The following is a 141,498-nucleotide window of genomic DNA, read 5'->3' as shown; positions in this document are numbered from 1 at the left end:
GGTGGGACACAAGCCACTTCAAGAGGATAGGAGGAGTCCAGAGAGGCAGCTACACCATCCACCCTGAGCTTACCTCAGAGGCTTACCCTGCCCCATGCTGCTGGTGAAAAGCAAATACGGGCTTTCATTAAAACTGACTTGGGCAACTGTTCCCCGCAGACCCTTTCCTACAGACTGAGGAAGTTCCTGGAGGAGGGAGGAGAAACTTCAGCGACTGCTGGCTTGGTGGGCACTTTAACAGCCCTCAGGGGCTGCCACCACCCACAAGTTGGAGGAGACCAAGAAAGCTCACAAGGAAAAGCTCTCAGAGCAGAGTAACAGGGCCAGAAATAGAAGCAGTCGCTGATGCCCATGTTTGTCAGTTGCGTGCTGGGCTGCTTAGGACCTGCTTGCTTTTGTCAAGTTATCTGGGAAGACGTGCCATCCATCCGGGACAGCGAGAACAGGCACAGGCTAAATAAGGAGGGGAGTTTTGAAAGCGCCACGCAGCTAATGGAGGCACAAAGTGTCCTCCTCTGATTGTGATCTGGGAGCCCAGTGTCGACGGGGAACACCACCCGGTGCCTTCCGCGCGTGCCGCAGACCGTAAACCCACGGGGCTGCAGCCCCCACGGGAGGGACGCTCCAGCGTGGAGGCGTCTGGGGCTCCGCGTTCCCGTGGGGCAGCGCCGCTGCCACGCCGTGCCCACACCGAATAGCACCCCCAAACCCTGCTTGGGGCGGGGCGAGAACAGAAACGTGAAAAAAAAACCCCATCCCGGCCCCAAACCATCCCAGCACGGTGCCAAATCCCACGTGCTACCAGCACAGCCCCGGGGGGGGGGTGGGGGGGTGGGGGGGGGTGTGGTACCCCAACCCAAGTGCCGGAGCATCCCCAGCGGCTCCAACACCCCGGAGCCGGTGCCGCTGCGGGGAGCGGCGCGGCGGGGCCGGGGGCGGGGCGGGGCCGGGGAGGGGCGGGGCCGGGGGCGGGGCGGGGCCGGGGAGGGGCGGGGCCGGGGGCGGGGCCGGGGAGGGGCGGGGCCGGGGGCGGGGCGCGGTGCGGGGGCGGGGCGGTGCGGGGGCGTGTCGGGGCGGGGGCGGGGGCGTGTCGGGGCGGGGCCGGGGCGGGGCCTGGGCGGGGGCGGGGCGGGGCGGGGAGCGCCCAACCCCGGAACAGCTGCGGGGCCGCCGGCTGGGATCAGCCCCGGTCCCCCCACCCCGTCGTGTCCCCGGTGCCGTGGAGAGCCCAGCCATGTCCCGGCGCCGCCGGTAAGTTTGCCGACTCCCTGGGGCTGCTCTCAGGGGAGAAGGATGCGGCAGCACCCGGGGGCAAGGTTTGGGGTGTGCCTCCCCGGCGTGGAGAGCGGGGCGGGGGGAGGGTGATGACCGGGTGCGGGGCTGGAGGCAGGAGAGGGGGTGCCCCGTCCCGCAGTCCCCAGGCTGCAACCGGCAGCAGGGACAGGCTCGGAAGGGCCCGCGGGGAGTGGGGTGTCGGTGTCAGACCTGCACCCTGACCTTGGGGTGCAAGCCTTTCGCACTCCGCCGTGTCGGGGGTACGCAAGTTTTTCCTGTGGTGAGTAGGAGGCTTGCTGCCCAGAGAAGATTAACGGAGCCCAAAGACACGTCCCCGGCTCTGCTTGCAAGGTGCAGCCTCAACTTTTGCCTCTAGACAGATGTTTGGCAGTGAAAACTTAAGCAGATGGGTTTATGCAGCGCGTTGTGCAATGTACTGAGTTGGGTTCGGAGTGGTTTCTGGGACAGCCCTTCCTTCAGCAAGTGCTGGCAGTGGTGACAAGCAGCCAAAGATGTTTTAGAAATCTCAAATCCTCCTTTCTCTTTTCCCTCTCTCTCTGGGTTTACTCATGATGCCCAAAGGGCAAGTGCCCGGCACAGCAGACACAGCAGGCCCAGTGGGGGATGAAGGTCCAGGGGTTGTGTCTGCATGGCTGGATCTGCACATGGAAGAGCTGCCATGGAGCACTTTGAGGGATTGATGATTGCATTTGGCCCAAGCATCGCTGGCTGGTGGATACAGATGGAAATTCGGGTCCCTGAGTCGCCAGCCCAGCTCCATGAGCCATCTGCCGCTCTCTGGAGCTGCCAGCACCTGGAGTTTCAGGGTGACTCAATGTCTGGAAAATCGCAGGGGCCATGCCAGAGGGATGTGCTTAGGTTTCCATTTCTTCCCCATATCGCATTGTAGTGCTTGGGTGTTGGGGTGGGCTCAGGTTTCAGCAAGCCTCAGCATCCGAAATGCTCAGCGCTCCCAAGGTGCTGAATCAGCTCTTTTAAGAAAGAATCTGGGGATGCAAAACAGGACACCAGGTCCTGCTGTGGAGTGGTCTGTCTTAGAGGATGGAGATGATCAGGAGTGAGATCAATGCCCACAGGAGCATTGAGAAGAGGTGCTGCTGAAGTAAGATGAAGCACCTCTTACACCAGTAGGAACTGGGCTGGGGACCAAAGGACAACGTCAAAGACACCCAAAATCTTTATGGCTGTCTATCTTACATGACACTCACGGTAAATGAAATAAGATGATGCCTCGCGCCAGTGTTTCATACGCCCGCCTGCTGGACCAGCACCACTGCACTACATCCTGGCCTGGTGCTGGCTCCTTTGGTGAGAGTGATGAAATTACTGCAGTTATCGCTCTCATTTCTTTTTTGGGCAGAGATTTATATCATCCCAGTGTGCAGGCATGTGGAACTCCTTGTCCTTGGTGCTTTGCTTTCACAGCTGTCGGGCATGAGTGGATGCCTCTCCAAGAGCTGCTGGCCCTGCGGGTGCCAAGGAGCTGGCTGCTGGGCTTTGGGTTACCCCATGGACCGTGGCTTCAGGGCCAGGCTGCCTCCTGCTCCCCCAGGGGCTGTAGGACACCTCCAAGGTGGACATAGAGATGTTCTCGAAGAGAGAGCACTGGCGCTTTCTTTCCCACGTGTCCAATTCACTTTGATGCAAGTGAACCAGGAGAGCTCACTTTGTTTTAAAGCCTCCACAAATCTTTGCGGCTCAGACAAATTCAGGCGCTGTGATATGCCTCCAGGCAGGGGAAAGCGAGAGCCCTCGGTCATGGTTTAGTCATGAGCCGTCAGCACCGCAAGTGGTGTGCAGGGTTAAAGTGAAAACTCAGCTTATTAAAACTTCATCTTGCTAATTAGCACAGGGTGAAGAACAAAGAAAGATGGTGGCGTAAAGAGGGAATTGTCAGGGGTGTTAAATATTAAGTCATCTGCTGCCAGAATTGACTCCCAGTGACTTTTTTGGATTCATGGTCTGACACTGGATAAGGTGTCTAAATGGGTTTGGAGCATTACTTGACACTGGCAGATTTAAGGGACATAACTGGGGTGTAAACTGATGATTCCTACAATATAGGTGAAAGCATTTAAGGCTGGGCAGAGCTGATGCCTCAGTTTCAAATCTCCTGTCTGTTCTTGCAGATAGAGCTAGGTGCTGGCAGTGTGTCTGCACTTTTCAGATGAGCTCTGTATTCATGTGGCCCCCTCAGATTTGGGGTTTATCCTCTGGGTACCCAGTGGTGTTTAATCCTGGTTTACGAACCAGCCATCAGCAGCGGGGCTGCTTGTTTCTTTTTGCTGAAGGCAGCCTCATTACTCTGCTGAATCATGACTTTGCTTAAAATCACAAGACCAAGACCTGGGGAAGAAAAAAAACAAAACAAAACAAAACAAAAAACCAAAAAGCCAAACAAACAAATTAAAGAAACCAACCCCAAACAACTCCTGGGCTGTTTTTTATTTTGCTTTCTGATTCTGGACAGCCTGTGAACGCAGGAGGGGATGACCCTTCGCCAGCCCTTGCCGCTCACCTGGCAGGGAGGCGAGATGCCAAATCCCGCGACTCCGGGAGCCGAGGCTTAGCCCTTTGTGCTGCCGTGATGCCTGCGGCAGCCGCCTCTTGGCCGGGCACCGCTGGCTCGGCACAGCCCGGCCGGAGGGTTGGCTGCTCACGCATCCGTCACGGTGCCTGAGAAGACACGCCGGTGACGCGCTGGGTCCCCTCCTCCTGCCCGCGGACACACGCCGCTCGGGGCGCAGCCGGCTCGTAGCCCTGAAACACCCCTGCGCGATGGAGAGGACGAAGCTGTTGGGGACGTGGAGGAGTAGCAGCACTTATTTTTCATGCGCTTAAAAGAGCCGTCTGTGGTAGAGCCAGGCAGCAGGCGGGGATCCGCAGGAGGTGATGGACAGGTAAGTACCAGCACCGTGTCCTCAGTGGGATGAGCTACCTCCTGGCCAGGGTTGTCTGTATCCGACAAGCAGGTGCTGCGTGGAATTTTCTACCCTGTCTTGCCACGGAAGCAGCAGCCCCAAAAGCAAGCGCCTGCCACTTTACAGGAGGTGCAGAGACCCACCCCCACTGCAGCCTTTCCCTGAGCCCCTCAGGCCAAGCACGGTGTCGGTCCCTGATGCAGCTGCATCGGGGACGATGAAGACGGGGGTCCCCTGGGAGGGAGGCACCGTGTACCCCCCCCCTCCCCACTGTCCCAGCCCTGCTAAGGCAGAGTCGCTGCCCTGGCTTGTGGGCTGGGGGTCTGTGCCACCCCCATTCACCCCAGGGTCGCTTGTGCACTGTGGGGATAAACCCAGGGCCCCAGGGTGATCTGGTGCAGTGACTGGGGGGATCCTTGCGGATGGCTTTGCAGGGGTGGGGGGAAGGAATCGGTGCCTCTGGTCGTTGGGGCTCAGGATGTGCAGGGAGCAGCGCAGCACCCCATGCTGGCACTGCCACAGGGTCCCCCCGCCTGTCCCACCCACTCCCATCAGCACTAAGCAGCTGGAACGGTGATTTCACCCTTTATGCCCTACAGAGAACTCCAGTGATGCTGCAGACCCCTCCAAGGAAAATTGAACCCCCAGGAAGGATTTGATCCTCCCCCATCTTAGGTTTGCAAAGTCCCTTTGGCAGGGCTGGTCCCCCACAGGGGATTTCAGGCGGAGGCTTTTTTTGCCCCCACATGTGTTTTACAAAGAAGTAATCTCCCCCTTAACTTGCCATCCTAATTCCCTGCTCTTTTATGGGGTTGGAAATGCCTCCCAGTGAAATCTGTGGTGTTTCCTTATCACAACTCCTGCCAAGATGTTTGAGGAGGAGGCAGCAGCACCTTGCACCGGAGGGGAGGGTTTCCTGGCATCCCGGCATGGGAAATGGGTGCGTGTCTCTGGTACGAGCTTGGCCCCCCCGCTGTTGCAGTTCAGACCTGACCCTGCCAGGGCAATAGGAACAAGTTAAATGTTATTGACCTGCTTTAAAGGAATGCCCTAATTTCAAAGTTGCTGGGGTTAGTGGTGCTGTGGGTCTCTCAGCCTGTGGTTAGAGGCAGTGCTGGTAAAAATAGAATCGGTCAAAAAATGGATTTTTATTTTTACTCCATAAAGTGTGTCCTGCTCAGATGTTTTGCTTTCATCTCAAGCTGAGGCAAGACAACTTGCTGCTTCCACAGAACAGGAAGAAAGAGCTTTGTTTTGGGTCAGCTGGGAAGCTCCAACACAGCAAGATGTAAACATGCTGTTTGGCTTTGACGACACCGTCCCTTCACATTTTCTTCTTTTTTTTTTAGGAATTAAAGGTCACCACAATGTCATCTTGGACTTGGAGAAAAATAACAGATTTGAATTCCAAAAAAAATATTGAAACAGGCTTTTCATGAGCAGGCACCTCTGCGGGCTGCAGCTCGTGAGTGTGAGGCAGCAGGCATCTCTGGGGAGCTTGAGAGACATACCTCTCATCTGGGACAGAGCCAAATCACTGACTAGAGAACGTACATTTTGTTACCAGAGTAAAAAAATAGAGGGGATGGACAGGCACAGAGCAAGATCCTGTTTTCAGTGACCTCCCAGGCCCATTGGTGTGCTGGGCAATGCCTGAAAACACCCTTCTCAGCATCTATGTTGGAGTGGTACCTGAGCAGGTGATATCCATCAGCCCAGGGCAGCCACAGGGGCTTGATCCTGGCCCAGCTGGAGTGACCAGAGCAGGATGAAATCCACCAGCTTGGACACCCAGCCAGCACACCCCTCCAAGGCTGATCAGTGTCCAAGGGCCACAAAAGGCTGAAAAACCTTTCTTAAAAAAACACATTATTTCTCTACTGGCAGTAGTGGCTGCTTCATGTATGTCATGAGCTCAAGCCCACGGGGGGAAAAGAAAGAAACAGCCTAAAAATAGAGTAGCTTCGAAGCAGTTCATAAATAATAAAGTGGCCTCCTGTAAGGGAGATGAAAATCCAGAAACTCCCTAAAGCCCTGGGAGCTGCTGCCAATTTTACAAGGAACGAGGAGGTAGCTGTCCCCACAGTGGCAGTATCAGCCATTTCTTGGGCTTAAAATCCTAAATGAGAGCTGGGAAAGAAAACACCATTTATTTACTAATTTTTCAGAAAACATAAAAACTTAAAAAAATTATTTTCTCAAATAATTTGGAAGTCCTGCTTGGTGGAGGCTGCATTTTATTTTTTGCCCCCCTTGAGCTTTGCAGTCCTGAGATAAGGCACATATGAGACACAGACATGCCTTTGGTGGTGGCAGGTATTTGCGTCTCACTCTCTGGCATCTCAAAAATTCCCAGTGCTGAGAGGGAGGGAGCTCAGCATACCCGTCTATATTTCTAGAAGCATCCTGCCACTTGTGGCTTCACTCAGCTCTGCTGGTTTTGACCAAGACCCTTCTGTAAATGTTCCTCAGCTCCACCCCCAGTACAATCCTGCTCTGCTTCTGATTCACTCTAAAGCCAACGAGGGGTTGAAGGTTTATCAGAAATACAGCATCTTCTCGCCACCATCTCCTCTCTGCCTTTATTGCCTAATTTTTGCTGGGCTCAGCTGGCCTTGCATCACACGTGCTGGTGGGTGAGGTCCCCGTTCCCCTCCTGGGGGGCAGGATCCGGCCCTGGGTGATGCAGTCGGGGTTGGTGGAGCTGCCCCCATACTGTGCCAGAGCTCCCCGCTGGCAAGCGAGGACTCTGTGGGACTTGGCCATGGGACAAGCCGTTTAGCTAAACCTATCGCCCATTCAGGCTAATCGCTTCCTAATGCCGCTGTAATCCCATTTAAAGTAACTGGCAGCCTACAAAGTTACCAGCTCCCAGAGGAAGGTTAAAATGACACAGCCAGCAATGAAAAAGTTCCCCCAGCTGCAATGTCTGGCCCAGTACATGCTTCAAGATGAATACAAAATGCTATGTGTTTTGTTGAGCCTGTGCACAGATGCTGCTCTGGGTTTACAACTGGGCGTCCCCATAGTGAAGCAGCAGGGTTTAGGTGATGCTCCAGACACCTTTCTGCTTTACTTGTCCTATTTTGGAGAGAAAAATCTGTTTGAGTTACAGAGGAAAATGTGTTCTGTCTTGTCACACCTGTGGCAGGGAGAGGGTTTGGTATTTCATTCTGAATCTTTTTCTTCCTTTTTTTTAAAAAAAAATAAATACAACTACTTTAGAGGGAGTCACTAACCAGCTTCATGTGTCCCCAGGAGGAGGTGTTTTTGTCTTTGGTTTTCCCAGAGCCAGTGGGCTTACAGCCCCCAGGCTTTAGGGAAGAGGGTGGTGTGCCTGTGCTTGCTGGTGCTAGGCAGGTACCAGCCAGCTGCTGTGTGCCTCTGCAGCTCCTCTCCTTCCCCTAACTCCTCCTGCAGCCGGGTTTGTTTCTTGCTCTCCCGTGTCCTTACTTTACTTTTCCCCTCTGGATCCCCAGCGCTGTTCTTGGCTGAGCCTGGCCAGCCCATAGCCAAGGAAAAGCCATTAGGCTCTTGGCGCAGCCTGCTTCCCCAGGGCCGCACAGGGGGGGAGTGGGATGGAGCCGAAACGCAGCCCGGATCCATGCCAGATAAAGGAAGAGCCCTTCGGAGGTCCTGAACCACTCACTCAGAACAAAATTAGCTTTTCTCCCACCTGGGGCTGTTACAGGGGTCTGCGTGCACAGCAGGAGCGAGCCGCTCTCCTCCCGCTCGGGGCTGCTGGCACGGCATGTCCCGCAGCCATGCTTTGCTGCACAGTGCACCCCCTGCGTGCTCCCCAAAGCCAGCCACGAGCCGCAGGTACCCCAGCCCCGTTTGGCTGTCTGGGAGCTGCAGGGAAGCAGGGATTTACCCACCTTCGCTGCAAAGCATCGCCTGTCTGGAGCAGCTGGGGCATGCTGGGGACAGGGAGGGGATGGTGCAGCAGATGAGCTCAGTTAAATCTGCCAAGGAGGCAGTTTGATTAAAATTATGAGCAGCTGCCTGGAATTAATTATGTGATGTCTTTTATGGTGCTTAATTAGCCCCATCCCTTAAAGATACTGTCAGTGGGCTGATCTAGCTCATGCTCAGCCTCTTCCTACCCTCTCCCAGTCTCCACTTCTGCCTCACTGAAAGTCTTCCCCACAAAAAAAAAATAATTATGATAATGATGTGATCCTTATTGCCCTGCGGTTGATCTCCACGTGGTGCTCAGGCTGTTCTCCCCACGTGTTGTCTGCCCCGGGAAATTGGAGATGGTGTCTGGTACTCGGCAAACACAGCACCTGGCACGTCGCAGCCTGGCAGCGGGGGGCCAGGGGGAGCTGCTGAAATTGAGACGGCAAATGGATGACAAGCAGTCCCTTGATTCAGAGGTTCTTCTGAGACTATTTATATCCTCTTCTTTTTCAGAGACAGATGCTTTGGGACTCAGTGGAGGTGGGAACTCTCCTAACAGTCCGTTTTCTTCTTCTGAGAGCCCCAGGCTTGCTGCAAAAAGATCTTCCTTCCCACTCCTCTGCAAAAACCTCTAAAGAAAGAGGGAGCGCCATGTACACCTTCCTCCCTGAGAACTTCACACCGGTGAAGCAGAAGCCCTCCAAGGAGCTGCGGCCCATGCTCGGGGCCATCTTGCTGGGCCTCATCCTGTTCATTGCTGCGGTGGTGGCCTGGTGCTACTACACGGTGTCCCTGCGGAAGGCGGAGCGGCTCAAGACGGAGCTGATGGACCTGCGGGCAGACGGCTTCGTCATCAGGAACCAGCACGGGGAGGTGGTCTTCCGTCTGGCGTTCCGCTCGGGCCGCCTCGACCTGGAGTCGTGCTCCAAGGAGGGTGAGATCCTGAGCTGCACGCGGTCGGGCCGGGGGCCGCTCAACTTCTTCATCCAGACGGTGAAGCCCAAGGACACGGTGATGTGCTACCGCGTGCGCTGGGAGGAGCTGGCGGCCGGCCCGGCGGTGGAGCACACCATGTTCTGGGAAGATGCCCACTGGTACGGGGGCTCGGAGATGAGCACCCAGCACTGGCCCATCCGCCTGGCTGGCTACCAGGAGCCCGTGCCCTACGTGACCAGCGACGTCTACTCCTTCCGCGACAGCTTCGGTGGCATCCTTGAGCGCTACTGGCTCTCCTCCAAGGCGGCGGCCATCAAGATCAATGACTCCGTGCCCTTCCACCTGGGCTTCAACGCCACCGAGCGCACCCTCTTCTTCCAGGCCCGCTACAAGGACTCGCCCTACAAGCCACCGCCAGGGCAGCAGCCCTTCCCCGAGCTCAGCTACCGGGTCTGCGTGGGCTCCGACATCACCTCCATCCACAAGTACATGGTGCGCCGGTACTTCAACAAGCCCTCCAAGATCCCTGCCGAGAACGCCTTCCGATACCCTATCTGGTCCACCTGGGCCCTTTACAAGAACGACATTGACCAGGATAAACTCTTGCGATTTGCCGAAAAGATTAAGAAGTACCGTTTTAACTGTAGCCATATTGAAATTGATGACATGTACACACAAGCCTATGGAGACTTTGACTTTGACCCCATCAAGTTCCCCAATGTGACGGAGATGTTTGCAAAACTGAGGGAAGATGGGTTTAAGGTCACCCTGTGGACTCACCCTTTCATAAACTACAATTCTTCCAATTTTGGGGTAGGAATCGAGCGTCAGCTTTTCATCAAGGAGCCGTCGGGGCGGCTGCCAGCCATGGTGGAGTGGTGGAACGGCATCGGGGCCATCCTGGACTTCACCAACCCAGCAGCCCGGGACTGGTTCCAGAGCCACCTGCGCCAGCTCCGACACAAGTACGGCATCTCATCCTTCAAGTTTGATGCGGGTGAGACCAGCTACCTGCCCAAGCAGTTCAGCACCTTCCGCCCGCTCTCGGACCCCAGCATCTGGTCACGACGCTACACGGAGATGGCCATCCCCTTCTACGAGCTGGCCGAGGTGCGGGTGGGCTATCAGTCACAGAACATCTCCTGCTTCTTCCGCATCATTGACCGTGACTCTGTCTGGGGCTACGAGCTCGGCCTCAAGTCCCTCATCCCCACAGTGCTCACCATCAGCATGCTGGGCTACCCCTTCATATCCGCTGACATGATCGGTGGGAATTTTTTTCCCAACAAGACAGACGGGGCAGTGGAGATTCCCGACCGGGAGCTGTACGTGCGGTGGCTGGAGCTGTCGGCCTTCATGCCCTCCATGCAGTTCTCCATCCCGCCCTGGCTCTACGACAGGGAGGTGGTGGAGATTGCGCAGAAGTTCACGGAGCTCCATGAGTCACTGGTGGCCCCACTGCTGCTGGAGCTGGCTGGGGAGGTCACCGACACGGGTGACCCCATCATCCGTCCCATCTGGTGGATCTCACCCCGTGACGAGGCCACTCACAGGATCGACTCCCAGTTCCTCATTGGGGACACCCTCATGGTGGCACCCGTCCTGGAGATGGGCAAGCAGGAGCGTGATGTCTACCTGCCAGCGGGCAAGTGGCGCAGCTACAAGGGGGAGTTGTTTGAGAAGACCCCGGTGCTGCTCACGGACTACCCTGTTGACCTGGATGAAGTTGCCTATTTCCTCTGGGTTTCTTAACAGGCTTCTCCATCACCTTTGGGATAACCATGCCTTATCTAGTACTTTGTAAGAAATAATAATTCTAATTGCACATTTTGTTTGGACTTGGGCTGAGGAAGGGAATTAAATAGACTTCACTGTCCTTGGGGTAATTTTTTTTTTATCTGAAATGGGGATTGATTATTTTTTTTTTGTTGTTCTTTTGGGGCAGGTGGGAGACTCTGGTTGGGTTACACTAGGCAGAATTTTCTCTGTCTAAGTCAGGAAGGAGTTGTCAGTTTGTCTGCAGACGTAGTAAATCCAATACCTTTTTGGTTCCCAAGGATTTCAAGATGTGTAGGTTGGTTAGTGCCAGTGGGAGCGTTTATGGTCTCATGGGAGGACCCAGTGCTGGGCATGGGGGAATGCGATGTGGGAGGCTTGCTACAGCACAGCCTCCTGTATGTTTTATAATACGGCAAATATATTTAAGAGAAATTTTTTAAGATCAGAAAACAAACTAGACTTACGTATATACACACATATGTTTTTTTCCCCCTAACAGTTGCCCCATGATCCTGCTTTCCAGGGTAGCAGGCAGGCCGGGTTACCTGAGTGATGTCCAGGTATTTTAACTGTATGGGCTGCATATCGCTTGCTGGGGCAGCTACATCCCACCTCTTCGCCCATTTAACACCCACTGCAAGGCACTTGCCTGTGTCTTTTGCCTTGGGTGTCAACATTGCCTTTCCTAGAGCAGTGCTGCCCATAACAGCATGCCCCATTAGTCTTTTTAAAGCATTTATGGCCCTGCTTCATTACATGATTATCCTGCTGATAATAATCCTCCTGGTTTTTAGGGACAGATGAGCTTTCAGGTTTGTTGCTAGCAGAAGGACTGCCTGGAGCAAAGCTGTTCTCAAAAAGTACGTGTGGCGCTTCCCTGGGAACAGCCGGTTCCCGCGAGTGGCACGTGTCTTGGATTGACGGTGATGTTTGCTGCTAGCCGGCTTGCCGGTGGGTGGAAAACACTGGCTTTTGCACTGATGGGTCTGTGCCAGCCGATGTTCTCACTTCACCCGCAGAAATGTTCTCATCTACCGTGAAATTATGCTAATACCCATCTCCGTCTCAGGTGGCAGCTGGGGGTGATGATTTTGTTGAGGGTTTTTCTGAAGCAGCCCACCCTGGGAGAATTAGGGGCCTTCCTCAGGCAGCATCTGTGGTGCTGGAGGTGGAGTTGCTGTCAGAGGCTTCTGGAGGGGACACAGGCAGCTGGAATGGAGCTGCAGGGATGCTTCTTTCCCAGCTTTCCCATTTGCTTTTGTACGGGAAGATGCATTTACAGAGAGCTGTGGGCAATCTCTGCTCTGAGACACGGCAAACAGGATTGAAGTCTGGCAGCCTTCCTCCCCAGGGGAGGACATTCCCATCTGTGCCCTGGTTGGCAGCGTGTTTCTGCCCCTGAATTTTTAATGAATCTCTGCAGAATTGAACTGCATTGGCTGAGAAGGTTTGGGGCACCCTGCCCAGGCTACAGCCAGCCAAGGAAAGCTCAGCATCTGCGGTGATTCTTACGGGATTTTGTCTGGGCTGAGCATGGGTCCAGCACGAGTCTGCCACCCAGGCAGATGGTGCTCTGTTTTGGGTAGAGTTGGGTACCAATGGTCTTTCCCAAAGTCCATCTCCTGCCACACAGGGTTTGCAGGAGGCAGAAAAGGAGATACACTAAACCTGGGGGTTGAATGGGGCTCAGGAGTAGAAATTTAGATGTTGGGGGCAAAATCTGAAGTGCTTTTATAGTTAGGAAGGAAGTGAGGAGGTCCAGTTTGATGGACTCTTTGGAGCATCCCTTGAGGTCTGAATCTGCCCTGCATAATTTGTGTTTCAGCCTCAAAATGAGATGCAGGGGAGCTGTGTCCCAAAGCCTGTTTCTTGTGGCTTTTAACTATGAAGGACTCAGGTTTGGTTCCTGCCACCAGCACAAATAGTGGTTATGTTACAAGTTACAGGCACCCTCTGGCAAGGAGTTAATCCTGGAGCCTCAGCATCAGTCATCAGGGCACTGGCAGGATTTGGCCCTTGGACTGGAGCGTGGAGGTGAAGGTGAGGAGCTCCTGGAGATGAGTGTGACCACAGCCTGCAAAGAGGACAGGGTGCAGAGGGCTTCTCCAGCCCCAGAAGTGCACAAAGGCTGTGCTTGGAGGGGCTCCAGCTCTTCCCTTTCAACCTTTGCTTGCGAAACACTTGTCCTCCCATGTCTTGGGAGTCATTGGGTGGAGATGTTGCTTCATGGCTCAGCTGCCAGTGAAGAAGTGGGATCCTTGGCACAGGACTTCATGGGAAGGATCCCAGCGTGACCAGATGCGTGTCTTCTCCTCTGTCTCTGCTGTGCCACTCACCACACCCCTCACTAGTAAGGGGTGAGGCTATTTGAAGAGAAACACACAATTCCTGTTAGTGCACCTTTATATTAAAATGTGGGAGCAGCCGAATGAGTGCCTTAAATCTTCTCACAGTGATTTCAGGTGCTGTCAGGAAGGTCATGGAGGAAGTTCTTCATTAGACATGCTGACTTCTTTCTTCTCCCCTCAAAAGAAAGGATTTTATTATCAAAGTTTTAATTATCTTTTTATTTAACTATATGAATAAATGGGTAAGATTGTAAAGTACCCTTATTTTTCTAAATGCGGTAGTTAGAGCGTAAGTGGCTGTGGCTATTCAGGGCTCCAGATAGGAAAAAGGTAAAGCTGCTGGGAGGACATAAGGGATGATGCTGAAGAGCAAGTCCATATGGGTGGCTCTCTGGGGGTCCGTGGCACCAAGCCTTCCCCATATGTTGACGACAGGCTCAGCAGTGCTGTGTGCTGCCTCAAGCTATCTCACAGGCTTCTAGGTGTACTTTCCATCCAACATTTTACCAAAACCACTATTTCTAACACTATGCTGTAGCACTGCAATACTTGAGGACCTCTAGGACCTTGCAGATCACAAGCACTCTGTGCACAGACACCTTGGGAACTGCTACTAGGGAGATTCCTCTGATTTACACCATGGGTCACTGGCCAATGCAGGGTTTAGTTCAACTCAACCTAGGAAAAACCCCAAAACAGGTTTGGGTATTGGATTCAACCTTTTCCATCCCAGCCCACAGCAGACTGCAGCTGAGCAGCAGCAGGTCAATGTGATGCCCATGTGACTGAATTTTGAAGCTTGCACTGTCATGTATCGGGTTTTATGGATGCTTCTGTTTGCACACACTGTCCTACATCGAACTGTAATGCTGGTGGGTTTGTTTTTAACCACTTTTCTAATTCTTAATTGTAATGAAGACAGAACTGTAACATGAATCACCTTGATTGATATAAAATTTTGGAAAACAAAAGGAAGTTTAACTATGTCCATCTGTACCAAGTACGTGGGGCTGATGGTTTGGGCAGATTAGGGGCTTTTTTCACCCTAGACTTCACTAAAATCAGAGCTGAGATTGCTGGTGTATTTAAAGCTCACTGCCTGCAGCTTTGATATATTTTTTAAAGGGAGCAGCTGACAGGCACCCCACTCTTGTGTTTGGAGTGGTGGCAGGAGACAGGGATACGGGGATGACCCCAACAGATCATGGATTGCCCTTCCTTGGGGACCCACAACAAATGGAGTAGCTGTGCCTTAGGGCTGTCCTGGAGAAGACTGTGTCCAGGAAAACCCTGATGTTATATCCACCGCTGGGGGTGGGAACCACACTATCATGCCCCTATTTTTTTCTGACAACCACCCGAAAAGGGCCTATTGATGCTGACTTGGGGGAGTTTGCTGGTCCACACTGCTCTCAGAGCACACGTGCTTTGGGACTGTTTGCAGGCACTGAAGAAGAGGAGGCTGCTCTCGGCTTTCCTCAGGCACTCCAAAAGTTCCATCTGGGCCCTGGCTGTCCCCACTGGCCCCGGGGTCCCCCTTTCCAGGTGGCACTGATGGCCAGGACAGGGACAGAATAGATGTTTGTGGCTATGGCAGTGCAAGAAATGGAGTATGTGAAACTCATTAGGAGCCTGCCTTGTCCCACGCCACTCCTTTTGCCCCACACAGTTTTTCCTGCTCTTTCTGTTGTTACTGTACAAAGCACAGCCTGCCTTGTGCCACCCAGACATCACTAGCACTGGCCAACACGTGCGGCTTGGCTTGAGGAATGAGAGGAACTTTGATTTACTCTTTTTGCAATAAAAGACATTTTCCCGATGCTTTTCCTTTGTCTTCTCCCTTGGGTGTGAGCAGCATCCATACACTTGGCTGAGGCTCACATATGGGGGTGAAGCTGATGCTGGCTGGAGGTTGGCAGCTTGCAGCATTTACAGCCTTGCAGCAAAACCTCAATAACGCAGAAGTCCTCATTGAAATCAGTGGGTTTGGATTTGGTTTGCATCCTCCCAAGACCTGGTGCTGTGTGCAGGGATGGTGTGTGAGGCTCGCCAAGGAGCTGGGGACAGTGAGTGGGGTTTGCTCTGTGCTGTGTCCCAGCTAAGTGGCAGTGCTTGAAAACACATCCATAGCTGTGTATGGCATGGGGAGGGGTGTTAATGGCAAAGTCCAAACCCCAGTGGAGCAACTGCAAAAGCCCAGTTCGTTCCAAACCAGATTTCAAAGAGTTGCCTATGAGTGACAGCAGAGCAGTGGCTGCTGATCCATGAGATTCTGGCCAGGAGTGTGCCCTTCCCTACCTGAAATCCCAGCTTTTATTAAAAGCAAGAAAAAAATGACAGGCAGCCTAAGGCCAGGGAGGACTGTGGTGAAAGGACAAGCTGACAGCAGCAGAGTCCTTCTGGGCACATAGCCAGGCTGGCAGCCTCAGGAAAAAAACAACCTCCTCAATCGCAGCTTGGCTGGAGCCAGGCAGGAGCTGCCAAGCCTGCAGATCCCTCACGCCAGGAGCACCATAAAGATGGTCTGAGCTGATGTGAAACCCCAGAGTTTAAGCAGAGGAAAGTAGAGATCTTTACTGATTTTATTATTCTTTTGTGCCAAAAGGGCTGTCTGGTTTTTATCTCAGTGATCATATAAAACAATAAACTCCTCATCACTAGCGAAAAAACAGGCAGCCTGGGGTGAGCAATGGCCCCGTGTCACCAGCACCTCCAGCAACCAGTTCTTGTTTGGCACTGGGAGTGCAAAAAGCCAACCAGGACTGAAGCTTAGCAAGGCAAACAAAATGTCCCTCTGGCAGAGCACAGCCCTGGCACAGCAGGAGGGTGCGGAGAGGCGGCCGCGGTGCTACCTGCTCGCAGGATGCCTCCAGCATCACTCCCTGTGGCTCCCTACAGCTCAGCTGGGCAGCTGGGAGAGGCACTGGGGGAAAGATTGGAAAAAGATGGGGATTTGTGGGAGAGATTTTCTGCAGTCAGATGGGATCAGGCAGCTCATATCGTCCCAAGTTCGCAGAAAGTCTCGGTGATGCTTTCTTCTCCCCACCCCAGCCTGTGATGCGAGTGGACGGCAGAGCCGTGCATGTGCATATAGAGCACACTGATTATAGAGGCAGAGGTGCTGTATGAGGGGGCTGGAGCCTGGCTCTTCCACCTCTCCCCAGCACTGTGGGCATCAGCTTTTCAGAAAGCTTTTTTCTTGATGCAACAACAGCCAGAGGAATTTTTCTGGGGCTCCCTGGGGCCCTCTGGTTGCTGAAGCCCAGCTGTCAGGGATCCCTCAGGACTTCAAAGCAGCAAGGGAGAGAAAGCTTTCAGAAACACTTTCTCCTCCTTAGGGGTGATATAAAGCCCATGGTAAGGACAGAGAGATAGTCTGTTAACCCTGAACACCACTACCAGACCTAGCACTGCTTTCCCTTTCACATCCCTGAGTTAAAGCAGGGTTTTCCCTCTCCATTAGCACACCAGCAATAGCATTACTGTGACTCTAGCTGCTTTCAGGGGCATTTAGAAGATGTTCTGGCTCATCCCACTTGGCATTGCTCTTGTGCAACCATGACCATGCAGGGTCCTTGTGGTGTAACAGACCCACTAATGGGCAAAGGGAGTCTGAGCCGGTTTTGGGGCTGCTTCACCTGAGCACCAAACCAGCTCTGGAGAGAGTCTGATGCTCTCCAGCTCCTGTTTACTTTTTTATATGGGCCAGCTCTGGGACAAACCTGTAAAGAAAGGAACTTTCTCCTGTCTTAGGGCCACACACAGCTTTTCCTTGCAGGTGCCTACTAGCAGCACACTGGCGTCAGCAAAGAAATCAACTTCTCATTTCGGTGCATTGCTGCCAATGGCATATGGCAGCCCAGAGACCCCAGGAGTCTCCTAAGCTGCTCAGTCATGTCACCTTTAAACTGTTCTTTGTTTAAAAACAAGGCATATTGGACCAAGGGTGGAGAGCATTTCATAGCCAGTCAGCCCACCCCAAGCCTGCAGGTGCTGCTGAGACACCTTCACGCGGAAGAAGTCACCTCCATGGGCAGAAGGATACCAGCTCATGGACAAAGATGTCCCTCAACACAGCTGGTGGCATGGGAGAACATTGTCCATGGGGAAACTGAGGCACTCAGGCACTTGGGCTGGTTTGTTAATTACCTGAACTCTCTCAGAAGGATGATGGCTGAGTCGTCTCCTGAGACCTGACAGATTGCAACCTTTGGCTCGAAATGTGGTCCCAAAACACACATGGATCCTATTAGGTCCTAACCCAAGCATGACTTGCTGCTAGGTTTTAATCTTGACGGCCATGAGATTTCATCACACTCCTCCATCAGCACGCATCTGATGTGCAGGCTGAAAATTGAGTGCCTTTCTCTTCAGCATAATCACAGGCTGCTTTTTGTAAGAAAAGTATTCTGCTGCAACTGCCTTCTTCAATAAGTAAATGAAATTATAATATCTCAAGGGATCAGCTGTAAAACTCGGTAAGAAAGGAGTCAATGTAATTTCCTTTATAAACAAGAAGCGTGCATAACATTACTTGCTGGAAAAATATTACAAGCAGGGATTGTGTTTCTATACATTGCATTTGTCATACTGCAATAACAAAGACAGCCAGCCAATAGATTTTAATAAGCTAATACACAGCATTGCCACACAAAACAGATTTCACAGTGTTTTCTTCAAATTCCATACTGAAGTATTCCTACTTTAAAAACTATCAAAATTTCCAGGTCATTAAAGTCATTGGTTCATTAACCCCTGAGATGATTACACAGATGACAGGGGAGCATCTTAGGAAACCCGGAGGAAATAGGCAACTTCATCCAGGTCAACAGGGTAGTCCGTGAGCAGCACCGGGGTCTTCTCAAACAACTCCCCCTTGTAGCTGCGCCACTTGCCCGCTGGCAGGTAGACATCACGCTCCTGCTTGCCCATCTCCAGGACGGGTGCCACCATGAGGGTGTCCCCAATGAGGAACTGGGAGTCGATCCTGTGAGTGGCCTCGTCACGGGGTGAGATCCACCAGATGGGACGGATGATGGGGTCACCCGTGTCGGTGACCTCCCCAGCCAGCTCCAGCAGCAGTGGGGCCACCAGTGACTCGTGGAGCTCCGTGAACTTCTGCGCAATCTCCACCACCTCCCTGTCGTAGAGCCAGGGCGGGATGGAGAACTGCATGGAGGGCATGAAGGCCGACAGCTCCAGCCACCGCACGTACAGCTCCCGATCAGGAATCTCCACTGCCCCGTCTGTCTTGTTGGGAAGGAAGTTTCCTCCAATCATATCTGGCAGTACAAACGGGTAGCCCAGCATGCTGATGGTGAGCACTGTGGGGATGAGGGACTTGAGGCCGAGCTCGTAGCCCCAGACAGAGTCACGGTCAATGATGCGGAAGAAGCAGGAGATGTTCTGTGACTGATAGCCCACCCGCACCTCGGCCAGCTCGTAGAAGGGGATGGCCATCTCCGTGTAGCGTCGTGACCAGATGCTGGGGTCCGAGAGCGGGCGGAAGGTGCTGAACTGCTTGGGCAGGTAGCTGGTCTCACCCGCATCAAACTTGAAGGATGAGATGCCGTACTTGTGTCGGAGCTGGCGCAGGTGGCTCTGGAACCAGTCCCGGGCTGCTGGGTTGGTGAAGTCCAGGATGGCCCCGATGCCGTTCCACCACTCCACCATGGCTGGCAGCCGCCCCGACGGCTCCTTGATGAAAAGCTGACGCTCGATTCCTACCCCAAAATTGGAAGAATTTCTGTGTATAAAGGGATGAATCCACAGGGTGACCTTAAACCCATCTTCCCTCAGTTTTGCAAACATCTCCGTCACATTGGGGAACTTGATGGGGTCAAAGTCAAAGTCTCCATAGGCTTGTGTGTACATGTCATCAATTTCAATATGGCTACAGTTAAAATGGTACTTCTTAATCTTTTCGGCAAATCGCAAGAGTTTATCCTGGTCGATGTCGTTCTTGTAAAGGGCCCAGGTGGACCAGATAGGGTATCGGAAGGCGTTCTCGGCAGGGATCTTGGAGGGCTTGTTGAAGTACCGGCGCACCATGTACTTGTGGATGGAGGTGATGTCGGAGCCCACGCAGACCCGGTAGCTGAGCTCGGGGAAGGGCTGCTGCCCTGGCGGTGGCTTGTAGGGCGAGTCCTTGTAGCGGGCCTGGAAGAAGAGGGTGCGCTCGGTGGCGTTGAAGCCCAGGTGGAAGGGCACGGAGTCATTGATCTTGATGGCCGCCGCCTTGGAGGAGAGCCAGTAGCGCTCAAGGATGCCACCGAAGCTGTCGCGGAAGGAGTAGACGTCGCTGGTCACGTAGGGCACGGGCTCCTGGTAGCCGGCCAGGCGGATGGGCCAGTGCTGGGTGCTCATCTCCGAGCCCCCGTACCAGTGGGCATCTTCCCAGAACATGGTGTGCTCCACCGCCGGGCCGGCCGCCAGCTCCTCCCAGCGCACGCGGTAGCACATCACCGTGTCCTTGGGCTTCACCGTCTGGATGAAGAAGTTGAGCGGCCCCCGGCCCGACCGCGTGCAGCTCAGGATCTCACCCTCCTTGGAGCACGACTCCAGGTCGAGGCGGCCCGAGCGGAACGCCAGACGGAAGACCACCTCCCCGTGCTGGTTCCTGATGACGAAGCCGTCTGCCCGCAGGTCCATCAGCTCCGTCTTGAGCCGCTCCGCCTTCCGCAGGGACACCGTGTAGTAGCACCAGGCCACCACCGCAGCAATGAACAGGATGAGGCCCAGCAAGATGGCCCCGAGCATGGGCCGCAGCTCCTTGGAGGGCTTCTGCTTCACTTGCATGACGTTTCCAGGCAAATGCGTTTCTTTGGCGTACCCTTGCTGAGTGTTTCCATGTCTTCCTGCACGGTAGGTAATCAGACTGTCCATGATGCCTTCGAAGCATCAGAACCCCGTTAGACACTTTGCCGCTGAATTTTTTTCTCCAGCTGGTGAACAGAAAACCCAGGATGCTCTGCGAAGATGCTCACAGTCTCCAAAGCCTAGCCACTCACACCTGCAGCGTTATTTCATGAAACAGAGAGCTATAAACACCAAAAAAAACAATTAAATCTTGTAGCTCTTCTCTTCCCATCTGCAGCCTAGCAGCTTCCCTGGCCCGGCAGCTCTGACTTGCTCTGCTCTGTGCGGCAGCAGCCTGTTCACTGACAGCTGGGCTGAGCTTTTTCTGATCAGGGCTGTGCCAGTTTTCCCGTGACCCCTCTCTTGGCTGCAGCCTTGCTGCTCCCCGCAGAGCAAGGGCAAAGGGATGAAAGTCAGGCTGGAGCCTGGAGGGGAATGGGGCCAGGGAAAGGGGCTGGTACCTCAGCATACAGTCCGTTCATCACAAGCTGCTCTGTTCTTACATTAATTATACACCCTGCTGGATTTCCCCACCTGTCCACAACTTCTCTGCATTAAAGGCAGGCAGAGAAATGTTGTGCTGAAGTGCCCAGCCTCTGCCCACATTTCCCTACCACCCCCCAGGGATGCAGCCAGCGAGTGATGTTTTATCTCTCTGTACTTTGCTCCTTCTCTGAGCTGGATGGGGACGTGGGGATGAATGTGCTCTGTGGACAGTGCTGAGCTGCTCTGGGGTGGCTGGGCAGAGCCCTTCAACTGGCGGGGGAAACTGAGGCAAGTGACTTGAGGCAACGCACTCTGTGCAGCCAGGCTCCCGGCTTCCTTGGCCCCATCCTGGGGTCTGTGTGATCTGACAGGATGAAAATTTTCAGCAGCAGCCTGTATGCAGAGGGGGAAAAAGAGCCAGCTTGGTCACCCAAGCCATGCCCAGCAACAAATGCTGGGTGTATTTACCCATGCCACCATGACATCAGTATCTAAGTATACAGAGATGATAAGCTGCTCAGGGATCATTAAAAATACCAGAGGTCACCACATTTGGGATTGATTGCAGCAGTCTCCCAACCACCTGAATGAGCAGCTCGATTAGTTTTTGTACTGCATTCTCAGTATGAGCAAAGCTTTGTTGAGAAAAAGATCTGGAGCGGATAAAAATGGTCCCAGGCAAGCCCTGGCTGGGGTCAGGGGTAAGAGAAGGATGGTTATTACTGCCCTAAAGAGACTGTGATCCAGGACAAGAATGGTTTTGGGGAGCAGGTTGGGTTACCTGCATGCTTGGAGCACTCTGCCAGTCCCAAAGTGCTCAGACCTGGCAGCCTCCCCGGTGCTGGCCTGGCTCCTGACATGTCTTTGTGGCTCCAGCTCAGACGGTTTCCAGTGAAACCTTGGTGTTTTTGTAAAAACAACCTTTTTGCTTTGAAGATGTTTTTATGTGCTGTGTCAGTCCTCAGTTGCTGCCCCCGAGCTTTCCTCTTCTTCCTTCCTTCTTTCGCCCTCCCTGCCAGCCTGGAGACAGGACTCTTTTTTAAATGAGCCCCAACATTTCCCAGGGTGAAAAAACAAGGAAGAGAAGGGGAGAGGAAAATTTCTTTTCCAGGACTTTTGCATTGTTGGGGTTTTTTTGGTTTGGTTTAGTTTTTTTGGTTAATATTAAACAATACACAAAGGGAAAAAAAAAAAAAAAAAAAAAAAGAGAAAACCAAACACAGGGACATCAGGACTGCAAAATCCCTACAATAATAAAGGAGGTACGGGAAGTTTCCCAGCTTTCTGTGTGGTGCCTTGTCTCCCAGACAATTCCTTTAAATCACTCAATTTCCCCAGGGCCAGAAGATCAGTGGCAGAAAGATGGTATATAAGGGAGTCAGGGCTTCTGGGCCAAGCTGTCTTGTCCCCAGGACTTTTGGGGTTTTACTCCTTCCTATGATGTGGCAGTATGCTGCGTTGGTACCCCAGCCCTGATCCTCACAGAAGAGAGGTTTGATGTGGGTGGTCAGTGGGAAAAGCAGGCGCTGGCACATTTGGAGACAGAGCAGGATGAAATTGGGATTGCCAGGATAGGCCCCACCAGAGTAAGGGAGTCTCTGAAGCTGCTAACTCCTGCTCTTCAAGGTTTATGTCTCATGAAAACATTAAACATCTGCTGGTTTAGCAGGCAGCCTGAGTGCAGTGAGCACTTAGCTCACTGAGGGCAGTGAGAAGGAGGTTCACATAAGTGACCCAGAACCCAGATCCAGACTTTTCCTTGATGTGTCCATGGGGTTATGGCATCACAGCATCCTTTCCCCATGAATATTTAACTGATCCTTGCAAAGCCTCTCTGCTCCGGTGAGTAATTAATTAATACATGCAAAGTGCAATTGCTTCCAAGTAATGATGGGTGGCCAAATGCTCCCATACCACCCCAAAAGCCATATGTCCCAGGGATGCAGGCACTATTGTGTTATATTTGGGCTTCTTTATCAGACACTAATTTGGTATGGGTCTGGCCCCATCAGTCCCCCAGGTCTTCCTCCAGAAGGAGCCAGAATTCTTCACCCTGAGGATGTAAGTGGCTCTTAGCATGCACAGATTAAACATTGACATAACCAGGACCGTGACAGGCAGAAAATGAGTTGGGACTTTAGACCCTCTTAAACAGGAGCTAAGCAAGGGTGTCCAGTGATGAAATGCATGTCAGCCAGCTCGAAGGGCAGCTATGTGCCTAAACCCCTTTGTGCACCTACCCTCAGAGCTTCCTTCCTCCAGACCAAATCTATCCTCAGCAACCCCCCCCTGAACTCTTGACACATGCGGCATGAGTTTTTCAGGCCTCAGTTCAGGTCCCAGCTGTGTGGTTCCTTAATCCTCGGAGTTTTGTCATTCCAATATGTTTACCTGCCTGCTGGTGCAGGGAGAGCATCACTCATCAAATAACCCATCAGGAAACAATTCTGTCTTTAAATAAAGGGAGAGCTTTCTATATTAAGATTCTTTTTATAACAGGTTATCAAACACTTAGGAGTTGCTATCAGGCGCTCAGAGGGAGAGTATACAACATGTTCTAGCAGAAAGCACCATAGGTAGCTATAAGTCATGGTCATAAGCAAACTATTGCCCTGTCAAACTCTGCAAGAACTGATTAATCATTTACTGAGTCCTTTTAGATTGTTTCAAATAGGACCTTTTAATAGAAAACACACCCAAAGCAGAAAGCAGTTCCCATCAGCTCTCATTTCCCATAGCAGCCTGGCATTGTATGGGGGATTTATTGCTAAAAGGGGCCCAGGGGAGGTTTGCTCGCCATTTTTTCTGTGTGTATAGATGACATGAAAAAAGAGGTAACTTATCACTGCAGCCAAGGAGGGGGAGTGAGGGAGAGCCAAGGTTATCGCATGAGCTGACACAGATTAACTAGAAAGCCAAGAAGGCTTAACGCAAAGGGGAAGTGGCTGGGGGATGGATGCAGAGGGTGAAGTGACACTGCCAAGGATGCTCTGCAGTCCATGTGATGCAGGTTGGGGCACCAATGTACTTGCCAGAAGCACTCAGCACTTCGGGAACACCTGGAGCAACCCCAGGAGGTGGCCCAGGAGAGGCACAGCCAGAGTCCCTCCCACAGTGTGGTGCAGGATCCTGCTCCTCCTGGGGAAAAAGATCCCTTGTGTGCCAAAGCAAAGAGGATATTTATTAGCCAAAGCATTCCATGCACCCTTCACCCCATCTGTGAGCTTTGAGCAATTCCTGATAGCTCTAGAAAGGGCAACAGGGATGGCTGGTCTTACCACTTCGACCCTTGGCCCATGGGGATCTCACCTGGGTCCTTGGGCTGAAACAGCAGTTTGGTTCATATTAACCCCGTATCAGCAGCAAAGTCTGAGCTGCTGGGAGGCTAGTGACTATATCCTGCAGGGATGCACCAGCAGCATGGAGAGACCTGCTCACACCCACCAGACTGCTCTGAACAGGCTTATTTCTGGCAGTCATGCTGATTTAGGGGTCTCTGCACGGATCCCCATGGATCCTGATGCCTGAAGGGCTTTTAGCTCATCTCAGCATGAAGGTGGTTGCACACACTCTGTTGGCTTGTGCCTGTTCAAAGTGTTGCTGCAAAACTGATAACTCCATGCAAGACTGACAGTGCTATAAGCCCCCTGGAGCCATGTAAATCCAGCTCAGGTCTTGAGCAGAAATATTACCTGTGATTTTTCTTTATCTGGGAATAAAACGGAGTTTACTGCACAGGTTTTTCAGTTCTAATTGACATAGGAGCAGGCAGTGGAAAATCCCACTCCTCCTTCCCAAGTTGTCAGAAAAAGACCTTCAAAATCAACTTTTTTCCCCATTTCAGGGTTATCCTGACTCCTGAGCTCGCACACAGTTTCCATGTGCTGCTCCAAGCTGCAAGTAGTGGTCACAGCATCCAGCTGCACACTGAGCGCCACTCTGCCAGCATCCTTGGGAAGGAGCTCCATCTGCTGAGCCAGTGGCCCAGGCTGAAATCCAGGGAGAGTTGCCAGGAGTTTCCAGGCTGTGGGATGACCTGCCATCAGGCGTCCCTCAGGCAGCACCAACCCCATCAGACCCTGTTGTATCAGGATCAGTGCTTGTGAGGAGCTCCAGGGAGTTTTTGAGGTGCCTTCCCCTGATGAAGAAGCAAACCAAGAAGAGAGCAATAAGCAAAGTGCAGACAAGGGGAAAAAAAGTCGTGTGCTGCAGCTGCGATTGTGTGAGCAGGCTGGGGCACAGTGAAAATATAGGAAAAGGGAGCATAAAAAGGGCGTTGTCATCTCAGGCTGCTCTGAATGAAGTCAGTGATTTGGGCTTGTGCCAGGTGAAGGAATAAACCAGAAAGGGACCTGAGTCTGAGCTGGGCTTTCTCCCACTTAGACACAGGCTCAGACTCCTTGGCTTGACTCAGAACTTACCCAGCTTCGACCAGGGCAATGAAAGCCCATCTTCAAAGCAGATGTGGGTGGAGGAATGAGTTGTGATTAGTGCCAGCCAGCAGCCAAAGAGATGCAATAAGGGTCCTACCACCAAAACTCGGCCTGGTCATAATCAAGAGAGATTTCCCAGGGTTTTTCAGAAATTACCCCACATGGCTGAAGCTGATCCTTTCACAAGCACTTTGAACCAGGCATCCAGATGGAAGAACCTGCAAAAGGCCAGACAGATGACAAGAAAGCTACTGAGCATTTGCACCCTGCCCAAAGGAAGTTACCCAGGAAGAGAAGAAGACTTCACCCTTAAAATACTGAACAACTGGAGACTTCCCCAGAGACTCAGCCTTCGTCACCCTGGGGACCTGGTGTGAGTTTTGCCTTTCCTGTCCTGGGGTGACACTGAGGGTACAGGACTGAGCTCAGATTTTAAGCTGCTTGCTGATGTCCCCAGTGTCATACAGACTCTTGCTGGCTCCAAGGCTGGGGTGAAAGCCTGATGGATGGCTGTGCTGTGCTTGGGCATCCCACAGGTTTTAGGCTAGTGAAATATTTGTCTCTGCTTGCTCTCACAGATGCTGTGTGCTAGAAAGAAGTGCCTGTCCCACACCAGACAGGGATGCAATTGGGTGTCTGCTGAGTGGTCCCTGTGTTTGAACATGTGGTGGGTAGTACCATGTCCCCATCGGGAGATGAAGTTCCACTTAATCATTACTTCACTCTCATTAAATTCACCATGGGTTGCAAAATTATGAGAAAAGGCAGTGCACCCATCAAACTGATGATGGATCCAAGAACAAGGCTGCTCCATGGGACTCAGGTTGGCAAGGACTAACCAGTGCGGAAATTATGTGACTGAGATCCATCAATTATGGGACTATCCTGCTCCATGTGTGAGAGGCAACAGCTGGAAAGTAGCTTGCTCTCTCCTCGGGGCAGCCCAGGAAAAGCTGTGGAAGTGATTTGAAGAAAGCATCCCTACGCATGAGGCTGCACCATGCCATAAACAAGCCAATGCATCACATTAGAATGGGCTCTAAGGCTACAGAGCAATTTCATATGTAAATACTTTCTTGCATGTATAAGAAGTAAGGCCAAAGCGGCATCCTGAAACCCTAAAAATATCAGTGGTTGATGTTCAGCTGGTTCACTTTGGTCTGTGCTGACACACCACTTTTAAACTGACCACTATTCTCCAGGGTTTAAAAATGGCATCGGCTTCTGGATCAGGCTGTCCACAACCCAGTGCTAGTGAGGGGTTCAGTGGCAGCCTGAACATCCTGTATTTCATTAAGGGGTTGCCAAAGCTGGAAAAAAATAATTTGCCTTTGGATACAGTGTTATAATTGTATCTCTGAATGGAGCAGATCTCCAGATGGAACAGATCTCCATATAGAGCTGACCTCTGGCCTAGAGCTCCAGGGCATTGTGGTGAACAGCAAAAAGATCAGCTGGATTCTGTGCTATGGCATCCCTCCTCATCCTCAATGCCAGCCAGAGGTGATGGCACCAGACCCAGGAGACAGCTGAGCAGAGATGCTTCAGGACACCAGATGGGAAGAGGAGCACCAGCATGTGCCCTCTAGAAGAAAAGTTGCAGACTTCCCTTCCTTTCCTTAGGGCAAGGAAGTGAACGTGGCTTAACAGCAGGTGGGAGAGGTTATTTGAAGCAAGAAGATATCCTTCAAAAGGCTGGAATCACACCCTGAAGAGGAAAATACTTGGATTTCCTAAAGAATTTGCACAGAGTTTAAAAGGCCCCAGTAGGAACAGAGGAGACTCAGAGTAAGAAGGAAGGTCCTGGAAAGGTTAAATATTTGAAGAAAGAAGGGAAGTGCTGAGAATGATGACATGATTGTTCTCCCCACGGAGGTGACAGGGGAGGGCCCAGGACAAAATCTGAGCTGCCCATCATGAAGAGGCACAGCATCTGCTAAACATATTGGGATTGGGAAATCCTGAGCTGAAAATGTCAGGAAAAGAGTAGGGGATACACTTACTATTTTCTTAGTTTTCACTTGGCATCCTCTGTGGGTCCCTGCTGGATTCAGACTTGGAGTAGACCCGTAGGCTGACCCTGTATTGTCTTTTGCATGCTAACACTGCAGCAAAGACCCCTGATGCTCCCCAACCCGGCAGGAGTAGAACACCTTCCTGGCACATACAGGAAAAGGTTTTCTGGGTGTTAAAAAACAACTGTGCTCCAGTAGATTGGGAGAAATCTGGGATTCGGGAACACAGAGACAGACTTCATGTCTTTGGGCAGATCACAGCCTCTACATGCCTCAGCTCCCCTTGTGTGAAATGGATGGAAGGGCCATGAGGAGAAACACAGGCAACGTAGCAGGTCCCAGAGTTTGAGCAATAGCAGGATCCATGGTAGAAGAGCACAGCAACATTTTCATCAGGATATTCACTGTGATGCTCTCCATCCAGAGGGGAGAGACCCCCACCCTGACATCTTCCCTCTCCTCCTCCTCCTGTGAGAGAGACACAGTCGCTCAGTGGACAAGGTGGGGACTGTGCACTTTCAACCCCAGTCGTGCAGAGGAGAGTTTAACATCTGTGCTTTTTTAAATTAAAAATGTCTGGTATTTAGTGCAACTTGACATGTTCCCCTGAGGAAAAGAAACCAGAAATCCCAAAGAAACTAGTCCTGTGGTATTTTTAGAGTGCGGTGCTACAGCCAGGCAGGAGAAACCTTGCCAGGGCAAGAACTTACCCCAACCTTCCCTTTTGTTTGGCCATATGATATCCCTCACCATATCCATATCTGCCTGGTAAGAAGCCAGTCTGATTTGAAGCCAGATCACCCCTCTGAGAGCAGGAAAACTAGGAACAATCATCCCAGGGCTGGGAAAAGAGGGAACTGCACCTCTGTAAGGCTCTGACCCAAGCCCATGCCCTTTCAAGGATGCCGATGTTGTGCTGTCTTAATTTGACAGCTTGTCCACTAAATGAAGAAGCTCCCAGCTCTCCAGGTGACTCCTGGTGTCATGGGCAGAGCTGGGAGCTGTGACATTGATGCCATCCACAGCTGGACCCCAAAAGTAAAAATGAAGCCATCACTTCTGTGTGTTTTTATGCAAAAGGATTAATGATATATCTAGGTGAGAACAACCCCAGTAAGCATGTCAGACAGACAAGTGCAGAAAGGATGGGACTGAATGGGAACATCTTGCTACCAAAATTATAACTGGCTTCTCCTGTTACTGTTTCACCCCACAGCCTTTGCTGCTGTCCTTGGGGAGGGATGTGTGGCTTTCCCTCTGTGCAGAGCCCAAACTGATGCATGAAAAGCCAAACTCGACCTGAGCAACCCTCAAAGCAAGCAGGAGGGCAGACCCACTGTGGGATCCTGCTCTCCAACCAGGAGCTCAGCTCCCATTTCCATCACACTCTGGCTCCAGGATGCCCGCAGAAGGTCTGTGAGGCTTTATCTCTACCATGACTTATAATGGTGCTTAAACTCAGCGGGAATACTTCTTCCTAAAGAGAAAATGACCCTGTGACAGCACAGCCAGGCACAGGATTTCAGGAGACACATCCCATGCCCCTCCCGGCACTCCTGACGAACTTTGCCTTTTCTTGCCAGGCCAGCCCTGTATCCTCCTCTGCTCCCAGCCCTGGTGAAGGCAGCCCGCCAGCCTGCTTAGCATTCGGCTCTCGCTGCTGCGAGCAACCGCGGCTGCTAAGGAGCGGGGCTCAGTGGCTGTGAGCATCTCAGTCTGGTGTCCCCCCCCACCCCTTCCTGGCTCATCGTATGATTTCTCCTATGGGATAACCGCTGAGCGGGACCGTGTCTCCAAGCTGATCCTTTGCTGATAAGCTGGCTGCCAAGCCTCCAGCACTAAAACAAAAGAGTTTTTTTCTCTTCCCAGCAGGTTTTTCTGCTGTGAATGACAGAGGAAGGGGGAAAAGCGAACTGCCTGTCACTCCTCGTGGACAAGAGGCTTCGGTGGCTCCTTTGCTCCCACTGTGCTGGCAGACCATGGAGATTTTCAGGCTGAGCCTGGGCTGTATTTGCCTCCTTCCTTGGCTTGAGGGTAAGTTTCTCCTCCTTCGGGATAGCTGGAAAGTGGGAAGAGAACTGCCTCCCCGGTTTTAACCTGCTTTGCTGCTGAAGTGTTGCTTGGGCTGAAAAACTCTGAACCCACCAGCTGTAAAACAAGTGCCTAGCAGCACATTTCAAGGCAGCATTTCAAATGGGATTAAACACAGGGGAACATGAGAGTGAGGGACAGGCTGGCAAGGTGCTGTGATGGTTTGGCCAGGGACACTGGGGCATCATGCCAGCTGCTTTTATAAAGTGCTTTTAAACTGCTAAGAGTAGCAGATGAATAAACCTGCTCTGGGGGTGAAGCGGGCACTAAGTGACCTCTTGAGCACTCTGATCCCTGCCTCAGCTGCTACTTCTCAGCAGAGATTAGTGGACTCAGAGCATGCTGGCAGTATGGGAGAGAGTGGTGGGGGAAGGAGTAGGACCTCTCTGCATCAGTCTTGGTCCTGTGGCTGTTGGCTGTGAGTGGGATGTGCTGGGGAGCTGCAGAGTCTGCACTATTTATCTCTGTGGAGTAAAGTTAGTAGTGGCTCATGTTAACATTCAGCTGCTTGCTGAAATCACTCGAATCCTGTATCCTGCCCATACTCAGGAGTATTTTGAATACAAGCAGCCTTGGTTTTCACATGCATCTGTAGATGGGGAAATCAGAAGTCCTTCCAAGCATCATCATGTGGAAATGGAGTGGTGCTACCCAGGAACAGCTACCTGAGAGGGGTGCCACTCACAGCATCACCCATCCCATCATGGGCAGTGGGCAGAGTCTATTTTCTTTAAAAACAGGTGAAGCCCCTGAGCTATTAAGTATTTCCCTTTTTAATTTGCCATTATACCTGAGATGCCAGGTTGAAAGTGACTTATTGAAATAAATCCCTGAAGTGCTTCAAGGCTTATTCAGTCCCTGGAGCTGCAAGGACAGCCCTACAATTTTACAGGTTACCTGCTCAGATATTTTCAAGCTCCCTAGACCAGAGAATTACAACTATTTGGGCTGCACAGGTGGGATGTTTATTCTTTAAAGACAAACCTCAGACTAGCAGCTCTGACCAGCTACTTTCCATTCCCTGCTCCACAGTCTCTAAGTGCGTGTTCCCTGGGCTGCTTTGAGCAGCTAGCTCTCAGTTTGCTCTGCAGTTAGGTCAAAGGAGAGATTTGTGCTCCTACAGATTGGACTTTTGCTCCATCTACAGCTGGTTTTTGCACCCCAAATATTGCCAATTGAAGTAAATACAGTGAATTGAATCTCTCTTATTTTTAAAGCCCTACGCTGAGGGCATGTCACTATACCAGTGAGGGGTAAGGATACAAGCGCATCTTTTAAAAAGCAATCTGGTTAGGTCACTGTGGTGGGATGCCAGGAGAGCAGAACAGCCTTCAGGGTCTTGCTCTTTCTCTCGCTATAATACAGATCATGTCTGGTGTTAGAAGAAAGTGTTTTTTACTGCTGCCACACAACAGGAGCCCCATGGCTATGTTTTATTAGTAAATTAAGGAGGATCACAGGACATTTCATTTCCAGTGAAATGCTTCTGGTGCAATCGCATGATCAGCCACTGCATTTCAGCCAGATCACTAATAAACCCACAACTGTTTTTCAAGAAAGGAATTTATCTTCCCAATATTTGGCAATGCCTAAAGCAAGCTCAAAGAGCAGAGAGCAAACATGTTCTTGCCTGGGGCTGATCTCCACCCCTCCCTGCAGCAGCCTCTTCCCAGTCCATCCTGCCTGGGGCTGCTGAACTTTAAGGCTGTGGGCAGGACAGGGGAGATTGCCCTTGACAGACCTTAGAAGGTTCGGTTTCCTGCTGGAAACTGGAATTCCTGGAATTATCTAAACTGGTTCGGACAGCGGTTTCTTTGGAAAGTCCCTGAAAGGAAACAGAGATCTGAAGGGTTTTCTTAAGAAGTGAAGCCTAATGGTAACCCAGTGAGGTAGAGTGGGTGGTGGGAAGTTGGGCACCAGCAGGATCTGTGCACACAGAAGCAGAAAGAAAACTGCTGAAATAATAATGCATTTAACAACGACTCTCAATTCTCATGCACTGAGATGGTGGCTCTGCTTAGCATCACGGCCCGATCCCATATCCCAGGGGCCACTCTCCTCTCCACCAAGCCCATGTGCAGTGCTGGCTGCTCCCTGCCTCCTCACACCCTGCTCTCCTGAGGCAGCCCTAAGTGTTTTGCAATGAAGAGGAGGCAGAAAGGCAAAGCTTATCTAATACTTCTCCCCCATATACTTTTCCAGCCTCCAACTAGTTTCTGCTTGGGGGATTTCCTGACCCTGGTGTGTTTAACTCTTCAGCAGCTATTGTATCTTCTCCCTCGGCTTGTGCAGGCTCTCCCTGGCAGCAAGGATACATGGCTGCTGGGTGCAGAGCCACCTCCTGCATGCTGTGAGCCTTCCTTCAGCACCCCTTGTCCCATTCAGGATCAGTCCTTGACCAGTCAGCCCCTCCCCATCCTCTCCAGACCTCTCTGGATTTTATAGATCTTCATCATAACCCCCCAGGGACTGGTTTTCCCCACACGCATCAGCTTCATTTTAACTTCACCAACCTCCCCTGCTTCCCATCATTTATCCATGTGTTTTTCTATGCCAGAATCTTCTTTTCCTATGGGTGCTCTGCTCCCCACGGAGGCCTTTGCTGAGATACTTGGTCAAAAGCAGACCCTGCAGTAACATGGAAAGCTATGAAGCCTGCCGGTCAATCAAAAGCGAGATATTCTTAAGAAAGCAGCAATGATTGGGCAAACCACAAACCAATGGTGTTGCCAAAAGCAACAGCTGGGAACTTCTCTTGGAGAGACATGTAACGAGAAAATAACCTGAGTGTAGACCAAGAAGTATTTGCAATCAGGTACTTGCACTGACAAGCCATTTGCCAGTTAATTACTGGCAGTTACCAGTAGGCTTTGTTGACTTCTCTATAAAAATGACACAGCTTGATAATAGCTGATCTGCTGCCCAAAGTAATGGAAACTGTGCTCCCATAAACCCAGAGTTCCCAGTTGCCAGGTAGCTGCTGACCCAGATCCATCTCTGACTGTTCTGCTGGGCCTGATGGGCAGAAGCCTGTTTGCTCACCAGCAGGGACTCACCAGGATCCATCTAGCATCATCTTCTCCATAGGTATATTGGCCTCTCATAGACATTTGTGTCTCTAAACTTTACATCCAGGTAAGCACAGTCATAGGCTGAGGGAGGACAGGAGCAAAATAAAGCTAATGCTGATTCCAGTCAACAACTTGTTTTGCAAAAAAATACCTGATTTGACCTACAGCCATGCTGGTCTTGAGTATAAAATTCAGACAAAATAGACAACAGAGTGCCAATCTTGATGATTCCCTGTGCACATCTGGATTTTCTGCCTTTGACCAAACACATCTGGGCCACTACACCCCTTTTACACCAGCAAGTGCCTTCCAGATGTTTTTAATTTCTTCATCCCATGGCCCTGGGCTGGTCTCCTTTGCGGGCAGCAGGGAGGGGCTTGCTCCCTTGGATGGAGGGAGATCTTTTAATGAGAAGGGGTTACTGTGGGGCTGCATTCAAGTCTGCTTCTGCTCACTTATTCAAGGCCTTGTTTGTCCACACCTGACCACATCTCAAGCTGCTTGCTTCAGTCAAATTCAGTGTAATGTTCCTACAAGTGATCATACAAGGCAATGTCTTGCATCAAGATCCATCTTCATGGGGAAGCCTTTACTGGGAGCTTCCCTCTTCTGCTACTGCATCATCTCATTTCTATCTGGTCCTGACCCTCTGCAGACAGTGGAAACAGCCTGCCAGGCCCATGGCAGCTCAGAAACAGCTTCCCCTCCTGTTCAGAAGAGATATCATGGCAGAAAGTTATAACTTCAGGCCATTGCAGTGAATTATGCCTGCTGTTATGGCTAGTCATGTGAAAGGCCCTTCTGCCTTCATCCAGTGTCATTCTATACTGCCTGGTTTTGCAGATGTGCTACAAAAACCTCACCTTACACTTAGGCTTAAATTTGAATCCTGGTAAGGGTTCTGGATGGAAACTGTGGTAGCTCTGCATTACCAGCATGAGGCCCAGCAGTGAGGACAGGAGGGTAGGGGAGGTTAAATGCTGTGCTTGCCTGAAGGGAGAAGGTCCCATAATTAGCACCAGGGTAGGGATTGGTGGTGTCCCCATCACCACAGTGTCTCAGTAGCTAAAGATGGCTTTCCCCACATTGTCTGGTTAAATTTTTCTTCTTTGGGGCTGAGGCCATTTCCAGCAGGAGCTGGAGTCCCTTATGGCTGCTTTTAGAGCTAGGGCAGAGACTAAAGTTGTTGACAGGACCACTTGAGAGGATGATGTCTTCCAAACCCTCTTCCCATCTGATGCCCTTTGATCTGCTGCAATAGTCCAACAAGACAAGAGGACCCTAAATCTTGGGAGAGCTGGTATTCAGAGGGAGTTATGCAAGGAGGCAAACATACATCATGTATATGAGAACAGCATGTGTCAGTGTCCACTGGTGCATTCTCCATAGAGAAGATATGATCTACTGCAGTGGTGAACAGTGGAGGCAGATTAACCTGAGCAGGAAACTCTCTGGCTTGTTTTACCATAACTCAGACTATGGCACTGTGGGCTCTGTGCCATTTTGGGTGGAAGCAGCAGACAGTTTGGAGATACTTTCCCAAGCCACCATTGTCTGGGTGACTTGGGACGACCCACTGTCATATGGTGGTACCCAAGAAGAGCCATGTCTGGGAGCTGTCCTGAGCCATGGGATGTCCCCACGAACCAGTCCCTACAAGAAGTGCCATGGCTGCCACAGATGGATGACTGCCTTTAATGACAGGTAGAAGCAGGAAAAAGTAAACTCCTGACTGTGACTCAGCGGTCATCTTTTCCCTACAGAAAACACCCACTTGGCAAGAGAAATTGAGCTAATTAAAGGATTTTTCCAAGAGTTAGGGACCTCACCAGGGAGAGCAAAAGAAGCTAAAGCCAATGCTGAGGTTCCCAGATGACCTGGAGCGTTTTGGGAACCTGTGCTTGCTCAGCCTCTGACTTACCCTTTCTCTCCACAGACTTTAAAGGGAGTAACCCATCCCAAACGATTTGCAAATAGCTTTGTTGAAGCCATCACAGGCACTGTTTAGAAACAGCAGAAACTTTCCCAGCCAGATTGGAATTACTGGTAACCAAGGCTTTGCTGGTGGCATTACCTTAATTAGGAACATTTCATGGCTTTCGCTCCTAATCCTACAAGGAACAGCATGTCCCAAGGGTGGCCATGCTGTAGAGAAGGAGGGGGCTATATTTACTTGCTTTTCCTTCTTGTAACCAGACAGAGTGGCAGTATCATAGGACAAATGAGCTGACATCAAGTGCCTATGCTAGAAATTGTTTATTTTGTTCCTAAAAATATGAAGAGGCCAAAATGTTCAAGCATGAGCAGCTCAAAGCAGGCATCTACTCAGGCTCTGTGGGTAAGGCTGGCATTTTCCAGAGACACTGAGTCCCACCCCCAGGGAGTATATTGGATGCTCAACTTGCTCCCGGTTAACATTCCCAAAATGTTAGGGCTGATAGCCTTATTTGCAGGGCTTTTGGACAGTGGGACTTGGAAATGTTGGGGAAAATAATGTAATTTTGCCACATGAGTAAGTATTCTTGGTACCTGATGTGTATCCCAAAGTAAATATACTCCAGTTTTATTTGTGGGTCCCCCCTTGTGACTGTGTGGGGCATGTGCAATGACTGCTGACAGTTACTTGTATCTGATTGTAAATTGATCACTTAGCAACATCTCAACTTCATGAAAGAAATATATTGGATGGTGAACCCGTACAATGGACACAGGCTCACATCTTGGTTGGCAAGGATCACATGAAACAACACAAGGAAAATCCTGCTGTTGATAACCAGCTTTACAGGGAGCTCAATGTCACTGTTGGTAGGGAAGACACTCGGACCACAGTTTAGGAGAAGGATTATGGCCCCAGCTTTGCTTCCACCCTCCCGTATAATGCTGAGATAAACAAAGTTTAGCTAGTTCTCTGTTCCCAATCTGTAAAATGGTAGGTTTTTTGGACTTGAGGATAGCGTGAAGATAAAAATCTATCAATAACCTGGTGTCATATGCTACTGAGGAGCTATATAATTCTCAAAGGGAAGTACTTCAGCTGCAGTGTTGAGGTTCCTCACACCACATGTATTCCCATAGCAGATGGGCTGCCCTGGACCTTCAGTGGGGTGAGTCTCTGCAAACTGAGACCTGCATAAAACCAAGAAAGCTGGTAGAAAGGACCAGCTCAAAAGTGCAAAAGACTGGTAGATAACATGGGGACATGCGATGCTTGCTGCTAACATGCAGGTAACACAGTGATTCTTTAGAGGTGAACGTATACCACCAGGGACTGTACACAGAGAACAAAACACAAATCTGCTGGCTGGGTTAAACAGCAACACTCTTCAAAATTAAAAAAAAAAAAAAAGAAAAGAAAAGAAAAGAAAATTTCAAAGGGAGAGTCATTGCCAAGCAAGGAAAATAAATTAAAAAAAAAAAAAAAAAAAGAGATCCTGACATGTTTAATAATAAAACCCATAATAAAACATATGAGAAAAAGATTTAGGGGAGCAGCCTAGAGACAGTATAAAGAATTATTAATAGAACTTTTCAAATTTATCTGAAGTAGGAACTCAGTGGGGATAAGGAGGTCAACAATTAGCTGATGTAAATATAAGGACAACCAAGGCAGGGCAGGGTTGAAAAGCTGAATGGATTATTTGTGCTGGCGTTCATTCTGGGTATGGTCAGGGAAGTCCTCAGGTGGCAGCCACTCTCTACAGTCTGAAGAACGTTATCAAACAAAAATGTCAACAGAGGAAGTTTTAGGAGAGAAAAAAAAAAAAAAAAAAAAAGCATAAATAATCTGTGGCAAGTGACCAGCCCAGATGGCATTCACACTGAATTACAGGGAAGTAAAGATGACATTTTTTTTTTAAACTTCTAAGAAGTATGTAAACTATTACCTAAAGCAGCCTCAACACCAAAAGACTGCATTATGGCAATTATATATATCTTAAGAGGGCTCCTTGCACTGAGGAAACACAGGTCACTTGGTTTGATTTCAGCATCAAGCAAGTCAGTAGAGACAAAGAACAAAATTTTCAGACATACAGATAAATACAAGAAAAGTGAATACAGCTTTTGTAGTGGGAATGCCTGACACCCATGATGGCATCAATGAGCACATAAACATGGTGAACTGATCTAGACCTTGTGCTGTGTTTGCAATGGGCTTTTGGTAAAACTATTCCACCAAGGCCCTTAAGAAACTCCATTCTGATGGAGCAAGAGAGAGGCTTATCCCACAGTCTGGAACAAAGAGGTGGAATAAGTTGATGGTGATTACAGCAGATTGAAGGTAGCAGCAGCTGTCAACAAAGATCAAAAGGGAAGAATAATGAAGTCATTAAGTTTGCTGATGGCACAAAATTATTAAGCATAATCAAAACTGAAGTTGACTGCGCAGAGCTGCAGAAGGAGCTCATGATACTGTCTGAGCAACAAAATGTTTTTTGAACTTAAGATTTGAAAAATACAATATAGTGTACATGAGCAAAACCATTTTGACCATAAATAGCCAGTGATGTTCTCTTTAGTTGATACATTTTAGGAAGGAGGCACTGGCATCCTTGCTGTCTTGAGTGAGTTCTTCACTTGTCTGATTCTTACTCTCTTCTCTAGTAGCAAATGCTAATGTCCAGTGCTGGAGACAGGATACTGGGTTTAACAGATATTTTATCTGACCCAACACAGTTCTCATGGTCCTGTTACATGTTTATGCAGATCTCAAATCATTACTTTAGAAATGAGTTTCTGCCAGCTAAGACAATGCAAAGAAGCGAGAATCCTAGATTCCAGGTCCTAGAAAAAAAAAAAAAAAACCACCAAACAAACATGTTAGGGGGACTGTATTCATCCCTTTCGATTTTCTAAAGCTTATGAGAGATTACATATGGGACATTTCTCCTGCCTCGAGAAACTGGCAGAAACTCAAGCCCAAGGTGCATTAAACATCTTTCCTCCATCCACCCTCAATAAGGTGTAAAGAGGACAGGACTCACAAGCTGTCCACAGATCCTCCAGGAATTTAATTTCCATTTAGGCATGTGGACTTGGCAGGAATTGCCTGGGTCCGTGGCTGTCACAGGTCCGCAAAACTCAATATCCCAGTGCAGACACATCCATCCTCACCTCAGAGCTGGCACAGGAGTCATACTATGGTTTCTGGCTGCCTCTCCCCATGCATTCAGGCTGAGCAGAAAGCCCTGAGCTGCTTCTGATTTAACAACTTCCAGGCACTATAAATCTAGCAGACCCCTAGAATTTCCTGAGAGAAAATATAAGAGCTTTTTTAAACTATTGTTCATACTCTTAGCATTGTATACTGGCTTCTGTTTACACCATCATTAGTTTTTTCAGGTACTGAGCCAAATAGTTGCTGACAGGGGAAGGTATTGTTCCTTGCTTAGGGAGGGGAAACTCTGCAGAAATAGTTGTTTAGATAAACATCAGTGTTCTTGTCTAACATATTTTTTCAGTCCCCTCTTATTCCTTATGCTTAATACTGTATGATGATGGGGCTTTTATAACTCTGGCTCCTGGGGAAAAGCAGAAAAAATAGTCACCACAAAATCCGGGAGTTACCACATATTAATTGTAATTAAAAGATTTCTCAGAACGTGCAGAAACTTCAAACTTTTATTTCTATCCCTCTGCCTTAGGCATAAAGTACACAGCAGAAGGTACACACGTGTCAGTGACAGATGGTTTAGCATTTAACATTTTGCTCAGGATGTTCACAGGCCACACCTGATGATTTTGTACTGAAAATGGGGGTATTTGTTGAGCTAACAGGATGATATTCATCCTAAGTTATCAGAGATGTTGGGACCCATTGTTATTAAAAGCAAGAAGCAATTACAGAAATTGCTTCACATTGTGTCGGCTGTTGGGCAGCTGTAACATCTTTCTCTTACAAAGGGATCCTTAAAAATGGTACCTTCATGCCTAGGGAGCACAGACCAAAGTCAGGTGTGCTAAATCCAAGTTTATTTCAATACTTACATGAGCTATGTCAGGTAAGTACTTCCAGACTTCTTATGGGGTATGGTTTTATCCCAGCATTGCTGTAATATCACCAGGAGATACTTAATGGAAACAGAATCACAAGGTGGCCTAATGGGCCCCAGATGAATAGCACCTGAGGAATTCAGGGGCTTCAATTGCATTTTTATAGGAAAGCTTTGATCCAGACAGGGGCAAAAAACCCCAAACCATCTAATGATTTTGGAGGGAGTTAAGGATGAGTACCTATTTAAAGCTAACAGTTGAAATATTGAATTAAATATATATAGGCAGATATTTCATAACAGTACACTTTTCAAGGACGGTGAGTTTTTCCCCATTAGCTACACAGGTTACTTATTTATGTTGTTATTTTTCTCTAGTATTGCTCCTGGCTATTTGCACATCCTGTATTTTAAATAAATGTCGTTCTCTGGAATTAGGAAACTGGGGGAACTGTTTATCTAGGCATGTCTTTCCAGGAAAGGACTGGTGGGTTATGTCTCCCCTTCCTCAGGACATTTACAATGTCTGATACTCAGAAGATGCATTTGCCTCACACATGCACATGCTCTGATTGTACTGCAGTAGCAGAGGGACAAGGCTTCCTCATAAGGAACACCCGGCTGGAAAAGTGCATTCGTGTCTCCCACCATGAGACCAACAGCATCGACCTGACTGACTGCAAGGTGCAGTCCCAGCAGCAGCAGTGGAGCTGGGACCCTGCCACCAGGACCATCGTCAGTCTTCAAACGAAGCAGTGCTTGTCAGCCCACAAGACACGGGAGTATGCCCTGGTCAAACTGGAGCCCTGCGGGGACTTGGAACGCCAAGCATGGTCCTGTAGCAAGAAGGGACACTTGACTCTGCAGAGCTTGGGCTTCCACCTCAGCAGCAAAGAAGGAGGCCACAAGCTCTTTGTCTCAAGGGAGAAGGACAAATTCAGCAGGTGGAAGACTTTAGCAGATGAAACCATTTGTGCTGCTGCCCAGACGGCAGCTCCAAGGCCCAGCAAACCAGCTCAACAAGCTGTAGAGACACTTGTGTGGATATATGAAAGTAAGATGAGGTAGATTTAGCATCAGATAACATCTAACCTTACAAGTCATCCAAGCCACTTAACACCAGGCTTGCATCCATCATTCTAACTCATGTTCAATATGGCCCCATCTGGAGAGATACCAAAAGGCTCCAAGTCAGCCCAACTACTGGGTACCACTGGTTTCCAGTAGTTGCTGTTGAGTGTTTTCTAGAAAGTACACAACACCTTACAGGATCAGGTCTCAACTCCAGCTGCATTTCTGATGACAGGCAGATGTCAATTATTTTGGAAAGTTCATCCGAACTGGTGCCCAGAGCTAAGAATCGTTGGAATTGCTTGAGCCTCCCAAGTCCAAAGCAGCCAAGGAAGTCCCATAAAGTCAGGTGCTTAAGACTTTGAAGGGGCTTTTGGTACTTTGGGATGTCATTTTTGGTAATTAGAAAACTGAAGGCAGCTGGAAACCTCTTTTAAACTTGTATGAATTATTGAGAAGCAGCTATCTTTGAAATGAGAAACTGTTGCTTCAGTCTCTAAGCAACTTGTTATAGTTATCTCCTGCCAGATCCCAATGGTGCACCTACCACTAATGAAACCACAGTTCTAACCTTCATCCCATGCTCTCATGATCCTCAAAAGTGAACCTCGCTCCTGATGCCTGATGTAACCATAAAGACTAGTGAGCGCAGCAAGTAGTGGGAGGTAGTTAAAGTGCTGCCCTCCCCTTGCACAAAAAAAAATAGAACATGACATCAAAAATTATAAAAAATCTACTTTCTGTTATCAGTTTCATGGCCTTGGCTTCTGCTAAAAAAGAATCTAATCTCTGCCTTTATGAGTGTTCACTATCCTCTGCCTAGACTGGACACAAAAAGGGGAGAAACCCTGGTCCTGTCAGTTTTAGGCGTTGGACATCAGGCTAACAAGCATCAGGCATGGTCATTGCACCAAGATGTGACTGTCATCATTTGTCAGATGGCCAGCGAAGTCCACTGATGACCACTGATAAATCATGGTCCAGTCTGCTTCCCTCTTTCATTTAGTCCCTTATGCAAAGGAAGGTGGTTTCAGCACTTTTCTTGTTAAGTTACATGCAGAACTGAGACCTGAAAATCACACTCAGTTCCTCCCCTCATCCTGTTCTTCCCTCCCTTCTTCCACTCCCAGAACCAGAGAAACGCTGGTGTTTCTAATGACTTCTCTATGTTTGTCCGCTCTGTAGGTGATGAGGTTCCCAACCTCCCTCAGGGGAAATTATTTCCATTACATGGGGCTATTCCTTACCTTAAGGCTTGATGGGCCCAAAAAGCTTTTCAGATTTGCAGAAAAGAGTATAGAGAAAATGTGATGAATCTGGCTGGCATAAGCAAATGGATTATAACGTTTTGACACAAAGAGGCTATATCTAACTTAAATTAAAAGAGATATATTAGCTATTTTGGCTGTAATGTGAAGATAATATGGACTTTTTACCAAGGTTTTTAGTTAGCCAACTAGAAGGTTAATTTGTAATTATCACAGTAGTCACAAGTGTTAGTGTTTGTCTAACATGAAGGTAAATACAGCCAATACAAATTAGATACCATAACAAGCTAGTTAAATATAGGCTAGGAAATTCGTGGAACATTTAAGATACGGGGAAAATGGCATGTGAAAAGGGCATTTGCATTCCCCAAGGCAATATTCCTGGCAGCCCAGGGCTGCCTGGGAGCCAGGCTCCCCAAATAAGGCTGCAAGGGTAAACACAGAGGAGGCTTTGAATGAGGCTGTGCCAGTTAGTGTGTCTTGTGCAAACTGATAATTTTCCCGTCAACCTCATGGTTCAGTCTACTGGAGGGAAACTCTAAGTACTCAGTAACAACATCAAAGTCCTATGTATTTGTTTAGGCCTTTATTATCCAAGTTTCTGTTGACCACCAACAGGCAACTTTCCCTTTGACGGGTTATTTGCTCAATAAATTACACCCGTGTACTTGTGGATGCTCATGCCACAGGAAGGTGTGGGATTGGGGTAAGCAGTGGGGAGACCTGCAGACATGGGTTTCTTGTTCTTGACACATGCATCAGTGCAGGAGAGGGGTGACTATTGCTGCCACAAGATTTCCCACAACCTCCCCTCTAGCAATAGTTGCTAACCCACGTACCCTACTTCTTCAGTAAGACTGGCAAGGCAAAGGATGCTGCTGAGTTTTGCAAAAGGTATGGAATATTTACCAGCCTTTTGATTCCATTTCTTCATCTGCTGTGTTGGTAATACCTGTGATGCTTCCACTTGCCTCTTCCTCACATCTCTTCCTTTAATAACTGGTGTTGCTTTCATACTTTTCAGACCAATTACCTTATTTACTACCAGAAAACAAGCTCTGCTTTGGCTGTGGATTCCATCTTGAGAGGTTAATTTAATTTAATTTTTTAAATCTGTGAGAACTGAAAGCCCCTGATGCACAGGAGGTGCATTGCTACTGCAGTGTGTCTTGTTCACCTTTCAGGGTAGAGAACTAACATGGCAGGGCTGGGTTCCCCTCCCTTGCTAGGCACTGAGTGTATCCAGGTTTCTGTACAAAAAGTAAATTAAGATCACACACATCTTTGCTTTATTTCCTTCCAAGCTAAAACCATTGATTCATCAAAGATAGATGCCATGAACAAAGAATCTTCTGTGAGCTTGACTGACCCACCTCTGGCTAACAAATTTAACAGCACAGTGTCTCCAGCGAAGACCAAACAGGCATACCTCCCAGGAAATGAGGGTGAGAACTTTTCTGAATTCATATGTGAAAACAGCATGAAGGAAAGTGTGGGTGGCATCTAGAAATTACTGAAGTATTTTCAGTGGTTGTAAGTATCTGAGTACTTCTGAAAAGAACTTCCATGTGTACCACTGAGTGGTTCAAGGTGTTGCTTTCATATAACATATTGACATGTTTGCCTTGGCAAGCAGTTCAGTGATATGGCCGTAGTTTTAACCTGGAGGCACAGACAACAGATGTTGTAAGAGCAAAAAAACATCGGTGTCTGGGGAATGCTGAGGAACAAGAAAGTTTCCTTTTCCCTTCAGGCTCCATACAAAGGGGATTTATGCTTACAGTGCAGCCCCAGGAGGGATTTGGAGCTTCCGCTTGTGCAACAGTGGAAGCTGCTAATCTGAGTCTCTCTGCTTCTTTCTCCAGATGTGTCCCACAATCACTCTAAAAAGCACCATGGAAATCGAGGGAAAAACACTGGGGCCAGGCTTGCAGGTAGGTTCAGGGATCAACCAGAAGAGGTAGAGAACAGGTGGATGAAGGTTCATCAGTGTCCCTGACCTTCCCATCAATGGAGTTACATTCCCCTTGGTCCCGCTGAGGATGCTCAGTAGGGAACGAGGACACCAAATTACTTGTCAGATAAACTCCCTTTAAAGATTAAACAAATGCCCCCAGGCCTGGAGTACAAAAGTGAGAGAAAACACAGAAATGCTTTGTCCCAGGTCACCAGGAGAAACAGATACCTACTAGCACTGGTGCCTTCCCCCAGCCCTTCCTATTTCGTATCAGAGTGCTGCAGAGCACAGAAGCATCAATAGTTATTGTCTTCCTAGCAAGAAAGAAAACTCTTTTGTGGCCATTTTCGATAGAGGGATGCTGTACAGTGTAAAGCAGTTGTAAAATGTTGATGTTATGGACAAAGCATTTTTCCTGATAACTGCTAGTCTTCAGGGATGATACAGGTGATTTTGTGTCAGTCGTGGCTATTGCATAAAAATGGGGATAGGTACAGCAAACACATGATTGTTTTCTATGATATCCTTCCAGGCACCAACTGGAAAACGGCCATGCTGGTCCTCAGCCCCTTGGCATTCATACTGGGATTAATAATACTCACACTCAATGTTCATTACAACAAGTAAGTAGGATTCAGGTTCATTTGGTTCGCTACTTCCCTGTCCAGCATTTCAAAACAAGTCTTGATCTTGGGCACCGTTCCACATCCCACACCTGAAGCGTCTGGCTCTGAGCAGATGGGTCTGCTCACCCATGATGTCACCCTTGATGATTTCTGCTCTCTACCACCCTGTTTCTCCCTCCCACTCAGTATCCCATCTAAATGCAGCTCCCAGTGTTGGCTCTTCCTCTCCCACACACCTCATGCCATCTCTGAATGTTTAGGGAATGCGGGCACTACAGTTGCTGAACCAACTGACGTGGAGAAGCAACCAAGTGACAGGCAGATGCAATTACGTACTCTCTCTCTTCTCCTAGGAAAAAGAAAATCCTTTCTGCTCTGAAGAGCTCCCCAGCCAACAGCAGCAGAGCTGATTTACGGGAGCCATCTCCCTTACGAAGAGGTCCCCAGCCATATGTTCCACCATCTCGCTCTCCTTCCTTGAGGCATGGAGAGATCCTCATTGAGTGGAAAGATGGGACTGTCACTCCTCTTTTTGATAATGCCAATTATCAAATGGACTAGCTCCAAGATAATAGAGCTGTTGTTCCATCCTGTGTCACTCTTCCCACCAGGAAGAGTGCCACCACAGCCAATCTCCTCCCTAGCCTTGCTGTTTTGACAGGGAGTTGTAAGCGCTGTTTGAGTTTGTTTTTTTTTTTTAACACTTGAGAACAATCTCCTTGCACAGCACGAGGTTGAAGCAAGCAGAGCAGATTGTTTAGGCACACGCTGCTTATCTCTTCCAGAGCTGATTTAATCCCTAACAAAATCCAATTTAGCTAAATGAAGCTGAGACTCTTGCCAGCTGCAACTGAAATTCTAGAAATTCATTGCCCTGAAATTATAGTGTTACTGAGCATATGAGAAAGCAAATCCTTGGAGACAAGGTGTAAGGTGAAAAACAGAAGTCCTAATGGTCCTTAAATAATTTTTAAGATAAAACCAGCCGCTGACAGACACAGAAGGCTGTCAGTTACTTTGCCAGTGTGAGAACATAACTAACAAACACTGCCTTCAGGACTCGAAAGATTAAAGTCTCCTCCAGATATCTGCCAAAATACTCCCCCTGCTAAGTTATCAACTAAGTAATAGCAAGTAATTTTTCTAACTTAAAAGGTAGCACTCCATAGTCCTCTCTGCACCACTGTAAGAGTCCTGCTAAGAGAACATGTACTTGTCAAAATATTTACATGTTTAGGATGTATTAGACCTTATTATAATACACATCCTCTTTCTTTATGTAGAATGAAGAGTAGTGTTGGTGGTGCTTGTCAGGGATATTACATTATCCAGCCATTTTATACCAGCTTCAGTCTCTGATTTCCTATAGTCACGTGGAATAGACAATGAACAGATATACTGCTTCCCATCTAGAGCCATAATAGAGGTTTTTTTTTTTTTTTTTCTAGAAAGGAGTAAGGCACTGTTTTCAGCCTTTATACTTCTTGTTTGCCTATAATTACCTGTGGCGGTCACACTCAGTCCTGATCTCTTCTCAGTGAAACTTGTGATGTCTTAGTACTTTCCTTATATTAATGAATTCATACTTTCCTTCTCTCTGATGTAAATCATAATCATGGCTAGAAATGAAGAATTAGTTGGAGAAAGAAATACTAACACCAAGAAATTATGAGTTGCATCAGTGTATTTGTTCAGTAGAGCAAGGGAAACCACATCTTAACCTGTCTCTTACTCAGACTTAAACAACATTTTTCACTTTACCTAAATTAAGAGCTCCGTCTTCCCTAGAGTTTGATTTTATTTAACCCAAGGCAGAAGTAAGATATCTAGAGAATTTAAAGTCTCTGATTTTATTTATTTATTTTTTAAACATTTTTCTTTTTAAACACAGATCTGGAGGCTGGTAAAAAGTTAGCTGCCATGAGACATTATTATGACCAAAACTTAGCTGGTCTCAAGAAAGAAAATATAAACCTTATTGGTTCAGGGCATAAAAATCATAGAGGTTGGAAATAAATATCTTCCCCAGACAGATTATTCCATAATCATTTACTGAAGGGTTTCCCACACACTCCTTGGGAAAATATTTTACTACTAGACATGGGCAGAAGAACTCCTTCTTCACCAGTGATCAGTGAACACAAACAAGAGTCAGAATTAAATTCTGACTTTCTAGTGTTTCCACTTTAAAACAAATCTAAAAACTTTTGGGTCAAGTTTCCAAATGCATAAGCATCATCTTACACACCAAATTTGTGAGAATACATTCTGTACATAAATTGCTCAAAATGTACACACAGTGCCTCACCAATTATCACACTTACATCCCTTGTACCTTCTTCTACCACAATTAAGATGCCCACCTTTGAAATTTTGTCCAAGGAGCACATCACCTTACAGTGTACAGCACTTGTTATGCTCCAAAGCCTTGACACGCTTTGGGAACACTGTGTATGCAGTGCCATTAAAACGGAAATACTTGGAGTTCAGCTAATGCTGTGCTTTCCAAAGCAAGAAGTGCTTATGTGCATTACTGCTGAATGGGCAGAACAGATGACTTGTTAATGACTCTCTATAATTCATACTTACTATGCTAATCTTGCTTATAAATATGAAGGCAGTACCACCACTGTTTACAAAGCATTGATTAAATGGTAGCTCAAACATTAATGAAAAAATGAGACTGTGAAGCAGCACAGGCTTTTAACTGTTTTCTCCCTCTCTCTTTTACTGGTTGTTATCTTTTAATTATTTTGTACTGGTTTACCTATATTAGATGCTGGATCAAATTTTCCAAGGTATGGATAGAGGAGCTGAAGTTACAAGTCTTTATCACAAGATGTCTTATAAAGCATGTTAGCCAAACATTCATCAGGAAAGACTCCAAAATAGCTGATTCTGCAGTGGGGCTAGACCTGGTGACAGTGGGAGACACTTCCCATCCTCTGCTTCTTAAGCTAGCTGAAAAATACTCAATCACACAACCTATGTGCTGTTCACTCTCTGTCGTCACCTGAATGCAATGCTTGTAAACAGTGTTCATAGCAAAATAAAACCTGACTATAAAATGGAGGAACACTGAAATTGTTCATGTGTGTATATATACATATTAAAAGCTCCCTTAAAATGTACCCTCTTTTCTGTGTCTCTGCATGTGTGTGTATACACATATATATACACATACACACACAAAAGGATGCACTGTAGGGGAGCTTTTAGAAATCACAGGAAGATAAACGGAGTCATGAGCAAGACACCACTGTCACTGTGGCACTAACATTTTCAATGTGTGTTGCACTGAAGGATGAGTGCTGCGTGACTGGAGAGCCACGTGATACTAAACTGGCACCTGTCTTTCTCAGCCCAGCTATGCTGCACCTCTGGTATCGCAGGACTTCTCCAGGGATGATGTGAAGCTAATGACCCTCACTTCACTCCTGCAGCAAGGAAGGAGAAGATGACAAAGTGGAAGTAGAACCCACTTTCTCATACACTTACTTGCTTTGTGATTTCCAAGTGCCTATGCAGCAAAGGCTAGAGGAGATGTAAAGAAGGGACAGTTTTTCTCCCACAAAGTTGCCTAGGATTCAGAAAACCTAAATTATCACCTAAAAATTTTAGTAATGCCATCATGCGTTTCTGGTATTTATGCACCAAAAGATCCAAAATATTATGGACATGCAAAATCATAGTGTTAACAACCTCAGTTCCCACCAATGTCAATAAGAGAGGTTCAGCGGAAAGCTGATGCAGCCAAGCTATTCTGTGCCACCACAGGCGTCTGCCATCATCCAGTATGAGTACCTCCAGCACAGCACTGGCAGCACACATGGCCCTGCTGCCCACACATGCGTGCAGGCTGCGGCCATGGAAACACAGATGCTATCAAACGGCCTCAGCTTGGATATTTTGTGTAGAAAATGCTGTATTAGGCAGATAGATTTCCCTTTCCCAACTCCCTGAATAATGTATGGCTAAGATGTCTGATAAATAGCAAAAAGGGAAAAGAAAGAGGCAAAAGAACTTCAGGTTTAACATTTAAACACTGTATGCCAACTGTTTACTAGGAGTTTTTGGATGGAAAATGTTTTCGTAACACTACATTAGTGATGTACATAAATTCATAATACAAACAAACAAAACCTGAAATGATTTGACAAGTTATCACAGCATATCAGTAGAGGACTTGGGAACAGAACTACTGCTTCCCCATTTGAAATGCAAGGTGCAACTTCTGCAGTAAACATTTTGTTATTAAAAATCTCTGTATGCTCATTTTCTCAACTCTGTAGTTCTACATCAGCAAGTCAAGAAATAAAGTGTTTTATTTTTTCAGAAGAACTTGTGGTTGTTCAGCACTTCAAGGGAAAAAAAGAAAAAAGGAAAAAGAAAAGGAGACAGGGACAGAGGAAGCCTTTGTTAGCTCTGGATTTCAGTTCAGACATCTCTGGCTCATGCTTCAATGAGACCACACTTTTTTGTGTTAGCTAGGGGAGACAAAGCACAAGCTCCTTAAAAGCTCTTCACTGAATTTGTATAGATTTGAAAAAGAAATACACATTTCTGCAGACATGTAGTAGTTCTGGTTAAAAATACCCCAGGACATGCTTTTTCAAAAAGTCCCCCTGTCCTTCACAAACTCATTTATATTTTGGAGCAGAGAAACTGATGCACTTCTTTCAGTGTAGCTTGCATGTCTTCATATTCTGCAAATTTGCAAGCATCCTCCAGCTTCAGCCATTGGAAAGCTTGGTGCTCCTCCGAAAGCTTGATTTCTGTGTTACAGTCCTTCATTTCTGCCAGCCAGTAAATGACGGTCTTAGGTTTGCCACGGACAGGATAGTGGAGCTCTTTCTTGTACCCCTCTATGAGGGTGAGCTGACTGGCCTGAAGACCAGCCTCTTCCTGTGTTTCTCGGAGGGCTGTCTGCAGGTCATCCTCTCCTGGGTCCACGTGGCCTGTCACAGTGAAAAAGTAAGTCTCTGAGAAGGAAACTCAGATTTTGTTTAAGTTGACAACTAGGAAACACTGGGAGACAGATGAGAGTACTCTGTAGCCGATACAGAATCAAATGGAAACTGGAGAAGAGAGATTGGTTTTCCAACTCTTATGTCTTGATTTGTCTTTGTCTTGTGCATTTTAGGATCATTTTTTATACCACACCTTCTGAAATTCCCAGTGGCCTATCAACACTAGACATCTTTTCTTTCCACTGTTCCTCTCCTCTTCTGCAGCACTGTGTACCCACAATCACAGAATAGTTTGGGTTGGAAGGGACCTCCAAAGACCATCAGGTCCAAGCCCCCTGCAACAAGGAGGGACATCTTCAACTAGATCAGGTTGCTCAGAGCCTGAGCAACCTGATCTTGAGTGTTTCCAGGGATGTTCTACCTTGGATCGTATTGAGGACTGAGTGCCTCATGAACACTTTTCCTTTATCCAGTTAGAGGGGAGACTGCTCATCTGCAAGAGTCTTAGTCCTCTCTCATCCCTTCTCTCCCACATAAGCTTAAGGCTCAATTCTGTAAAACTTTTACTCATGTCAACAGCCCAGAAACAACAGGACCAAGAACCAACAAATGCAATTTAAAATGTGGCTTTCAGTTAGGCAGTTAAGGGTATTTTTATTTCTGTCCCATATTCCCCTCTGAAATGTAGCAAGTCTAAAAGCCAATCCTTTCACCAGCTGCTTAGTTCTTCTAGGACACGTCATTTATTTTATGTTGCTCAGAACGAGAGGTGCCATTACAAACAATGGTTAAATATAACACATACCCAGCTGTTTGTACTTTTGTTGAGAAATGTCAAATTTGGTTTTCTCATGAAAGCTCCAGACCAGAACATAAATAGAATAAGCCAAGCAAGATCTCAAAAAAGCAACATAGCAGGAGTTGGGAGGTTTCAAGAGGAGGGAAAAAGTTACTTTTTATTTTGCCCCTGGTGTCATTCTATTTTCTATGCAGCTGGCTGCAAAGAGTCATAATTTCACCACAGAGATGAATCTTTCCTCAGGGCCCAGGTACCCAAAGCCACCCTCTAGTGCTAGAACTGGGGCTTGTGGGAAGCTTGTTTTACTTTCCCAACAGGTCTCACTCACTTCTTTGTCTGCATATCAGAAGCTTAAACACCTCTTACAATGTGACATCATCTCAAATGTGAAATACACTTCTATTTCGAGCAGCAACTGTGCAGAAAACAGCATCTGATGTTGAATCTGACATCTCAGATATCTGAGATCAAATACATTGAGGCTTTAAGTAAAAATATTTCCCCCCTGAATCTCAGCACTGCAAGTCAAGCTGCCTCCTTTCTCACAAATTATGTATTTTGATAGCTGAGACTTACTACTAACAGTTGAGAAACGGAGTTCACTTGGCCTTGCACAACTGGCTTACTTTTACAGTACCCACAGCAAATGCCCACAGAACATCCACGAACAGTAACCACTACTTTTTATGATGGTCATGATCCATAGTCACCAAATGTGCAATGAGTTGAGGTAGCAATAAAGCTGGAGGGCTGAGAAATTGTTTCAACTCAAAGGACACCAGTGCAACCTCCTGCTCTCCAGCACAGCAAAAGGCAATCACCTCACCTTGCTGTTGATAACCTCAAGTCTAAGCTCAGTTAAGATTCCAACTTTGTCCAGTACAGTCTACCTACTGGGCAGAAAAAGGACTGCTGGCAGCACCTCACACCACAGCTTCCAGATCCTCCCAACCATTTGTACTAAGGCAGTTCCAATATGCTGAGGAGGAAAATGAACACTGCATTGCTTCCCTATTAGCCTCAGTTAGTGCAAAGTCACAGTTCTAGGAACAGAGATGAGGCTAATGAAGCTCACATGAGGGGATCCAAGCAAGTCCAGTTTAATCCCGTAAGGGCTGCAGCTGCATAGTGAACTTTTAAAATACCAATGTACAGCTGCAGCTGCCAATTGTCTTTTGCATGCTCTTGGAGAGATGATTACAGCTTTTCATTCTCGCTCCTGCCACATTAAATCTATGTCTTCATCACATACAAGTTATGTTAGTCCATCACACAATCTGAGGCTGCCTTTGAAGACCACTCGTATCACAGCAAATATATAATGCAATAGCTCTCCTTCGTTTATTGTGCCCAAATCTTTACCAATCCACTATTAAAGTCTGACATCAGACCATGGCTTTTGATCTATAAAACCTTAAACAATATGTTGAGGGAGGTGATTCTGCCCCTCTACTCTGCTCTCATGAGACCCTCCCTGGAGTGCTGTGTCCAGCTCTGGTGTCCTCATCACAGGAAAGACAGGGACCTGTTGGAGCAGGTCCCTTATGAGGACAGGCTGAGAGAGTTGGGGTTGCTCAGCCCGGAGAAGAGAAGGCTCCGCAGAGACCTTCCTGCCGCCTGCCCAGGCTCCAAGGGGGCTTGCAAGGAAGGCGGGCGCACGCTTTGCCGCAGGGCCTGTCCCCACCGCACAAGGCCTGATGGCTTCCCACCAACAGAGGCCAGGCTCACGCCGGGCACCGGGAAGACATCGCTTCCCACCAGCGTGCTCCAACGCTGCCGCACCTTGCCCAGAGAGCTGGCACACGCCCCAGCCCCGCAGACACGTCCAGCCTCAGCTGGGACGGGGCCCTCAGAGACCCCAGCTGCTCCACGAGGGGGCCCTGCTCCTGCCGGGGGGGGCTGCACCACCACAGCACCTTCCAAGCTCCCTCCCAGCCCAAACTATCCAATGATTCTATGACTTTGAGTGCATGAAGGTATATGCCTACAAGTCATTTCACTCCATGCTGAAATGCCTACAAGTCATTTCCATCACTTGTCTGGAATTACTGTGCTCCTAGTGAACCTTTCCACATGGGTCTCTCCTCTCACAACAACCACTCGTGTCCCAGAACATGTTTTTTAGCTTTCCAGGCAGCTGCTAACTCTACTCCCTTAGGCTTTTGGTGAAGCGGACAAAAGGGGGAGGTTTGGAAAGTTTTGTTCTTTCCCTTAATAGCACAGAGTATTCAATACTGTTACAAGCTTTTTTTCCAATTTGCAATTTCCTGTTTACAAACTGCTCCTGCACTACGCTTTAGGAGCACTGCATTTTAGAAAACAAATAGTAAAACTAGCAAGAAGAAATCTAAGAGAGTAAAAAACAGCATATATTTACAAGGAAGTGAAGTATTTCTTCATGTTGCGCTTTACCTGGTACCAGGGCTGTGACTATGTACTACCAAACACTGGCTCTGCCATGTGTCTTTACAGAGTAGGTGTTGCTATATGGCTTGGGGCACCCGGCCTGTCTTCTCCTTTGGGGCCTTCACTGATGAATAAGGATGGCTTAGGTGAAGATGGCTGATAAGATTACTGCTCCTAGCAGTCCCTCTCCTTTCTGCTGCATTAGGTATGTGCTCTTCATCAGTGATCTCCTGAACTTAAAGGAACTCCTGCATCTTCTAAGAAAGGTGTTTTAAAGTAGTCATCACCAATTTCAGATTGCTTTCTAATGTTGCACTGAAAACTGTGACCCTTTTGATTATGTGAGTCAAACAACTGTGTACTGGCAACAGCAGTATCTGGCAGAGGGTTGGACCTCAGGGAGAAGGTAAAAATTTCTCTAGCTACCTAACTTCAGCTGTCTGCTCAATGTCTGACAGAAACATCAGGCATCTGAGCAGCATGACTGGGTGACAACCCCCGCAACCCCAAACAGTCAGGCCCAATAGTTTATACAGTCACAACTTGCAAAGAATTTCAGTCACAAAACTCCCCACTCTGCTGCACAAACAGCATAATCAGTGGCTACTATCAACTGATTAACTGCCCCTCAAAGCTGATCTTTGCAGAATTCAGCCAAAGTTCAGACTGCAATCTCACTCACTCCTGACACAAATGACCTTAAAGTGTGTTATCAGAACATCACCTTTTGGTGGGGTCCAGTGATGGCTCCCATAGGATGTCTGAAGGAGGAGGTATTCGATACCATCAGTGACGTTAGAATATGGTGCTGACTGCAGCCTCCTGTAGATGATCAAGCCACAAGCTCTCACAGCCATGCCCCTCTGTTAGCTGCACGGAGAGCTGTGGAAGAACACACAGGGTCAAGCAGGAACAACATACAACATGGAGCTCAAACAGACTAGTTGTATTTAGCCAGCAAACATATCTCAGCACGTGCTAAAAGCTGATCATCCCTTTGTAGGTACTATACAATTAAACTGCATCTTATTAACTATTTTTGAATGGTAAAAAACTGAGTCCTTTCCTTTTAAAACAAGGTAACAGGAACATATACAAAAGCTTTTTTTTTAAAAAAAAAAAAAAAAAAGTTATCAAGAAGCATTAAATATGACCTGTACGACATTTCTTTGCTGCTATTACAAACCACATTGTAGGGAGAAAAAAAACCAAACTAACAACAAACATAAAGCAAAAGGAAAGCCATCAATTAACACTCTGAAGCTTTACCACTATGAAAATCCAAAGGTGCAAAGATAATATCTTAACATTGCTGGAAGTGGCATACAGAAGTAATTGCCCAAAACAGACCCCCTGCAGCAGAGAACTCAAGATGCCAGTGGCAGAGCCAGGAAAATTAATGACAAAGGACGGGCTTTCTGCTTGCTAAGCTAGACATGAAGCTGTTACAAAAAACTAAAGACTCCTTGGCATACGTGTTAAGCACTAGTTTCATGTAAATAGGAAGGAACACACCTCTTAGGTAACAAATACCGTAATCAATAAGCTATATAGCCAGGATAACTGGTCCTATACAGAAGAATGAAGAAAGCAATGGAGATGAGAAATCCATGTCAAAGAATAGAGCAGTTCCCAGTTTCAGGCAAAGCTTTGCATGATGACAGATCTGCACATTTCAATAAGTAATAAATTTACACAACGCTGTTTTTCCCCTGGGATGCTCAGTGAGGCATTGCGACACCTCCAGTTCCCAAACTGGGAAACCAGAGCACAGAGTCCTTCACCACCGACCACGCTCCGGGAGGGCGTTCAGCAATCCTGGTTAAACCCGTCTTTAACCGTCTCAATTAGCTTCTGGCCAGCCGTGGCTCAAAGACAAGCCCTCCTGCCAGCCCCCGAGCCCCCCGGGGGCAGCGCAGCGGCCGACCCCGCCAGATCCGGAGCCGGTCCCCGCCGGCGGGCCAGCACCCCCTCCCGTCCGCGCCTGGAAACGCCGCGCCCCGACGCCCGGAGCCTGAAAAAGGACAAACCCCGCCGAGGGTACCCGGGCCAGCGGCCCCCGGGCCCACTCACCCATGCGAGGCACCGCGGGGCACCGCTCCCCTTCCGCCCCCCAAGCCCCCCCCCCCCCCCAGCACCGGGATGAGGCAGGGGGATCCAGCAAGGCGACCCGGCTTAAAAACAGAGCCCCTGCCGCCGTTGCAATGGCAGCAGAACAGTGAGGGGAACCCCACAGGTAAACTCCAACCTCCCCTCCACCACTGCCGCCCACCACCCCTACCTTCACTTCCGGGCCGGAGAGCGAGGCGGGGGCGCAGCGCACGACTGAAGGCAGCCCCAACCAATCACAGCGGCATAAACTCGAGCGGTAGCTCCTCCCCATTCATTCCGTCCTCCCTCCCCCGCCCTGCCCGCCCACAGACTCCGCCCCCTCCGGCCGCGAAGGCGCTCGGATTGGTGTCTCTCCGCCGAGAAACGCCCCTCGCGCCCCTCTCCCTCGTCCTATTCGCTGGCTGAGGGGGCGAGGGTGCGCGCGAGCTTTTGAAGCGGGGAAAAAGCGTTGTTGCTATAGTGACATGGCCTAGTCGCCACGGCGGAACGGCGCCGCTGCCGGTGAGTGGGGTGCGGAGGGGCCTGCGGGGCTGGGGGGGGCGCTACCTGCCATGTGGTGAGGGGGACGGCCGCTCCGGGGGAGTGGGGGGCTTGTCCCGGGGGGCCGTCAGCCTCCCCGGGCGGCGGGGCAGTGCCGGGGGTTTCCCTCGGCCCCAGCTGCCTGCGGTGCGGTCTGCTGCGCCACCCCTTCCTTCGATCCCCGGGTGTGTGCGGGGAAGAGAGGGGGGAAAAAACCGGGGTGGGTCCGCGTAGAGAGGAACGAGAGGAGAGCTCTTCACACCGGGGGTGAAGCTGTGCAGTCCCTCAGCCTGGGACTAAATACACTGAGGGAAGCAGTAAATCCCTTTGGGGCTAAATTCAGTGACCGTGTCCCCCTCAGTCACGCAGTGTGACTCCAGATGCGTGGTGGGTTTGTTTTGATACCATTATCAAGTTAATTTTGAAAGCCATTTGGTAAATCTTGCTGGCAGGAGAAGCTGGGGCACAATTTTCAAATAATCAGCATCCCAATATAACTTGTAGATTATTTTCTTAGCGTGTGGTTGAATATTAGACACTTCCCGTTTCCATGCAGCTGTTGTTTTAAGCAGTTGTTGGGGATCAGCTGTAGGATGGAGTCTCTTCTGCTGAGGTCACCAGACTATACTTAGTATGAAGGGATGATTATAAAAAATAGTAGTCTCTTGCCAAATGAAATTACTCTGTTGAAAAACAACAACAACAACAAAAAAAAACACATTTAGTTGTTTTTAAGTTTATTTCAAAGAGCAATTAAATGAATTGAAGTTTTAGTAACCAGCTCTGTGTGTCTGTAGGAAAGGAAGCAGGAGTGTTGCTGCAGGGAGGCCTGCATCATAGTCCAAGTGCGAAATAGTTGTCATTTAACATGAAAAGTATTCCCTCCTCTCCAATTACTTTTACTATCCTGAAACTGCAAGCGGTTATCTATTGCTAGTAGTCAGCTTTGTTCCCTCAAAACAAGTGGCTACAACACTAGTTCCAACAAACAACAGAATGTTTAATACCATGTTGTGTACGTGCACAAGAGCGTAGCATAGTATAATCCTGTGATTTTACAAAGGGATCTGCTGCAACGTCAAATACTGTTTCATAGATCCCTACCTACTGCATTAAACTAAAATGATGAACCCATGTTGCAGTACAGATTATCTGTTATGGAGCTTGTGTTCATGTAAGTGCAAATGCACCCTGACCCTGTTCTTCACAGGAATATCCTAGTTTCCAAGGAATGGGGTCACAATGATTAAAGGTAAAGCATTTTGTGTGGTGCTCTGGAAAAGCAAATTAGACATTCACATCTGGAGGGCTCAGTCAGAGTTGGCTTTGGATCAGTTAAGAAAGAGCTTAATGTTCAGATGAATAAGAAATAAAGATGGATAACTGGTGATGTGGGTTAATAAGTCTCCCTTTTCTCCAGATCAGTTTTGTTCTGGTCTTCTGCTTCAATACTTTAAAAATCAGCAAATGCTTTGGCACTGACAGAGACTGTACTGTTTGGGGTAATGCGGTCACAAATAATGCACACAATACACTGCTATGGTTGTGGTCAAGAGCAGAAACATACCTACCTGCTACATGCATTTACAGATTTTATAAGTTCTTAACTTTTGTTTTTATAAGCAACTTGTAAAGAAAAATTATTTACATAATACAAAGTGATAGGCCGGAAAACAAGGTGCTGTTTAGGTTTTGTACACTGATTAGCAATTACTATGTTTATCATATGCCCCTGAAAATTGTGTTTAATAAAATTATTTAATGATCAGACCAGAGTTTATGATTTAGAATTAGTATCTTGGATTATTTGCAGGATTAAATGTATAGTTGCATTAATTTGCATTTGTAGGAGTGCCATGTAAGATTTCTTCACTTTGCCACAACTTAATCTCCCTAGTTTAAATTATGGATGTAGCGATACTTGTGTCATGTATCAGTGATCACACTCAGGAGTATCAGTGGAAGTCAGCTAAAATTGTCAGGTAAATATGAGTAAGCTACAGTGGGATAACAGGGCACATGAGTGTTATTCAAGCGAACGGTGCACTGAGATTTTTACTACATCACAGGGCAATAAGGATCAAGATATAGTGGTTGAAGGCTGCTTTATTCTTAAAATAGTCTATGTAGGGGTTTTATGTGATTTATTTTATGCATAGTGACTGACACTGAGTGAGTATCTTTGAAGGCCAACCTTTCTTCTACTTTGAAAAGTACACTGAGAATGAAAAGATCAGTGTAAGATTTAATTAATAATTAAAAACATTTTAAAATGGAGGATCAGTTCCTAAATCATAATTTTGTGGTAAGTTATTTTCCTCCAAAATATGTAAAATGTAACCAATCGTTTCTACTACTTTTGCCTGACTTTTATTTTTTTCCCAGCTTTACGACCAGTAGAAACCCTTTATTACTGAAACAGGAGTTCTCAGATGAGAAGCTGTGATCTTATTCTGTGCTTTATGTTGGTCCCTTTATATAAAATCTAATGTGTTTTTACAAAAAGTCCTTAACCATTAACCAGCATCTGGCAGCCTTCTAAGATCTTTGTAAAACTTCTTTGCATAAGAAATAAGTTGTACTGAACTCAGGTTTACCACATAAAGATGATAGGCCGACTGGCACCCTTGTTCAGACATCTCATATGTTCCAGCAGTAAGCTATATCACCATTAACTATTTCTCCCTTGCAGCAGGAATGTGTATTAGTATGTAAAGGTGCTCTGGACTTCACTGTTTCACTGACCAGCTTCATCATCTTCTTGTCAGTGGCAAAGCAGGTCCCTTGTGTGAGAAGAAGGTGAAAATTTCAAAGTGAAGCTGAGTCTTTCTGCCAGCTAAAATGAGAAGAGCAAGCACTGAACAATGAAGAATTCCAGGTGACGTCGTAATACAGATTGACTGAAAAATTTTTCTTAGGCCTGAGACTATCTGACCGTGTAACTGGGTGCTCATGGAGAATTATACCTCCATACTAACTTACTTCTTTCTCAAAATATGTTACATTCAACTATTTTAAGAAGACTTAGGCTTTTGTCTCAGTACTGTTTTCAGTGAAGACACCCATAGCTTTGTGGGGAGCAGGACCTGGGCTTTGATATAAAACTACCACACTGAAGAATGTTATATTGTTCTGCCCCAGGGCACAATGTTCTCTCAGGTGAACAAACGAAATTAGATCCTGACAATAATTGAGGGAATGCTGGCTGTTATTTATTGTAAAAAAGTGTCTTTTTTTTTTGCCAGAAGATGGCATTAGCAATTTAGGATTCTTGAAAACCTACCAATACTTCTCTTAGTTCTTTACAAATCCAGTGTATTTTGAAGAATTTATATCTGTTTTAGAAATAGTGTCTTCAGACACAAAGAATTTTACATTGTTGGACGAATTAAAGTATTCTTTTAACGAGAAGAAAGGCGCTCCTTTATTTTAGAGCATCGCCAATCAAAGGGCCGGCCATAAGGGTTTCACTGACAACTGCTATCTCCCCTGAGTTCTCATGTATGAACCAGACCAAATCTTTTAGAAACTTGTCTACTCTTGAGTTTTAAAGTAATCAGGTGTGCTGCAACCCATTGCCATGATGATGGCTTAATTTTTTTCCATGGTTAATTAATTTGTTACTCCTATATTTGTCAATGCTCTGTTTTCCGAGGTTGTGAAATTGCTGCTCCATGGATGGAGAGACACTGGAGTTATCTCCTGAAACCACTTAGATCCAGTAAGATTTATTGTCTCTGGAGAAGCAGAAGCAGTTATATCACTTCCTAGGCCAGCTTTCATTAAGAAGCCATTTAGTTGCTTTCCCATGTCACAGAACCTTAGCCTGTAAGCCATGCAGAGCTGCTTACATATCTCACTACTAACCTTCTCGTATGTTCTGCAGTACCTATATTACTTGGATTTTCCATATTTAGAGAATCCTAGTACCTTGTTGCCCCAGATAATGGAAACCTTTCTCTACAGTACTTTCTAGATATTTAAATATATTTTGATTAATTTTTAATTAGAACCGTGACCTTAGAATTCTCAGTTCCCTCCCCTTTGCTGCTTTTGTCTTGGGAAGTGTCTCTATTTTTCTTCCTCTTTATTCTCTTTTTTCTCTCCTGTGTTCAGTGTTATAATTCAGAGCTTAACACCCAATTAGTTCTTGCACTGGTCTTTGACCACTCTGTATTTAATTTAAGCATATGTAAAGATCTAGGTGTAATCTAGGATACGGAGTGAGAATAGACAAAAGAAATTTGCCAAATTGTTTTCATCTTTAGCAGATTCTCAGTACTTTGAGAGTGGTGTCTTGGCTTTGTGTTCTAGCTACTCCTTTCAAGAAACAAAAGAAATTTCCCATGGCAGTGCATACAGACAGTTACATAGGACCTGTACTGCTTTTATATTTTAAGCTACATTATGTAAGATAAGCATCTTTTCAAAAACAACTCTTCTTCAAATGAAGTTTGAAGTTTCTGTGAAATTTTATCTGTTAGAGAAGTTGGCAAATTGTGAATGCTTGTGAAAACCCTTGCACATGTGTTATAGTTAGCCTTTCTGATCTCTGGTTTTGCTACCCTCCCTGTTAATTTTGATTTCCCTCTCCCAGGATCTAACAACCTCAGTGATGGCTCTGACTTTACCTCAAGATTCAGAATCACATTACATATACATCAAATAAGTCCATCTACCTACCAATGTTTTTTGTCTTGAAGCTTGTTACTGCTGAATCTCATAATTTTATTATGGCTAACTACTATCTACAGTTTAGACTCTAGCTTCTAAGTAATTTTTAGATGTCCTCTACTGCACCTTTTGGCCACATATACAATCATCACTTTAATATAATCTGTATTGTTTTGTTGTTGTTATTGCAACATAGTATCTTAATTAATGATATGGAATAAAACTTAGGGGTGATGTTTGGTGACCTTATTTTCTTATATGTTATTTTAGAAATGTGTGAAAATCCTGACAAAGAGCTTACTCTGAATTACAGGAGGGAAAACTTAGTCTTAAATAACTTGGTTTTGTTGAATGTTATTGTAGCTTCCAAATGTGAGTAAGAGCTGTATTTGCTAAGGTCTTAGACTGAACAAAGATATAAGAAGGCAGTCAGCAACAGATACTTGAAGTGCTATCATTTTTCCATTTTATAGAACAAGTAAAAATATCTGCAGATATTAATCCATCTGGTTATAGACAGCTGCACAATGCATTGCTAGGGAGACATGAAGGAGTTGAGGGTTTTTTGGCATACCTTTCAGTGATATGTGTTGCTTTTTTTGGTTTTCCAAGAATGCAAGTATGATGTTCCAGTGGCATATATAGATTTAGAGAAATTCTGTGATTCAGACTTCACAGAATGTTTTGGTTATTCTGTCAAGGACACTTAGAAATGCTCGCAAGATTCATGCCATAAAAGAGAAAGTTACGCAACAAAACTACAACTTTGCTGTAGCTCATGTATAAGATGAATGGTCTTAATTATTCAGCTTGAGGTGAGGACAAACACAATTTCTTCTCCTTTGGTTAGTTAGCCAGGGATAGCTGAACCACACTAGACCACATGCCCTGATATTAAATGGACTGTCTAAAATTAGTCATTTTACATTCTGTAGCTTGAGGACAGGGTTTCAGTAGCTGAGGCATTTATCAAGTAGACATCAGGCATGTAGGAACACTGCAGAAGTAAGTAACACTTCATTGTGCATTTCTTACACTGACTGTAATTTTAAAATATTGTTTCATAGATAAAATATTTGTTTAATGTCTAGTTTATTGTTGTTATTTCTATATTCTGTAGCATTTGGCAGTCTAATGTATTGTAAACTTGGAGTTAAACAAGCTTCTAGCCTAACTGCAGGTAATGGCATCAGGAAATGTGTAATTTCTTCACTGGTAACTTTGTTGGATGTGATATTTCATATGATTCTAATATTTCTTTTCTTTGATTTCTTGTAGATTTTAGCTTGAAGATGGCATCATGCCTTTATGAATGCCTTTGTGAAGCAGAACTTGAAAAATACTATCCCCATTTTGCTGCCTTTGGTCTTAAGAAGATTGATGAGCTTGCCAAAGTTTCCATGAAAGATTATACCAAACTGGGGGTCTACGACATGAATGATCGTAAACGACTCTTTCAGCTCATTAGAATAATCAAAATTATGCAAGGGGAAGACATTGCAGACTTAAGCAAGCAAGATTTTCAACCAAGTGGCCTTTTTGTTCATCCTCAGGTGACCAGAGCAGGTCCCCGTAGACAGCTGCGTTTTGAGTCCTTCTTCGAAGAAAATGATGGAACAGTTAAAGATTCTGAATCTGAATCATATGGTCCATCTGATCTTAGTGCCAATGAAGAGAGGAACAGTGTAGGGGAAATGTTGGGACACATTCAACCACATGATTCAGAGATGATCAGATTAACTAGACGAGACCTAAATACTCCTGGAATATGCACAAAAAAGGACCTGAGCTGTCCAACAGTTTCTGATGATATTGCTCCTCTCCTGGGGGATTCTGAAGCTCCTATCATACAAAGAATAACTCATATTTCAGGGTATAATTACGGACTACCTCATTCCTGTATCAGGTAATCAACAGTCACCTTTATTTTGCTATATTTCTAGTTAGTCATAATTAATTCTTTCTTCATTGTGGAGGAGAATCTGTGTTCATCACCTCCAAATAAGCAATCCTACCACTGCAGAGCAATGCAAAATTTTACAGAGAAGAGAGATATTAATAAGTACTTGTGACTCTCCAAGTCTGGTAGAAGGAATCAGCTGACTTTCACCAGCTGCTACTCACCAAGGTTGTCTAAGAATAGTCTTTATTGTCTTTGTTTTCTTGGTGTTTTGGACAATGTTTCTTTTTCTTTCTATGAGACTATCTTGCGAAACATTATTTTTTCCAAAATACAAGTTTGTCAAGTTTTTCCCAGTAAAAAGGATACACACTGTGATAGCTTTGTTTATAAAGAAATTTCTGAACTGAAGTTTTGAAAAAGAAACAGAATGAATGTAACTGGGATGGGATATAGACATGGTGGTTCCCATGCAAAGTATATTCAACTAAATGTGCCTCTGTGCTAGAAGGAATTTATGCCTTTTCTCTCATAAACCGAGCCTCCAAGTCTTCAGATTTTCCTTTCCTCAAATCTTGCAATCAGTCCTTCCTCCTTCAAGCTCTTACAGCACAACAGGCTCTTTCTGTAGGTCACCAAATCCAGCCTCTGACATGAGAATTAAACTTCAGAGCCTCTGATAATTTGTTGGACAACATTTGGAGCCTAGTGATATCCATAAGCTCACACTAGCTTATGAAGCATCTTATTTCAAGTATCATTGCCTTTCTTTTCAGGGGAAAGAATTTTCTATCTAAATGTAGGGCCTGATCCTGGTCTGCATGGGAAGGCTATACTAAAATTAAAGGGACTCCAGTTATAAGTAAAGATTACTCATGTGTATTCTTCAAAGACTGCATCTTGGGATTTATATCTGCATGTTGTATGCTTCTGGGGAATCATGCAGCACAACAGCAATGATACTACAAGCTTGTAGTTGTAATGAGATATTGAATAACTTGTGGATTCGGTTGTAATTTATTAGACAATTAGTATATGTTAGTTTTCGGTTGCTACATTAAGGTATTATGGAAGGGCATTCAGACAGCATGGCAGAAACACTACTTTTGGGCAAGCTGGAGCTTGATTAAAATTATTTTTTTTCTCACCAATTGATATTCAGATCCAGGCTGAGAATCATTACTCATTTGGCTGAAGACAGCTTGAAAAAGGGAAAGGTGGAACGAATACATTTTGGTTGAATTCAAGCATATTCTGTATGTTGCATCACTAAATGCTTTACATAGCAGGTTAATCAATGAAACACAAAATGACCTGACGTTTCTGAGATGTCTGGAAGGGAACTAAAGTGGACTTGACAAAGCACAAGAGCACAACTTTGCCTGTGGTCTGAATCAACGTAATTTTTTATGAAAAAAGACCAAAGGGGTCTTGACAAGATCAATATTTCAAATTTTCTTTGAGCTGAATATGAACATGGTGATAGTCTTGTTTCATAGTTTGAGTCATTTACTTGTAACCTGTTTGACAGCCTGTAACAGGAAGAACAGATGTCCATATAAGAGGAAAACCAACTAAATATTATACCGTCTCATTTTCAAGATCTGTTCATACTTTTATCTGTACATTATTGACTAATCATGACTGCAAATAATTTCAGCAAGATTAAATGTCATTAAGTTAACTTGCATATTATGCCAGCTTCAGCCATATGTTTGTGGACAACTGAAAATATGCCAGTCCCAGCAACATGTTCAGGAACGTAGCTGTATTAACACAGTTATTCTTTTAACTGAAGTGCACAAAAGGCATTAGTCTATTTAGGAAAAAAACAGCAAAAACTTCACCATGTAACAATAAGACATGTTTTGGGTTTTTTTTTATAAGCCATTATAGACAGAAACATTTATCTGATAAAGCTAACAAATGTATGCATATTCTAGATTCTGTAGTAACCTGATTTTGAAATGTAAACCTATACTATTATTTTAGATCGAGTACTTCTGAGAAAGAGACTCCATGGACAGAGATTGAAAAAATCAGAGTGTGTGTCCGAAAACGTCCTCTAGGCCTAAGAGAAGAGCGACGTGGGGAGGTTAATATCATCACAGTGAAAGATAAAGAAACCCTGCTTCTTCATGAGAAGAAGGAGGCAGTTGATCTCACACAATATATTTTGCAGGTAACATGCTCCACCTGAATGTCGTGTTTATGGGCCAGTTGCAAGGATAGGGTAAAACAAATTGTGCTTGGAGTTTCTATGAGGGGAAACAGAAAAGGGCTGTCTGCATTTCTTGCACTGAAATAGGTGGTGGGCTTTTCTATGAGTTCAGCATAACTGTATTTGGATTGCTTCTGACTTATGCCAGCTTGTGGCAGAAAACTTGAGCCCAGAATTTTAAGCCTCAAAAGCATGTCTCTTGCAGCTTTCTTTTGACATGGCAAAATAAAACTGTCTGCTACATGCTATTGCTGCAGCAGAATTGCCTGCTGCAGTCTCCTGATAACCTTCCAGGGTACTTCAGTACTTCCTTTTTTACCATTTCAGCACTGTAGGTCTGTTTCAATGAATCACATACACCCTCATCCTCTCCCTTCCTTTGTTCTCAAATACTTTTGAGAACTAAGTTCTCTTTTGGTCTTTGTTTCTTAATCCCAGATAGCTTGTGCTGTCATAGTTCAGATTCTCACTTTTGACTGACAGCACCAGGAACAGAACTGATTTCTAGAGAGCAGCAAGCCATTCTCACTCTACTGGGTGTTATTTTTACATTCTGGGTCCTGGGAACAACTGTTTGAAGTATCCAGTAAAAATTCAGTCTGCAGCTCTCTCGGGCCTGGTTCATGTACCACCTTTTACGGTGCGACACATGCAGCAATTCCACCCCACTCCCTCCATCTGACTACCTATATTTGGCATTTATGCAGTGCTTATCACCTTAGTATCTCAGTGCTGAAATAACCGCTAATTAATTTTGTTATGTCAGTACAGAAAAACAAAATCTTTCTCTCAGTCAGTATAGTCCAAACAAAAATATGCCATGGCAAAGGCTGTGTCTGTGCTATAGGACGCAGGAGAATTTTTCTGATTCCAAGTCTGGCTATTTGCTCTGCCTCTATCTCTGGTTCCTGCAGAAAGGATTGCAAGGAGTACAAATCAAATAGGAGGTGATAGGCATATTCCAGCTGCACAGCTAAGGAGCCCAAACCGGAGGACCATCACAGAACACATCTGCCCTCTGAGCTGAGCATAGCTGCTGAGACTCCCTGGTTTAATCAGCCTGTTAGGCTAGTGTGGTTGGTTTGTGCATCGTTGAAATGATTCTCACTCCTAGAGATCTACCACCTTAATTTACTCTATTCAGTGCAGTGTTAGAAACCAGTCCATGGAGGTTCTTTTGAAAATGTGATGTTTATGACTGTCCCTACAACCCTATTCTTAACCTAGAGGGAGCACATAATGAAGTCTGTTGCAGTGCTTCCAGAGACCCCGTTGCTTTGGGTCAGATCTGGAGTGTTGGAAGTTTGGGGGTTTCTTGCCTCCTTCTGAGATAATACAATCCAGCTTTGATTAGGAATAGCTTCTGTCTTCTCTGGCCCCAAAAGTTTTTAAGTCTGCAGAATAGAGACGATTAATCACAACTGAAGACTAATTTTGAGAGAGTCAAGTTTGACTCTGAGTTCTTTTTACTGTTATAGTCTTACGGTCTTACTGTACATCTGCAGGCTGATTCATTTCAAGAATAGGTTTTATTAAATTAGATTTTTTTTTTTTTTTGGTCCTTGTCAGAAGGCTGTGGTATGTTCTGCTTCAGAGTGATGGGAAATCAAGGCATCTTTGCTTCCTTTATGTTTTTTTTTTCCTACCCTCAGTCACTTAATTAGTTGTAATGATGTGTTCCTGCATGTTATGCTGCATGGTAAATGTGCTAGATCACTTTGTACCTGATCCAAAACCATATGAAGTCACTGGCAAGACTTCTATTATTTATCTTTACCTTTGAATGGGGGTGAAGGGGAAGTGAAACATTCATTTTCATGTAAAGATCATATTTATTTTTCAGCATGTTTTTTATTTTGATGAAGTCTTTGGGGAGTCATGTACCAATCAGGATGTGTATATGAAGACAGCTCATCCTCTCATTCAGCATATTTTTAACGGGTAGGGCATCAGTGCTTATATGTGTTATTTTTTGCCTTGTTGTTTTCCAATTTCGTATACTACTTTAATTTTCCTTTACAATTTTTGTCTTTTGAAAAATACATTCATTTAACCTTTGCCACATACCTTCCCCCTTTTAAAATGTCTTTGATGGCAATTTTCATAAAATAAATCAGGGAAAATTTTCTTCACATTTGGTGAGAAATCTAAATCACAGAGGAAGTTAAAATTGGACCTCAGGTGCAACAAAGAGACACCATGGCCAGCCTAGAATGAAAAAATGTGTGCCAGGATTTCTGTAATCTCATCTCCACTCTAACAAAGGCTTCTGTGTGATACAGCACACTCATCTGTAGAGGAATAATGCTACCTCTTTCATGAGACTGCTGTGAGATATTTTTGCATGTATTTGTACAGTTCACAGGTCAATAGAAATTATTAATAACCTTGTGATGTATTTTTATTGATTTATATTTGGTTAGAGGTTTAATCATAATTACATACTTCCTGATTAATGGAAAATTGATGGTGGCTTTACATGAGTGATCTTATTTACTTGCAAAGTAACAAGCTTTAATATAATTACAATTTTGAGTCTTGGAAGAAAGGGATTATGTGTCCATGCTGAAAATTAGCAAAATGGAGCGTTCTGATATTGAAAATCTCCAAGTATCATCACCAGAGTATCATGCTCTTGAGAAAAGGGAAGTGAAAAAAGAGAATGAAGCTTGTAGCTTGCTGTGTAATAATCATTAAAGGCACAATTCACATGACAGCTAATCCAGTAATGCCACTAGAAGAGATGCCACTCCTTTGTCTCAGCTTTTCCTAACCTTTCTGGCCCTCCTGCTGCATTCCATTCACTGGCATTGGTCTAATCTGACACCATAGTGAGATAATTCTGCAATAAAACCTGGCAAAAAATTGTTCACTGTGCTTACTGCAGCCCTATATTTTTACCCATTACTCTGCCAGTGTACTGAGCCAGCTAAAAAGTCTGGTTTTTTTTTTTTTTTTTTAGGTGTGGGGGGAATAAATTATTTGTTCTGTAGTATTTATTTTTTGTATGTTTCAGTTCCCTGATTCTGTTCACGTCATGCTTGTGGGTTCAGTGCTTGTATAAGAGCAAGGAAGGGGAAGAAGTAGGCATGCAATAACGTCAATTTAGATGGGCTTGAAGAGCAATGGAATTGTATTCCGAGATCTCTTCGATATTTTATGTGTATTGCCACTGTAATCTTAAGGTGATACGATGACAAAGCTGCAACAATCTGGAATTGGTCAAGACTGTGGTTTCACTATATGGAGTGAGTGAGCCAAACAGCTCTCTACCACTGAAAGGGGATGATCTTCCTCCTTACCTCCAATAGACATATGCCCATAGGTTACATGAAACCATTTTGGGCATATTTTGTGATCCTCTGTAAGGTACTTTAATTCACTGAAAGAGCAGAAAATTAGTTGCAATAAAGTGGAAAGCTTTCTGTTGTTTCAGTGCAGTCAAGTCAGACGTCAGAGCCAGCACAGGCAGTGGGTGGTCAGTGGGATAGGTCACACAGCTGGGAGCAGAGGAAAGGAAGGGCAAGACCTTCCCTTAGGCAACAACAACTCTTTGGATTGATTTAGCCTCATGCAGGCTGCAACCTGAGACAAAGTAACCTTGCTCAGTAAATTATAGTGCTGGGGTGTTAATTTTCATCAAGTACAATGTGTTAATATAGAACCTGACTTGCGGCTGTTTTGTATTTCATGTCACAGCCATTTTTCTCTGTGATTCATGCTCAGTAGGATTCCCATTCATAATCCTATTATAATTCTACAGGATCTAAACAGCTGGAAGAACAATAATGAATTTTAGTTTCCTTAAATGCATTTTTGGCATTGGGAAGAAAGGAAGAGAGCCGTAGGGCATGCTTGACAATCACCGTTCAGTGTTTTGCAGTTTTCCAGATAGGATAGCAAACCAAACCTCATTGCTAAGAGGCCACTATGGATAGATATTGACATTGCAGAATCTTTTTGAATAGATATGAATAAACCAGATGTGACACTAAAAATATAAGTTATCTTTACAGAGGCAATGCAACCTGCTTTGCATATGGGCAGACTGGTGCTGGCAAGACTTACACTATGATAGGTACTCACCGGAACCCAGGACTCTATGCCTTGGCTGCCAAGGACATCTTTGGACACCTGGAAGCATCGCAGTCAAGGAAAGATCTCCTTGTTTTGATCAGTTTTTATGAGATCTATTGTGGGCAGCTTTATGACCTGCTAAATGGAAGGAAGAGGTATTTCAATAAAAATGTGTTTTACTATAAATCTATGGTTATGAATCGGTTACTGTTTATAAATCAGTTACTGTTTTATGCAATTACATTTAATATATTACCATTTTTAGTAAATGTTATGTATTTAACTAGGGTTGTTTTAGGAGCTCCTTAGATAGGAAGGCAGAAACTGGCATTAAATACTGTGGCACTGGTAGGATTTTTACTATTTTGGTGATGGGCAATAAGTAAAAATAAGGACCTGTGGTTGAGGTATGAGCTGTTTTTCTTACACTATAATAATATAGCTGAACATCCATAGGTAGAGAAAGACTATTCTTATGGCCAGAAGTTCTTATGTCAACTATTGTGGAGTCCCTGCCTTTCCCTTCTCAAACATAACCTCTAGCTGCCCCTCCTGTTGTGCCAGTGGGGCTTTTGCTCTTGCCAATCTAGTCTCTGAAGATCCTGCTGATCTCCCACTTGTGCTCGACACTGCAGAGCCTGCTCACCTTCTCCCCGAGCGCCTTTTCCCAGCAGCCCAGTGACTGAACCAGAGCAAGCCTCTGCAGGTGATGCTGCCATCACCCTTAGTAGTAGCACCTCAGCCCCAGACTCATTTGGATGGATGTATACTCCTACAGAAGCTCCATCCAGAATGGAAATTAGGACAACTCATTACATACTTGGTATAAAAAAAATCACTGTGGTCTGAAATCTCTGAATAAAGTAACAGTGAGTTAAGATCTCAGCAGTGAAATCTTTTCAGTGATTTTGAATGAACATTACCTGTGAGCTGGAGGCTTTTAGCAGCCTTGAGAGCACTATTCTTAGAGCACGCTGGAGGGCTCAAGAGGGAGGATTTCTGCCTGGGGAACTGAGCATCTGTTCACAAAGGAAGCACCTATTTCTGTGCATGTGTGTTCCCTTTCTACAAAACAGTCTTTAAGGAACAGGTAGTGTAATGTGTTATGTAAGGAGTCAATTTACTAAGGAAGAATGAGTGTCCTTATATTCTTTGCATGTCCATTAGCTATCTTACATGTTATTGATGGAGAAGATTAAAATTCCTCCCATGTGCATCATGTCTGTATTCTTCCTGTATGCTGTAACAATTCTGTGTGATTCATAGCAAAGGTGCTCTGAAATCTGACTCTATGGCTATGGGAGTTGCTTTAAAATCCGGTGCAAAATTCTTGAGAACTTGAACAGAGCATAACTTACAGTCTGAACTTCTTAGAGAAGCCTGAGATGCCATTTAAAGGGAGACAGGAATGCTAAGACATAAACATGATAATTTACTTCCCTCTATACTATATTCCTGAACTAGCAGGAATGGATTGCTAATGTCTCTTTAACGGTGAAATGTCAGTGGTACATGTTATAAATTAAATACCTCTTCAGCTCTGAAAATAAATTAATGGCTCCGTAGTAGCCTTGATTGCTTTTTCACAGTGTCATAGCACTCACATGTGTTTACATTGCTGCAATTTGAGATTTCAGAAATCTTCTTTCTGCACTGTTTCATTTTCAGACTTTTTGCAAGAGAAGATAGCAAGCATGTCGTTCAAATAGTTGGACTGCGGGAGGTTCAGGTGGACTCTGTAGATCTACTGTTGGAGGTAACCTCTATGTCTGCAATTTTTTTTTTTGTTGTCTTCTACAGCCTGATTTGCTGATCTGTGAGATATGTCATTTACAGGGATTGTTACTTGTTGTGTAGTACACATATATGTTCCTGTTTAAGGTTCTGAAATTGGCAACTCCAACAGAGCACTGAAGAGCACTATTAAATGTGCCTTTTTTCAGTAAGCTTATTGGGTCACTGTGACTTGTGTTAGTGACATGTAAGCTGTTGATTTACAGCTGTTGCTTCTGCTGCCACTCCTTATGGAAAGATCTTTGCCAAGAGATAGACCACATCACCATTCAAGAAATTAGATAGCGTTCCAGCAAGGGACCCTGAAAGCTGGATAAATGTTTTCTTTCAGTGTGGTTTCTTTGGCTTCTGTGAACTTAAATTTTCTATATTAAATGTATATGGATGTGGGACAAAGATAGAAATTTGAAAATTAATGGAACTAGAAATGAGAAGATTTAAGATTGAGCCATTGATCTGAATTAGGATTAAGACACTGCTTAGATAATGTTGGGTGATAATAGCTAAGTAAAATTAGGATCTTTAAATGGTATCTGACATTCAGCACAATCAAGGCTTCAGTTTTCCTTCCCTGCCTGGCTGAGCCCTAGAAGGGCACTGACAAATTTTCTGCATTGTCCTGCAGCAAGCAAGCTGGTTAAATCTGCTTTTAATTTAGCCTGATTTTGCATAGTTTAATTCCCTTCTCAGTAAGGAAGTGTAAATTACAAGTGCCTGATAGTGTAATTGACTCATTAAAATTGGTATGGTGTTGCCCACTTAGATTCCATTTTATTTGGTTTTTCATCTTCCCATTAACTCCAAGCTTCAGGACATGCTGGTGATGTTTCTGCAAATTAGAGTGTAAATTTGCTATAAGGCTGATTAACACATTCCTCTATATTATCACATTCCACACACAGAAAAGCTATTAAATGACTTTATTCTTACAGGTATCTCAGCAAAAAAAATTGATATTGTCCACAGCCCTTTTGAACACAGAAATGTCACTGGCTTGACTCAGAGCTTCTGAATAGTCTGCAACAGATATATGGGAAGAGTCCTGAATACATCCCTAGTTATTCACTATTCATTGATGTTGGCTTTGGTTTGGAAATTATCTGCATTTAGCACTAATATAATGCTTGGGTGCTGCAGGAGTTGGTTAGGTTGCTGGTTGAGAACTGGCCACTGAAAGGCATGAATAATGTACATCTGTCAACTGAGAACATATAGATTTTGCTAGATAATATTTTAATTTATTCTTACAACCAGAAAAAAAAAATAATGACTGTTTTATGAATGCCCTGCTGCAGTTGCTGCTAGACTTTCTGTGATAGTCCTTACAAGTTCTAAAAAGAGAATTATCCAAATTTGTATCTTGAAGAAGCCTTTGTCCTTCTGCCTTGCCCCTCTTCCTTGTTTTCTTATTTTGTTGTTGTATTGAGTATAATTGATCTTTACACTTTGATCCTTACTCTGGCATAATTTATTTTAGTCATGGAAATGGAGAAAGGTTTTGGGACTTTGTATTTTCTGTGTAACTTTCTGGATAACAGTACCCATCTGTTACATGAGAAAGTGAAATTTTAAAACAACACAACAAATAGTCAATCTCACGAGTCTTTTAGATTATATCTGCAGTCTTACTTTCTTTCATTGCTGCCATACTTTTGTTTTAAATTTTATAGCTTGGATATTTTGCATATCCGAGTGAATGTGTGATGCAACAACTTCTTACCTGCAAAATGCTCTTTAGGGTCTGTAACGTCACTGCAAGCAAGTCCATGTACAAAGTTCTCAAAGAAACATTGGAAGTGATCCAGTCTAACAACATCTGCCTTGCACCAAATTTTAAAGCTGTAATGAAGCATTCCTTCTAAAGTTTCCTCATCTTAGGAGGACAAGACCTCCTTCTGAGAAATTGTGCTTTTATTTACAATTTGCTTGGATTTTGTCCCCCTTATTTTGCAGGTGATTTTGAAGGGGGGAAAAGAACGTAGCACAGGAGCTACCGGAGTCAACTCTGATTCCTCTCGATCTCATGCTATCATCCAAATCCAAATTAAAGACACAGCCAACAGGACATTTGGAAGGTAAGACTGGAAGTGGGAGTTCTCAGGGCTGATGAGGAAGTTAAGCCCAGGGACATCCAGGAGGCAAACAAAGAGGAGATGTTGAGCTAGGGGTCAGCTGTGAGTTAAATCAGAAGATAGGGTTCAAAGGGACTTTGTGAAGTTTCACAGTCCTTTCTCTATTCCCAGGGAGAGTGCGTTAGCTACATCTGTGAGAGGTTTGTCATACTTGTTTGTAAAAAATATCCAGTGAAGGAGTTTGGCAATCAAATTCATCCCTTCATCTTCAGTGTTAGAAAGCTTTTCCTGTCTGGCATTAATCTGGCTAAAGGTAGATGTCTGCAGTGGGCGTATCCACATGTGAGCTCATCACCTTTGAAGTCAGTAGAAAGAAACAGTCACTTCTGGGATCCAATTCATGCCATTCTGCAGTCACCTAAATTAGGTCAGATGGATTTGCCCCTCAAATCACTTCTGTCCTGTAATTGACTACAAAGGGAGCCTAGGAGGACAAGCTCAATGGAGATGAATTCATTAGAGATGTTTGCCTTTGGTCAGAGGAATCATAGCACCTTACCTAAACCTCCCTGGTAATTTGAGAGTGTGACTGATGCTATCTGCAGCAGACAAAAAGGCAGTTTAATTCCTCTTGTAGCAGTTATTTTACGTATTTGAAGACTGTAATTGTGCCTTTTCTCAGTCATCTTTTCTCCAGACTAAACAACCCCAAGAAATAGGTCTGAGGAAAGAGGTCTATGTATCTATATTACTGCTGAGTGTCAAAAAAACACGCTGACACACCCTTCCAGCAGCCACCATGCAGCCTTGCTTCCCAGGATCTTATTTTAAATACAAGGCAAAATGGAAGAGCCACAAATAGTGGAAGGAGGAAAAGGCGGAACAGGCAGGCTTAGAAATAGAAGTGTATGTGGTTATGTAGGTGTGGTGTGTGTGCCACGTTTTGTAACTGAAAGTGAGGAAGAGCTGGAGTGGGGAAAGGATCCCAAGATACGCCTGTAAGAGAAGTCAGAGCTGTTCCAGAAAAGGAAGAAGGGCAAAGACAAAGATACAGTGCAACAGCCAGTATGACAGCTGGCAGCCAGAGCTAGGCAACATGAGAGGGAGCAATGGAGTTTTGTGAAAGGAATGGACAAGAAACACTTAAAGCTCAGTGTATTACTTACTACACTAGAAATTTCTGTTTATACTGTCATGAATTCCCATTAGACAGGGCAGTTTTCTATTTTAACCGAAAGGAGAATCAAGAAATTTACAATTTCTTTACCAGCGTTCTTAGAAAACTACCAGCACAGTGAATGTGTTGCACTTTAAACAGTGTATCCATTAAACTGTGAAGCACTCTCATCACATGCAATTACACTTCCTATTATAATTGTGTTACTGACAGGATGCTCTGACACTGTTCCTGCTGCTATGGTTATTTTGGTGCCTCAGTTAATTCCAGTGGGTACTTCTCTTTGTTCAAAAGTAGTTGTTTCTTATCATTCTTCTGAAGTCATATGTTGGAGCCCTCTGGTTTAAAAAATAAAAAAAAGAAAAAGGAAAAAGAAAAAAAAAAAAAAAAGGCTCCTAAGATAAATGCAACTTTGTTTTTTTCTAGGATATCATTCATTGACTTGGCTGGCAGTGAAAGGGCAGCTGATGCCAGAGACTCAGATCGACAAACAAAAATGGAAGGAGCAGAAATAAACCAAAGTCTTTTAGCAGTAAGCTACTATCATGTCTGGGGAAGGTTTTGTGTTTAATTATTAGGATGTGTTTTCAGATAAAAATGAACCACAGAGTAATATATGTATGTATTCCTTAGAGGAGAAAAAATAACCAAAGTACTAAGTGTGCCAAGTTTAATTTGTCATATGCCTGAAAGACAATTTAAGAGGGAAATTTCATTATGTAAATAAGGTCCTTTTAACAGATTCTTACAGCCAGCCATGTAAACACAGCATGGAGAATGTTAAGTATAGTATAATAAGTGTCCCATATTTTATATAGACAGTTGTGTCCCTTTTACTTCCAGAGAATATTTTCTTGGGATTGGCATATTTGTTTCATAAAAGCACATCTGTTCCTGCTGGTTATTTTCACCACTTGAACTCAGACTTCTTTTTGAAATCAGGAGTAAAAGACTTAAATACTCAAGAGCATAGAAACTAGCAATTCATGTGTAGAGGAAGGAACAGGAAGAAATGTACTCTTAATGCAAACTGTCTTTTATAAGTGTACACAGTGATGTAAAGAGGGACAAGGAGCAGAGAAAAGCCATCTAAGATAAAGCAGAAGTGCCTCTAAGTATAAATTGTGCAGAAGGCTTTGCACCTCATTTAATTCAAATGAACAAACCTCACTCATGTCTAAGTGAAACTGAAGGTGATATGCAATCAGTGAATATGAGTCAACAGTGCAGAAGTTAGTGCACACAACCATACCTCTTAGTGTGCTGTAAATAGGAGGTAGCTTGCTCTGTTCTCCGAATGTAGAATGTTCTTTTGCACAAAGGCTTTCCTGCTGTGGAATATTGGCATTCATACTGGGAGACAGCCTTTAAAGTGGATGTGTTTCTGTACTTCATGCTTTCTTGAGTACTTGCTGGTGAATAACTTAGTGGCATGGGGAGTCAGGACCTGAATAGAAAGGATTCCTGAGAAGTGAGGCTTAATTTGAGCTCATGACACTCTTTTAAAAGGAAATTTAAAATCAGAGTGTATTTTTGGTATAGTATGAAGCTGATTAAATACCTAGGCAGTCTGCAAGTAGTGACTGAATTAACTATAAAAGGCATCTTTGGGTAAGTCTATATGATCAGCAGCCTGTAAAACCTAGCTGTGCTCTCAATGATCATAACTCTCTCTTCAGGCCTTAAAACACATGAAGTTTGTAGTTTGCTGCTGGTTTGACTATTCATGTTGATTTCAAGTAGAAGATATTCAGATACTGCAATTATGAGAAGCAGAATAAAAAAATTAGAATAGTCTGATCTCTTACTTGTTAGAGGTGTGATTTTTAATGAAATGCAGTAAAAGTGAAAAATAAGTGTCATTTTAAGTGGGTGTATGTACAATGTAGTAGGGTTTTAATTGTAGAAAGGCTGCTTCATGCTAGTATAACTGTGCCAATATTATAATCTGCTTATTTTTCCTTTGATATTTGCTCTAAATTACTTGTCTCATGGGTATACAGTCCATTTCTGCCCATTTTAGAGAGCATCCAGGCTTGATATGGAGTGTGATGCTATTGTGCTTATTCCAGTGGAAACATGGCAAAAAAGTGCACATCTTTGAGTTTGAACATGTCAACTTTTTCCAAGGCTGGTAATAAATCAAGGGATGTTTCTTCAAGATTACAGGCTACTTCTGTTGGTGGTTATTAACAATAAGATCTAGTGAGTTCTGTGAAAGCTGTGGGTGTAGCAAGCTGCTCATGTTCTGGCAGTTTCAATGAGAATTCTGTAGCATTATCTCCACTCCCTGGGTAGTCTGTCAGTTCATTCTCAGTGTTTTGTGTATAGTTCTTACTAGCCTGTCAGAGGTCACAGTGGCATGTTTGCTTAGACAGGCTGTATCTTTAGGACCTTCTGAGCGTGGGCTTGAACTTGGATTTCAGCCCAGCTCTCCCTCACAGCTAATTGTTTGGTGCTGGTCCATGCTCTCCCCTTCCGTTGAGTTTGGTGCCTTACACTGGTGTGGAGAGAAAATGGCTTGAGATCACCAGCCTTCTAACACAGCCCAGCGTATCCACGCACAGATTGGGACATCTCGACTGCAGTTTATAATGAGCACGACAGGAATGTGCATTTACTAGCTTGTGCTATCTCTGACTAAGGTATGAAAATATTGCCAGAGTGGCATAAGAAATTTGCACTGATGTTGTCCACAGTGTTGGGGTATTTTTGGAAGGGGAAGAGCTTCTTTTAGAAGAAATAAATTTGTAAGAGATGGAGGTCAAAAAGCTCTGTTTTTAGGGTACACCTGCCCTGTAAGATGCGGCGCAGTCAGGGGTACACCCAATCTGGCTTCAAACTAGTTAGCTATGGTGCAAACAGCAGCAGGTCCATGGCGGTGTGGAGCTCTGTGTGTGCTTAATGTGTGTTTATCCAGCTTCTTGGGATTCGTATAGCCCACAGAGCTGTTGGGCAGAGCTAGCTGTGCTCTGTGCTGCAGCTTTGCTCTCTGAGTGCTACGGAGCTGCTGCTGCTAGCTCAACTGGCTGAAGCTGGCTGTTTGTAGCTGTGGCAACAACAAACTCCCCTTAGGAGGGGTATCACATGGTAGGAGTCAAAGCTGCATGAAGGAAATAGTACATTTGTAGGTTAGGTTAGATGCAATTCAGTTCTTTGCCAGTGTGTAACTGATAATGTTTTTCCCCCCTCTTTTAATTTTCATTTTTTTCTTTTGGTAGCTAAAGGAATGCATTCGGGCATTGGATCAGGAACAAGCACATACTCCTTTCCGGCAGAGCAAATTAACTCAGGTAAAACAAGCAGATAAGCAAGAGTAGAGGGTTCTCTGATGGGGACAAAATAAATAAATAAATTATAAAAGGGGCATAATTCAATAACTGCTATTAAACTCTTGGAAAGAGAATGCATAAGTTTTGCAAACATAAATTTTAAAGTTAATCACAGAATTAAGGCCAGCTGCCAGTTCCCCAAGTCAATCCTGGTGCCTGGCATGCTAAAAAACAAATAAATCAAAAACTGAAACCAGACAAAACCCCCAAACCTTACTTGCCAGATTCATTCAGAGTTATGATCCATCTCTACCCAGTTTGCAACTAATCTTGCATCTTCTGTGCAGTTACAGTCCTGGGAGTTTTCATCAACATTTCTGCACTCCAGTTATAACATAGGTTTTATTTCTTGAAACATGGGCACCTAGTGCAAGGGCTTGTTCAGAAACTTGTTTAGCACTTGTACTCATTTTAAATTGTAAACAAATAATTGCAAAACAAATTGAGACACAGGGACTATATTTAATTAAAAAAAAAAAAAGAGACAGTAACTGTGCATCACCTGACTCATGTTAAACTGCCTCTGTACACATTGCTATCTTATAGGAAATTGAAGGTACATGAACCGCTAAATATCTTACTTTTTTCCTTCCAATCCTAGGTGCTAAAGGATTCTTTCATTGGCAATTCCAAGACGTGTATGATAGCCAATGTATCACCTAGCCACATAGCTACAGAGCATACCCTGAACACTTTACGATATGCTGACAGGTAGGTGATGAAACTCAATCTTGCCAAGGTGAAAAACACAAAGGAAGAAGTAATGTATGGTGTTTGTGGTTACATTTTATTTTGGTTGCATTGGAAACATTGATTTAGGCAAGAAATGCAGTTCTCACAATGCAAATAAAATCCTTCTATGTTCCAACTCTTATATTTGGTCTTAAAATAAAAATTTGGTCTCTGTCTTCTAAATCCTTTCAGATGACAGGTTTTAATGATGAAAATATCACTGTGCTTCCTGTAACTGCAGGATTACTAATCTCAGCAATCAAAAGTTTTGGTTTAGTTTTGTACTGGTAGCTCTGCCTAGAATGTGTGCAAGTCCTTCACCTTACCTCCTACACCGGAGGATGTAAATTACAGGCTGTGCAGTGCTGGGGTTAAGAAACACAAGGTGCTTATGAGGAAGAGCAGTAAAGAAACAGTTGAGGGGATAGTGTGATAGCAATTAAGCAGCTCTTCACAGTTGCACTGATGAGTCTCATCCAGGAGCACTGTAGCCCTGTACACATATCACCTGAGCTATTTATCTCAACTGCAACTACTCCAACAAACAGCTTGTGTCTTGTGGGACTCTGTGATGTCCTGTGGAGAGTACTATCTTGTCTTGAGCTGGCACTGTGCCCCATGCTGCATTATGAAATGTGGGAATGCACTGAAACAGAGGCAATCTTCCCTCATATGTCCTGTTATGCACTGTTCAAGGAAGCATTTCACAATACTGCTATGGACCTTTCCAGGAGTTCAGGCATTTTGGCAGAGGAGTTTTGATACTTGCATGGATTACTGACAATTAAAACAGAAATGGTAACATTGAATTCAGTGTTTAGCTTTAATATGTGAAAGCATTAGTTTGTTCTGAGGACACTGTTATTTATCTGAAAGCATGACATCTTCTAAAGCCAGTCTCATTTACAGGGTCAAAGAGCTGAAGAAAGGGATTAAATGTTCTACCCCTGTCACAAACAGACATCGGACATCTGGAAACATATCTCCAAAACGTGTCCAAAACTCTCCATCTTTGCCACCTGGGGAAAAGAGCTCTCCAAAGAAAGTGAAGCTAGGCCTTCAGCATCCCTCAAATTCTACAAAAACAAAGGCATGTCCTGCAGCACTCCAGCCACCAAGTGTCTCTTTTACCTCTACCCCCAGGGGAGTCAACAAAGGACATGCCTACAAAGGACATCCCAGCTCACCATGGTTCCACCACACTAGCCCAGTTAAGGGAGTCCTACGGATAGCACATCCCCTGAAGAAGAAGACTGATGATCTGCCCCCCCACTCTGAAAAGAACCCCACTGCAAAGGATTTCGTCATCAAAAATGCTGCCATGGCAGAAACGAGAGAGCGTGGCCAAAGAGACAAGTATATGCAAGACAGACCACTTGTCCAGTGCCTGAAAGTCCAGACAGTGCAACCTGTTCAGAAACAGCTTGTTTCTAGAGATGATTTTTCCTTTGGAGATGGAAATCTGCCTTCTGACAGCAGACAGGAATGGGGAAACACCTTTGCAAAACAATGTGTTGAAACCTGGACAACCATATCTCCATTTCAGAAGGACAGGGAAGAGCATTTGCGTCTTTATCACCAGCAGTTTCAGCAGCCACCTATTCTACAGCAAAAATTGAACTATCAACCTCTTGAGAGGTTTTTAACACAATACAGGCCCCAGGAGATTCAAGTGAAGCAGGAGCTGAGCCTTACTCCCACAGAAGTACAGAGCAAAGAGGGGATGCAGCTGGAAGAGCTGGATGACAGTGATTTCAGTGAAGATTCTTTCTCACCTGACTGTAGCGAAAAGAGCATGAAAAGAAGAAACACCAACAAATGCAGTCAACATTCATTTTTCCTTCATCAAAGAGAACAAGGAGCTGAAGAAGAACAAAAAGGCCAAAAGCGACAGGATTTATTCTATAAATGTGCAATACCTATGCAAGAACACGAACTAGGTGACAGCTGGGATTGTAGTGAGGGCAGCCCAAAGACAGAGGAATCCATTAAAAATGCAGGCTGCAGCAAACCTCCAGCAGACTGGAGCTATGACTTAGCTATTGAGTCCTCTCCAAGCAATACTGCAGAGAAGCCTTACTGCCTGCAGGAAGATCCTGCTTGTAATTGGAAAAATGGCAAAGATTTCCTAACTGATCACAAACAGTACAAATCCAAACACAGGTGTCTTGTTTACTCCCCTGAAGCCACCTTATCTCCAGAAAAGGATGCTTCAAGCTCATATGTTTCTCCTGTACTGAAATCGGGAACTCCAGAGTGCAGAGAGATCAACCTCCATCATGAAGAGAAGGAAGAATCCACTCTGGATAGAAAGGGTGCCCTTGCAGGAGATGTCAAATGGAAAGCTCGAAAAAATGGAGTTAGCCATTGTGGATCTTCCAGTTGTTCCTCAGAATTCACTTCTGAGATAATGGCCTCTCTCACAGTATCCCTTCTTGACTATGAGGAAAGAAATGATACAGAGTCTTCTAACCAAGAGAGGTCCCCCAGTGTGAAGCCGGTATCAGACAGGAACATACATGGCTCCCAGAACAGGTTTGAGGAAGAGGGCTGGCAGTGTACGAGAAGCAGAGCTCTGACAGACAGCATGCTGGAATTGGGGGAGCAAATGCGTTGTGGTGGAAGACACTGCACCCTGCTGCATTCCCCACAAAGAGGGGACAAGTGGCTTTCACCCACCTGCTGTGATGTGAAGCCATGCTGCTGCCTTCTGGGCTTGGGTTCTTCAAAGCAAGGAGTCGTTCACAGTTTATTTGTTGGATGTGACCTGACAGAAACGTCTGCAGCTGAATCCATGGGCTCCAGGGGAGAGAGAGAGGGTGGTTTGTTTCTCACTAACTCAACGTGCAAAGAATACTCAGGTGGCAGACAGTGTGATGCTGGTGTTAAAGACAATACTGGTAATTCAGGAAAATCTAACTCAAATCAAGGACCCTATGTTGAGCCCATGGCTCAGGAAGTAACTGCTGATATACCTGAGAAGAGCTGTTTTTCAGGTGCATCATGCTTTCTCAGTGTGGCACATACAGATTATGCAGTCCAGTCCCCCTCTCAAGAGAGCAGCCTGCTTTTGCAGCCCAAATCAGGACTGAGAAATGAGGACTTCAGTCCTTCTGAAGACACAGCAAAGTCATCTTTCAGCAGTGAGGAAACAGCGTTGCTAAAAAACAAGGTAATGCAGAGTATTTTTACACAAGAGACTTTTGCTGCAGATTCAGGAGTTGCAACCAAAGATAATAAGCCATTGGTGAATGCAAAGAGCCCCTCAGGCACGTCCAGAAGCAGCTCTCCAAGTGCTACATCAGAAATGCAAAAATGGCAGAGGGAAGCCCTGGAAAAGGCACAGTAAGTCTTGCTTGTCGCTGAAGCTTGTCATGAAGCTTAGAAATTCTAGACATGTGATACATTTGCCATTATTTGTGTATTATACTCATATGTACTTTAAAAACTGTTGGGAAATCAGTCTATTAAATAATTATTTAATAAGATTAATGATAGTTTACAGTCATTATCTCATAAATATTTGATTGTTTGTTATTTAGTGATATTTTTAAAATCTCACAGGAAGCCAATTATTCTATTAGAGCATCCTAGGATAATGCTAGAGGAATGAATATTATAATATAAACTGCAGTTCTTAGTAACTAATTGGCTTCCTGTAAGCTGTAAAGTACCTAAACCATATCAAAACCTCCCATCAAGGAGCAGATGATAGCTCTTCCATCCTAGTGGAAAGAAAAATTGCTGGAGTGGCTGGGCAGTCACTGAAGATGCAGATGTAAGGCTTCAAACTACTACGAGCTGCCACGGTCAGCTCCCAAGGACTGGACTGAGTTCACATAACTGAAAATATGTTGTTGGTCAGAGAAACTTGTTGAGAGAAATGAACTGCAGCACTGCTTTTCTGCTCTGCCTGTTTTTCACCAAAATGACTTACAGCCTTATGTTTGTAAGCCACTTCACCAATTAATTAAATGATTATTTTGCGCCTAGATTTCCTTATGTTAAAAAGCAGTATGTGCTCCTATGCTAATGAGAGACTGTGGTCACTCCTCTCTGAGCAATCCTCAGTCATCAAGGTCATCTTTAACCCAAAACCAGTGCAGTCCACTGCACTTCAAGGAGCACTGGTGTCCACTTTCTGAATGCCAGGGACACAGCACAGCAAGGCCTCCTCTGGGGTATTCCTCCTTCTTAAAGGTTTATTGAAGCCAACAGTAACTGTATGTAGTACAGCAGGCTGTGTAACCAGTGGTGTATTTTATGTTAATCAGACAGGCTGTAATTCGGGCCCATCGGCAGCAGCTGGATGAAATGGCATCCTTGTGCTTCAAGGAAGAGTGCTTGATAAATCAGATGTCATCAATGGTAAGTGTTTCAGATGATTTCAGTGCCTGTTGAACCTGCATAAATTAATCATTGAGATTATTAACTTGAATTAGCGATGTGATCTTCCTCCTCTTGTTTTCTGGTGGCTCCCCGAGTCCTAGGAGAGGCTGCTCATTTTCAGTACCTGTTGTGTCTTTGCCAGTCTCCACACTGCCATGTCCCTGGGGGTGAAGGAGACCGATGGGCCAACTCTGAACCACCCATCTCTGATAAAACAGCTTTCTCTTACCCTGCGTCATGGGTGCTAGACTGTACTAGACAGGGCATCTTTTCACATGGTGTTTTTCTCCTTACAGGCTGGAGCAAGTAAGTAAATAGCACAGAACACAGCACACCCCTGAGGCATGACACTGGGATGCTGCAGTTGGTGGTGTAGTGCCACATTGCTTCTTCTGAGAGTCCCTTGCCTGTCACACTGCAGCATCCCTGGCCCCACACACTCCAGTGCTCTAACCACTGTGACTTGCGCCCTCACAGGCTTTTGACTTTTGTTACTCAAGTGTTTCTTGGCTTATCCTTGTTTCAGATAACAGTAGTGTAGGCTAGACCTAAAGACTGGCACCTGCATGGCCCCACTGCTAGCCAGGCAATCCCAGTTCTCTGTTTCTCCTGCATCCAGTTAGATGCATGTCACAGCTGTGTGTGCAGTCTCATCTCTCACCCAGTCTATTAACATTTCCCAGTGAGAACCTCCTGTCTTCCCAGTTCCCTCATCTGATCAATAAAGTGAAGCTCCATCACTGCATTACACTACACTATCAAACTATTTCAACTCCTATCACAGTTCAGATCTCAAGTACAGCTACAGGGACTCTTGCCTCAAGGATTTCAGAATGGGGCCACCATATGGCTTATTTGCTGTCATTTCCAGCTGCATGTGATGTTACCAGATGACATACAAAAGTTCACAAAGCAACAAGAGCCATAAACTGTATTAGTTTTGTGGCAGAGAATGCAGTGATAGAAAGCAATCTTTTATTTTTTTATTTTTAATTTTAAAAAATCTTTTCAAATTGGTCATTGGACACCAGCTTTCCGCTCCCTCACCCCTTCCAATTATTTGCCCCTTGCAGCAAGCAATCATTTTCTGGCTAGCAGGATTATGATGTGTGCCAGGACTCCCAGCAGTGTGTGAATAACTTACACCCTGTAGTGTTACTTCACAGCATGACCTTTCTTTGCGCAGTGAATTCGGATTGGACTTCCCATATCAGTTTCTCTCCTTCCGCTTTCAGATGGTTGCAACTTCTCCAGCCATGAAACTTTGGCTGCAGGAGAGACTCCTGCCAAGACCAGCCACATACTGAACCAAGGAATATTTAAAGTTCTTCAGAAAAATATGCCATGGCAGCTGGGCTGGTTTTCATTACAGTCCTGATGTCCCCGCAAGACAAAGATACAGTGCACGAGATAGCTGGAGTCCTGCCAAACAAGCTTTTGAATGATTGATTTTCATGTGGTGGCAGTTGAAGGCCCTAGCCCTGAGGATGCTGACACCTCCCAGCTTCTTGGGCACTGACCTGTGAATAGAGGCACCGAACTGCTCTCAGGTGGAGAGCAGAGCCAGTCTGAGTGCTGCCTTATTAATGCAAGCCTTACTTAAAAATAACTGCCTCCATTTCAGTTTTATTCAGTTTCATATCACTTTCTATCCATGTGTCAGGTTGCTGTGGAAGGTAGAGTTCCCCTTGGCCGAGGCTATAAGGACTGCTGATATTTCTCATGATAGATCAAGCAGACCCGTAGCCATGCAGGATTGGGACTGGCCCTGTGGCCTGATGTGAAATAATCTCTTCTGTATCCCAAGAACGGGCTGTTATGTCTGAACAATAAGTGGCCCAAGTCACCATATATTTTCATGATTGCTAGACCTAACATGAGAGGTTGCCAGGAACAGAGTTCAGCACATTGTAAAACTGTATGTCAGCTGACCAGTCACTGTACCACACCTTTAAGAAGCTAACCAGTGTAGAATGGTGGTAACAGGTGCTTTATACATTTTTATTTTTAAACCATTGTATTAGCTGTAATTTCACCAACAGAGAAAACTACCAGAGTAAGTGAACCTCAGTATTTAGAGGAATTGACTTTTCTCTGTGTCAGGACCTTAGTAAGGAAAAGCTGATTTAATCTACTACACTGCAGAATGGAAAACATGCTTTTATTTACTTCTGAAGTGCACAGAATATGCTGATTTTTTCACAGCCTGCTGCTACTGTTGTTCCCTAAACTTTCCTTTTGCTTCCTCACCAGGATTTTCAGAATTTCACGACCAAGCTGGATGAGGTCTTGGTACTGAAGTCGAAGTGTATCCAAACGATGCGGGCCCAGCTTCAGCTCTGGTTAGCCTCTCCTGGCACTGACACATCCGGGCAAACACCTCTGCCAGTTTAGAACTTTGCTTGCACATGTACAAAACCAGCTACAGAAACAGCTGGTGTTTTGCCACACTTGGTGCTGCAGAGTGTGGGTGGGAAGGGGATAACTTTTGGTTTGATGTTTGTGATTAGTGTGTATTTTAGATAAAGATGGAGAGAATTCTGAGTAAATTAGAGACAACTACTTGGCACCACAAGCTTTTGTATTTCCTTAATACCAGTAAGCCAAGTTTTTAAGAGCAACAATACAGTAGCCTTTAAATATCTCACCAAGCAGCAGGCAGTCCTATCCACAGTATTCACACCAGCTTCTCACGTGTTAAAGGCATTTCAGTGTTGCCAAGAAAATGAGAGGGAAGGAAAAAACATTTTGAAGCCAGACACAGGTCTGAACAGAAATAGCTCAAAAGCTATCCAGAAAAGTGTTTGCAAACAGAAGCCAGGAGAGAGGAGCCACTGTGTAATCACACTAATACAACTAGAACATGGAAGCCAAGGCAGGACAAGAAGTGCTGTTGCTTGCAGAAGGCAGCAGACTGTCACATTTGTTCTTTGCTTGGGACTCACTCCTGAGCTCCTGAAAGAGGAGGCTGAAGTCATGGGTAACGAATGGCTTAGCAGGGACTTTGTACCAAAGGTTCATCAAGCATGCTAATCAGGATGTGGGTTTTGTACTGCTGTCAACAGTGAGAGGCCAACAGCTTACCAGCTACGAATGACGTCTGACTTCTGCACCATGGCACAACTGTATAGTGCTCATGGTCCAGGCTGAGAGAATTGACTTTTCACAGCAAAAGAGGGTCTGGCTGGAGGCAGCGGGATTTCAGAAGCTGCTAACAGTGCTGTTATGTGAAGCTGGTATTTGAATCAAGAACTACAGAATCATCAGCTGGAGCTCGGCAAAAGCTCTGGTGCTGCGTGCATCACATCAGAACCACAAAACAAGTCCACTTGCCGAAGCCACAAGTGACCTTGAAACATGCTCAGCTGACAACATGCAGTGCAAGCATTCCCACTCCAAAATTAGGGCTGTCGCAGCACATTCAGCCATCTCAGTGTCCCCTCAGTAATGCCTGTAGCAGCTCAATCAAAGCCTGCTCAGTAGCCAGGCATGCCAAGGGTAAGGGAACACTGCTGTCTGACCAGCTGCGAATTTTACTGCCCGCTTCTTCAGCTACCCCGAGGAGCCCAGGTTTGGCTGAGCTGCAATGCAGCAATCGCAGCGACACTCAGTTATCTGGGTTGGTATTTTCAGAGGCAGTTCTAGCAAGACAGATGAGTGACCAAAAATATCCATGAGCAGAGGAGAGGGAAGGCAAGACAGCTACCAAATTTGAGCCACTTCTGATTCCTGTCCAGTCTACTGTGAAAAAGGCAAGTCTGGCAGGTCTGAGCCACAGTGCAAATCCCCAAAGCAGGAACTATTTCCCCCCTGGAGGAATGACCAGGAACATTGAGAAGCAATAAATAAACAAATGACAACAATAAAGCAGTTTTCCAAGGTGATAATTTTTTTTTAAACTGGAGCCACCCTGCCAATCCACAAGACTATACCTTGTTAAATGTAAGGTTTTATTATCAGTCTGTTCTCAGAATTTTATTTTCCAAACTGAAGGTAAGACTTGACTGAAAAAAAAAAAAAATACAGCAGTCCTGGCTATGAAAATCCCCCTATGCTTAGCAATAACAGGATCACAGACCTGGTTTATGTGCTGCATGCCCAGAAGATACTATACTGGGCTCCTAGTATGCAATGGAAACTACCAAAGTTGTCAAAAATGGTAACATATTTCTCTCCACTCTTAAGGTTATTACCTAGATGCTGCTTTAAGTCTTGTGTGAGGATGTGCTAAATGAGCTGTTTGATATTGCACTGACACCTGCTGTGAATGGTTTTCATTTCAGCTTGAGGAACATATGCAAAAGTGTTTGTTTTTAACAGCAATCTAAGAGATTAAAATACAGAACTAAAATGGTTTCACTTTCGCATTCAGGTGCAACAAAGACTATTAATGCTCATGGCAGATCCTTGATATTTTATTTGAGTAATCGACGTTATTTAAAATAAAATTCAATTTACTACATAACTCTGGTGAAATTTGTTTTAAGTTAAATGTGGATCAATACTCCACTTCGTTTGACTGCAAATGACTCACGGGCTGGGAATCACACCCGATCCCCTTCACACCTGGCCCGTTGACACAGCCAGTGTTTCAGAAGCCGTTCTCCAGCCCGCGGCAGCAGCAGAACGACCCTTGCACCGAGTTTTGCTGCACCAGCAGAAGCCCGCGGTCTCCCCAGCCCTGAGAGCTGCCCAGCCACAGGCAGCTCGGGGGGGTCTCTGGCTCAAAGCGCAACGGCCAGTTCGGCTCTGCCTCTCCGCTTCTCCTCACAAGCCTTCCCACCAAGGCACCCAGACCTTGGTAGCTGGCAGCAGCTAGCGCAAGAAGGCAGAACCACCTCTGGCAAAGTTAAAGCCGTGCCCAGTGCCAGGTGCATACATCAACCTGACTTGAGATGCTAAGGAAAAGCCCTAAGGTCTCAAGTGTGATAGGGGACACAGCTGCCTTCTCGCCAGCGAGCTGCAGGGCAGAGCCCAGCCTTGCACCAGCCGGACTTTCTTCCCAGGTCCAGGCTGAACTTTGTAACTCAAGAGTGCCAGAGTAACTAGCGATGCACAGCACCCAGAACATTCCAGTCTTATCACACTGTGCCACTTGTTACACGTATCTTCAGAAGCTCCTCTCCCCTAAGCCACCGGGTTAATCCCCTCACTTCAGGATCCTTCTGTGAGAAGCTGCCCCAGAATCACACTGCCAGCCACCCCGTGATCTATGTCCAGGAACCACAGCGCTGCAGCAAGGGCAACGGCACCAGGGAAGACAGACGGAGACGCCTCTTTAGGAGCAGACCTGGTTCACAGCCAGCACTTCCCATCTCCACCCCTCTGCTCACCTTTGTAACAGCCTCCATAAGCAGAGTATTGGTGGGGCCAAGAGCCAGCCCCTGGTGCAGGACTCTGAGAAAACACACATTAACACAACTGAAGAGATTATTTTATTGAGAGTTTTGGTCTAAATAGTTGTTTCTTCACTGGCAAGACTTCTTGCCCTTTCAGGACCATCTAGTACCAGACAGACTTGTTTGGATATTAACTCAGAAAACTGAAACAAGCAACACAACTGAACACTCTCAGCAGTAACAGTAAAGCAGCTTTTCTGAGTAATCAGGAACACCATTTCCTTGTTTGAAACTCACATTTCTCACCTGGGAAGGGAAGCTGGGCAACTGCTTTACCTGCAACCACAGAGGCAGCAGCTGCTGCACGTCCTTCTTAGATGAGTTTTAATTTCATCCCCACCACTAGAAGAAGTTGGTGAATCTCAATGCCATGGGATATGATGCAAAGCAATCTCTCCTGGTCCTATGCATCATCCATCTCCGCATCTCTTAGATACACGCCAGCTATATCTCTCAGCATCATTTTGTTTTAAGTAAAGGTATGTAAAGTAACATAGTTGAGTACCTCACAGAGAATTCCAGGAGTTAACACTGGACCCAAATTAGATGTTTTGGTCATAGAAAGTTAACAACATAATGGAGACAAATGCCATCTCCTTTGGAGTCCTGATGAGCTAAACCTCCTACTGAAAAACCTAAATTGAGGCAACGAGCCAAGCCTTTTTGTGCTCCCAAAGTCGAGTGCTCCCAGCTCCATGCTCTAACATGACTTTGGATCCCCAGGCTTGGTTTTTGCAACAAAACAAAAGTAAGCCACAGAAAAAAGCAGCACGTTCCACCACTCCAGCCACTTGCCCAGAGAACTCTGTTTGTTCTGCCCAACACATAGTGTTCAGGCGTGCCTGCAGGAGCAGGCAGCACCTACACGGGCAGGATCCGGCAAGTTCTTCACCTGCTGAAGCCAATGAGCATGAGAGATGGGAACCATGACACTGGGAGTTAGAGTTGAAGGTTTTATTAGTTGTTCTTCTGCAGAATCAAAATATTTAGCAAATTACTTTAAAGATTTCTCAAGACTGCTGATATTTCATGTATTTAGAACTTGAACAGTGTACAATGTAATACTTTGCACTATCAAAAACCACCCAAAACCTGATTTCTAGTACTAGAGGTTATTGTATAAGTCTATAGAAGTGTGAGAAACGGACCTAATGCAGTGAGTATATTTGTTTTAAAGAAAGTGCTTGAAAGAAACCTCCTGCATCGCACTCAGTATTATTTAAAACAAAGATAACTGATTTTCTAGCAGGGCATTGTCTTAAATATCCTACAAGCCTGGGGGATTAAGAATACTGAGCCCCAGCTCTCTGCCTTCAGGTTCAAGAACCAACACAAGTTGCAGGTCCAGGTAGAGTTCACAGCTTACCTGCTTCAAGAGAACTTACATGCCACTCAGCATTGGATGCTCATGTCTGGCAGAAATGTTGGATGCATGGGTAAAAAATAAAAACCACAAGAGGAACAGGTTCTCTCTTTATGCATAGCGACAGTTTCTGAACCAGTGTTTTACTAAGTTACAGACTATCTTTCAACCAAAAATAGAACTCCATTGCACTAAAAGTCAAATTTAACCAGTTAATCTGGACTGTGACACAGTCAAGTAATTCAGTACAAGCAGACACCATAAAGCAGCTTCAAAGAACCAAAGCATCCTAATTTCAAAACCAACGTAGCATTCTTCTGTCCAACTCCAGTGCAACAGTGAGGTGGGGAAACCACTCCCGTCTCTACCTATGTACAATTCCAGTAGAGGTTGGGCAGCCTAAACTCTCCGTGGCCAGGCTGGGAAAGGAAACTTAGGAAAGGACACTTTAAAAATTTAATTTAAGAAAGAAACTTGGCTCTCAGTGGAAAGAGAAATGCTGGAGTGATGCACGCGGGCGGGCTTGCTCAGTCACTGTCCCATGTATGCGAAAAGCCAGGCCCCTTCCTGCCAGGAGCAAGTCACACTGGGTGTGAAGGTGTCAGGGCTGGTCCTGCTCTGTTGCTCACTGAGAATCCAGGAATGTGTTTTCAGCTGGCTCCAGCACGAGCCATTAGATCTTCCAAAGCGCTGTGTTGGTCGTTGTTATGTAATAATAAGACCTCCTTAATGTCTTTTAGTTCAAAGCCCATTTCTTTAAATTGACTCATTAGTTGGAGAAGTTCTGTGATCTGAAAGACACAGACAGTCCATTATTTACAAGAGAAAATAGAATCAGTGCTTGGTAGAGGTTTAGCACAGAGACTGTCTCCAGTGACTGGACACCCCACAGTGTGGATTCCTTTTCCCCAAGTACAGCCCCTTCCAGCTCCATTTAGAGAAAGTCCACTCACACCAGAGCCAGCAGAGCTCTGGGTGTAGTAGCCCACGGGGCCTCACCCTCAGTCCCCCCTGTTTACAGTCCTCGATTTCCAAAATCCTCTTCAGCAAGGGCACCGAAGCTCAGTCTGTAGGGGTCTCTCTCCTATTAGGAAATTTATCAGCCTGGCCCAATTTGGGCTTGCAAAAATGCTGATTAGTGGCACACTGCTCCCACTGCATCTGAATTTTTTTTTAAAGTTACTTTGACTTTTGGAACAGTACAGTAGCCCTTGCTATTATCAATTGGCTTCTCAGATTTAGGGAAAACTCGGGGGATTAGCACAAACCCTACTGGATATGCTGTGTACGATACTACCAACATCAGCCACACATCATCCCTGAGCTTTGAAAAAATAAGGTGATAGTAAGTGAAGCAACTGATCAGACTTCTATGAATCCTCTGAAATTTACAGTGCCCCTCCACACCATGGGAAAGAAAAAACCAAGAGCAATAATGCAGTTTGAAATGGGCAATCAGGAGATTAGCCACTTCCAATTTTGGGGTTATGCCTGTAGTAAATGTGCTTCCCGAACTCAGTTACTTCTCTCACCTTCACACTGTTGTTCCTCTGTTTGAAAGATCATCACTAAGTCCATTAAAGACTGGAAGGCATACATATGCCTGAGGGGGTTGGGTTGCACCTCTGAAGATTTCATATAACAACTTGGCACACGACAGGCTGGTAGACTTTAAAAGATCCTGCTGTCCTCCGCCCTGGCTATCCATTCCTGCCTCTGTAGCTTTGTTGCTGTTAAAGCAGCCAGACAATGAACCAGACCCCAAAAAAACATATTTTCCAGCTTCTTCCAGAGCACGCCCTAACCCAATTTGCTGAGCAGCCAAGCAAATGTGTTTGTACAATGGAGAAAATTCAGAGCCAGGAGAGGCTGGCAGATTTAAAAGATTATTTGCTGCTTCTAAATTTAACTGTCTCTGTACCAAGCACCTTGCCCACAAGAGCACTCTGGGTTCAAAACATTACAACCAGAATAAGCAAGGTCTTTAAGAAATCATGTCCCCATAAAAATGCAAGCAAGTGAGAGTAATAAAACTATGCAGAATTCTAATGCTTTAACACATGTTCACTTTATCACCACAAGGATGCCCTTTGGCAGTCAGTTTTGGACACAAGGCAGCATTACCATGAAAGCCAGAGTTACATCAGCCAGAGGAACTGCTGCTGCAATTCCCCATCACAGAACAGTCTCTCTGTTCCTTAGCACACTGTGCTCTCACCTTCTCATCTGAACACTGGTGCATTTCCAAAGCTGCTTCAACAAGAAGTGGATCAAAGCCCTTCTCACAAAGCTGTCCATGTGCAAACAGGTAATCCAAAACCTGTGAGGAACGTAGAAAGGAAACAGTTTGGAGTGGCATTTGCAGCACGTGGTTGAATTACACCTCTGTACATGCAGAGGGGCTGAGCACAACTCCACCCCAGGCTTCACCAGGGACCAGGAGAAAGTCCTTCCTAACAGAGTTGAGATGCTCTTTGTACAAAAGCTTGTTCAGAGGAAACGGGTAAGCCCTTCCATCCTGTGCTCTCCTGCCAGCTCTGAATGTCATCTTCCACTCTAGTCCAAGTAGTCTCAAAATCTTATCTTTAGCCTTCTGCGTCTCATCACTGAGCAGAAGGCAGAAGTTTAACTGTGCTTTTTATACTACCAGTTTTTAAAATGAAACTGTAGGTCCAGCAGTCAAGATGTGTCAGCTTTTAGCTTCCTCTCAGACAGCCATAGGAGCTGATGCAATCTGAAAGCAGTCAGCCTTTTAAGATCAACTCAGCATACTGGTAAGTGAGCTGCAAATCCCAGCATACACGCCCAGAAACCACTGTCAAATTTCTTATCTGTCCTCAGCTTTGAGAGGTACAGGGAAAGGTCAAATAGGTAATGCTAGATATGCAAAAGAACACAGCCTGCAAATACAGCAAGATTTAAAACCACCATCCTAAGGGACATTTTTTCCATTTGATACTACAGTTCACTCCAGTGCACAGCTTAAACCTCTCTTGATGCGTAGCTAGTAAGCAAGCAGATCAGCTCCACAAGCCGAAGTCTCTGGGACACTCCTCCTCCAGGATGCTTGGTGCAACACACAGCCTGCCTAGGGCCAGCACAGAAAGTCTGGCCACACGCTGCCTGCTTTAAAACGTTCGTTTGAAGCAGCTCCAAGACCCAGAGCCATGCTTCACCCTGCAGTGCTTTATGCTCTGTGACCTGGTTTGAGCAAGCATTTGAGACAACACACATGGCAGGAAGCACCACAACCAGAGTGCACACAAGGAAGTCGGTCAGTGGTGCCTTGTGAGAGCCTTTTGGGGCTGTCTTAAGCCTGCAGGGGCCGATCTCTCTACAGGGAGAGATGTCAGCATCAAAACCCCTTGTGCTCAAAGTTGGCTGCATTTCTGTCACACAGCACTAAGCATAGCACAGTGCCACACTAAGATTCCTTTGGATGGATTTGTGGCTCCTGAGAAGGTACAATATCTTTCCCAGCCTCATGTGGAGCTAAGGGTACATTCCAATTTCAGTGCAGCTTGACCCAGCACCCACAGGTGTGGCTGACTCAAGCAGTCTCTCATCAGAAACACTCTCTTCTTTGGTTTTGGGAGCCTTTACTACCAGGTGACAACTTCTCTAGCGGCTAATATCAGAGCGGATACAGGTTGCAACACCCTGTTAGAACCTATACAAGTATTCTCCCCTATCCACTCTGCAAACTCAAGGTTGTTTTTCAGCAGAATCAGCATCTAGCCAAGGGTTTATTTCCCATGGCACAAGCTCTTACCTGGTCTATGTTCTGTCCCTTCTTCTTCATGGCTTTCAGGACGTTCTCAGGTGAGTATCCCATGTTGACGACCGTCTCTATGCACTGCCTCTCACTAGCAGAGAGGGCTTGCTGTAGCTCAGGAGCAGGGCCACCAGACCACTTTGTGCAGCTGGTGTTATTGGGCACTTTAGATACTGCAAAATTTTGGTGCGTTACCTAAAGGGGAAAATCCAGTGGCTGAGATGATGGTCATCATCTGCATCCCCACATCCTGTATCTGGCTCGTGCAGAACCAGGATACCCCATGTAATTAATCAGAGAGGCTTTCTAGAGTGCCCTTGGGAAGTTACTCACTGTTAGGATGAAACCAAGCAGTGCACATAGTCTGAACTCCCACCATACTCTTTTTACCCTCAAAACAACATTCCAGACTCTTCACAATATGCCCTCTCCTACTGGTAGGACCCAAACCTTTCAATACCCAACCTTAGACCCTGTACCTCAGAAGCAGCATGGAGGTTGCCTCCTTCACCCCAAGTTTACTTGTCACCTATGTACTCAAAGGAACACTATTTCTGGACATTTTCAGAAACATGATGCAGGGAAAGCAGAAAGGTATTTGGGAACTTACCATAGGGTTTTCTGTTTCCTTGTAGTCTGGGTGTACCTGTTGGACAACACACGAATAAGATGACTATAAACATTATGCACTAGTGAGTAGAATTTGCTACCGGGGGTAGATGGGTTTTATGGAAGAGATCTGGGAATAAGCCTACTATACTAGGGAGACTTGTGGTCTGATCAGGCTTCCACATATGAGATGCAGACATGAGGCAGTTGTGTGTACTAACAGAACAGACATCACAATGATTTTTTCTTCTCTCAGAACTCTACAAATGGATTATGCTCCAAAAAGGATGTGTGTACCCCATAATAACTGTAAGCTTGTTTATTCTGTTACTGTAATGGCTACATGTTCATACAGCTCAGTGTAATACACTAGCTCCTGTTCAGCTCTTGATCCAGTGCTACGCAGACTGAATAGTAGTGATAATTTTCAAGTCATTTCCTAGAGACTTCTCTTGACTTTTTGACTATGAGAAGGAGTAAGAAAAAACATATACTCCTTTCTACTCTCAAAATACTGCATTTCATATGCCTTATATGAGCAATGTGGCACACTGGCTAAAACAGCCATGTGATTTTCCTACCAATGCCCATTCCTGGTGCATCAACAAGGCTGGCTGACTTTCCCTGCTGTACACGACTTTCCCTGCTGTACACCCGCTCTGTTTCTGCAGAACCAGGCTGCCAGAGGGCAGAACCAACACACCACTTTATACGACTTCGACCAAGACAACAGCAGTGCAAAGAAGAGCTTTGCCCCACCAAACCTGTACATTTCAATTCAGCCATTTAAAAGGCTTCCTACATTTTAAATAGAATTAGAAAAGACTGTAAGAAATCACTGTGGACCAAGAACCTCAGTGTTTTGCATTTCTTAATACTTATTATGTCAACATAGATTTCTTGAAAGCTTATCCACTTCTTTCAGAAAGGTCTTCTTTGGGCCCAAACTAAATAACGAAAAACTGTTTACAGAAAACCAATTCTGAGAACAATCTATTAGGATTTTGACAAATTCAAATTCTTTGCAAAAAAACCCCAAACCACCACCAAGGAGATTTTCTTCTGCACTTCTGACCACTTTCATCTCCAGGGTAAGAATTTCTCTTCTAGGAGGCAAAGCCTAAGAAATCATATTCAGTGTAATGGACCAGTTTACCCAAAAAGCTCTCCTCATGGTGGTAGAGGGGCTCAAAGATCTTCACACACATCCTATTCAGGCACTTTTGCAACAGCAAAAAGTACTAGAATATGGCATACACTGAACTGGGGGTTTGGAGTATCTCTGAAATCAGTTGGTTATCAAATTGAAGGATGATGCTTTGTTATTGATGCTACAGCCAGGAAAACCAAAACTGCTTCTGACACCAGCAATTCAAGAGTCCGGGAAAACGAACTCCTCCTCCTCAATCTACTTAAGCTTAACAACCTGTGCTTGTGGTCAGTGACTTCCAGCAGAGGAGGAAAACATCTGAGGGAATTGCACAGGACAAAGCCAGGACCAGTCACTCAGCAGCTGCACTCATGTTTAAGGAAGAAATTCTTTACTGTGAGGGTTGGTGAGGCCCTGGCCCAGGGTGCCCAGAGCAGCTGTGGCTGCCCCCTCCCTGGAAGGGTTCCAGGCCAGGCTGGACGGGGCTGGGAGCCCCCTGGGCTGGGGGAAGGGGGCCCTGCCCAGGGCAGGGGGGGTGGGACTAGATGATCTTTAAGGTCCCTTCCAACCCAAACCATTCTGTGATGATTCTATGAAAATGGACAGGCTTATTCTTGTATAACTTTGCGGAAAAGGGATGCATGACCCTTCTGCTCCCAGCCACAGGGATGACTGTGACCTCCTCCTGTAATTTTCATACCCTGAGGATTTTTGTTAAATTTACTTCAATACTTTTGTCCCATTTACTTCAATTTCTTGCAGCTCAGCTGTCATTTTTTAGCCACTGGGACCATATTGTGGAAACATGAAACAAGTATAGTCTGAAGTCTTAGAATTCAAACAGAAAGAACTAGTTCTGTGGCATACCTGTTTCTTGGTTTGCTACTTAAAAAGCAGAAGTAGTTTCGAATTAAGATCTTTATTACTCCTCCGAGTAAGTATATATTTTTTTGTTGGTTTGTTTATGAGTTTGTGTCTTCCCCTCCAGCATTCTCGAGAATACACATTTCCACTTGGTCTTTAATAAATTTTAATCCAGCATAGAGCTTTGAATAGTTACAGTGAAAATCTGGCCATCTCAATGTCCATCTACCTAGTTGTAACTGATCTTTCATGTTAATCCCTTGAAATGCATCATGTGTCATACTTGGAGGTTTTATCTCTGAGATACGTGCAATCATACAATCACCTCTCAAACCTGTGATCCGTAGCAGTGAGAACTTACTCAGCACCTTGCTGCTTCTGCCCAAGTTTACCGTCTGAAATTTGTTCTAGTGATCAACAAACAGCTCTTCTGCTGTGCTCTGACACATACACTAGTTGACAGAACACTGTATTTTGCAATTAATAGTGCATTTACAAAAAAAAAACCCAAACCATTTATTTCACTGTGGGTCAACTGTGAGCACTTTTTTCTTTCTTGTATGACACAGCACATCTGTATTTTTTAATCTATTATTGCTTCTATTCCTTGAAAAGCCAGTATTTCCCACTATTTCCAGCAAATAAATAAGCAAGCCAAGGAACAACTCTAGAAGATATTTGATTCAAAACCTAGTAACACTTCAGAATCTGATATATCTCAGTTGGATAAGGCAGAATGAAGGACCATACAAAGAAGGTATCTTATGTGCTTAGCTCAGAAATGTGCAACTACGAACAAGAGTTGAAAAGCTGAGAGAAAAATCATCAGAATCAGTCTAAAACCACCAGATTTTGAGGAAACCTTCAGAGTAATATCTGAGGTTCAGAACTGCCAGCATGAAGACCTGTTGGATTGATCAATTTGTCGTGTAAATTAAGATGATCTACACATGACCCCCATTAAATAAAAGTAAAACCAAAGCCACAGGACACTTTAGAAGCAACATTTGTCTCTGCACCCTCATATCTCCCCAGCAACCCTAATTCTAATCCCCCGTGTGTTTACCGTAGTCGCTGTGCTTTGAGATGATTCTTCTTCTGTACAAACTGTTGACACAGCCAGGGAAGGCAGCCTGGATGAAGATGATAATGTTGATGTCTCCATGCCACTGTCCTCATTTAGAGTGGAAAGACCAACCATATGGTGTCCATTCAGTTCACTAGCTTTACTCTGAGCACAGGCCTGCAAAGAGCTAAGCAAGGTGCCATTACGGAGACAGGTAGTGCTGTGGAAAGTGCTCGTGAGCTTTGATGATTTTTGATCACTCTCATCGGAGTCAAGTTTAGGAAAGGACAGGGATTTAATATTGCTCACTGAAGTGATAGGGGACAGAGACACTTTGGAAGTCAAGGACATCTTTTCACAGTTTCCCAACTGCGGTAAAGTGATAAAGCCATTGGGTTTGTGAAGGGGCTTGAAGTCCAGTGTGGCCCTTTCTATTGATGCCAGAACTTCCTCATCTTGTAGCACAGACTCAGACCCTCCTTTGGGCAAAGTATTATCTAACAGCTGGGCAACAATTGGCCCAGTAGTACCAACATGAATTTCAAGAATATTTTTCAATTCCTCTTTATCATCTATAGTTTTTAATTCCAGTTTGTCAAATGGATCTTCTTCACATTCAAAATCAGCTGGGTTGAAGTCTGCTTTTGGACAAGGTGGACTGAGGACCTTTTGCTTCACAGAGCTGCTGTTGGCTGGCGTGGGAGTAAGAATATTATTGTGCTGCAAGCTAGCAAGAATGGGGTTAATAGGAGGAGGCATGGCCTCAGGGCAAGGTCCCTCTGAGAACCCCATTTTGTTGCTGACCTCTGGAGCTGCTTTTGAGTTCGCTAGCGCTTCTTCTGCCTTGCGTTCAGCTTCTCTCTGCGCAGCTTGAATTTTTTTGATATCTTCAGCCCACTTGATTGTTTTCTTTTCCAGTGAGAAGTCATACTGATGGGGGGTGGAGGGAAGAGGAGAGGAATTAAAAAAAAAAAAACATATATAAATTATAGAAGTAGCAGCTGTGATCCTTGTAACAGCAACATAAGTAACAGAGAATAAAAGCTACATGAATTATCGTGGATGGGCATAATTTTTTTTCCCAGCAGCTCTTGTAACCTACAGACTGGCAAATCTAGAAGACAACAGTAGTGGTCCATTTTGCCTCTAGCAGCAAAACATAATCTGGATTAGAATATTATATCTTGCCTCATCCCTACATTTAGTCTTCCTTTAGAACTACTGATCACTCCAAGATCAGTTTCACAGCCCTCCCATCCTCCTCCCCCAAGACAACGGTTGTAGCAAGGGGAAGTCTAATGAATTACTACATGGACAGTCATATCCAGATCTGGCGACACTGAACTACTCCCTGTCCACAAGTCATTCAAGATTACAGCAGAGTATTTTTGCATCCGAAGACTAATACAGTATTACTGAGTTCCCCCCAAAAGATTCCTAAGGGACTTAATAATATTATAGTTTTACACACACTGGTTTAAGAGGTATCAGTATTCTTATCCCAGTGCCAGTGGCTCACCAGCCAAAAAGGATATACTGGCTACACCAATGATGACAACTACCTGTGGTAGCAGATTTTGCTGCTGTTACTGTCATGACAGGATCCCAGAAGCTTTTCTCATTTTACATCAGTTCCTTCAGGACCAGATTAGTACAGGAAGGCATTTGTATGCTACTCACTACCAGTTTACTGGCCACCATAGTGGCTTGGTTGAGAACAAAATTCTGAGACAACTAAATCTACTTAAAGATTTAATACCTTATGAAGAGTGAACAGCCTCAAATGCTCTTTAAATAACCATAAAATATTCAGAGAACACAGCCTACAAGTTAAGTCCAGGGTGTAACCTGCCTGTGACTCACAAGAAGTCATAAGATATCCTTGCTGGGGTAATGGCACATAACCAAACAGGAGTTCTCTTGCCATGGGACTGCTAGGTCATACAGACTCCTAGCTCTAAGGAACAAGCCAGCAAGGCTTGCTAGGCCTCTACCAGGCTGTTCCAGGACTCTCTATGTGTTGCATCACATCCCATCCCACAGCAGGCTCCAGTGAGAGCCTGGAGACCTGTTGTCTCAACTGTATTAACAGTTTTACCTTCCCTTACCTCTAAGACTCCAAGAGGTATGATTTACAATTTATCAGCAAGGTAACTATGAAAAAGAACTCACTGGCCGAAGTGCTGTGCACAACTCATTACACAGTCCTTGCTATATGAGCAGCAGTGCTATCGTAGTTTTAAGTGTGCGTATATGTATATGACCATATATGGCCCAAATTGACCAAAGACATATCTTTTTTTTAATACTAAAAAAATGGGGGGTATTCACATAAAAATATATGGCTTTGGTCAATTTCGCTTCCCTGCGCTGTTTTTTAACAGCTCTCACTGCAAGTATAAAAAAGTCAAATTACACTGCGAGATGCACAGTTTACAGTGACATCATATTACACAAGGTGTTGCAGTCCCAGTGGGCATACTATACTTGAGCCTCAGCTTGGCAGGAAAATGGGAGACATAGTACAATTAAGCCAGCAATAGAACATCAGAGTCTCCTTTAGGTCTCCCACATCAACTTAACTGGTTGGAAACGTGTATTAGGACAACCAGGTAATGATTTAATTGTGATGATGAAAAATATATCATGTAAAGTAATAGGGTAATATGCAGGGCAGGGGAAAAAAAGGCAAGAAAAAAAGCAGAACCATCTACAGCAATCCGTCACAGCTGAAGTGAAAACAATCATCAGTTGTGCCTGATCAAGGAAAATCACAGATCCAAATGAGAAAGCATAGTTCAATTAAATTTCCTGTATCACAACATTTAGAAACTAGTTTTTCAATAGTTATGGTAAAGCAATTGATTTTATGCTATCAACAGTTTATGGTAACAAACATGCTTCTCAAAGACCTGGAAGCCATACATACCAAGCTGTAATCTGTTTGCTCTACAGCTGGAAAAGTATTCCCACTCAAAACTGCACAGAAAACAGGAACTGGAAATTTATTTCTTCATCACTCTATTGTGAGAACCCATAAAATATGTTCACAGAAACACTCGTTATTCTCAAACAAGATTCTGCAAGTATGCCATACCATGGGTGTATCAGTTCTTACAATTTTTCCTGTTAAAAATGCTACTCAAATTTAGTCAGGGTAAGATTTAGACCTGTAACTACTACACAAAAACATTGTGTTTTTTTCAAGTAGACACATTAAAATGTTATTAGGCTCTTTAAAGTGGTAAGAAGTAGAAGCCTTTTGCATGGCCTATCATATTTTTATCTTTTTCTACACCCTAACAGAACTTCTGCAGCTACTGCCTGGGATATGAAATGACACTACAGGACCGACAAGACTAACATTTGAACATGTGTGCATAATGTGACTAAATGCAATCTACAGCACTACATTTTGAGAGCCAAGGGTGAGGGGGAAGAGAGCAGAAGGGCAAAACACATCACTTACCTGGGCTTCTCTGACAAGCTGAGAAGAATCAGGCAGGCAGAAACCAATGGGTAATCCAACCTTCCCTGGGGTTTTGAATTTGTCTCCTATCTTAAATGGGACATCATCAAGATAACTGAAAGGCCCTATGATCAAAAGCAGAAATCATATAAAAAACAACCTTAGGAGTTTAAAGCATTCAGTTAAGACTCGCATTTCTGTATTTGGGAGCTACTTTATCTCTGCTGCCCCAACTACACCAGGTGACTCAATACAAAGGAAGTTGCTTAATCAGAAACACAGTGAATCTTTGAACTTCATTGCCTCAGTTTTGCTTTTAATGTTTGTTTGGGTTTTTTTAAATGTTCTAGCCCATAACTATTTTTAAAAGAAACACAAACCCACAACATAATAATACAACAATTGAACAGATTTTGAAGTCAATACCCCCAACATCTTAGCTGCCCTTGTGACAAGACTATGCCTACACAACTGGAAACTGAAGCTCTCCTCAATGCTGTTTTCTGTTACATAAAAAGATTCATCACTTTTTATCATACTTGAACCAGGATTTAAAATGACCCAGCTCTAGAGCAGCTAAGACACTAAAATACAGGTTTTGGCACACAAGTAAAAAGTAACATTTGGACAGAAGTGGTCACAAAGGCAAAGTGGTCCTAAGTCTAGACATTCCATTTTAACCAAAAAGTGAAATATCTCGAGACTGTTTAGCAAAGCAATTCTGATTTTGAAACAAGGCCATCTAACAATCAGCTGGCTGATCTGTGATCACTCCAACGAGGGGCCTCAGACCTATTTCATGGTCCTCCATCTATCCTTTATATCTAGCACTTAACACATGATATTTAAAAAGCATTTTAAGACTAAACTCATCAGGCATCCTGCAAACTCATGAGGCAGAATCACTTCGAGCTCAACCACCTCCACGAAGCCAGACTGTAGAAGCCAGACTGTAGGTCTGTTTGCCTTTTGCTGCTGTGAAGTACTAGAAAACCCACAATATAAATTGCACTGGATTTTCTGATTAACTGAAGGGGGTCTCTTGGATCACTGGTCTATAAGCTTTTGGAATTAGAGGCAAGGTTTCTGGGTGTGTATAACAATATGAAGTGTTCCTCTAGCACTCTTTTGTGACTTCACTTTGAGTTGTAGATCCAAAAAGATATTAGTGGCAACATCTAAGATGGTGTTCAGTGACTAACCTCTTGCTCAGTGAGCTGTGACTTGCCATTTTTATCTGACCCATTTTTATACTCAGATGACAGTTTAAGTACTGTTTTGTGTTCCTTCACTGTTGACTCATTTACAACAAGGCAGCCACAGGCTCCAAAACGACCAGCAGCTTTCAAAAACAGGAACATCCTGTTAATTTGGAGTTAAGTATTTATGTGCTGTCATCACATGAGCTCTCATACTATGCACTGAACTGGCTGGTCCCAGAGTTGTTAGGTAGGACACAGGTGGTATTTCCTCCAGCTTTGAAACCATCAGGCTGAATAATCTACATCCCACCTGCACCACCAGCACAAAAAACACGTTCCAGTCAGAATGTAACAGTTCTTTCACTGATTGTTATTGAGAAACACATATTCAAGCATTACTCAGAACAGCATCCAGATGGTACCTCACTGGCCACCAACACCACTATTTGCAACACGGCATCCAAATTGCATTTGAGCTGGCAGTCTGAGAATCTGGATATGCCAAAGTGTTTGCTTATACTGAAATAGCAACTGTGGCAGCCTTTGCACTGAGAGTGGTAAATCACAGCCAGCTCAGAGACAACAAGAATTCCTGACTGCTCAGAGTCCCCTGTGATTGCTGCTACTATGCCCTGCTTAGGTCCCATTGGCACAAGTCCTGCTGTAAGCAGGATGATTCAAGCAAAGCAGAATTACCTCTCTGCACTGATCTCACAGCCCAAACTGCTAAGTGTGCAAATACTTGTCTTATTAGACCTATTGACACAGTAAGTAGTGGACACCTCCCCTTGCACAGTGGCCACCTTTGCCTGCAATAAATACTAGCCACCGGGGGTACAAGCACACACTGTGGTATTTACATAGCAACACTCTTTGTTTTGGTGAAGTAAAAAGAAACAAACCCCAAACATACCTAGACTAGATGGCCACTTTAACCTCAGAAGCTAGACTAAAGGATAAAAACTTAGTTTCTTTCCAGTGTACTGACTTTTAAATAAAAAACACTGCTATAACCTCATCTTGAATATAACTCTGCTACAAAACCTGCAAGCACGCATTAAGAAACGCACCTACTGTTTTCAGACATTTCATGGTTAAAAGTCTCTCAGGCAAAACGTTGATGCACATAATATTCACTTTGTTCCAGCCCCATCGGAACAGTACTAGTCTAGTAAGGTTAAAATCTGATCCAGAAAGCTAAGAACCCTTTTCTTTTGGTAAATGGATGACCCTTCTGCCTGAACACACTGATGGGTAAAGGTGCAAATTGTTTTAAATGGCAAATTCTACAGCAATAAGCAAAGAATATAGACATATATATATATAAACATATAGAAAATATTATGCACGTCACTGTTTCAATAGTCACATGTTCAAGTGAAGCAATTAAATGTTTTTTTGAACTGTTATTTAATACAACTGTTAACCACTTCATCCTTTTAGCAGTTAAAAGCGTATTGAGGAAGTTCTGGGAATAGCCCTGGCAAAACTGTACCTGTCAGTTGGATCTCTTACACTGTGCACTATATTATATTCCTGGGCCAAGGAACTACTAGAAGAGTAACATTTCTCTCTGTTTTAGTAATGTGGAAATCACTGGCCAACTTATAGAAGTGTTCTCTGGTAGCAAACGGGAAGCATTTCAGATAAAACCAGTTACCAGTTATGAATGGGGAAAAGTTTTGAAACCAAATGGAACTTAGTTTTTGTGGTCACACAAACCACACGTGTAATTTTCAGAAACTGGAGTTAAAAGCATTCAAGTTGTATAGTGACAGTGACAATATGACAGCAATATTAATGTACTGTGCTGGCATAACCCACGCTTTTTGTGCAACAGATGAGAACTGCATTTCTAGATGCCACTAATTACTAGAACTTAAGTTTGAACTTCCAATTATTCAAGTGACAGGAAAGCATTTGAAATTACGTGCTCAGTCATAGTTACAGGTGTATGCTAAAAAAACCCTTCAAGACAGGGAAAGGGTTCCCTTCTCTTTCTCCATCCATACCTTCAGTGGCTCTGCTTGAGCGGGGAGTTTGGACATGATGGTGTCCATGATATAGGGAACTAACTGCTTTGCAATTTCTTAACAATCCTGTTTACCTTGAATGTTGTTATTTTGATGCCTTGAATGTTCTTTTGAAACTTGTTTATATTAGAGACTGGTGTCTAAGCTTATCAGGGACTGGTACTCGTCAAAGACTGTGTGTCAGACACAGGGGGAGATAACAGGAATAACGGTGTCAGTCTGACCATAAAACTGGTTAAAACCCGTCAAGAAGCTGCTGAGATCACCAAGTATGAATAGAGCACCTGTGAATGGCTAAAGTCCCTCTAAAGGACAAAAGAGGAAGATAAGACCCCAGAAGAAGTAAACGACCATCAGAGACTGATTTGAGTCTGCCCAAACTAAACCTGCCTCTCTTACGCATATGTATGTTTGTGTTGCGTAGCACCATGAATATGTATACCTGCACTGCATAAATTTTTGGCAAAGTGTGCTGTTGGTGTGCAAGCTAGAAGGAGGGATCTCCCTTGCACCCAGCTCTGCAATAAACATACCTGCTTTATAACTCTTTGTGAGTTGTAAAGTTTGTTTCCGTGCTTCATCCAGAGGTCTCTTCCAACCTCAACCCTTCTGTGATTCAGTAACAGCACTCTAACCTCTAATAAGCAGCTCAACAATAAGTACAAGAGATGCATCAACTATGTTAACCAATTTAATCAGCCTGCCAGAGATGTTGAGCTGAAGGTAGCTAGATGCTTTACAGTAGGCTAGATGCTTTACATTAAGCCAAAATTCACTTAGTGGGATTAATTCTTAACAATCTCGGAAAACACTGAAACAATTGCCCTGCTATTGTCTTAAGACATAGTAAGCCAAGGAAGTTGCTGCACTAGTCCTCAGAAACAGCAGTGTGACAGCTTCGCTGGTGTCATTAGGAAGAGTACACAAAAGGGTAGACAAGTTAACCAGATAGCTTACAGCACCATTTGTTTTGATTTCATTTTTCTGAAACCAGAACCACGTTCCACCACATGGTACTGTTTTGAGAAATACTTAGGACAGGCTAAATTCTATCTCTGAGCCGTGTCTTTAGTAGTCTGTTTTAGGAAGCAGAAGAGAGAAATAAAAACAGACTCAAAACCAAGAAGTTCAGAGTGTCACAGAGACCATTCACAGATATAAGAGCAACTGCTGAAGAGCTGGCAGCTATCTAATATATTCATTGTCTTGCAGCAGGATTACTGGGCCACAGCAAAGAAGACCATCTGAAAATTAAGTTTTGCTAAGACATTCTTATTAATCCTTAAGCATGTATTTAAGTGAGGCATTTCTTATTCTGTACTTCAACTTTACACTTGCAAGACTGAACAAAAAGCTCAAGGAAAAATGGAATTCACCAGGACCCTCTTATCTGAAAGATGATCCAGGCAGATCAAGGCTGAGTTTCTAAAAGCAGGAGTTTCTGTAGCATGAAAAATCATGTTAGAAGTTTCACATGAACCTCCCAGTACTGCCTTGAATGATTACTGATTTAAAGAAGCTACATTACATACAAAAAACTGAACTATAACGTTCCACAGAAATACTAATCCTCTCAAATTACACCCCATTTTCTAAAACATAAGCACATGCACTGGCAAATAATTTTTATGATACCAATCAGCTGCATGATACTACACATCTCAAATGTAGAAGATACTCTCTTCTTCACTTTACTGCTGAATCAGATTGGTCCAATTTAGGAAAAAAATTCACTGCTGAGCAAAAAAGCAAGCATAATATATCAATGATATATTAAAAGCTTCACTTTCAATACAACTTCTCATGCGACTTCCATAGAAAGGACCTACAGATCTAGTGTGCACTTCAGCAAACATCAGATCAGCATCACAACTGCAGTTCAGCTTTGATTTTGAAAGGGGAAGTGGGAAAGGGGAAGGTATTATTCTGACATGAAGGAGTAAAGAACAGTCAGAGGCTGAATTTCAGTTTAATCACAGAACAGGCACAGCATTGGCAAGCAACTATGCAAGGAGGAAGCGAAGGCACTTCACTCCTAGCAAAAAAACTACTTTGAGGCTAAACAGATTAGTCTCTATGAACTGTCTAGGCTGGGACATTAGTCAACAGCAATAGTAGGATTCATCCTGTTGAAAAGACAAAGATGCCAAATTTCACTTACCATGAGAGTCGGACCCCAACTTCTTAGAAGCCATTTAGAACCTGAAAAACATTGTAAAACAGCTTTAACAACCTTATATATGTAGCACAGCAACTGTCTATGCAGTTCTACAGCGTCTTATCTCTAGATTATGGGGCATGTTGCAGACACTTGCTGTTTATCCTATTCCCAAGATAGATAAGCAAACATATTTTATAACTCTGAGAATTGACTGAGCAGATAAATAACTTAGCCCTGGGCCTGACAATCTAAATGGCAAAATGAATAAAAAGAAAGAAACAGTCAAGAAGCAGCCAGGATGATAAGGAAGGCAGAGGTCTAGATCACAGCACTTGGAGGCCACTCTGTTTCAGCCCCATGGAGCACACCCTGCCTCCCTTAGCATTAAGAATAGCCCTTCCTACTGAAAATGCCACACTGATCCTCTTGAGTTTAATCCCTGCTGCTCTAACCAAGGATACTATCATATTGGGTATGCAGTCAGTGTGGCACTGCCTAGATGCACCGAGTAATGTGCAGATAACAATACATGGTACCATTAGGAAGATACACACAAGAAAACAACGCTAACAAGAGTCCTCATCCACTGCCCAGAGAATTCTGCTACCAAGTTTTAAAATTCAGATGCAAGTCCTACATAGCCAAGATGTTAAACACAGAAGTGCCTCACCAGTTTTTAACACAGAGCGGGCCTGTCCTGAGAAGAGAGTTGTTTAAGATAGAATTAGCTGTCTAATTAGTTGTCAGCTAAACCCCTGCTCCAGGATGCTTATGGCATGTTCAATAACACAACTGGTTCTTTTGCTACATTAGAAGTACATCACAATATCTGTCTCAAGACACCACAGGATAATTCTTCAAATAACTGAATATGTAAGTCTATCTTTGACATTATGCATGACAAAGCATCAGAGTTGCCCTTTGTTTCTGAAGTCCTACAGCTCAAAGACTGAAACGCCCAGCAGCCATTCTTCAAAACCATGAAGTTAGCTGGTATATCTCATATCTCCATCAGCAGCAGACAGCACTCAAAGCACAACTTGGAGCAGATCTAACATTCACACCCATCATTCCCCAATCATGTTCTAACTCTTAGCTTCACTGTTTCCACTGTAGATTCCAACTGCAAATGTTAACTTAACAAAAGGGTTCAACAAGGTGAGGATTACAGAGACTGCTTAGTTATTCCTCCTGGCAGCTGCTGACATGACAGGGGGAGTCAGGAAGAGCCAGTTTCAGGTACTTTAGGAAAGTACCTTTTGCTGTGCAAAGGTCCCTTTCAACATTGTGTTGAATCAACAGGTGAACCAACCGTACTGTCTAACAGGAATTCAGCACATGGCTAAAGCCAAAGCTGTATGAAGATTACCCAGGTGCCACCACACTTCACAGCTAGAGGATGCTAGGCTATGGGGAAGTGAGTCACGATGGGCAGCCCCGAGTGTGCCTTGTACCTAAAAATCCATGTGTCATTCTGCTCGATGTTTGTCAGGGTCTTCTCAGCACATCTCACCAACTCATTCAACATTGGCATCATGTCCAAAACAACTCCACTAAGCCAGAGAATTGGTTTTGACACTAGCTGGCAATGGCTTCTCAGAAGTGAACAAAACATTGAGGCTTTAATGATGTAAGAAAAAGGAGGTGAAACAGTGCTGACCCTGCCATCTCAGGAATGCTATCAAGAGCAAAGCCACGAGACCACCCGGTACAGTTGCATGTCAACTACTAAAGCTGAATAGGCTTTACTGGTCGCAGTGCTGCAGAGGAGACCAGACTGCAGACTACAGCACATGAAATAAGCTTCACCTTTCAGACTGGATCACACTGTCAGACAAGCTGCTACGTTGTTAGTTCCTCTATTATAAGAGTAGCAATTAAGACGTCAACTTGATTTGTTATTATTGAAGAAGCCAGGCCACATGTGAAATCATACAGCCTTCACATACCTCACCAGCCCTGTGTCACCAGAGTCTGTGACACACTGCCTGCAAGCATGTACTATGGCTGCCCATTGTCCACCACTACTATGGCAGAGCTGAACTAGGGACGAGGCTTCTGCATGCTTCGTTTCATTTCCTCAAGTTCTTCTTTCTTCTAGTTATGATCTTAGACCGAAAAGCAAGTCTTCCTTTCCTGTAGGATTTTAAAACTTCTGATGAGAGTGAGTAAACTCCTCACTCTGGCAACTCAACTGACAAGGATGTTTTTTCAATGCAGCACCAGTTATCTACAGGCAATACAGTTTATGCTGTCTACTTCATTCACCAGAAGCAGCTTACTCCAGACTGTACTGATATAAAGGACACTGAAAAGAAAATTCAGAGACCCTTTTTAGAATGATACTTTATATCCCTTCTCCAGCAGGCCATTGCAAGGACATATTAAGTTTCTATCTCACACGCTGTTCTTGGGTAACTGAACACTGAGTTACTGAGACACTATTAGTTTGCTCCAGGGACAGTACCAGCAATGTGTACAAATCCCGCAGAACCAAAGATGTGCACGTCTAACATCCAGGGAGTTTTGCAGTACTGTATTAATCTGGAGCTGCATAAAGCCTTGATTGTATCCTCAGTGTCAAAATACCCCATGTAAGTAATAAGTATCTTGATTTTGCTGGCAATCCTGTAGTAGAATCTTAGTGCAGACCAGGCACCTGCATTAACTTCAAGGTACAGTGGGAGAAATGATTCCTCTGCCATGTGCAACACCTTATTTTAACTACAGAACTAGCTATGGCACATCAATAGCAAGCTGATCATGAAATGAACCATATCCAGAGAGACAGTCACACTTTAGATTCAGGTAGCATTTGAGTTTATGTCACACTAGCTCTTCCTGGTGCACTGTCAGTGTACACTTACTAAGATACCATGACTGCAGAAGGTACTGTCATCGAATAGAAGAACTGTTAAGGACCGCACCCAGTAACACTAGAACAGGCTGTCAGCCACGTTTTGTCACCTCCTTTCCAAAGAGGGTTTAATTAAAAGTGTCATGTGACTAATGAGATTTGATAAGCTATTCAGGGACCACAGTTACAAGCATCTTGCTATTGCTCTGTCCTCCTGGAGGGGGAGGTGTGAATGGTGGGGGTGGTAAAGATAAATATTTGCAGCCAGTTAGAAGGTTATTGATGTTGCTACTGTGTTTCTGGGCATTATCTGAACTGTATTTACTTAGGTAAAAGATGTTACACCGTGCAGTAAAGGTTTGCTTATCTTTGCTACTGCTCTTTTAGAAATCAAAATGACTTGGCAGCTAATGGAGGACAAATGGGTGACCCTATGTGCTATTCACACAAATGCCCTTCAGCATCCTCTGGAGATCAAAGGCATCCATTTTGATGTGATGCTTTACTGAACATTTTAAATTGACAAAGGACACACTATACTGCATGTAAAATTTTTCAACACCCTTCCTGGGCTAGGGAAACAAGTTAGTTGCATAATACTACAAGGTTTCTTACAGCCACCTACAAGCTCTCTTCTATAAATGTCAACCTCCTTAACCCCATTCCCTCATTCTTGGTTCTGGCTAACCCTCTGAAGATAACATCAGGGCTATGCAAGTTATAAGCAGCTTTAACATCAGAAGCCACTGAAGGAACCTTATGTGAGCTCTTTCCTTCCTCTTTGTATGCTCATTTTTTACATAGTAACACTGAAGCAATAGGGCAACATTCTTAAAACTAGACAGGAACACAGTACAACAGAGCCCTGGATGAGGGCAGAGGACCTCAGAGTGATGATGAAAGGAGATGTGGGGACAGGTAAACAACCACAACAGAAAAACACAAAGATTCAGAAACAGAGAAAGACAAGACAAAACTGATGACAGAAACAACTGGCACAAAGACATAGATGACAAGGTGGAAAAGCTTGAAGGGATAGCATAGAGATGACCAAGACAGTCCAGCTGGCACATCACCACTTAAACCTGAATGGCTACTTAGCTGTGCGCCAGACAACAAGGAGAACCCAGAGAAGCGTGACTTTGTACAGTCAAGCAATACCAAAGGGACGGTCTCATCAATAGGTGAGAGAAAAAAAAAGAAAATCATTACCAAGAATGATTCATGGGAAGCTGGTGGGAAGTTTGGGTGTTTTTAAATTATTATTTCCATGTTCCTTCTATTGGTGTTTTCCCTGAAGTTTATATCTACATTCCTTCTCTTCTGACAGAGCTCTGACCAATCAAGTTGGAAGTACCACTAATGGTACATGGCAGTTTTCTCAGTGATAACTCAAGCCAATTTAACTATTTGTCAAGAACAACTGGTCTCTTGTGGCTACATCCCTCATTTTGGGGTGCAAATATGTCTAGATTCCACACCACATGAAATCTCTAAAGTAATTCCCACCTAAGATTCAGATAAATGAGAAACGTACGTATTATGGGTCACAAGAAACCAAAATGCCCAAGTTATCAACCATAATCAAATCAGCACTTCCGTGATTTTCAGAGAAGAGAGACCTGATCTTGAAATTTCCATTTTTCCTGCTAATACGCACTGTGTAGTCTAAGTACACAGAACTGAGGATGCATGCATTCATTCACTCTGAAGACAAAAAACTTCAAAAAGAAACGACCATTTTTCTTCTCTCTATATTACAGTCAGGAACTACTACTGATTTTACTTTGAGAAACAGTGAAAAGCAGTTTGATTCAAGTGATTGATTTCTAATGCATCACAGGTATTCTAGATTTAGACAGCAGATTAAGTTTTCATTATAACTACTTGTTTCAGTGCAAGTGAAAGGCTATAACCAACATCAGGATTCTGCAATATAATCTCATACAAGAAAAATATAAGTAGGCAATGCCTGTTGCAAAATAAAACAAAAGTTAAGATTCTTATATTAAAACTTCTCATCTATATAACTATCCAACCATTGCTACACAATTAAGATCTCTTACATAGACTGACAGTAAAAAGCTGATTACAGAAGTTTACTACAGTACAAAACAGATTTCATTTTCATTTACTGCAGTCTCCAAATAGATGACATCACCCTAAAATCTGCAACAAATGCTTCTGCTTTGTAACTCTAACAGTTCTGCAAATTGTGAGCACAGTCAGCCCCTTTCATTAAGCTTGATCATGTTGAGACACTGATAACAGCTCTTTGGATAAAGTTGTTGTAAAACTGGATTTGACATGTTTCAAACACATACCCTGCAGAAAAAAAAAAAAAGGGGGGGGGTGGGTGGGAGGAGAAAAGAAAAAGCATCACTTTCACTAGTCTTAACAGAAAAAAAAAAAGTTTTAAGTATTTCTATAGTAATTACTTTTAAATGCTACTGCAATCCAGGAGATAAGGTACATTAAGGTTCCTAGTCTATTTTTAAGATTAACAAGAACAAAACAGACTCTCCTTGAGGTAAATACAGGTATGGAGTTTCCATTCAATTTTCAGTGGCCACTGGTTAAAACAAATCTGATTACATATCTTCATCTCATGGGATTATAAATACAAATGGTCACTTCAAATTTAATCAAAGGCAGAGTAGGGATTACACTGACAACAGGGGGTGGAGGGAGAAAGGGATGAGGTGTATCTGCTGCACACACAGCAATCCAAGCAACTGTGACAAGACATCTAAATTTTGAAGGACAGCCTATAACATCAAACTAATTTAGCTATTTCCAGTGCAGTGCTTGAGGGGCAGATGGACAGGAACCAATGAAATGTCACTTTTAAAAAACATTTCCGAAATACATGAGTAGAAAGGACAGGGAGAAAAGAGCCCCTGAAGAGTAGGTTTGTGTGCAGATCACATTATCGGATTAGGAGACAACACTCTTTCGTGATGGCAGTAACATCTATTATGGGGCTTTACATGTAGATGTTGGATAACATCTTCCTAGCAGTGACAAACATTAGGAGAAATTGACTCTTCAAATTGTGCCATTGTTTAATGTGACAAAGTGGGCAATTAGACCTTCTGCTTCAGTACACATCAATCAACCGGATGTGGAAGACAGCTCTTCCACACACTGTCAAAGAAGCACGGCATCTCTCACTCTTGTTCCATATGGATTCACTGCATTAACATTAGACATCTGTAGTTACACAGCTATCCTCATGTCACATCCCACTTCGTTCATTAAAGACACTGCACTTGTTAAAACCACGTACTATTGGGGCTGGTTAAGGATTTAAGGCTCCAAACTGACAAAGGACAACTCTATTCTTCCTTTAGGATACTAACTGTGTAATTGGTAGATAAAGTAATTTGCCACACATTTCACCCACAAATAAGGGAAAAACCCTGCAATGGCTGAGGAAACGTAGCACGCCAATGCACCAGTTTTTCACTCACTGAATCACTTTCCAGCCAAACAAGTTTCCAATGAAGTTGAAGCTTATATTCCACACAAGACTCTAGAACTACAAGTTTCACAGGCAAGAGCATAAGAAAACTGAAAATTACTTACAGCCAGCCAATGGTCAAGGTAGATCAGTGCAAGCTTTTCCTCTGGCCAGAGACTGATGTGCCAAACAAGAGCATAGAGTCCTATCACAAGAGAAAACCATCTGCAACCAAAATTTAATGTTGGCCTGACTTCCAAACTCAAAACACTAGGGGATAGTCCAGGTTCTGTCAACTCCAAAAGCAGATGTGGATTTTGGAGTGTAGTTCCTACTAGTGATTGTTACCTAAGTTATTTAAAAATCATCTAAACAGAAAAGCAGAGGAAAAAAACATGCGAATGTACATCTTTTTTTTTTTTGCTTTGACATCATCTTCACTAATCTAGAAGTTACAACATCACCAAGGGTGATAAACTAGAAATAGAAGGACCATCTTCCCCTCCCTGAGATACAACAGAAACAAGACAGATTTGCATGATAAACCATAGCAGAAAATATTAATTTGACGTGCAAATCCTATATTCTAGGAAAAAAGGCAAGAAAATATGATCTTGCACTCATATCACCAATGAAGGCTACAATAATCTCACAATGCAGTAATGAAACAAGTCCCAAATTTGATGAGAAGAACAACTGCTTTTAACTACTATTTTCCTATATCTAAAGTTTGGATGGCAAATACCTACCATTTCTGAGAGCTTAAAATAGTTAGACGGAAAGCATTTAGTAACTATTAACAAATTTAGCTACTTCAGCTTAATTAGCGCAAGACTTCATACTACTATGAACAAGTCAAATCTTTAACAGTAATCTTAGCAGTAGCCAGAGCCAGGTATGTGTATTATCTTTTCTAGTTAATCCTAGCACTTTAGAAGAAATCTAGTATTTCAATACAACCCTTCTTGAATGAGAGAGACTGCTAGCTAAAGTTCCTAGCTTCACCAACAAAATAGCCCACTTATTCTGATCTTTTGGTAAAGATGTATAAAAAAACAGTGGAATATCCTGCACATTTAAAATGTATGTCTGGAACTCAGAGCAGCATGAGCTAATCAAAAGGCTGTTCCATTTATTGCAGTGATACTTCAGTATGTTACAAGCTGATTCTGAAGTACTTAATATTATTAATACTTCAGACTTGTCCCAGTTATGAATGAAGAGAGCTAGACAAACATTCCCAAAATGCTGCCAACATAACAGAGTAAACCAGCTTTTGCTATTAATCAGAACATCTCCTTTTAAATTCAAAAGTAACAAAATCTGTGCAGTCTGAAGCTTTTTCTTCTTATGCTCTTTGACCAAGAGAAGTGTACATGTAGCTGATCCTGTATTACCTAGAAACAAGTTCAACTCTGTTGACAATACGAGGATCTGCTCCCAATACTGACACAAGAACTCAGATTATTTTATTGCAGAAAGCAATTTGTATTCTTTTGATAAATATTAATTAACCAGACTCTAATCCATTTAAACACACTACAACAACTAAATAACTACTTAAAAAAAATCCATTCCAAAGAAAGCTATACAACTGTCACCTTTTCCTTGTTAAAGCCCAGAAGAGAAATGGTACTACTTATTGTCAGTTATGTTTTTGTTAGAAACTTGGTGAAATATGAATGCCTATGTAATTACTTCAACAAAGCAAACAAAAAACATCTAGCAAGAAATCAAACTGCACAGAAGTTTTTTAAAATGGAAAAATAAAATCTGCCAGCAGGTCAAACATCAATTACCATTTCATATATTTGACCTCTGTCAGAATACGTATCTACTGCACTGTACAAGAATAATGGGCCCAGTGTTAGACTACTATAGATTCATCAATTTTTCCTCTTATACTAAGGTCACATGTGCTACCCACTCTCACCACACATTTAATATTTTCCCAGCAAAACTCAGTATGGTACTGACAGAAAATACAGCCTGCTAAATTAACTATTCCACCCACAAACAATTCTGCCTGCCCTGCAGCAAGCAGGCTAAAACCTTGAGCTCGGCATGGGAGCCACTGCTTCAAATCCTGATTGCACTCTCAGTTCAAGCAGATTAAATATACATAAGGCCATGAAAAGGCTTCTCCCACTCCCTACATTATCTCCTCCCATAATGCAGTTAAAACTGTTGAACTTTTCCAGCCATCTGACATCCCTGTTTTCCACTAACAAACCTCATTTCTCTCAACTAAAAGAGCCACATTCTGAGAATGTAAGTTCCCTACAAATTCACTTAATTTAGAAACCACCAATCATGGAATGGTTTGGGTTGGAAGGGCCCTTAAAAAATCATCTAGTCCAACCCCTCTACCATGAGCAGGGGTACCCACTACATCAGGTTGCTCAAATTTTCATCCAACCTGAACTTGAACACCTCCAATGATGGGGCATCCACAACTTCTTTGGGCAACCCCAGTTTCTCACTACCCTCACTGTAAAAAAATTTTTTCCTTATATCCAATCTTAATCTACCATCTTTCAGTTTCATCCTTGTGTTGCCTGTTTTCCAAGAAACACCCTTATTCACCGTAAGTTACTCTTTCACCAAATATACATTTAAGATACACGAAAGCAGGAGTTATAAAAACTGCCTACTACTGAAGCACCTAAGAGCTGATCACAGCATACCTGGAAAAGTGTGCTCTCCAAACCATTTTTCTGCAAAATGACAACATAAAACTTACACCATCGCAAACCTTTCTGATTTTCAAAATACACCTCATAAGCTTGGTTTGCCTTTGCCTTGACAGTGCTAATGTAAGAAGTGTGAATTCCATCTCAGGTGCTACAGATGTGACATTCTTCACACACTTACTTGACTTTTTATAGGTCTTATATATCTTTTTTCACCCACCAACATGTCACTGGTACAGTTTCAGCTTTCAATGCTAGCTCATTTTGTCCTTAATTCAGGTGTCGCTCCTACTAAGCCAACAGGTATCTGTCTTCATCCAACCCTTCATTTCAAGGCTGAGACAAGAAAATAAGTATATACAGAAACACACATCTAAAAAGATCTCAGGTTTTGCTGCACTGAAGGGTAAACTAACAGACAAAGAAAACAAACAAACAAACCACCTCATCACTGTTCAAGACTGTTCAAACTGAGGTCTCAGCAGGGATACACTCCTTCCCAGACTAACTCAACAGAAGAAAGGAATCAAACTGAAATATAAAAAAGTAAATCAAGCATATAAAAATATGGTCCCACTGCAGTAATGCCTAAATAAGAACCAATCTTTTTTTATCTCCAAATATAGTATCAGTTAATCCTGCTTTCATGTTTTTCCACTCAGTCCAAAAAACACTGAATGACTGCATTAAAAAGATGACCTAGATGGGAAACACCAATGGTAGTCAACACCAAACTAAATTCCACTACCAGAAGTCATATTTTAAATGAGCAAGTTCCACTTGTTTTAATTAAACATGGAACTGATTCATAACAGAACATGAAGAGCAGGAAACAGTTTTAAAGTGAACATTAACACCTTAAGTATTTCTTGAAAAGGCTTGTTAACTTTAGAGAAGACCAGAGCTGGTAGCAGAAATTAAGTTCTGCTCTTTAAAAACACACAGGAACAGAAGTATCATTACTGGCTATCAAAAAAATTACTCTAACATGTGAAAACAGCAGCAGACATCTGAACAGACTCAGCAAACTGGTGCAACCCACACAGAGTACGCTGCTGGGATTGAATTCATTGGGAACACAGGAAGCTAAATTGTCTTGAGCAAGCTTGACTAGTGTAGAAAAGTAGAAATTTATCTTTGAGCAAAGAAGTTAAACTGAGGTTGCCCTCAGCAATATATAATACAAAACCACAGAATATAAGTCAATGAGCTGCCTGATGTGTTGTATATTACAAAACTTCAATGGCCTACACCACCAGAAGGCAGCACACTCCAGTCCTGAGCAGAAACATCTTCCTTGCAATCTCTTGATTTTGGAGTTCTCAAACAGCAAAGCCCCTCTATTTAGGACTGCTTAAATGGAAATACAGTTCAGCCTATAGTCCAACAACAGATTGAAAGGTTCAGGAGTGGAAGCCACATGCAACAGGAAAAAAACCAAAGAGTCAGTACATCTGTTAAACAAGGTTCATTCTATGTGTGCAACTGCCACAGCTGAGGTTACTAGCAGTTGAAGATACACAAACACACAGACAATCCTTACCCTCTGAGAAGAAAAGCAGAGCAACTAATCAGTGCCCCAGAAGTAACTTTTAAGGATGCTCCAGTTGCTACAGTAACTGGACTGCTACAGTAACATACTGCTTCAGAAAGCCCTTCTGTATCACAGGTGTCATCCCTCCCTTCCTCCCTACTATGCAGTGGCCACCAGCTACATTCAGACAAGATACTCAGTAGATCCCTAAGCGTCATAAAATAACATCTACACCCACTATCTTAATTCCTACTGTTTCCAAGTGAAATGGATTTCAAGATTTACACTTCTCCACTTAAAAAAGAAAAAAAAAAAAAAAAAACAAAACCCAACCCACAAACTGAAAAGGTCTGCTTTCTCTCTGCATAAGACAACAATTCAGTTTACTCTTCCAGCACTGCAATTCTACATTTGTAGTTAATGTTTGGAGCAGATGAATTTAAGGACTAGTACAGACTGGAAGCCTGTACTTCACTACAAACACAGAATGATTTTTCTATCAAAAATGTACAGAGGAAAATCCAGAAACTCACAAGGTACTGGGAATGACAGAGACACACACAGATACAAGCCTCCCAATGATAAGAGCATATGAAGACTGAACTAGAGTTTCATGCTCAAGTGGAATGGAAAATGAAAAACAAACCATAGCCACAGAAAGATACCGCTCTCCGAGGAAATCTAGAAGGCTACAGGATAGTCATACTGACAAGAATTGAATACCTTTACACACACGCGCAAACTTTTCATTCACTACTTTTCCTCTAAACAGAAAGTAGTTTTGCCAAAATTCCCTCATGCCCTCAGCACTGCCTAGATCTCGTATGAGACTTCAGAATAATTTTCAAGGCACTTAACCAGCAGTAGAACTATCCCTGCTTTGAAGGTCTGGGGAACAAGGCACAAAGGTGAAGCAGACTGCCCACAGTCATCCAGCCTGGCCAGCAGCAAAGCCAGAACAGAACTTGATTTTCCTGAATCTGAAATCCACAGCTACCCCAGGAATTTCACTGTGTTGTCTCAAATTTGGACCAGTATCTTTGTGCTCCCAATATTACCTATCAAATTATTCCTATTCAGCTTTTCATCTTACTATAAAAGCCTTAAAGATGTTCTTCTGGATTGATAATATGAAATTGGATTTAATCCAAACTTTATTTCTAAGTTACTACTTCATATTTGTTTAAGTCTGAAATTTCATTATACACTATATATCCAGTTTCACTCAGAGGTATAAACTTTTTTCCTGCAAATTAGAAATATCTTCAGCAGCTACAGTAATGAATGCAATCGCTGAAACATTTAAAGAAATTAATAACTAAACATAAATAGCTCATTTCATGTGGAAAAGCAGCCCTCAGAGTCACATTAGCCTAATTTCCTCAGCACATTCTGACAGATCTGACTCAGCTTCAGCAATCTAGCCTTACTTCTATTTTATAGTTAGACCAGAGTAGGTTGCTAGATGAGATTGCCCCATGACCATGCAACAGTCATACCCACAGCTTTTCCTGTCCAAATGTCTAACAGACTGGCAACAATATGGGACTGCTAACAGTACGGAGATCTGTCTCAGTGGACCATCACTACTGTAACAAAGCAGTAAGATTTTTTTTTTTTTTTTTTAAAGAAGACTAAGGATTTGCCATTGCTCAACCAACATACCAGATTTTCTTCTGTAACCTGAGAATCAGTCCCTCCCGCCTCTTTTATAACCCATATGTCTGATTCAATCCAGCTACTTTAGCAAACAAATTCAGTGCTGCTGAACAACAGAAGCATCACATCTACATTCCTGCAGTAACATCAATTTACAGGAGAACTATGCCTTGAAGAAGGCTTGTAGTAAAATGGATATACAACTTCTCTCTTTCCCTTCAAGTCATACAAGACCTTTACACTACTTGGTAGAATCTATTTATCCAGAATATAGCTAGATCCCTGCACTAAATACTGGTGTATTTCAAGCATTTATCTCCTTGGGAGAAGGGAAAGAAGGCTGAGAGACAGAAGGCAGAACTTCTTCATCAGTCCAGTATCGTAATACATACAGAACATCCCAAGAGACAGGCAGACCTTCAGAACTGTATACTACTTGTACATGCAATACGTAAGGTCAGGTATGAAGAGGATTATTACATTATCATGTTACCTGAAAACAGATATGACAGCCATTATGTGAACCAAATGTGTATTTCTAGAGTCCATCTGCAGCTCCACAAGAAGCTTAAACCCTCTAGCCATTTATGCCACATTCAACTTCTTCACCTTTGTCTACCTTCATTTGTCTTGGATCTCATAATGCACTGGTGGATTCTTTAAGCTGTATTTATTGAGGCTTTTCCAGTTGAAGATCTTCATGTAGAAGAGGTTATAGAACACAACAGTATTAGATTTATGTCCATACTTGAATTTGCTAGCTTTTCCTTTGCATACAAATTAAGAAAAACTCAGTGTTAGTTAAAAGCAACAAGCTTTTTACTATCTTAACTTGCATTTTCTTTGCAAAGAAGTTGCATTACTAAGCACAGGCATTCTGTGATCTAGGAATACACTACAAGCTTTTTACTAGCTATCAAAAGATTTCCTGTTAAGTCAACAGAAATCATGTATTAAACTCACTTCTACTAACAAGAAGGAAACCTGTAACTGCAGATATTTTGAAAATTGCTCTCTGCTAAAACACTAATCAGAATCTGGTAATTGTTCTTCCACAGAAGTTCAGTGGCTTGAAGAAATTTCATTTTGCATTTGTGCAAGTACAAGACTCCTCAGGCTGTTGGAGTCCTGAAATGCATCTCCCGCCACAAAGCAAAGTCTGACAGTTCTTCACATTAAAATAGTAATATAAATATTTAGGTAATTAGAACTTGATAAACAAATTTCTTACCCAAACATTTTTTTAAAAAGTATTTCTCAGAATAGCATCTAGAAGAAGATATTTCAAATAGTTATTTGCTTAGTAGTAAAAGTAATTGCTGGTACAGAGCTCTGCCAGCCAATCACCACTGATAGAATTACATCCTGGTTAACAAATCTAGGACTACAATGATCTCACAAATCTCAGGAGCATGTAATATAGAAATTTGCCCCCCCAAATTTTTATGGTTCATCACCCCCTCAGTTTTCAAATTATTTTATACTACCATAATTTTTCCATCCGTTTTTGTTTGTAAAACTCCAACTCACACCTGATTTATGGGATACATTAACTTACTCATTCCCCCTCTGCCCAATAAAGAGGCTAAAGGTACTTTCTGAAAAGCACAATAAAACCCCTTCTTTTTATACTGTTACAAACACAGCAAGCAAAATGAAACTCAATAATCTTTCACCTTTTTTTCTACCAAGGAGCCAAAGTGACTAGCAAAAAACTGCTTGTGGTGACCTAATACTTAATTAAAAGTTTAAGAACACATTATTTTCTCAGAAGGTATGCAGCATAAAGATTTGCTATCCTTTTTGCCACACACAATTTTATTCCAGATGATTAATGGTGATTTGATTCATATAACCCCCTTGCCCTACTACCTGTGCCTTCTATATTTCAATTTCAAATTATTACACATTACTGTGCAAGGATACCGCATGATGGTATTAGTCATTAGGGTGGATCCCAGTGTGGCTTTGCTGTATCAGAAAAATAATTACATATGCTTTAACAATTACTTTGCAGAGTGTTTATAAACTAGGAATTTGGTTTTATTTTAGAGTTCAGAACTGATGAGGTAAATCAAGTTGAACACATAAGCACATCTCTGTATCTAGATTAAGCACAGTGCTAACACTCAAACATAGCACAACTGGTAGTACGCATACTGTTGGAAATCCAACCTCCCAAACTCACAGAATAAATCTCATCAGTCATTTCAGTCACAGCTTCATCTGCTGCTAGCCTACAGATGTCAAATGGTGCAAGCACAAACATATAAATTAGAAAAGGGTTTAAATCAAATATTTCACATAATCTAGTAGATATTTACCATGCCTGCTTATCTTCATCAACACAAACCAGACTAGCTAAGAGCTCACAACTCTTTAATCTGTTACTAGTTTCCATTATACCAACTACCAATAGCTAAGTAGCTTAAGTATATTCCTACTCAGACTGTCTTCTAGCTAAAGAATACGTCTTGGATAGGACTCATGCTCTTCTGATTTCCCTACTTAAAACATTACTCTTGTGTAAGAGTTTGTGACACAAAAAGCAGCTGAGAAAATACAAGCTCAGAATTTCCATTTAAACTCAGTCAGTTGGTTAGAAACAGTAACACTATTAATGTAACATGGTATTCAGAAACAATTTGCCTTCTCTTCTAGAAAAGAAGATTTAAACTTAAGTCAGAGCAATGTTATTCTGTCCCCTCTTTGATATAATTCCGTGTTTCAAGTACACTGCAAGCTTAAAGGATTCTGAAAAGATCTTATAGTCTTCAAAGTGAAAAAAACAAAACAAAACAAAAACAAAACCACCAACCAAAACCCAAAACCTCCCAATCAAGTCTGGACATAAAAGCTATTCTTTCAAAATTTCCCAACCACAGAAAAGACAGTACTTCTTGACACTTAAGAAAATTCCTTGCCCATGCAAGCAAGGAATAAATCTGATCACTTGAGAGGGAAAAACCCCAATGATCAGTTTCTCAGGGAGACCTCAATACAAGACTACACTGATTCCGAAAGGTCATCAGGGACACAGGACTCGAGCTTATCCAAACCAAGACAGAGGGTCAAAACATTAAGAAATGCACTTGCATACCAGAGAGGATTACCTACCCAAGTGTTTAACACAAAAACTGTGAGCTCAGGCTTGTATCCTCAACTGCAATCAAAAACAATCGATTGTAGAGTGATACATGCTGTAAAATCAACAGCATTGCCTTCCTAGTTATCAGAGCAAGCAGACAGAATACAGGGAAGAGAAACCAATGTCTGATACACCCTAGAAGACCTACTTTTTCAAACAAGAAGGCTATTTATAATTTGTATATTATAATTTCAAACAATAGTTCTCAAGAACATCTTCTGGAGCTTTTCAATTACAGCTCTACTAGACCTTCTTTTCACTCGATCCAAACTGCACTGATCAACTTTAAACAGATAGTAATGCCTTTAGGTAGAAATCTTTGTAAAATGACAGCTGAAGCTCCAGAATTTATGTCTGGAAAGACTGGGAGTGATTATGTTAAAAACAAAATGCCAAAGAAGGCTGGACAGAACTTCTGTCTAATAAGTAAAACTACATTTCTCACAGACCTATTTACCAAAATAGTCAATCCAGCACCAACAGTAAAATACAGGAATAGGTTGATGTCAAAAACTTACAATATAGAGACTGGACATTGACAACAATATTATGTCCTTAATTATCAATCCCTAAAGTTTATGGAAGCAACAGGAAACTGCAAGCTTATACAAATAAAAAGGAGGATGAGTAAGGTGATGCCTTCTATGGCAATACAGCACTTTTGCCACCAACACCAGCCAAAACAACTCTGTCTGTCTGTGTGACTGAGTTAGATGATGTGGTCTGCTTAATTGGTCCAGAAACATGACTCCTATTCTGTCAGAGATTTTTGTCTCTAGCATAACAAATACAGGGCACTGTAAAACACCATGTGAACAATGGAGATAAGTTCTTCCACATGTTTTTGATAATTTTTCATCATTAAGATGATTAAAGAGTAAAGAGAAACTTTACATTTATTCATTCACATACCTTATACCTGAGATTTCCTCAGTTTCCCCTTTGAAGTTTCAGGTACCTTTATTTTAGTTTACACTTGACTTATGCAGAGTGTCTGATCTTAGCAGAAGCAACTACACAGACTCCTTTAACAGTGCACTCACAGGGAAAAACAGGAAGTATCAAACCTGCAGGCCAGACACTGCCAGTGAGACTAGAAAAGTGCAATCACTTTCAGTTTTGTTTCTGAGACTAAAACCATGAGCTTGCAAAAGCTAAAACTAAAGACTACATGTTTTCTCTTGCCCTATCCTTAAAATTAAGGTTTTGCCTAAAAGGTTTAAGTCACTCAATTGAAATGGTGATCTAAAGCATCACGAGCACTTTTGAATCACAGCTCTGCATGTACAGAAACATGAAGCCATTAAGTAGCAGTACTGACACAGCACTGCAACCTAACACCATCCTGCACATGGCCTTGAATAAATCGGTCCAGCTCTGCTGTGCTGCTACATGTACCATCCCTGCCCCATTCTCTTCCCCATGGCTAGTATAGTGCTATGCACACAGCTCTGTTCTGTATGGAGAAAAGGAGAGGAGGAGGCCAAAACAGTTTCTTCCTCTCTCCCCTCAAAAAGGCTCTCACAGAGCCGAGATCCCAGGTATGCAGGGTCAGCCCTAGGAAGCCAGCAGTTTCAGGATTGCATGCACAGGGGCAGAAAGTCCCACGCACAGAGACAGAAAGTCCCACACGTCGAGAATTATAAGGCAAGGCAGGTGAGGAAGAGGTATGGCTAATTGCACTACTTACTCTTTTTCCTTAACACCCTAGATCACAACTGGAGTAAGATTCCCTTCACCAAGCTCCCACAAAAGTCTCTTAACAGGCTGTGAAATGCAGTACACCTTCTATCAGTAATGCAGCCACTGAAGTTAGATCAGCAGTCACAACTCAGTTGTTCTTTAACTGAGCAATACTCACACTTGTTTCATCTCAAAGTGCTTAAATTCAACACGATTGTATTTTTACTGTGTCAAAGATGACAGCTATATTAGTTGCACAGCGAAGCACCAGAGTCCATCTACTTATCTCTACCAAGGTCATAAGACTTCTGTAAGACTTTTTTTTTTTTATTTTGACTTATTTGGAATTTTTAAATGTTGTGGGGAATAAAAGATTTCATAAAGCTTTTAATAACTCCCATCTATTGTATTTTATTTTACTAATTAAAAAAAAAAAAAAGCAATCCTAACTTTCCCCTTAAAGTGATAGATTTTGAGCTATCAAAACTCAGGAAGAGAGTTCCTGGATGATACTAAATGGCTTCACAAAACAGTAAAATGTTTTGCTTCTAGTAAGAGCTGAATAAACAGAACAAGAGGCATTATCAGGAAGTTAGAAACTACAAAACTGAAGTATTCTTACACCAGTGTATACATCCATGGTGTGCCTGCATCTCAAATGCAGAGAAAGATATAATCCTCTTCCCCATTCAAAAGCAGAACAGCTAAATGGAAAAGATGCAGAAATAGATAATAAGCATAAACAGAGATGTGAAGGGCTACCACCCATGAAATAAAGAAGACTCTGGCTCTTCAGCGTACAAGATGCAACCAGAGAGTGAATACAGTACACAACAGAAATCTAAAGTGACAAGTGGTATAGGGAAGGTGAGTACTATGATTTTCAGAACACAAGAACCAGAAATTAGCAAATCACCTGAAAGCAGGGTTGACATAAACCACATATGCCTACCCCTCGGCCTCCCCCATACAAAAACAGATGTTTCATTCTTCACAGAAGATCTAGTTGCCATGAAGAGGAAGTCACTTCCAAATATCATGGACAGTAACCGTTTTCTCAGATTTCGATGGCAGTCCGCTCTCAGAAGGCAAAGTCACCACGAGTTATGAAGCAGAAAGGTACTCCCTTGACTCGGGCTGTCCCCGAAACTGCCGGGAAGCAGGAGAGCGTAGGGAGAGGGCTGTCGCCCTACTTCCCTCACCCCGCTCTTCTCCCCGGGTCCAGCTCGGGACTCGGTCCCTCCGAGCTGTCGGCGTGGGTTCCCACCTCCATTTAGCAGCACCTCCGGCAGCAGAACCGCGGTGCCGCGCAGGAGGAGCAAGGCCACACGCTAACCCGGCCCGGGGCAGCGAGCCGAGCCGAGCCTCCCCCCACCCCGCTCCCCTTTTCGGGCAGACAGCGGCCCCCGAAGCCTCCCTGCCGTCACTCCACGACCGCTGAATCACGACGGGGCCGCGGAAGGCCCCTCGCCCCACATGAGGGGAAGCGCGGGCGGGCGGAGAGCCCGAGGAGCGGCCGACTGCGCGGCACCAACCCCACCCAGGCCCCGCGACAAGGGGGACCGGCGCCCGCTCCCCCGCGCGTTACCTGCGTGGCGGCCCCCGGCCGACAGCCCCGGCTGCTCCCGCTGTCAAAACCGTCCGCCGCCCGCCCCTACGGCGCCCGCCCCGCCTCGCCCCCTCCAGCCCCACGAACGGGCGACGCCATCTTGTCTACCTGCCCTCCAACTCCGCCTCCCCGGCGACGCGCCGGCGTCAACGCCGCCAGGGTCACCTGCCCCCCCCTTCCCCCCGGCCGGCCCAATCGGGAAGGGGCTCGCGGTGACGTCAGGCACAACCGGGAGGGGGAAGGGGCGGGGCGACGGTGAGTACAGCCCCGCCTCCTCCGGCGGTTGTGGCGGGGCCGGTCTCCGTGTGTCCCCCCCCCCTCCGTGTCCCCCCCCCCTCCGTGTCCCCCTCCCCTCCGTGGGCCTGCCCCCCATTCCGGCTCTGCCCGCGGCTCCTCCAGCTCCAATCCCATCTGGGCACGGCCACAGCCTCCCCCCGGGGACGCGGTGAAGGCGGCGAGCTGGGCCCAGACGCAGCCGTTTTGCCTGACAGACCTCAGCCCTTCCCTCAGCCGCCATGGCCGCCGCGGCGCCCGCCCCCGTCCCCCCACCCGGGCGGGGCTGCCGCCCTTCCGCTCGCTGAGGGGTCACTCCCACGGGGATGGGCCGCAGCACGGTGCTTCCACCTCGGAGCAGCTTGGGCGGAGGGGTTTTGTCTTAAGTGCAAGTGGCAGTTGCGTAGGGTTTTTGTTTTTTTTTTTTTTTTGTTTTTTTTTTTTGTTTGTTTTTTGTTTTTTGTTTTTTTTTTTTTTTTCACAGCTCCCTTGTTTTCGAGGTTCGCTAGATGGAAACACAAAAAAAAAAAAAAATGGCATAAAAGAAATGTCTTATTTGTCAGGAAGACAGTATGTTTGCTGATTTCATGCGACTCGAAGCACCAGAGGGTTTTGAGGGGTCAGGATATGGCTTTTCTTGAAGTCCGCCTGCACGTCACACGTTTTTCTCTCTCGTCCTTTTTCTTTTCTCTGCAATTTCACCTGCAATACGTCGATCGCCGAGTTGGAGCTATTTTAAATTTTTGCCTCTGTAAGCGTAGGGGAAAAGTGCATATGAGCTCTGCGGGCATCAAGAAACGCACCCACCCATCCACGCCAGTTTTAAAGCAGCACAATGAAATACAAATATTCCGTATGCCCTTTAATCCCCCCACAAACTGGGGGTTTTCTGGTGGGGTGAAGCCCCTCGACATTTTGACAGAGCGCCTCACCACCCACCACGCGGCGTGCACCCGACCCCTCGCCGTCACTCGGAGAAGCCAAGTGATAAAGCCAAGCGATACAGACAAGCTATAGGCAAATGAGCCTCCTTCCAGATATTTCCCGACAAGTTTCCGTTGCTCAAAAATAAAAAAGCGAAAGAAAAGCGCCAGCCCCCTCGCCTGCCCGGTGCCGACACTGGGGAGGCGGGGGACGCCCGCCCCGCCGCCAGGGGGCGCCGCGCGGGGCCCCGCTGCCTTGGCATCGGCGGAGGGCCGGCTAGCTCGCCGGTTGCTAGGAAACGAGGCTCACAGGAGGGGCGGGGGAGCCGCCGCAAAGGTGCGACGCGACTGTCGTAAAAAAAAAAAAAACTTAAAAAAAATAAATATATATATATATATATATCCCGGGGAAAATGTCGTGAAGTGCGGTCGACGGGGCCTGCGTCGGAGAGTGCCTGGGCCCGGCTCCCCGCGCTTATATGCCCTGTCCCCCGGCGGCCGCCTCACCCTCCTGCTCCATGTGGGGCTCGGGCCGGGCTCTCGGCTTTTCCTCCTCTTCCTTCTCCTCCTTCTACTATGGCCCGGAAAACAGTTAGCAGGAAGCGGAAAGCGGCGGCGGCCGCCGCCGGGGGGCTGCAGGGGGAGCAGGTAGGCTGGGGGGAGCGGGAGGGTGGGGGGCAAGCCGGTGCTCCCGGTGCTGGGGTCGGTGCCCGGGGCGGTGTGTGTGTGTGTGTCTGTGTGTGTGTGTGTGTGTGAGTGACCCCGGCTGGGGGTTGCCGTGTCCCGCTTGATCGGTTGGATCGGGGAAGGAGGGGTGGCGGGGTTCCCGTGCCTGGGGGAAGGTGTTCGGGGTGTTGGTGCGATACAGCAAGCAGCTTCTTTTCCCCCTCCTTCCTCTCCTACGCACCCCGCTCCCCGCCCCGGGGGCTCTCCCGGGTTCCTGCCGACCCCCGTGGGGTTCTGCCGTTCGGCCGGTAACCGCCGGCTCCGCGCCGCCGCCCCCCGGGCTCAGCGATGCTGCGGGGCCACCCCGGGCTGGCCCGGAGGAGGCCGATGAACGGCGCGGTCGGTATTGGGCCACCCCACCCCCCCCCCCCCGCTGTGTCACCCCTAAACCTGCCGAGCCCACGGCGGGGCTGCCCGCTCCTATTTTAAAGTGCTTCTCGGCTTCCCCTTGTCTCTGTGAGCGTCTCAACCGTGCCGACCCGCTGTGGACTGTTTCTAATGCCACTGCAGCGTCGCTTCAGCAAATATTTAATGTTTAATTTTACGTTGCTGAAGGCTGTATCAGCATTTTGGACCTAACCTTCGTGTACTATATTCCGTGGGTAGTTTGGAAGACTTAAGCATATTGTTGGGAATCTCTTTGAATTTGGAAGGGTCGGTGTCTTAAGTTTGTTCAGGTTGTTTTATCCAGTTTCCATGTTTATCTTCCACAGTATGGCTGGGACCACTCAGTTCACAAAAGGAAAAGACTCGCCCCAGTGAAAAGGTCCCTGGTGTATTATCTGAAAGGTAGAGAGGTCAGGATGCAGAATGAGTCCAGTTATTACCGCTTGTTGCACGGATATGCAGCCCAGCATCTTCCTAGCCTCCTGAAGGAGAAAGAATTTCACCTCGGCACCCTCAATAAAGTGTTTGCCTCGCAGTGGCTGAACCACCGACAAGTGGTGTGTGGGACAAAATGCAACACAGTAAGTGCCACCTCTCCATTTCTCTTTTCTCTGTTAAGTATTCCACCCCCCAAAATGATTATTACTGTAATCGAAGTATGTAGACTGCCAAGGAAAATATTAGGAAGTAATTAGGAGTGGAGTGAAAGTTGCACACAGTTAATTTTGAACGAAGGTGATGCTTAACGATGACCCGTTCTCATCTGAAAATACAGCATTGTGCAGATGGCTTTGAGGCCTGTACCTCATGCAGCATCTGCCTAATCCACACAGGGAGATTTACAGCTGTTTGCAGGATGGAGGGCAACAATGGGGTTGGATCTTTCTTCTTGTCCTGCAAATGGAAAGTTAATGAATAACACTAGCTTTGCTAAATGGTTGCTATCATGCCTGGCAGAAGTTGCTAGTAAGACTTCTTTCATTATGCTCACTCTTCCAAGATTTGGTTTTATGTACGGTTCTGTGCCGATGATTTAGAAAAGTTGCTACAAAACTAAAAACTGATTAAACTCCAGAGCTAGAAACGTTACAAGCTTAAAAAGTTAATTTCTGGTCTTCAGGAGCATCCTTTGCTTGTTGACTTTGTGATTTTTTTTTCACTCTAAATCTGTTTTCAGTGTTCAGATAACGTTTCTTCTGTATGTACCTTTATATGCTTCAGCAAAAATTCAGACTCTTAAACTGGTGCTTTGGATTTGAAACTTTATAGGGGAATATTAAAACGATATCCTAAATGATTAGTAAATGGAGGAGATCATACTTCTTAGGTAATGTTCTCTCTGCCAGAGTTAATAGCCCAACTTGATTGACTGAGGTTGCAATTGCATATTTGAAGTTCTGATTGAATTAGTGCAAAATCCCAGATTTCTTCTTTGCAAGTTGGTTGGTGGCACAGAAATGAATTGAGCATCACAAGGAATGTATAGATCAAACAGCTCTTAAACCTCAAAGTATATCAGTTGATGTGATTGTTTCTTTGCCTGAAGACTTTTTTTTATTTTTTTTTGTGCAGAAGCCGTTCTCAGTGATCTGACCTGCAATGGACAGGGGTATTTTTTTTTAGTTTCAGATGTTCTGTTATTATTTGTAGTTACACAGCTGGAGGCTTTCATGCAGTAGCTCTTAAGAAGCAAGGCCTAGCTGTATAAGCAAAACAATCTTTTAACAGGAATAAGCCTGACATAGAATCTCTCAGCCTTCTTTCTTCACGTGTGTTCATTGCTTCACCAGTCAGTAGCCAGCGCTGTTCGTGGAACAGCTTATAGGAGACAAACTCCAGCTGAAAGACAAGCTTTCAAAAATCTTGCTTACTCTAGCAAGATGACTGAGTGTTTTATAGAGCTGCAACAATTTTGCTGTGTTCTGTAACTTCTGTAGCTCCAGCGCTGCTGCAGCGAAGATAAATGGGCAAGTGTATTGTTAATGCAACCTAGCAGAAAATTGTTTGGGACCAAACAATCACAGAACTGAAGAGGGATTCAACCATATTGTTCCCATTGCACACTCTGCAACGAAGTGTATGCTTCCACATCTAGACTTAATGTTACAGATGGAGCTCATCTTCTATTAAGCAAAATACAATGATTACAAAAGAAGTCACTTCAGCATTGTGAAAGGCTGTATATGAATTACGAATACTGTAATAGCTTTAGCTTGGTTGCTTTGTGTTCACATTTGAACAAGCAGAGCATTAAACTCTACACTCTAATTATGAGATTCTTCTCTCTCATCTCCTGAGCAAGTGACCTAATAAAGCAGAGAATTCCTTTGCCAATTCTCATACACTGAAGTTGTGGCATTTAAGTTGTGAGAGGATCTAAATCAACTAGGTTGACTTTAATGGGGTTTGCTGCATTGGAGTTGCATGTAATTAAAATTAATGCAACCGAAAAATATAAACCATAGCAGTTATTTAAATCAAAGCTTGCATGGGCACTGAAAACTTTTAGCATTTAATTTATAATTTGCCTTTGGCTATGCTGTGCCAGAAGAACTCACTGTTTTTAATAAGAAAACAAAAACACACTCCTGTCATAGAGGAGTAGGTTTCGTTTTAGTCACTTGACAGTACTAGTCACTCTAAAAACTGAGGAGAATGTGGAGTGCGCTGTCAGTTGTTCATTTTAAATGTGGATTATAACTTGCTTAATTATTTGGGGTAACTTTTTATCCTTAAAAATATCCTTGGGTATAATTGTGTATATGAAATAACTTTATTGTTCTCTAGTGGGTCCTGATGTCACGGTTGGCCAGCTGTAAATCAAATGTTTGGGTTTGTTAAGGGTACATGCTTTTTCTGATAGATTTAGAATTATGGAATCTACACAACCACTCAGGTGTCTGAAAATGCAAACACAGTCACCTGGGCTTTTCTGAGGCAGGAATCATGTTTGTAAGAATCTCCTGCATCTAGTATGCAGTGAGCTGCTTAATGTTCTTGAAATTCAAATGAAGGAGCAGGCAAACATTTGAGAGTTTCAGACATCTAGGGTGTGTCAGGACAGTATGTCTGTAATCAGCTTCTTCTCTTAAAACTTCTTGGAGAAACTGGGACTTGTGTAGGAGACGGGCTTATGGCAAATGAAAACACTAAAAATTTGATTGCTGAAGTTTTCTTCTTTTTTTTTTTTACTGTTTCAGGAAACAAGGAATAATAAAACAGCTTCTAAAAAGAAGGTCCAGTAATAATTTTCCAGCTTCTTTTGTTTCCTTAGTTCTATGTATGTGTTCAGGACACAATTCTTTTGCTAACTGTGATGTTAGGGATGAAAAAACACAAAGGCTATAAAACATTCCCTAAATACAAGACGCTTATTATCTTCTTGAGAATATAATTGACTGGAATCTAATATTTTTGTTTGCCTTTTTTTTCTTTTCTTTTCCCAGGAAGGTCTCATAGAAGTATTTGTGTTTAAAAACTTCCTTACTGAATGTTCTCTTTTGTTTTCTCAGGTGGCTTTCCCAAGGCATGAATTTCCAAGGTTTCTGAACACTAGCTGATATATTTTGCCTCTTTGGTAGATTCATGTGTTGCCTTGAATGCCCTACTGTAAATCACTATCTCTTGCTTCTTGTTAGAGATTCTAAATTTGCTCAAGAGATCTCACATCTGTTCTGTGTATGTCATAAAATTACAACCTACTCTTGTAGTCCAGGGGCTGTAGTGGTGAGAATACAATGCACAGTTACTCTTCCATCTGTGAATATGGACCCTCTATGGGGAAAATTATTTTCACTTGCTTGGCAAGTTAACATATCTTCTGACTTTGCCCACGTAACGAATAATCAAGAAGACTACTCATTTCTGATCCTGGATAGGAAATGAGAAGTCATGCTGCCCCAGTTTGTAACTCAGAGTCTACAGAACAGTGACCTAAACCTAGTGTAAATAAAACTCTGCCTGTCATTGACACCTCCATTCACCTTTCTTTCAGTGGCTTGTGAGTAAACAGCCAGGTGTTGTTTCTTGTCTCAAGAGCATTTGTTTTTCTCTCAACTACATGTGATACCCATGTCTATCTTCAGGCTGGTAGTTTCTGTGCCAGGTCTGGTGTGGATGGTAGAGATGCCCTTTAGCAGTTGAAGTGTCTCACTTCTCCATCCTTTGCCATCTGTTGACACGTCTTAACTGTCTGCCAGCCTCCTGAAATTAAACAGGGAGGGGAAAACACAAGTAAAAACAACAAATGTGATTTTGGCAGTGAACAAATTCAGTGCCATCACAGTGTGTGTCCATTAGATAGTAGTACTTCAGAGTTTCATAGCAAGGTGGAATGCCTGATTGCATGGTCTTGTCTCTGGAAATGTGAATTCAAATTCAGTCAACTTGATGGCTGCTTTTACCACTGCTCACTCCTCAGATGGTTTCTTTATATTATGGATTGTTTCACTTTGGACCCTTTCAAGGAGGATGTGTTAGGCCATTACCCACTTGCATCACCTGTACTACACAAACTGTGAGTATGTTTTGTGCTAAGATTAGTGCATGTTAGTGCATGGCTGATGTACTTGCCATGCCGTTCTCTGTGATACTTGAAAAGTCATGGCAGTCAGGTGAAGTCCCCAGTGATTGGAAAAAGGGAAACATTGCATTGATTTTTAAAAAGAATAGAAAAGAGAACCCTGGGAACTACCAACCTGTCAGCCTCACCTCTGTGCCTGGGACCATCATGGAACAGATCGTCCTACACCACTACTGTTCAGTGAATTAGGCAGTGGGATCGAGCGTGCCCTCAGGATGTTTGCAGACTGCACCAAGCTGAGGGTTGCAGCTGACACACCCGAGGGACGAGATGCCATCCAGAGAGACCTGGACAAACTTGAGAGGTGAGCTCATGTGAACCTCATGATATTCAGCAAGGCCAAGTGGAAGGTCCCACACGTGGGCTGGGCCAACCCCTGGTACCAATACAAGTCGGGGGATGAAGAGGTTGGGAGCAGCCCTGCAGAGGAGTTGGGGGTGTTGGTGGATGAAGAGCTGGACATGAGCCAGCAACGTGCGCTGGCAGCTCAGAAAGCCAACCATGTCACGGGCTGCATCAAGAACAGTGTGGCCAGCAGGTCAAGGAAGGAGATTTTCCCCCTCTACTCTGCTCTGGTGAGACCCCCACCAGAAGTACTATGTCCAGCTCGAGCAAGTCCAGAGGAGGCCGTGAAGATGATCAGGGAGCTGGAGTACCTATCCTAGAAGCACAGGCTGAGAAACTTGAGCTTGTTCAGCCTGGAGAAGAGAGCTCTGGGGAGACCTTATAGCAACCTTCCAGTGCTTAAAGGGGACCTATGGAAAGATGGGGACAGACTTTTTAATAGGGCCTTTAGTGATAGGACAAGGGATAATGGTTTTAAACTAAAAGAAGGTAGATTCAGTCTAGATATAAGGAAGAAATTCTTTATGATAAGAGTGGTGAACCACTGGAGCAGCTTACCGAGAGAGGTGGTAGATACCTCATCCCTGGAAACATTCATGATCAGGTTGGATGAGGCTCTGAGAAACCTGATCTACTTGATGAGGGCCCTGCTTATGCCTGAGGGGTTGGACTAGATGACCTCTAAAGGTCCCTCCCAACCCAAACTATTCTATGATTCTATATTCTGGTCTCCATTGGAAAGGAGATGGACCAGTTTGATAGTTTAGTCATTAAAGAGTTCATGTTTCTTTGGGGCTTGGCATGTATCAGTAAGTCTGTATTGCCATGGAAGAACCTTATGCCAAGTGTTCTATGAACATAGGAAAGAGATGTTTACAAACTGAATAAAAGGCAAGGCTGAACTGGGAAAAATCAAACAGTGCTACTCAGTGTGACCAGCAAGAGTGTTAGTGTAATGACACTGTAAGCATTGTCTTACTTTTGTGGGTTTGTTTGCAAAAAAAAAAAAAAAAAAACAAAACACCAAAACAAAACAACAAAAACCCCCAAATTTGAAGGAGAACAATGATGTCATTTTCCAGCTTGGCTGAGGGTGAAATTTTTGTGACCAGGTTCAGCTGGTCTGGAGTTGTGCTGTTGCAGAACAAGATGTTCCCACCTGCTCGTTCTTGCTGGCACTGATGTACGCGTGGCTGGAGAGTCAGCTAGATCAGCTTGCTTCTTTGTGTTCAGACGGATTTTCCTGTAGGGTTGTTTTTCACCAAAGGCAGAGATGTGATCCAGCTGACCTCACAGCTACCTGAGCACTAGTTGCTGCCACCAAGAGTGGTGAGACTGGGTGGGTGAGGAAGAAGCATGTGGATTCTCAGAAATTTGCTTAAGCCATTTGTGACACTTGATTGCGATTGATTCTTTCTTTGTGACTTTACTTTTAGCAAGGGAATATGTTTACCTTGTGTTTCTTTCAAATGTTAGTCTGAATGACAAGAATGTGTCTGTGATTTCCAAGAGCAGTATGTGAAGAGCTAGGGAGGAGAGCATGTGATGAGCACTGCTTCTTGCATGAAGAGTAAGCTGTCTCATGCATGTTCTTCATGCCTTGTAAATCTATGGCCATCCTACTTGTGTAATAAAAACATGCTGTAGCTTAGGGTGGTGCCCTTTGTTTTTGTTCTGCTAGATTTGTACAATCAACTAAAAAATAGGGGTGTCTGTTCTTCTGCTGTTCTGTGTGAGTGGACAGCAGTGGAGGACACAAGAGAGTCTACATGCTGCATTGAAACGACATTTCATAGGCCTGGTTTTTAATCTGGATGTATAAAGTCAAGGCTTTCAGTTAAAGATTCATGGGAAGGGCACTTATTTATTAAGTAGCTTGCTTTCTTTTTTTATTTTTCCCCCCTAAACTGTTGTCTCTGACAGGCAGGTCAAAAAATGGAAGTGGAATTGATGGAAGAGCCTGGCAAACAGTTCTGCTCTCAGTATTGTATATAAGAGAATGATGGATTTTGCAGTTCAGACTCTGGTCTTCAGATAATCAATTCCCTCTCACGGTCTTTACTTTTGGCAAGTTGTTTATTGAAGTTTCTTAGTCTATGAAGTGGGGCAGTTTCCTGATCAACTTGATCATAAGCAGTTTGAAAAGAGGACAGCCATATAGTAATTGTCAAAATTACTTCTCACCACTTCTGCAAAGCAAAAGTAAAGTACGCTTACAGCTAGTAATCTCATGGGGTGTGAAAAGTAGGGCCAGATCATAAAGATTCGTGTCTGTGACAACTGTAGTACCTTGCAATGCCTGTCTGCCTTGATCCTTGATTGATAGCACTTGCAAGCTGTACCTTTGAACTGCTTTAAAAAAAAAAAAAAAAAGAGAGAGAAGATTGATTTCTTTGTCACATCATCCAGTCTGTTTCCTTGTTAAAACAAGGTTGTCCTGCAGGGAACGTGATAGCTGAGTCTGCTGTGTTTCTCACAGATGAAGTGTGGTCCTTGGGCTTCTGGCAGATGGCCAAAGCATTTGTGGCTTGGTAAATCCTGGATGTTAAGTTATTTTATTTGGCACACTAATGGCTGGCATGCATACGTTTTACTAGCAGGAAGAACTGAATTATGCGCAGAGCTTAAAATCAAGGGACAAATATTCACAGTTAGCTGTTTGGAGATTAGTGGGGGTTTACTGCATCCAAGAAAAGTTTGGGGGAATGGTTTTTAGTTTTTATATAATGAGTAGCTAGAAAATAAGTTCTTATTCCTGCTTGAGATAAGAAAAAAATTAATACATAGATCAGCTATCAGGACTTTGTCAAGATTCTAGGGGTCCAGGCTGCTTTGGAGTTATTTGCAAATGCACTTATTTCAAGAGTAGTGAAGGGGTCAATTTTCTTGGAAGAAGTAGTCTAGTTTCTTTTTTTTCTTTGGAGTTATGTCATTTTATGCTGTGGTTTTGGCTACACTTGTTTAAAAGCAGACAAATATTTTGTACTTTAAAATTTTTAGAGTCTTTAGGACTCTTAAAACTGTATTCAAATTATCTGTGTTCTTAGCTTGGTGCCTATCTTGTTTCTTAACATTTCTCCCTTTTTGGTTTTAGAAGTGTCTAACAACTGTTTGGCTTCTCCTGGCTTCTGCTTGCTGGGTTTACAGGGAAGATTTCTTGACAATCAGAGTGGTGCAGCTTGCATGTGTGAGCTGCTGGCTTCCTGTCCTGCTCCAGGTGATGCAAGAGTCCTAGCCTATGCAGACAGTATTTATGTATTTTATTTCAGGGAGGTGGTGGTGGTTTTTAAACTACTGACATTGTGCCAACTTCTTTACCAAGCAAGGGAAGAAGTTACTGCTTAAAACTTTACAGCTGAAACTGCAAAGCCAGTCCCTTAGCTGTGTGAAATTTCTTGCCCTAAGAGTAATTGGTGTTTTGGTTACGGTGCAACTGGAGGAGAAAAGTAAGAAAATGACAAAGAAGTTCAAGGGCTGACTATGGATTAAAGTGGGGCATGAGCAGATGAAAGCAGTGAAAGAAATATGTCTTGTTGCTGCTTCTGAGAATCTCTTAAATTGGAAACTTCTTATAGGTAAATGATGTTGAGGTTGAAGATCCAGAACAGAAATGTGTCTGATGCTTCAGCATTATGGGTTTCCAAGTTCCTTACCTGTTCAGCTCTAGCAGTCTAGAGTTAGCTAGAGGAATTTTGCATTATAATAAGTCTTTATTAACCTTGTACTGAACATGATGTCAAATGGAGAATGTGAGGGGTTTTTTAATTTCAGTCCTCCTACCCATTGAGAAAATATTCGATCTGTGCATCTCTTACAGCTGAAGCATGATTTTCCTGAGTCTGTGAATATTCAGAGGTGTAGATGTGCTTTTCCAATTAGCATTTCTGGTGCTGTCACCGAAACTGGGAATAAACCTCTTAACACCTATGTAGCATTAAGAAGCAGACACTCTCTTTATTAGAGCACTGGATGCATGGAGGAACATTCCACCCAATGTACATGCCCTAAAACAAAAGTCCATCCTTTATATACCTCAAAGACGTGAATATTCATACATTTTCTGAGAAGTCTCCACCTCTCCACCTATATACTGCGTTTACATAATGCTGGTGTTGCAAAACTACACTACACATGTGTGGGGTTCTTGGGTGGTTGTCAGTGGTTGTTTGGGGAGTTAGCCCCCCACTCCTTTTTCCCTTTTATGGTTAGGAGTCTCCCAAAGATGATTTCTTCTTGGATGTTTCCCAACTGTGTTGTCTGGCCAAGGTTTTCCATATTGGTCTTGGTTGAGCCAGGATGTTTCTGTTCTCAAGGTTAGGATGTCTTCTTTGTACAGATTAATTACTTATTTGGCTTATTAAATTCATAGCTAACTGTTGTTTAGTAAGAGTTTCTTGACATTTCCCTGCTTTGAGACTTCCAAAGTGAGATTTGTTTGGGAGTCTCACTTAGATTGAATAGTTGTAATTTTAAACACCTACATAAGTCCATCATCTTTACTTTGCATATGTACAATTCAGACACATTCCTTCTTGGAACTTATTTATAATTCCCTCCCAAATAGATTTTATTCTTTGTTGTTGCTTGATTAGCAAGAGAAGCGCACATAAATATTACTGTACTAACAATAAGTGGGACCTTTTTAACACATAGAGACAAGTCTGGGAGCCAGGAAGTCAGCCAATTCCATACCTCTTGAAATCCCAAAGAGGAATCTTTTTGTATTTCATGTAAGACTGTGGTACATTTCCAAATCTCACTAAGATCTGTAGCAATTTGTTTTGATTTATCTACGTATACACAACAACTTGTGTTTACCACAGTACAATCACCACCTTGAGATGCTAACAGCATGTTGAGGCCAATTTGATTTTGAATTGCAATTTCACTGATCTGGGAAGCTTCCTCCTGTAAGGCCATGATTTCATATGTAGTCTTGTTTTCAATGAACTCCAATTCTGCTTAAATATTTACTATAGCTTTTTCTAATTCAGTAACTCCTAACCAATTAGGAACCATCTTACAAATGAGTGCTAAACAATGGGTCGTTTTATTAATGATTTACTTCTCATATGAATTTTCATATAGGGTCTTAATCACAAATTTTTTCTAATCTTTTTACAACTGTAATATTTGGAACCAGTGCTCCTAGGGTGCATGTTCCAGCCTAGTTAGGGGGTAAGTTTTTTTTTTAGCACTATGACCACGTAACCAATACCACCTACTTCCTCTGGGTGTAGACCAATATCCAGTTGGTATAAACTTCCATTGAAACTGCATAAACTAACTACAGTATGGATAATGTCACACTGATGCATTCCCAGATGATAGGGTCTTGTTTGTTGTTATACATTTCACATCTGGAAATCTTGGGATCTCTAATTCCCAATTCTGGGGTCTACATCTTCAAATTCTAAAAGGTTGGATCTAATCCGTAAGTTATTGCTGGACATGTTAAATGGAATAGGTACTCCCAAAATGGAAATTCTTTTATTGGATTGTTCAGGAAAGTGATCACAGACCCAACAATTGGTTCTATTGGCTGCCCTTACTGTCTTTTGGATCATAGTGGAGTGAACAGTCTGATCCCAGGGATTTTGATGGGTTACTGCCAGTATCCAACTCGTGAAAGTACATATGCATATTAAAAATTAAAGAGTTCATGCCTACGAAGAAACCTAAAAGGTAGTATCAAATCAAACTCAATTAAAAAACTGAAACATGGATGCACTGGATACACCAGCACACATTCAAGTTCAAATATTGTTTAAATGAGTTCTAAGTCCACTACATACACTTTTTCATCGGACCCTTAGTTTCAAAGGCTTATTTTTCAGTAGTTACATTTCCCAGCTGCCAGGTGCAGGCTCCTTCTTGACTCGGGTGTAATGGATCCAAGACTTGAGTCTATCTAGCTTAACAGTAGTATATGCTTCCAGGAGAATTTGGAATGGTCCCTTCCACTTTTGTTGGAAAGGCTTTGAATTTCACGACTTTATGTAAACCCAGCCTCTGGGCTAGTGTTGGTGAACTGAAATATCTAGGATGAGAGGCTCTACTAGTGCCATGTGTTTTTGGAGAGTTGCAAGAGTTTTTCATATGGAAACCAAATAAGATTTTAAGTCCATTTCCCCTTTTGCATGATCTTCTCCTGGGACTGATGGTATTTGATACAGCTTTCCATACACCAGCTCATAGGGGCTAATCTTATTGCTAGACCCTGGCTGTATTCTAACCCTTGGAAGTGCTAAAGGAAGTGCCTCTTGACATTTCAAGGGAGTTTCCTAGAGTATTTTACTTAGTTGTCACTTCAGAGTTTGATTTATCCTTTCTACCTTTCCACTTGATTGCGGTCTCCGTGGTGTGTGTAGATCCCACTGAATTCCTAGGACCTGACTCAACTCTTGAATTACTTCTGCTGCAGAACAGGGTGGGTATTTGACCATCTTGTTTTTCTTATCTGTTCAATGATGACTTAAATCTCCTGATTTTTTTCCCCCAGTTATTTGTAGTAGATGTCCAGACTGGTCAAATTACCAAGATTCCTATTCTGAAAGATCGTGAACCCGGCATGGTGAACCAGCAGGGATGTGGTATTCATGCCATTGAGCTCAACCCCTCAAGGACCCTTCTGGCCACAGGTGGAGACAACCCCAACAGTCTTGCAATTTATCGTCTGCCAACGCTTGATCCTGTCTGTGTGGGAGATGTAAGTGGGAGTATTTGAGGAGTGTTTATTCTGTCACTTACAAGAATTACTACTTTGAAGTGCTTAGTGTCAGAGCAGGATTAAGATTTGGGAGTATCGTAGTTGAGACCGAATTTCTGAAAGCTTGAAAACATTCCTGATTAAATTGTCTTTTTTGACAAGATGTCTTAAATATGAGTGAGTACACAAACTTGTGAGATGATTCTCAGGGTTCCGAGTCAGCTGTCTTCTTCCTCATACTCATTCAAGTCTACTTGAAATTACTTTTAAGCACTGAAAACGTAACAAAATCCCAAATGTTAAAGTCTAATTGTGATGAGCTCTGAAACTAGTTTTAGTGAAAAAGCTATTTTGAAAAATTGAAAAGATGATACAAGCTGCTCAAATTTTCCCCTCCTCTAGTGCAGCTTATGTGTGTATTATTCCAGAAGTGGAACCTGGCTTTGAGGATTAATTTTCTAACCCAGTGGTTTACAGCAGTTTAATAGACTCTGGTACTGCTTATATTTCTCAAACATCACGAGTCCTTTTTAAAATAGCCAGTCTTAAAAAGAAAGAAGGCTGAAATGACTTCCGTGATATCCGTAGTTCTCTTTCATTTCTCCTTTTTATTCAGGACTTCACACAGACATTAACTACAACAGCAGAGGTCAGGTCAGGGTTTCTGCAGTAGCAGATAACCAGCTGCAGAAAGGCTTGACTCTAAAGATTTGTATGATTTGCTATCCATTTGCGTCCTATTGTGACTTTGCAGCTTTTCAAACAGAACTAGAGCCTTATGGGGTTTTTACCCTCACAGGTTTCTCACCTGCTAAAGAAAAGATTGTTGAAGTAATAGTCTTGAAATATTAATCTGTAGGTGACATAGTGTAAACATAAGATTTTGGTTATTTTTTATATTAGGGATGTGCATTTGATGAAATAAAACCATGTAGCTATTTTACCCAAGTAAATAATGCTGCTTTCAGGATGGAAAAATCTAAGTCCTTAGAATTGAGATCAATTTGTCCTTGGTCAGAGACCTGTTTTTCCATAACCTAATTGGTCTCTATTAATTACACACTTCAAAATAAAAGAAAAATTAAAATTACTGTTAAGTTCTTAAACTGCTCCAGCTTGATACTGGAATCTTATCTATATGTTTTTAATGTAGGTCTGTCCTTCTGAGTTTATACTAAAAATTAAAGTGAAGAATACTTGCTTGCTTTAAGACTGCTCTAGAGTGTAATGGCACAGAAAAATCTTGTCTTTTTTTTTTATTTTAGGATGGACATAAGGACTGGATATTTTCAATTGCGTGGATCAGTGATACTATGGCTGTTTCTGGTAAATTTTTTTTCTCCCCTTCTCTTTTGAATTCTATACTGATGTGCAGCACTTGATAGGTATTAGGGAAGCACCTTTGTCAGGGCATTTGAAACCATTCTGAACTACCTTGGCTATTTAAACCCTTCTTGGTTTTAGTCAAGAGTTTCACTTTGATTTATTTGTAGGGCTCTGGTCTGGATTTGATTTTTCTTTTATCAGAGGTAATATTCCTGTCTTTCCAGTAGGTGTTTCCATGAGAGGATCTCTAAACACAAAGAGTTGCAGGGAAGGATTCTACACAAGAAGAATTATTCCAAGAGGGATATTGGTTATCAGTGAATAACTTTAGAATAACGAGCAATGTTGGTTTTCTGAAATCCTATGAAAGACTAATTAATGAAAACTCAGTTTGTTTGGTCAAGCTATCAGTACAGTTGTGTGTGTATATGTTGTGGTTTGAGCTCAGAGGGCAACTAAGTACCATGCAGCTGCTTATTCTGCCCTTCCTCCCCAGTGCTGGGACAGAGAAAATAAGCTGAGATAAGGACAGGGAGGGATGACTCACCCATTACAGTCATGGGCAAAAGACAGACTCATTAGGGGAAGGAAAAAATGAACATAAATTTAATACAGACATTAAGAACAAATACATTTAACAGACAGATTAGGACAGTGAGAAGCATTACACATTGTCCTGGGTTTGAGTGAGTGATGGGGTTTTTTGGTAGCAGGGGAGGGGGGCTATAGGGGTGGCCCCCTGTGAGAAGCTTCTTGAAGCTCCCCCAGCTCCAAGTCAGCTCCACTTCTGCATGAAAACTGAGCCAGTCAGCTGTGCATCTGTGGGAACGTATTTCAGAAGGGATGTGGTGAAGGGGGAGTTGGACTTGTGAGGAGGAGTTGCAGCAGCTGTGTGAGCAGCAAGGTCAGTGGAGGAACGCAGGAAGGAAGGAGGGGGGAGGTGTGCCGGAGCAGAGACCCCCCTGCATCCCGTGGGGAGACGGCAGGGCGGCCCCCCCTGCCACCCATGGAGATCTGTGGTGGAGCAGGCACTGATGGATGGCCTGTGTTTGTCACCTGGGTGATCAAGGTGCTGTGCCTGAAGGAGGCTGGGGTCTTGTGGGAAAAGGGAGACCCTCTGTTGTAGTTCAACGCTGGGAGGACTCCAGCGTGCGGGAGTGTCCCACGCCGGAGCAGCTCGGGAAGGGCTGCAGCCGTGGGAGGGACTCCAGTTGGAGAAAGTTAGTGACCCACGACAGAGCAGTGTGGGGAAAGCTGCAGCCCATGGGAGGAACTCATGTCGGATGAAGTTTGTGGAGGACTGTCTCCTGTGAGAGGGGGACCACAACGTAGCAGGGGGAAGAAGTTCTAGAAGCTCCACCCACTGAAGATGCCAGAAGTGGCAGCGCTGACTGCACCCCCCATTCCCTGCCCCTGCGCCACTGGGGGAGGAGGTAGAGATATCAGGAGCAGAGCTGAGCCCGGGAAGAAGGGAGGGGTGGGGGGAAGGTGTTCTCAAGATGTGGCAATGCTTCTCACTGTCCTACTCTGTTATGTGTTGTTACTGTCTGTAATAATGTATGTTCTTTTTTTCTTCCCCTAACGAGTCTGCCTTTTGCTCGTGATCATAAAGGGGGATTTTTTCCCCATCCCAGTCCTATCTCGAACCCCAAGCCTGGCTCTCTGTCCCTTCTTATTGCTGGAAGAGAAAGGAGAGAGAGAGTGACTGTGTGGTGTTGGGCTACCAACCAGGCCTAAACCACGACACAGATCTTGAAAACACCTCCCTTCCACCCCTCCCTTCTTGCTAGGCTCAGCTCTGCTCCTGATATCTCTACCTTCTCCCCCAGCGGTGCAGAGGGCAGGGGATGGGGGGTGCAGTCAGTGCTGCCATGTCTTCTGTCTTGGGGGAGTGTGGTACTTCTGAAACTTCTTCCCCCTGTTTCAGCATGGTCCACCTCTCACAGGAGGCAGTCCTCCACAAACTTTCTCCACCTTGAGCCCCTCTCACGGGATACAGCTCTTCCCGAGCTGCTGAGGTGTGGGACAGCCCCTCATTGCAATCCTACCAGTGCCTATAACAGTGAGGGCTGCTTCTTCCCACTGGATCCTGGTCTCCTTCAGGTTCAGTCCCCTTAAATAGCATGGGGACCCCTGCAGACCGTTTGTCAGCATGTGCTCCACTGTAGCGGCAGCAGGGGGGCTGTCCTGCTGTCTCACCATGGCCTGCAGGGGAAACTGCTCTGGCACACCCCTTCCACCCCTCTTTCCTTTTGTGTTCTTCCACTGACCTTGGGGTTCACATAGGTGTTGCAAGTCTTCCTCACAAATCCCACTATTCCTTACAGGTTTCTCTTCTTAAATACATTATCAGAGAGGTGCAGCTAATAGGCTCGGCCTTGGTGCAGAGGTGGGTCCAACTTGGAGCTGGCAGAGCTTCATTCAAGAAGCGTCTCACAGGGGGCACTGCTGTAGCCCCCTCACCTGCTACCCAAAAACCCCACCACTCACTCAAACCCAAGACAATATGTATATGTATACACTCATATACTATAGCAGTTAATACAAAAGGCTGTAATAGAAAAGGTCAGTTATTGTTTTTTTAGCAACTAGTGGATAATCAGTGTAACTTCAAAAATATTACTTAAGTAAAGGCAGCAATATTAATATCCTGCTGCATTAATTTAGTAGTTTACTGTCTTTCTGTGCTGACAGGGTGAAATGTTCTGTACAAGGAGGTGTCAAACTGCAGGTGAAAGAATCTTAAGTCTCATAAAAATCAAATTTGTGAATTGTTAGTTCAGTAAGATTTTTGATTTTTTTTTATTTTTTATTTTTTCAAAACCCAAATAGTCCTGGAATTTTATTTTGAATTTAATGTAAAGGTTGATACTTGCAAGCCTCCAACCTAAAAAACCCACTGTCAGCTAATAAGATTAAAGAGAACAGCAGAGATGATTAGATACCCAAGGGAGAGATGAGGACTGAATGGAATAGAGGCACAGCATGTGAGATTAAACTGCGTTGCTCTCAGTGTTTTCTGTATGCTCAGGGGTGGACGTGTGAGTAGAAGACAGCCGTGTTAGTTGTTTTATGATGTGTATAACAGGATGTAGGTTCTAGTCTCCAGACCTGAGACACCAGAGAAAACTTATTGAAAACAATCAACAAGTCTAATTACTAAACTGAGTTCTTCAGAACTTCACTGATGATCCAAATCAGGAGAAAACAAAGACAACTGAATTCTGATGCTTTAATCTTATGGATTTCAATTACATTTATATCTGAAAATGTGGAGCAGAAATATTTGAACTCCAAATATTGAGGATATAGCAAATACATTTATCTGAATTAAGAAAATAAGTGCAAATTTTTTTGTGATTTCTTTGGGGCAGGTTAAAATGTCACAGGAATAAAAAAGAGCATTTGGTCCCAGGGATGATATAGTTTGAAGTTAGAGGTTTGGCAGTATACTTTCTTATTGCCGTCAAAACTGTTGAGAGAGCACAGAGAGGACAAGGGGCTTGATTATTCTTCTTGTTTGTGTTAACAAGGACAAGACAGGGCTCTGCTTTTGAAACCTGCGGCAGTGTGTCACAGTAGTCCATAAGCATAGAATTAAGCTCTTGACTAAGCAGCCTTAACTGAGGGAGGATGCATCAGTCCACTCAGTTGTTCTGATTGGACAGAAAGATTTCCATGGCAAAAGCTTCAGATTGGGTGAATAATTCCCAGGATAGCATGAACCTGAGATGAGAAATTATATTCTCTTGGTTTTAGGGCTAACCAGTTGAACAATATACATTGACTTTTTAACCTGTTAGGGCTATTAAAAGGGACAGCTTCCTCCTGAAGTAGTCAAGATGTTTAGAAATTTTACTGCTGAGTATTCAGCCTCGAAACAAACAAGATTAGGTGCCATTAAAAACCATCAGCATGTGAATTGAGTGGCAGGATGTTGTGTCATGTGCTGCCTGCTGCTATGCAAGTGCCATTAGGAAGCTCCTTTTGTGTTTGGCTGTAGTAGGTGTTAGTGGCAAACGACTGAATCCATCTGCGAGGGGACAAAGCCCTCTCTGCTGTGCTGGACTGCCAGGATTGAGAGACGGGACACAGCTTGATGCAAGCAGAATGTCAATCATATTATGATTCTTCACATACTTTTATACTAGTTCCTAGATGACGTGTTACAAACTATTTGGTTTCTTCAGACCATGCCAAAGACTGATTGGCTTACACTCCACACTATGCATTCACAGACTGGCTAATGCCAAAGGCATCTTTCTAA

General features: G+C 44.1%; 8 protein-coding genes across 18 annotated transcripts in view; 5 read left to right on the top strand and 3 right to left on the bottom strand.

Annotated features, from left to right (window-relative positions):
• The window catches only part of CUNH9orf24 (chromosome unknown C9orf24 homolog), a 4,149-nt gene extending 4,042 nt beyond the window's left edge, over positions 1-107 (top strand). Inside the window, exon 7 of the mRNA XM_032988043.2 lies at positions 2-107. Within this exon, the coding sequence (XP_032843934.2) occupies positions 2-107 (106 nt within the window). The remainder of the gene's footprint in view (position 1) is intronic.
• A 1,042-nt stretch (positions 108-1,149) lies between these two features.
• MYORG (myogenesis regulating glycosidase (putative)) lies at positions 1,150-14,154 on the top strand. 2 transcript variants are annotated; one of them, XM_032988107.2, is made up of 2 exons: positions 1,150-1,251; positions 8,634-14,154. In XM_032988107.2, exon 2 carries the CDS (start codon positions 8,640-8,642, stop codon positions 10,806-10,808), a length of 2,169 nt encoding a protein of 722 aa, XP_032843998.2. In that variant the 5' UTR covers positions 1,150-1,251; positions 8,634-8,639; the 3' UTR covers positions 10,809-14,154. The 2 variants fall into 2 exon arrangements, with proteins under 2 accessions (XP_032843998.2, XP_032843999.2); XM_032988108.2 differs by lacking the exon at positions 1,150-1,251 and adding an exon at positions 3,783-4,196.
• Positions 14,155-17,645: 3,491 nt separating this feature from the next.
• Positions 17,646-20,339, bottom strand: LOC116960487 (myogenesis-regulating glycosidase-like). Its single transcript, XM_032988044.2, has one exon. It carries the CDS (start codon positions 20,066-20,068, stop codon positions 17,972-17,974), a length of 2,097 nt encoding a protein of 698 aa, XP_032843935.2. The 5' UTR covers positions 20,069-20,339; the 3' UTR covers positions 17,646-17,971.
• An 8,306-nt stretch (positions 20,340-28,645) lies between these two features.
• On the top strand, positions 28,646-46,121 carry LOC116960494. Of its 2 annotated transcripts, none has more exons than XM_032988096.2 (6): positions 28,646-29,009; positions 38,714-39,181; positions 41,771-41,911; positions 42,332-42,400; positions 42,956-43,046; positions 43,403-46,121. In XM_032988096.2, the coding sequence occupies exons 1-6, from the start codon at positions 28,955-28,957 to the stop codon at positions 43,608-43,610; spliced, it is 1,032 nt and encodes a 343-aa protein (XP_032843987.1). In that variant the 5' UTR covers positions 28,646-28,954; the 3' UTR covers positions 43,611-46,121. The 2 variants fall into 2 exon arrangements, with proteins under 2 accessions (XP_032843987.1, XP_032843985.1); XM_032988094.2 differs by having other exon boundaries at positions 28,647-29,009; positions 38,711-39,181.
• Positions 46,122-47,079: 958 nt separating this feature from the next.
• Positions 47,080-53,599, bottom strand: NUDT2 (nudix hydrolase 2). 7 transcript variants are annotated; one of them, XM_042804702.1, is made up of 4 exons: positions 53,506-53,545; positions 52,740-52,793; positions 51,949-52,106; positions 47,080-48,007 (listed from the first exon to the last, which is right to left on the bottom strand). In XM_042804702.1, the coding sequence occupies exons 3-4, from the start codon at positions 52,079-52,081 to the stop codon at positions 47,694-47,696; spliced, it is 447 nt and encodes a 148-aa protein (XP_042660636.1). In that variant the 5' UTR covers positions 52,082-52,106; positions 52,740-52,793; positions 53,506-53,545; the 3' UTR covers positions 47,080-47,693. The 7 variants fall into 7 exon arrangements, with proteins under 7 accessions (XP_042660636.1, XP_042660635.1, XP_042660637.1 ...); XM_042804701.1 differs by lacking the exon at positions 53,506-53,545 and adding an exon at positions 53,363-53,497; XM_042804703.1 differs by lacking the exon at positions 52,740-52,793 and having other exon boundaries at positions 53,506-53,599.
• A 6,222-nt stretch (positions 53,600-59,821) lies between these two features.
• KIF24 (kinesin family member 24) lies at positions 59,822-84,688 on the top strand. The gene is made up of 12 exons (XM_009967300.3): positions 59,822-60,435; positions 62,422-62,611; positions 64,494-64,591; positions 66,667-66,882; positions 68,396-68,483; positions 70,475-70,596; positions 72,197-72,302; positions 74,992-75,063; positions 75,704-75,813; positions 76,744-79,179; positions 80,109-80,202; positions 82,477-84,688. The coding sequence occupies exons 1-12, from the start codon at positions 59,822-59,824 to the stop codon at positions 82,615-82,617; spliced, it is 4,287 nt and encodes a 1,428-aa protein (XP_009965602.3). The 3' UTR covers positions 82,618-84,688.
• Positions 84,689-85,645: 957 nt separating this feature from the next.
• Positions 85,646-122,117, bottom strand: UBAP1 (ubiquitin associated protein 1). Of its 2 annotated transcripts, none has more exons than XM_042804468.1 (8): positions 122,069-122,117; positions 103,315-103,355; positions 97,919-98,043; positions 94,450-95,379; positions 91,371-91,406; positions 90,758-90,955; positions 89,204-89,305; positions 85,646-87,776 (listed from the first exon to the last, which is right to left on the bottom strand). In XM_042804468.1, exons 2-8 carry the CDS (start codon positions 103,346-103,348, stop codon positions 87,636-87,638), a joined length of 1,566 nt encoding a protein of 521 aa, XP_042660402.1. In that variant the 5' UTR covers positions 103,349-103,355; positions 122,069-122,117; the 3' UTR covers positions 85,646-87,635. The 2 variants fall into 2 exon arrangements, with proteins under 2 accessions (XP_042660402.1, XP_032844002.1); XM_032988111.2 differs by lacking the exon at positions 122,069-122,117 and adding an exon at positions 121,940-122,061.
• Positions 122,118-123,535: 1,418 nt separating this feature from the next.
• DCAF12 (DDB1 and CUL4 associated factor 12) overlaps positions 123,536-141,498 on the top strand; it is a 28,143-nt gene continuing 10,180 nt past the window's right edge. Inside the window, exons 1-4 of one of the 2 annotated variants that reach the window (XM_042804469.1) lie at positions 123,536-123,804; positions 124,596-124,850; positions 135,699-135,905; positions 137,171-137,231. In XM_042804469.1, the coding sequence (XP_042660403.1) occupies positions 123,733-123,804; positions 124,596-124,850; positions 135,699-135,905; positions 137,171-137,231 (595 nt within the window). In that variant the 5' untranslated portion in view covers positions 123,536-123,732. Of the gene's footprint in view, positions 123,805-124,595; positions 124,851-128,490; positions 128,786-132,290; positions 132,414-135,698; positions 135,906-137,170; positions 137,232-141,498 lie in introns of those variants that run through there. The other variant, XM_032988117.2, reaches the window with a different exon arrangement.

Source organism: Tyto alba, unplaced genomic scaffold (genome assembly GCF_018691265.1).
Source record: "Tyto alba isolate M040663 unplaced genomic scaffold, T.alba_DEE_v4.0 Super-Scaffold_42, whole genome shotgun sequence".
Lineage (NCBI taxonomy): Eukaryota > Metazoa > Chordata > Aves > Strigiformes > Tytonidae > Tyto > Tyto alba.
Note: the sequence above shows the minus strand (reverse complement) of the source record. Positions and strands in the feature narration are given on the sequence as shown.

Coding starts and splice junctions, on each gene's coding strand:
- MYORG (XM_032988108.2), top strand. CDS start 4,128: ATGCGCTTAAAAGAGCCGTCTGTGGTAGAGCCAGGCAGCAGGCGGGGA. Junction 4,197..8,633: donor CCGCAGGAGGTGATGGACAG/GTAAGTACCAGC, acceptor CTTCTTTTTCAG/AGACAGATGCTTTGGGACTC.
- LOC116960487 (XM_032988044.2), bottom strand. CDS start 20,068: ATGGACAGTCTGATTACCTACCGTGCAGGAAGACATGGAAACACTCAG.
- LOC116960494 (XM_032988094.2), top strand. CDS start 28,955: ATGGAGATTTTCAGGCTGAGCCTGGGCTGTATTTGCCTCCTTCCTTGG. Junction 42,401..42,955: donor CACTGGGGCCAGGCTTGCAG/GTAGGTTCAGGG, acceptor ATATCCTTCCAG/GCACCAACTGGAAAACGGCC. Junction 43,047..43,402: donor CTCAATGTTCATTACAACAA/GTAAGTAGGATT, acceptor CTCTTCTCCTAG/GAAAAAGAAAATCCTTTCTG.
- NUDT2 (XM_042804703.1), bottom strand. CDS start 52,081: ATGGCTGTGAGAGCTTGTGGCTTGATCATCTACAGGAGGCTGCAGTCA. Junction 48,008..51,948: donor TCACTGGACCCCACCAAAAG/GTGATGTTCTGA, acceptor TCACTGTGACAG/GCCACGTGGACCCAGGAGAG.
- KIF24 (XM_009967300.3), top strand. CDS start 59,822: ATGGCATCATGCCTTTATGAATGCCTTTGTGAAGCAGAACTTGAAAAA. Junction 68,484..70,474: donor CTGTAGATCTACTGTTGGAG/GTAACCTCTATG, acceptor CTTATTTTGCAG/GTGATTTTGAAGGGGGGAAA. Junction 75,064..75,703: donor GGCAGAGCAAATTAACTCAG/GTAAAACAAGCA, acceptor TTCCAATCCTAG/GTGCTAAAGGATTCTTTCAT.
- UBAP1 (XM_042804468.1), bottom strand. CDS start 103,348: ATGGCTTCTAAGAAGTTGGGGTCCGACTCTCATG. Junction 91,407..94,449: donor CTCAAAGCACAGCGACTACG/GTAAACACACGG, acceptor GTTGTCCAACAG/GTACACCCAGACTACAAGGA. Junction 87,777..89,203: donor ACCAGTGTTCAGATGAGAAG/GTGAGAGCACAG, acceptor TGTGTCTTTCAG/ATCACAGAACTTCTCCAACT.